This window comes from Pleurodeles waltl, chromosome 3_1 (genome assembly GCF_031143425.1).
Source record: "Pleurodeles waltl isolate 20211129_DDA chromosome 3_1, aPleWal1.hap1.20221129, whole genome shotgun sequence".
In the NCBI taxonomy this organism is placed as follows: domain Eukaryota; kingdom Metazoa; phylum Chordata; class Amphibia; order Caudata; family Salamandridae; genus Pleurodeles; species Pleurodeles waltl.
In genome coordinates this window covers 34,324,712-34,468,890 of record NC_090440.1, presented here as the reverse complement: position 1 = coordinate 34,468,890, position 144,179 = coordinate 34,324,712, and the positions used below count along the sequence as shown (strand labels likewise).

The 144,179-nt window shown below is 47.2% G+C and overlaps 1 protein-coding gene across 1 annotated transcript; it reads left to right on the top strand.

Annotated features, from left to right (window-relative positions):
* Positions 1-44,375: 44,375 nt before the first annotated feature.
* LOC138283277 (embryonic protein UVS.2-like) lies at positions 44,376-132,657 on the top strand. Its single transcript, XM_069221299.1, is given in 13 exon segments — positions 44,376-44,439; positions 55,927-56,067; positions 56,168-56,285; positions 62,313-62,488; positions 92,274-92,355; positions 95,828-95,955; positions 98,601-98,716; positions 100,084-100,309; positions 102,033-102,151; positions 104,935-105,157; positions 118,317-118,376; positions 119,584-119,720; positions 132,295-132,657. Coding segments are annotated over 13 exon segments (1,953 nt in total).
* The last annotated feature ends 11,522 nt before the right edge of the window (positions 132,658-144,179 follow it).

Genomic DNA, 144,179 nt, shown 5'->3' with positions numbered 1-144,179 from the left:
TGCAGGTACAGGTGAGAGCTGCAGTAACAATGGTATATAGAACTGTGTGTAGGTACAGGTGAAAGCTGCAATAACAATGGTATATAGACATGAGTGCAGATACAGGTGAGAGCTGTGAAGTACTGGGTTTTTCAGAACCCAGCGGTGCCAGGGAACACACCCTAAGACTTTGAGTCCTTCCTGTTTCAGACTACAGAAACACAGAGTCTTCTTGGTGAAGTCAAAGATCTTGTTTATTGGCTGCAGCCAGTAACAGATATCCTAGAAGTACAACACGGTGTATATTCTCAGGAGACTGCTGCCTTTGCAAAGCTAACCTTCTCTTTTATACTAAATATTATGCTTTAGGCAAACATTTTACAGTTGACCATTCACATATTTTCACTACAAAGAAATAGCAGGTTTATGATGACAAGCCCATATTCCAGTTTGTCCAGCCCTCAATCAATTACCCGGCAAGGCTTAGTACTTTCATCAGATATCGACGGACCCCCAATATAAACGGGCACCTCCTCCTTGTAAAGCAAGTCATAAAGAAAGAAACAGAGACAGGTGTGTGTAAGATTAGGCATGGTTTGTGTGTGATGAAAGGTTTATGATGTGTTGTGCCTTGATACTAATCTCATTCGGCCACTGGGAAATAAACTGGCCGAACAGGTTTGGCTTCAGGCAGTGGAGTCAGCTTGCCCAGGTCACAGAGGAGTCAGCAAAGGTGTACGTGTCCTTCAGACTCGTTTTCAGCATTAGACATTGGCCTATGTGAGGGCAATCATAAAATGGCTGTCGTTTAAATGGAACACGAGGGTTTAGGACGGAAACTCTGATATTCGGGTGATTTCATTACCCGAATATGAATACAATGCTTGTGCATACTATTCTAATCATTCCCGGTCTGCTGATACCAAAATCGTTATGATACGACGACGTTTATAACACGGGTCCAGAATTTTCAGTACCACAGACCCTCCTTTTGCCCTTACATAGGCAATAAACTATACTCACGCTAATCTGAGTCCAGGTCTATATTCATAAAGTCGTTGAGATGTTGCTGTAGCATCATCCTATTACTTAGCTCGTCCCTTGATACAGGTTTCCTTACACACGATGTAGCACAGAGGCCACATATTGCAGGAGCACACTGTACACACAGGCAGGACAGGAAAAGAATGGCTAAGATCATCCCAATGACTACCAGAGTCTTCCATCCCCAGGCGGATATCAGCTCCCAGAACCACCCCATCAATGACCAATCTCCTTTATCCACGTGAATAGACTCGGCGATCTTATGCAGTTTGGAAATGGCCTGGTAGACTGTCGGAGCGTTATCTGGGATGAAAACACAGCAACTTGATTGGATCACTTTACATACCCCACCTCGATCTGCAAGTATGACGTCTAATGCGACCCTGTTCTGAAGAGTCATAAGGCGATCCGACTGGAGCTCAGCAGTCAAATTACCAAGGGCACCGGCGGTTTCAACTACCGTGGATTCAACCACCTTTGTCTATTGCCTTATGTTCCTGCTGTTAACCATAGGACCCCAAAACGGCAGAAAACCCTTTACAAAATCTCCAAATTCTTGTCCTGTAGTGTCTTCTTTACTTATGACACCTCTAACTATCCTTGTCTTATGGTAATCTGCCGCGGCCGTGTAGGTGGGAGGTAACAGGAACGAAACATAACATGTGCCTGAGAAGTCAGGAGGCAACCATGTATAGGCTCTATTATGGCAGATTAAATAGGTACCCTTAGCTGCTAAGAACGAAGGAGAAGTCTGAGACGCAAAAACATATGTTTCAGTGCAGATACTTTTCCCTAACTGAGCTCTGGGATTCTTGCCATTACCTTGCAGACATAGGTGACCCTGGTGGGGTACAATCCAAATCGGGGAGGATCTCTTTGCTCGCTGGTTCCCACTCAGAGTAACTCCATATCCTGTTATGTTCCATCCAATATATGCTAGTGTCTCATCTCTCGGGATAGTCTCATAGGAAATATCTTCCCTAATCATATCTACTATACCCTTAGCTAGAGCACTATTCTTAGGATTATCTTTCACAGAACGTAGGGGGTTGGCTTCATACGCGTATATGAACACCGTTCTAAATGCCCATACAGAACCATTATGGCTGAAAGGCAGGACCAGATAAGGGATACCTTTATCAGTAGTATGGGGCATAAGACCACACACCCAACAGTTAGTTGTGTTCACTACTAATTGGTGTTGGTGTAGAAGCTGAATGAATGAATTGTTGACAAACTCTAATCTTCTGGCAGACTCGTGTTCAGGCAGGGGGTGAAAAGAATGCGAGGAAACAGTAGAAGGAGGTATGGGCTGTGTAATGGGTGCAAATGTCACTTGAAAAGAGAATAAAACATATCCTATTAAAAACATCATTACACTAAGCAACATGAAAATACATAATATCAAAAATCGTTTCTTTGTCATTATTATACCCATTCTGGCTTTAAAGTCCATCTGTCTGGCAGGTCTCTCATTCTTGAAAAACTCCATCCTCTCTAATTGCTGCTCGTGGTGGTAGGGTGTTCTATGCTAGGGAATGCTTCTGTCAGTCCAGGGCAACTCCCTTAGACCGACCAGAACTGTCGACCTAACGTCTTCAGCTGCACTCCAAAGACTTGGGCAACCACGACCCTACAGCTGAACCCGGATGGCGGTTCGAAAAGAAAAAAACAAAAATAAGAAAGTTTCTCAGATGAGAGAGCTGCACTTTAAAAAAAAATAGCAAAGGAACGGGAAAAAAAAATATTTGTCCTTAGTTCTTGGTCTCAAATTATAACGGCTTTTTCCAGGAACTGTCTGGTTCTGGAACAAGAGTTCAGGCTCTGTAGTGTTCAATCGAATTGACGGTGGCACAGCTTCTTGCAAATTATTGTCACTTTCTCGTTCAGAAATTGTCCTTTTACATGTGCATCGCTAAATGGCAAAAAACGAGGCACAGTCTCAGTTTCAGAGTCAGCGATCCCCTCTTGGACCCACCGGTCGTACGGTAGAGGAAAAGGGACTCTCTTGCAGCGTACGCCGTGGATCCAGTTCTTTTTCCCTTCCACTCGAACAGCTGATCTTGTTGAGAGAAGGACGAGGTAAGGGCCGGTCCAACGGGGCTGGTCATTCTTTGTCCGCTGGAAGTTCTTGACAAGTACCCATGATCCAGGATCGATAAGATGTCCTGGAGCTTCAGAGACCTGAGGCAGAGTATTGTGAACCTGTTGGTGTAGAACACGCAATTTAGCCGTCAATTCATACAAATAATCAAGCAGTACAGGGTGTTCGATCTCACTGAATTTTGTTGGTCTTGGCACTCCCCATATGTTGGCCGGGCGGCCGAACACAATTTCATAGGGACTAAGTCCCACTCGCGAATGCACAGTCATTCTTGTTGATAGGAGTGCTAAAGGCAGAGCGTCAGGCCATTTAAGACCAGAGCTCGCTTGTATCTTTGCCAACTTCAGTTTTAGCGTGCCATTATAGCACTCTACTAGTCCAGCTGATTGGGGGTGATTTGCAGCGTGGAATTTTTGCTGGATACCTAGCCCTTCACATACTTTTTTCATCACTCGACCCACAAATTCACTCCCATTATCACTCCAGACCATTCTCGGCATTCCAAACCTAGGGAAGAATTCTTTGACAAGGGCTTTAGCTGTGGATAAGGCAGTGTTGTCTTTTAAGGGATATGCTTCTACCCATCTTGAAAAAGCACAAACAACAACGAGTACGTATTTCAGATTGTTGCACCTTTCCATGTGGATGAAATCTAGCTGCAAAACCTCGAACGGATACGTTGGAGGTGCAAAATGACCAGCTGGAGTTGGGGTTCCCCTACCAGGATTGTATTTCAGACACACCATGCAATTCTTGACCACATTCTCTGCACATTTAGGAATTCTAGCATTTTGCCATACTGGAGCCAACAACTTACAAATCCCTTTCACACTGATATGGGCCATTCCATGAGCCATTGTCACCACTGCAAGCACATACGCATCGGGTAACAACCATCGCTGATGTTCTGACAAGTCAACCCAACAACCATTTTCATCCAATTTACCCGTACTTTCTTTCCACACACTCAACTCTTTCTCTGAAGCTTCAGCTTGAATAGACTTCACACCCTCTATCGTATCTTCACATATTCCAACGTCACCAACCCATCTTGCAGAGCCTGCAACATACATTCGATTCATCACATCTTTTGCTGTTTCTTTTGCGATTTCGTCAGCAAATGCATTGCCACGACCGACATCATCAGTAACCTTCTTGTGTGCACTGCATTTCACAATCGCAACTTGTAATGGCAAGGTCAGTGACTCAAGAAGTTCATTCACCAACTGACCATGCTGAATTTTAGTTCCATGCGAAGTCAGGAACCCACGTTCTTTCCACAATCGTCCAAAACTATGGGCCACACCAAACGCATACTGGCTGTCGCTATATATGGTCACTTTCATTCCTTTCGATAACGCACACGCTCTCGTAAGTGCAATCAGCTCTACTGCTTGAGCTGAATTATGTGGTATACGTGCAGCTTCAACAATCGTATGCAAAGTTGTGACAGCATATGCTGCAGTCGTATCACCATTCGGAAGCTTGAAGCATGAACCATCCACCCATAAGGTACCATCACACTTTACAAGAGGAGTATCTTTAAGATCTACTCTTCCTTTCGTTTCTTCTTCTGTCCTAAGAAAACAATCATGTTGTTCAACATCATCTGTTTCTACTGAAATTGGCAATAACGTGGCTGGATTCAACGTATTGCACCTCTTTATGTGCACATGACTCGCTAACAGTGTCAACTCGTAACCTGACAATCGAGCACTAGTTAAATGCTGTGTCTTGGTCCTGTTTAACAACGTGTCCACTGCATGTGGAACCATCACAATCAACATATTATTCATCACTAACCCAGCAGACTGTCGAATAGAAACAGCTGCTGCCGCTGTGGCTCTCAAGCAACTCGGCAATGCTTTAGCTACCGGATCCAAAGTCGACGAAAAATATGCGCATGGGTGCTGCTTGTCTCCAAAAGACTGTGTCAGCACTGACAATGCACAACCCTCTTTCTCATGGACATATAGGGGGTGATTCTGATTCTGGCGGGCGGCGGAGGCCGCCCGCCAGAATTCCGCCCGCCAGAATTCCGCCCCCATTATACCGCTCCGCGGTCAGAAGACCGCGGAGGGTATTATGAGTTTTTCCCTGGGCTGGCGGGCGGTCTCCAAAAGACCGCCCGCCAGCCCAGGGAAAAACTCCCTTCCCACGAGGATGCCGGCTCGTAATCGAGCCGGCGGAGTGGGAAGGTGCGACGGGTGCAGTGGCACCCGTCGCGTATTTCAGTGTCTGCAAGGCAGACACTGAAATACTTTGCGGGGCCCTCTTACGGGGGCCGTGCCCATGCCATTGGCATGGGCACGGCAGGGGCCCCCAGGGGCCCCGCGACCCCCCCTACCGCCATCCTGTTCATGGCGGCTTTCCCGCCATGAACAGGATGGCGGTAGGGGGGGTCAGAATCCTCATGGCTGCGGAGCGTGCTCCGCAGCCATGGAGGATTCAAACGAGCAGCGGAAAGTCAGCGGGAGACCGCTGACTTTCCGCTTCTGACCGCGGCTGAACCGCCGCGGTCAGAATGCTCGTTGGAGCACCGCCAGCCTGTTGGCGGTGCTCCCGTGGTCGGTGGCCCTGGCGGCCACCGGCCGCCAGGGTCAGAATGACCCCCATAGTGTAAAGGGCTTACTGTAGTCGGGGGTACCCAACACAGGAGCCGAACACAATGCATTACGCAATTCGGAAAAACTTTTCTGACAATCTTCAGACCACGGAACGGGGTTTGGTGTATCTTTATAGTTCAATGCTACCAAAGGTTTGGCCAGCAAAGAAAAATTTGGTATCCATTGTCTGCAGTATGATGTAATGCCCAAGAAAGCACGTACTTCTCTCTGTGTCCTTGGCACACTCAATTTTGCAATTGCCTGAATTCTTTCTGAGGTCAGTTTCCTTCCCTCCTTCGATAAGAGATGACCTAAGTAGGTCACTTCTTGTCGACAATATTGCAGTTTTGAAAGGGACACTTTGTGATGTAAATCAGACAAATGACCCAACAACAACAAGGTGGCTTCTTTACAAATCTCTTCAGTATCTGTAGCGACTAGCAAATCATCAATGTACTGAATAAGGGTAGCGCCGTCAGGTAAAACAATTGCATCAAGCTGTGTTTTTAAAGCCTGACTATATATTGATGGACTTTCACAGTAGCCTTGAGGAGCGCGTTTGAAGCGGAAACTTCGGCCTCCTAAACTGAATCCAAAAATATCCCTGCTCTCCTTTGCAATCGGGATGCTGAAGAAAGCATTCTTTAAGTCAATCACCGAGAACCAGGTGGCGGAAGCTGGAATCATAGTCAATATGGCAGTGATATCAGGAACAACTGGAAACTGTGGCACAACTATTTTATTTACCTCTCTAAGATCAATCACGAGCCTGTAAACAGGTGGCTTAGAGGGGTCAGTACGTTTCAAAACAGGCAGAACAGGACTATTACAAACGTTGCCTCTTGTCTCTTCAATTACATCTTTTTCAATTAAATCATAAATGATCGCTAGCAACGCCTTTTCACCTTCACTAGAGATCTTGTATTGTTGAATGCGTGGTAATTTAACATTGGCTTTCAATGTCACAACATAAGGCGGTATTTCCAAAAGACCCACATCATTAGGACCAGTAGCCCAAATGATATCAGGAAGAAACGACAATTCGGTCGGAAGTTTATCCTTCGACAAATACATTGGAGAGACCATTTTCCTACCCAGTGTAAGTTGTACTCCCGAAGGAGAACAATATAATGTCGCATAAAATCTTTTCAACAAATCCAATCCTAACAAGTTTTCACCACAACCTGTCGTCAGAATAAGGGGTGCTTCCAATTCACAAGGTCCAACAGAAAGGGACATAGGACTAGAAATCGGGTTCCTAACCGGGGCGCCAGAAAAACCTACTGAAACATTCATCTCGCCAGACAAAGGTGCGCCAGGGAGTTTTGAGTGCATAATAGAACTCTTTGTAGCACCAGTATCCAACAGAAAAGGCTCCGACACACCTGAGGTAATTACCTTAACATAAGGTCCATTCTGATCCACTGGAACTAAAAAAACTCCCTCTCTTCGTCTATGGCTGTCCTAGCAATTATTACCTTCCAAGTTCTCATCTTCTCCATAGTAGTCGTCAGCATAGTACTGAGCCGTCCTACCAGACGCGTTATGTTGCTGGTCAAAACTATTCATTGAGTTTTGAGACGGAAAGGAACGCGTGTTCTGGGGGAAACTTCCACGTCCTCTACCTCTAGGAGCTTGTTGAACACCTCGACCTCTTGCGCCAGAAGCACCATTCGTACGCTGTAACAAAATAGGACAACTATACTTGAAATGACCCTCTTCTTTACAATATGAACACTGATTGGGACCTACAGGAACACGTGGTTGAGAAAACTCGAACCTTTGCGAGTTTCTCTGGAACTGTTGAGGTTGCTGATAGTTACTCTGACCACCACGTGGCGGATACGCCTGTTGTAAAAGAATCTTCGTCTTTAATTCTTTAGTTTTCTTGTCTGCTCTATCCTTCTCATCTTTATCCCTATTTTCGTAGTACTGTGCAGTAGCCAATATTTGTGCTGAAGAGGAAACGGCCCAAGAACTCTCTGAATCCTTCAATTTCTTACACAGCTCTGCAAGCAAATTGTGCACAAACTTGTCGACGAACAACCGTTGACCACCTTCTGTACTCATATCTTGACCACTGTGGTCGATAAACGTTTCCTCAAACCTGGTGAAGAAATCAGACACTGTTTCATCTTTCTTCTGCTTACACGCAGATAGTTTATCCCAATTCACACGCATCGCAGGCATTAAAGTCTTCATGTAAGTAATGATCCTAGCAGGCAGTTCTGCTACCAAAGGCTCAGGCTTGGCACCACCAACTTGTCTATCATTTGCAGCACTAATATTAGCCCATGAGTCACCTAACTCTTGCGCATGATCTGTATGGCGAATCAATCCCCACAAAGGCTGTGGAACAACATTCCCAAATAACATGTCTATGTCGGCTAAATTCATAATGCATGAGTCTGTGATAATTCCTTATAATACCCTGCAGGGTTTTTACGGGGATCAGGCAAAGTCTGCTTAAGGGCTAAAACTTCAGCTCGCTTCCACGGAACATGTACCCAAACAGGCTGAAAATGAGCTGGGACAGCATCAATTTGATTAGCAACATCAGCCGCAACGGCGTCCTTCCATACCGGAGGGACTTCTCTCATTGGGTAATGTCGCACCTTTTTTTTAACAGAGGAGTCATGTTGGAACAATGACTGAGAAGGATCCTTATTCCTAAAGGACAACAACGTCGCAACTGCTGTCTCAATATCCGAACCCACAATCGTGCCCTTTGCAAACTCAAACCGTACACGACACAAATCAGGCGGATTTGTTTCCAAATCATTATCTTCCAATTCCTCACAAAGGAAAGCACACATTTTCTCAAAAACGTATCTTTGTTTTGGTGCTCCCCATTGACGGAAGACATCCATAACAGACTCTACATCGTATCTTAAAGGGTAAACATCCCATTTACGTGCCATACGGTCAAACATTTCTCTCTCTTGAGAATTAGGCAGTTGACTACGCGACTGCTTACGCTCCGAATCTGGGGTCACACCAGACAACCCAAAGAGAGGAAATATAAGGCTGGCAACAGTAGCTGTCATTCTCTGTCGGACAGAAGGAGAAGTTGATGAAAGAACAGGAGGAAAAACAGAGGGAGGCAAGGCAGACGCAGAAGCAGACGTAGAGGCAGTATCAGGAAGAACACCAGAAGAGGCAGTCGATGTAGTACATAAAGTCGTAGGAGGTACAGATGGAGCAGGTAGCGAAGTCGGCGGCCCTTGAAGGGGCTGCGCCATAGTAGTAGGAGCCAACTGAAAAGGAGCTGGCGGCTGTGGAAGAACCTGAGGCGCAATAACCGGAGGTTGCACAGCTAAAGGTTGCGGAGGTGCTGTAGCATTCTGCGCATAAGGGGGTGGCGACCTAAACAAGTGCGACATTAAAGGATCTTTCTCAAGTTCTTTTGCTGCATCTTGCTGAAGAAGCGGAAGAACTGGATAACATTTATCAGTCACCAATTTACGTTGCCTGTGCAACTGCTCATTCATCTGTTCTTCTTCATCATCTTTAAACTGCATAGCAGCTTGCATTATCGAGATACCCTCTTCCCTCTTATTTCTCTTTGCTAATTTAATTTCCTTCTGTTTGGCTTCCTTACGCCATAGGAGGAAAGAGTCAAACATCGCCGGCCGGGCTTTCTTCTTAAAAAGTTTAACCTCCAGATTATTCAGAATCTCTGTGTCAAAACTACCATATTGGGGCCATTTTAAAACTCCATCTTTCCTGGTGTATCGGATCCATACTTCATTATATGTGAGGGGGCCTATGCCATGTTTCACATATAGTTCATAGGTTGGAGTTCCAATCGGAGGAACCGGACACAAGTCCTCCAATCGGGAATCCCTATTATAACCAAGACAAAACTAATTTCCATATCTGCTAAGACCAGGCATATTCGCTCTCTAGTCTAGCTTCAATCTTCAAAGGATTATCGAATACGATAGTCTCGTGAATACACAAATCCCTCGGCTTTGGTACTTGCAAGTTCCAAATCAAAGATCCCAAGGGGATACCAAACTAAGAACCAAACTAAGGACTGGGAGACGCTCCACTTATACTTAACTGAAGTATCGATGACGTCACCAGAAGACTTGTTTATCGTTTCGCTCTACCAAATCATCAAGGGTCCAAAACAGGGCGATAGTCAGGGCAGCAGTCATTCGTAGCCGTCGGGAAGCGGGGAACCTCGCAGCAAAGACTTTCGGACCACGTCGACATACAGGGGTCGATGAAGTGGCGGCCTTCCTCCAGAATTTTCACACGAAGCTCCTCACGAACCTCTGGCTTGGACCGGTACCGCTGAAATCGCCCCACGTTGGGCGCCAAATGAAGTACTGGGTTTTTCAGAACCCAGCGGTGCCAGGGAACACACCCTAAGACTTCGAGTCCTTCCTGTTTCAGACTACAGAAACACAGAGTCTTCTTGGTGAAGTCAAAGATCTTGTTTATTGGCTGCAGCCAGTAACAGGTATCCTAGAAGTACAACACGGTGTATATTCTCAGGAGACTGCTGCCTTTGCAAAGCTAACCTTCTCTTTTATACAAAATATTATGCTTTAGCAAACATTCCTTATTTTACAGTTGACCATTCACATATTTTCACTACAAAGAAATAGCAGGTTTATGATGACAAGCCCATATTCCAGTTTGTCCAGCCCTCAATCAATTACCCGGCAAGGCTTAGTACTTTCATCAGATAACAACGGACCCCCAATATAAACGGGCACCTCCTCCTTGTAAAGCAAGTCATAAAGAAAGAAACAGAGACAGGTGTGTGAAAGATTAGGCATGGTTTGTGTGTGATGAAAGGTTTATGATGTGTTGTGCCTTGATACTAATCTCATTCGGCCACTGGGAAAGAAACTGGCCGAACAGGTTTGGCTTCAGGCAGTGGAGTCAGCTTGCCCAGGTCACAGAGGAGTCAGCAAAGGTGTACGTGTCCTTCAGACTCGTTTTCAGCATTAGACATTGGCCTATGTGAGGGCAATCATAAAATGGCTGTCGTTTAAATGGAACACGAGGGTTTAGGACGGAAACTCTGATATTCGGGTGATTTTGTTACCCGAATATGAATACAATGCTTGTGCATACTATTCTAATCATTCCCGGTCTGCTGATACCAAAATCGTTGTGATACGACGACGTTTATAACACGGGTCCAGAATTTTCAGTACCACAGCTGCAATAACAAGGGTATATAGCACCGTGCGTAGGTACAGGTGAGAGCTGCAATAACAATGGTATATAGAACTGTGCGTAGGTACAGGTGAGAGCTGCAGTAACAATGGTATATAGAACTGTACGTAGGTACAGGTGAGAGCTGCAATAACAATGGTATATAGCACCATGCTCAGGTACAGGTGAGAGCTGCAGTTACAATGGTATATAGAATTGTGTGTAGGTACAGGTGAGAGCTGCAGTAAAAATGGTATATAGAACTGTGTGTAGGTACAGGTGAGAGCTGCAATAACAATGGTATATAGAACTGTGCGTAGGTACAGGTGAGAGCTGCAATACCAATGGCATTTAGAACTGTGTGTAGGTAAAGGTGAGAGATGCAGTAACAATGGTGTATAGAACTGTGTGTAGGTACAGGTGAGAGCTGCAGTAACAATGGTATATAGAACTGTGTGTAGGTACAGGTGAGAGCTGCAATAACAATTTTATATACAACTGTGCATAGGTACAGGTGAGAGCTGCAATAACAATGGTATATAGACATGAGTGTAGGTACAGGTGAGAGCTGCAGGAACAATGGTATATAGAACTGTGTGTAGGTACAGGTGAGAGCTGCAATAACAATGGTATTTAGAACTGTGGGTAGGTACAAGTGAGAAATGCAGTAACAATGGTATATAGAACTGTGCATAGGCACAGGTGAAAGCCAAAGTAATTATGTCATAAAGAGGTCTGTGCATAAACAGGTGAGTGCTGAAGTAACATTGTTATATTGATCTGTGCTCAGGTACAGGTAAGGGGTCAGTAACAGTGTTATATAGAGGTGTGCACAGGTAGAGGTGAGAGCCAATGTAAATGTGTTATGCAGAGCTCTATGCAACTGCAGGTGAAAGACTCACTAACAATGCTATAAAGAGCTGTGTGCAGGTCTAGGTGAGAGCTAATGTAATCATGTTATATAGAGCTGTCTGCAGGTACAGGTGAGAGCCAAAGTAACAGTGTTATATAGAGCTGTGCGCAGGTAGAGGTGAGAACCGGTGTAATCATGTTATATAGAGCTGTGCGCAAGTAAAGGTGAGAACTAATGTAACAGTCATATGTAGAGCTGGGATGCATGTACCAGTGAGAGCTGAAGTAATAGTGTTATTTAGAGCTGTGCACAGGTAAAGGTGAGAGACAATGTAACTGCAGGTGACAGTCTCACTAACAATGCTATAAAGAGCTGTGTGTAGGTCCACGTGAGAGCCAAGGCAATCATGTTAAACAGAGCTGTGTGCAGGTACAGGTGAGAGCAAAGTAACATTGTTATATTGAGTTGTGCATAGGTGCAGATGAGGGCTAGGTAAAAGTGTTATAAAGAGCTGTGCGCATGTCCAGGTGAGAGCCAGTGTAATCACATTATATAGAGCTGTGTGCAGGTACAGCTGAGAGCCGAAGTAACAGTGTTATATGGAGCTGTGCACAGGTCTAGGTGAGAGTCAATGTAAATGCGTTATAAAGAGCTATGTGCAGGTATCGGTGAGAGCCGAAGTAGCAGTGTTATATAGAGCTGTGTGCAGGTACAGGTGAGAGCTGAAGTAACAGTGTTATAAAGAGCTCTGTGCAGATACAGGTGAGAGCTGAAGTAACAATGTTATATAGGGCTGTGCCCAGGTACAGGTGAGAGCGAAGTAACAGTGTTATATAGAGCTGTGCCCAGGTACAGGTAATATTCTATGTAATTGTCGTATAAAGAGCTATGTGCGGGTACTGGTCAGAGCTGAAGTAACATTGTTATATAGAGCTGTGTGCAGGTAGAAGTGAGAGCCGATGTAATAGTCTTATAAAGAGCTGTGTGCAGGTACAGGTGAGAGATGAAGTAACAGTGTTATAAAGAGCTCTGTGCAGATTCAGGTGAGAGCTGAAATAATGTTATATAGAGCTGTGCACAGTTGAGAGCCAATGTAAATGAGTTATAAAGAGCTGTGTGCAGGTACTGGTGAGAGCCGAAGTAACAGTGTTATATGGAGCTGTGCACAGGTACAGGTGAGAGGCGATGTAATTGTCTTATAAAGAGCTATGTGCGAGTACAGGTGAGAGCTGATGTAATCGTGTTATAAAGAGCTGTGTGCAGGTACAGGTGAGAGCCGAAGTAACATTGCTATATAGAGATGTGCGCAGGTAGACGTGAGAGCCGATGTAATCTTCTTATAAAAAGCTCTGTGTGGGTACAGGTAAGAATGATGTAACAGTGTTCTACAGAGCTGTGTGTAGGTACAGGTGAGAGCTGAAGTAAAAGTGTTATAAAGAGCTGTGTGCAGGTACAGGGGAAAGACAATGCAATTGTGTTATACAGAGCTGTGTGCAGGTACAGGTGAGAGACAAAGTAACATTGTTATTTAGAGCTGTGCACAGTCACAGGTGAGAGCCAATGTAGTTGTGTTATAAAGAACTGTGTGCAGGTACAAGTGAGAGCTGATGTAAGCATATTATAAAGAGCTGTGTGCAGGTACTGGTGAGAGACAATGCAATCATATCATAAAGAGCTGTGTGCAGGTATAGGTGAGAGCAGATGTAATCGTGCTCTAAAGAGCTGGGTGCAGGTACCGGTGGGAGATGAACTAACAGTGTTATATAGAGATGTGTGCAGGTACAGGTGAGAGCCAAAGTAACATTGTTATATAGAGCTGTGCACAGGTACAGGTGAGAGCCTATGTAATCATGTTAAATAGAGGTGTGCGCAGGGTTAGGTGAGAACCGATGCAAAAGTAATATATAGAGCTGTGATGCATGTATCAGTGAGAGCTAAAGTAACAGTATTATAAAGAGCTGTGTATAGGTACAGGTATGGCGTGCATAAGGAAGCATGTTATGTGAGTAGTAGGGTTCCTTGCACCAATGACATGGGCACATAGGTCAATTACTGTAAGAGAAGTGAAGCTGCTAGTGTGTAAATGACAGGTGTCATTATCTGTGCCCATAAACATCCTCTGAGGGCCTCCAGATGTCTGCACCTCTAGGAAGTCCATGTACCAAAAAGGTATGAATTTTAGTTGTTCTTACTACAGAGTGATATCGCAGCCCTTGCTGTGACGCCACATCCGGAGACCCGTTTGATGTCCAGAGATGGTGTGGAAAATGGATTTCTTAACTTGGCGTGAGGGCTCTATTTTGTCTAACCTTTAACTCCATTTTGTATATGTTACAAGTAAAATTGTATGCCTTTTGCATCTATACTTGTTTTGTTTCTTAAAAATGTGCTGGTTTCTCTTAAATATTTTTGAAACATTGCAGAGCGCCTAACCGCCCCTTGTTCTCAGAAATGTTATTTCTGTGCTTGAACATCCTGTTCTTGTGGTTCAAAGTGTTACAGGAAGCGTTTGCTTGAACGTGTTTGGAAATCATGACGCATGTATAGTGTGGTAAAGTGGGTACTGCAATAAGACATAGGAAAGGGGGAGAAGAGGTCAGTTGCACTTGGCTAGAGAGTGTCATGGACACTCTTTGGGGGTGACCCGCTGCAGCAAAATAAAATGCTATCTTGAAGCCTACTCCGAATCCTTGTATTCTATCTTGTAGACATTCAGCCTCTTACCTGAAGAGACTCGTAAATTTATTTCACAATGTCAACCTGTCCTCAGGACATCTGTGAGTAGCAGAAGACGTGCTGAACCTAGTAGAGCACAAACAAAACTACAGTCATGGAAATAGCAGCAGCAATTGTTTGGCCTGTCCCACGTGGTTATAACTCAGAGGAAGCGGCCTGTGATGAGCACTGACTCTAGCATAGGGCCCACATACATTTCCAGCAGAGTCAAGCACACACATTCACATTCAGTATCTACTGACACTTCTGTGCCAGGAGCTCTTCCCCTCACCCCGTATGGTGAGGCTGTGATGGGACCACCACCTCAGCAGGGCACTGGCCTTCATCAATCACTGTCTGGTGATCTGGGTCCAGCGCCTTCTTGGTGTCTGTGAGGCACAGAGCATCAGTGTCTGCCAGATGTCTGGAACAGAAGCTACTACAGTGTGTGGTTTGTGCTGTTTCTTGCACTTGGTAAGCACCAGCACTCATTTTTGGGGCCCATGAATTTTGCAGGGTCCCCTGCATACGCCTGTAGTGTACTTCGAGCGCTACGTCTGCTCCTTGCTTTGCTCATGAGTGGACGGATTTCCTATTACAATCCTCGGACCCTGAATAAATGTCTTTCCTCCATATCCTTGAGTGTGACCCAACCTGGAATATTTAGTTCTCATTCTCGTGTTTTTTATTGGGGTGGTGTGTATTTCCATTGCTGAAGTCAGAAATCTATATTCCTCCTGCTTTTTTTTGTTGAAATCATTTGTGACTTTACCCCTCCATGGGTGTACGTGTCCTCCTCCTTTCTCTTTCTAAAGCGCTCTTTCCCACTCCACCATCCTCTGTTGCCCTCCCTTACTGCCCTGGCATATGTTCCATGAAGCCATCCTTAAACACTGAGCACTGTAGCAGCTCAGTGTCTGTTGTAAATGGGTTCTCTAGTTGGCACAGGTATGCACCCTGTCCAGGTAGGGACCAAAATCCTACTCAGGGTAAGTCAGTTTGCACACCATAAATTAACGTGTGCTCTCCCTTTGGTAGATTGTCATAGAGTAGTCAGGCTTTGCTTAGGAGTCAATTTATAAAGAATTTGTGTAACACTTAATACAGTGAAACAGTTAAAACACCACAAAAAATAATCCACACCAGGTTAGAAAAATAGATCTTAATTTAATGAACAAACAAGACCAAAATGACAAAAATCTAAAAAATAGAAATTGAAATATTAATTTTTAAAGAAGATCTGTAACTGTAGTGCTTAGAAACTTATAGAGCCAACCAGAGCTATCTCGTTCCGCTAAATTGGGGTAAATCCAAAAGTTCAGGCCGACAGTGATGGAGCACGGTCCAGCTACAAGGACCAGCCTTGTCCCGCTGAAACTGCGCCTAGTAAATTTAGCTGCCAGCACCAACGCAGGCACCTTTGCGCCATAGTGCAAGGGTGCCTGCGTTGAAGGGAATGATTGTTTAGGTGCAGGAAGGTATCCCTTCATGCACATAAACAATATACAATGGCAATTTGGCACTTCTGTGTGTGCTGCAGCATGCAGTACACAAAGGAGTAGCAAATCGTCATTATTGAATGATTGTTTATGAGCAGGAAGGAACACCTTCCTGCACATAAACAATCATTCATGGCAAAGTGCAGCACACATAGAAAAAGCAAAAATTAGAACAAATAAAAGTATTTCTTCTTGTTGCTCTATGCTAATGACTCCCCTCAGGTTCCATAAGATTTTGGTGCTGCCACAGATTTATGAATTCTTGGAAATCTGGGCCAGCGTCAAAAACAAAGGGTAATGTGGTGGAACGCCCACGCCACATCCATTGCATACCCCTCTGCCGCCCAAAACTGCGTCGGGAGGCCATATTCACAAGGTGGTGTTAAGCCACAAAAACTGGCTTAGTGCTGCCTTGAAAATATGGAGCAGTGCACAGCGCCACACGTGCGTCACAAAAAATGACGGTTCAGTGACACTAGGGGCACGTAAATATGCCCCATTGTCTGAATGCTAATAGCTGAAGGAGCTGACAGGACAGGAAACCACCCCCTCGCTGTGTATTTTCCATTCTTCCTGACAAAACCTCTAGAGATACATGGTGTCTCAAATCGTTGATGAGTTACTGGTCTCCCAAGTGTGGCTTAGCATGAATTTGTAGGTGATTGAAATCCTAGCCCTAAAGAAGTGAAACAGTGTTGATGAGTGATGCAGGGTGAGTTATCCACACATAACAGACAAAGGTTCCATGTGCACGGTACTGGACTTATACGATTCTGAGGTGTCTTCCACATAATTATGGATTTGACGCATTTGCCACATAATTCATCACCTGTTGCATAATCTGTAGATTTTAACAAAAAATCTTTCTATTTTTTTTAACTGATCGAAAGTTGCTGAAAACGCAAAAAAACATTTCACTGCACAGTGGGAAACACTTTGCAAAGTTTGACGGGTTATCTTTCAAATGCGAATTGCTGTATTCGGTTGTTAAACTGGTACTAACTATGTAAACGTTTTGGCTACATAGTGTTACCATGGGTAAAAGTGACAAAATAATGAAGTAATTTTAATACAAAATGTGCTGTATTAAGAGGCATAATTTGGTGGTTTGACACATAATTTAATCTACCCTACCGCATAATTTGTTCCTCCCTTGCTGCATAACTGCAATACCCTGCATATACCTGTACCTTAAGCGAGTGTATACACTTGTGTTGTATATCATGAGTGCCATGTAACATATCCTGCAGCAGTTACATGCTCATGCGTACAACCAAGGAGTTAATCTGTGCTCTTTTAAATATTACATAGGCAGGCTTATGGAAGTGTAGAAAATAACAATGAACCTCATTCTTTTACATTTTCAATCATATTACAAGGGTTTCCTACTGTTGGAAATGGTGTTTCTGGTTGTCTAGGGTATGCACCTCAGCCAGGCAGAACCCACCCACTCTAGTCAGGGCAAGGGAGTTACACGTCCAAGGTAACCCCTGCTCACTCCCTTGGTTGCTTGTCACGAGCAGTCAGGCCTAACCGGGAGGCAATGTGTAAAGCGTTTGCACAACACACACAACACACGTGACGCACTATCCCCACCACAAAGAAAACACACCACCAGGTTATATGAAAATATACTGTATTGTACACAATGCAATTATTAGACCAAACATCATACATCAGTAGTATCCTGCTACCTTAGCAGTTGTCAGAACGTTACACATTAGTTACTCTGCAAACTAGCAGTAGTCACGTATAACACACAGGTTACTCAGTATTCTGCAACATAAGCAGTAGTCAAGAAACACGTTACTACACTAAAGTACTTGTCATAAGAATATCATAAATGCCCATAGCAGGAACATTAGAGAACATATGACAAGTCAGAAAAACATATTAGCATGGTATGCACATAATAGGAACATTTACATACATATATGAAGGCATCAAAGACAGGTAGGCAATATATGCATCAACAAAGTCTGTAGACAGAACCTATGATATATACTGTCCTTTATAAAGAGTACTTGGTTTGATGATGAAGGCACCTTCAGTGCCTGGAGAATGAAAACAAGGGGCCCCTGGTGCTCCTCTGCAATAAATGGGGGCCTCTGACATCCTCTGAGGCAGAGGGGTGCTGCACGCACCTCCTCTGTGCTATTGATGGGCCCGGCGATCACTGGCGGCCCCCCTCGGCCTCAGCCGGCCCTCATGAGGGGGGTCCAAAATCCTCAAAGTAGCATAGAGGGGGGTGCCACGCACCCCCTCCGATTGGTGATGGGCCCCTCCTGGGGCCCATGATCTCTAGGGGTCCCCCCTGGGGCCTGCACTGGCCCTCCAAGGCAGGGGAACCACAGAACTGGCACTGGCCCACAACGGGCCAACAAGGGCCCTGTGGTGCGGGGGAGCCTCCGGCGAGGCTGCCGCCCTGCACACGATCAAACAAAGAGCCCTTCTGGGCTCGGCAGGCTCATGAGAGGCGTCCTCCTCTCCATCCTGCCTTTCGTTGTCAGGCCCGTATTAAGGTCTTCTGGTGCCCCCGGTCGCTCTATCGAGTGGACCTCGCACTGGGGGCACCAATAGGAGCACGCTTGCTCTGGTCTTCAACAAAAAGATTTCCTTTGTGCCCCGGGGGCACTGTGAAGCGCGCTTCACTCGCGCTTCGGTTATACAGCCTCCCCGGGCTGTGGCGGTGATTCCCGGCACAGCAACGCACTTTTCAAAGAGCTCGGGCATTACATTAAGCCCGGGTCGTGCAGTGAATTTGTGGCCACAATCTGAAAAAGTTATTTTCAAGAGCTGCCAACACTCCAGAAGTAGCGCTTTCCACAGCCTGAAGATCGTTGCAGGGGTCAGCAGCCACAGCACCCTGCCCCTGGAGGACAAGAGTCAGGGAAAATGGCCCACACGGGGGGGGCCCAGCAACAGGCCAGCACAGAGGATGCAAGCAGGTGGCAAGTCCTTTACAGTGACCAAGCAGGTCACAGGTCAGCACAGCAGCAGCAGTCCATGGCGGTTCCTGGTGAGTCCTTCCAGTCCTTTGTGTCCTGTCCCAGGATGATTCCAAGAGTCTCCAAACTGTGGGGAAAATTCCCCTGTACTTATACTCAGTCCTTACAGTGTTCTAAAATGGTGGGGAGAGGAGGATCCAACCAGTTACAACTGGTTGTGGGAGTGCCCCCTCTCTCCTCCAGCACAGGCTCCACACATCAATGGGGGGTAAACGACCCAATTGTGTGAGGCCAGGGCACAGCCTTTACAAATGTAGGTGTGCCCCACTTCTCCCTTCTCTCAGCCCAGGAAGACTATTCAGTATGCAGATGCACCTCAGTGACACCTCAATCCTCCCTGTGTACAGGCTGTCTGAAAAGTATGCACAAAGCCCCAACTGTCACTCTGCCCAGACGTGGATTGGAGTCAAGCTGCAAAACACCAGAGTCATAAGCACAGAGAAATACGCACTTTCTCCAAGTGGCATGTCTGTAATAGTAACACAAAATCCACCTACACCAGTAAGCAGCATTTATTATCACCATCACAACGATACCACACATGCCTACACTACCCCTTGTAAATCAGACAATACCTCTTACACATAAGGCATGGCATTTCTAATGCAATCCTATGAGAAGGCAGCACTCACAGCAGTGAGACACCAAGTTAGGCTGTTTGTCACTACCAGGACAGGCCACGCAACCTGGCACATGTGCTTCCTTCTACATACATGGCACCCTAACCATAGGGCTAGCTAGGGCGTACCTTAGGGGTGACTTACAGGTAGTAAAAGGGGAGTTCTGGCCTGGCAAGTAAATTTAGATGCCAGGTCCCTGTGGCAGAAAACTGCGCACACAGGCCCTGCGCTAGCAGGCCTGAGACAGGTTTGAAAGTCCACTTCAGTGGGTGGCGAAAGCAACGCTGCAGGTCCACTAGTAGTATTTAATTTACAGACCCTGGATATAGAGATACCACTGTACAAGGGATTTACAGGTAAATTAAATATGCCAATTAGGTATAAGCCAATCATACCAACTTTAGATGGGAGAGCACCTGCACTTTAGCACTGGTCAGTAGTGATAAAGTGCTCAAAGTCCTAGAGCCAACAGCGGGAGGTCAGAAAAAATAGGAGGCAGGAGGCAAAAAGACTGGGGATGACCCTGCGTAAGGAAAAAAGTCCAACACCTACAGTTCTAAAACACTCATAAGTAAACCAATGAATTAATGTGTAATTTTCTCTTTTGAAGATTTTCTATGAACTGGATAAAAATCGTAAGTACAGTTTATAACTGCAGAGTGGATAAGCACAATGTATTCTTTGATTTATAAGAGAAAGATTTCTTCTAGGGAATTTGTGCTCAGAAAACAGGCACATTTCAGGCATGTAAGATGGAATCAGTGCGACATGCAGATTGTTGCCCGTCATGTGCACAATGTTGGCTGATGGTTGTTCTGCGCACGTAGAACCCACGGATTTTGATGCATCCCCACATTTACAAAAACTTGTAAACCTCGGAATACCCCAAAACTTTACACTCCCCCAGGAGGGGCGCAACAGGGGGATATATGTTTATTTCTCGCCATTCTTTCCTTTTTCTATGTGTGCTGCATTGTGTAGCACACATGAAAAGAGAAAACCACCTCTCTGGATTATTTTGGCCCCTTCCTGCACACAAACAATCCTGCCTACAATGCAGACACCCTTGCACCATGATTCAAGGTTGCCTGCGTTAGCGCTATGCTGCCGAAATGGTGCCACCGCGGGGGAAAGGGACAGGATTGCACTGTATTGCATAAATACGGTGCATTCCTGCCTTTTGACTTTGACGTGAAGCAGTGCAGCGAGGTGACTTGCTGCACTGCCCTGTGCTAAAAGCCCATTAATATGGGCCCAGGTGTCTTTCGGAGGGAGGATGAAAGGGGGAGCAGCCAATCATGATCAAGGAAGTGAGTATGAGAGGGATACCCACAAAAGAGCAAATCCCAGAGGTGTGGCCGCCGATTGTATTCATGGAACAGCAAACTCCTTCATCCAGTATCTTCCTCATAGGGCCGGCCTTGAGACTGGGTGAGCGGGGCGTAGACCCAGGGCGCCAATATCCCAAGGGGCACAGCATGAAGTCGACCAACACTCTCATGCAAACAGCAGCAGCTGGTCCATCCAACTTGTCCTCAATAGGGGTCACTCAAAGACTTCATAATCAGCCCTTTATGTACCTCAGCATAATTGTTAAAACCTAATGAACCCCCTGCCCTCCTCCCATCCTCCTCACACCTCCTGCTGTCACACTACAACCACACCCTTCTCCCACAACAAACAACAAATTTTCTGTCCGCCCAGAGCGCTGTCCGGGTCAATACGATTTAGGGCCCGCCCTGCAAGCTGCTTGGGTGACTGTAAGAAAGTACCATCTTGCCTGGCATGTTACCCCCATTTTTACATGTATGTAGGTTTGTTTTTGCCTGTCTCACTGGGATCCTGCTAGCCAGGACCCCAGTGCTCATAGTTTGTGGCCTGAATGTGTGTACCTATGTAGTGACTAACTGTGTCACTGAGGCTCTGCTAACCAGAACCTCAGTGCTTATGCTCTCTCTGCCCTTAAAATTGTCACCATAGGCTAGTGACCATTTTCACCAATTCTAATTGACACACTGGAACACCCTTATAATTCCCTAGTATATGGTACCTAGGTACCCAGGGTATTGGGGTTCCAGGAGATCCCTATGGGCTGACGCATTTCTTTTGCCACCTATAGGGAGCTCAGACAAATCTTACACAGGACTGCCACTGCAGCCTGAGTGAAATAACGCACATGTTATTTTACAGCCATTTTTCACTGCACTTAAGTAACTTATAAGTCACCTATATGTCTAGCCTTCACTTGCTGAAGGTTAGTGCAAAGTTAGAAAGGGCCATATGTACAAACACATTTTCCCATTGACACAGAATGGGAAAAACCCTTTGCTACATCTGGCCCTAAGTGTGAGGGCACCCTTGCACTAGCAAAAGTGCCCCCACATAGTTCAGGACCATTTCCCTGGACTTTGTGAGTGCAGAGACGCCATTACACGCGTGCACTACATATAGGTCAATACCTATATGTAGCTTCACAGTGGTAACTCCGAATATGGCCATGTAACATGTCTAAGATCATCGAATTGTCCCCCCATACCAACTCTGGTATTGGGGTGCCAATACCATGCATCCCCGGGGCTCCACTATAGACCCCGGGTGCAGCCAAACCAGCTCTCTGGGGTTTTCTCTGCAGCTACCACTGCTGCCACCCCACAGACAGGGTTCTGCCCTCCTGGGGCCTGGGCAGCCCAGTCCCAGGAAGGCAGAACAAAGAATTTCCTCTGAGAGAGGGTGTTACACCCTCTCCCTTTGGAAATAGGTGTTAAAGGCTGGGGAGGAGTAGCCTCTCCCAGCCTCTGGAAATGCTTTGAAGGACACAAATGGTGCCCTCCTTTCATAAGCCAGTCTACATCGGTTCAGGGAACCCCCAGTCCCTTCTCTGGTGCGAAACTGGACAAAGGAAAGGCGGGTGACCAGTCCCCTGTCCATCACCACCCCAGGGGTGGTGCCCAGAGCTCCTCCAGTGTGGCCCAGACCTCTGCCATCTTGGAACCAGAGGTGTGAGGGCACTCTGGAGGCCTCTGAGTGGCCTGTGCCAGCAGGTGATGTCAGAGACCCCCCCTAAAGTACTTACATGACTAAGTGGCCAATCCTCCTCTGAGGGCTATTTAGGGTCTCTCCTGTGGGCTTTTCCTCAGATAACGACTTGCAAGAATTCACCAGAGTTCCTCTGCACCTCTCTCTTAGACTTCTGCCAAGAATCGACCGATGACTGCTCCAGGACGCCTGCAAAACTGCAACAAAGTAGCAAGAAGACTACCAGCGACGTTATAGCGCCTAATCCTGCCGGCTTTCTCGACTGTTTCCTGGTGGTGCATGCTTTGGAGGCTGCCTGCCTTCATCCTGCACTGAAACCCACGAAGAAATCTCCTGTGGGTTGACGGAATCTTCCCCCTGCTTCAGAAGGCACTAAACTTCAGCGTCACCGGTACTCTGGGACCCCTCTCATCCTGATGAGCCTGGCCCCTAGAACACAGGTGGTAGACTGAAGTGACCCAGAATGTCCAGTGGTCCAACTGTCCAAATTTGGAGGAGGTAAATCCTTGCCTCCCCAATCCAGACAGTAATCCTGTGCACCGTGTGAACTGCAGCTGCTAGGGCTCCTGTGCACATTTCCACGGAATCCGTCATGCACAGCCAAGCCCAGGTCCCCAGCACTCTGTCCTGCATTGCTCAACTCGCTGAGTTGACATCCGGCTTCGTGGGACCCTCTTTTGCAGTGTTGAGACGACTGCCATGTTCAGACATCTTGATCCCTTGTTCAAGTGCTTCTGTGGGAGCTACCTTCTTGTGCATGGGCTCTCTACGTTGCTGAGGGCCCCCTCTGTCTCCTCTCCCAAGTGGAGACATCCTGGTTCTTCTTGGGCCCGGGCAGCACCCTTTTTTTTCAACCGCAATTCTTGAAGCTAGCAAGGCTTGTTTGCAGTCTTTTTCCCAAAAAAAAACTCTGCATCCTCCAGCACTCTGTGGAACATCTTCTTCACGAAGGAGAAGTTCCTAGCACCTTTTATTTTTGCAGAATCTTCAGCTTCTTCCATCAGGAGGAAGCCATGTTGCACCTTCATTCGGGGTTTAGTGTGCTCCTGCCCCCCCGGACACTTTCATGACTCTTGGACTTGGTCCCCTTTGTTTGCAGGTCCTCAGGTCCAGGAATCTGTCTTCAGTGCGTTGCAGTGTGTTGTGGTGTTTGCAAAATCCTCTAACATGAGTTTAGTGTGTTTCTGAGGAAATAGTAGTACTTTATTCCTACTTTCCAGGGACTTGGGGTGGGGTATCTTGGACATCCTTAGTGTTTTCTTACACTCCCAGCGACCCTCTACACACTACACTAGCCTAGGGGTCCATTTGTGGTTCGCATACCACTTTCATAGTATATGGTTTGTGTTGCCCCTAGACCTATTGCATCCTACTGTATTCTACAGTGTTTGCACTATTTTACTAACTGTTAACTTACCTGATTTTGGTTTCTGTGTATATTTTGGGTATTTTACTTACCTCCCAAGGGAGTATATCCTCTGAGATATTTTTTGCACATTGCGACTAAAATAAAGTACCTTTATTTTTAGTGACCCTGAGTATTGTGTTTCTTATGATATAGTACCTATATGATATAAGTGGTATAGTAGGAGCTTTGCATGTATCCTAGTTCAGCCTAAGCTGTTCTGCTATAGCTACCTCTATCAGCCTAAGCTGCTAGAACACTACTAATCTACTAATAAGGGATAACTGGACCTGGCACAAGGTGTAAGTACCATCAGGTACCCACTATAAGCCAGGCCAGCCTCCCACATTGTTGGTGCAGCGGAGGGATAAGTACTTGTAACTGCTTTACCACTTTGTCATTGGTGCTTTTCATAAGAAAACCATATTCTAAATACTTAGAAATATACACAGGTAACCTAAACGGTTTTAATTTCTCTCTAAAAACTTTCTAAAAAGTTTCAGAAAAGTTTAAAAAGTCTTTCTCTTTTCTTTAAAAGTTTGCTAAACTTTTTCTCTCTCTCCTAAACTCTTTCTTACAAATATGTCTGTAGTAGAGGCCACTCCCAAAGTTGTACAGACAACTTATGACAATTTAAGCTTTAAAAGTTTGAGGGGTCTCTGCATATAAAGAAGTTTAGGGATTGGTAAGAACCCTACCAAAGATCTTCTCCTTAGTCTTTTGCTTGAAAGTGACCAGAACCAGTCTGGTCAAACCCAAGATCAGGAGGTAGAGGAGGAGGGTACCCAGGTAGAATCAGGGGAGGGCCCTGATGACTCTGGGGAGGGTACTTCCAAAGACCTTTCTACTAACAGGCCATCTAGTGAAGCTGGTAGTGGGAGGGCTCACACACTAGTAGGGCACATTTCACTCAAAAAGTCCAGGTAACTAGAGTTCAGGTAGTTAGAGATAGGTCCACTTCTGCCCATTCCCACATCACCTCCGTGTCAGAGAATTCCCAAGTCTCCCACCCTGAGGATAACACCCTAAATAGGGAACTCAGAAAGCTGAGGTTGGAAGAGGCCAGAATGAAGCTGAGACAGCAGCAGTTGGCCTTAGACAGGGAGTCTCTAGATGTAAAGAGGGAAAGACAGAAGTTGGGGTTAGTTCCCCATGGTGGGAGCAGCAGTATTCTTGATAGTCATCCTATTAGGGAAACAGATTCAAGGAACCTGCACAAAATTGTCCCACTTTACAAGGAGGTGGATGACATAAACAAGTGGTTTTCTGCACTTGAGAGGGCCTGTATGGTACAGTTGGTCCCTCAAAGGCAGTGGGCTGCTATCTTGTGGCTATCTTTTACTGGCAAAGGTAGGGACACACTCCTTACTGCCAACAACTACAAAGTTTTCAAAGATGCACTCTTAGATGGATTTGGCTTAACCACTGAACAACACAGGATAAAGTTCAGAGATACCAGAAAAGAGTCCTCTGAAGACTGGACAGACTTTGTAGACTGTTCAGTAAAGGCCTTGGAGGGATGGTTACATGGCAGGAAGGTGACTGACTATGAAAGCCTATATAATCTTATTTTGAGAGAGCATATTTTGTATAATTGTGCGTCTGACGTGTTACATCAGTACTTGGTAGACTCAGATCTGACCTCTCCCCAAGAATTGGGAAAGAAGGTAGACAAATGGGTCAGAACAAGAGTGAGCAGAAAAGCTCATATAGGTGGTGACAAGGATGGCAAGAAGATTTATGGTAAGTCTTCTGACAAGGGTTGGGACAAAGATAAAAAGAACTCAGAGTCTTCATCAGGCTACAAAAATCCTCTGGGGGAGGTGGGTCCAAATCCTCTTCAAACAATCAAAAGAAGCCATGGTGTTATTTATGTAAAAGTAAAGGCCATTGGGCAAGTGATTCCACTTGTCCAAAGAAAAACACCAAGGCTCCAACCACCACAACTCCAACTGCGTCCTCTAGTGCCCCTAGTAATAGCAGTGGTGGTGGGAAGAACTCTACAAATAGCCAATCAAAGGGTGTAGATGGGCTCATCATTGGTAATGTAGTTGGCGTTGGTCTTGTTAGGGAGACCACAGAGGCTGTTTTAGTCTCTGATGGTGGTATTGACCTTGCCACCTTAGTTGCGTGTCCCCTTAATATGGGTAAGTACAAGCAACTACCCCTAATCAATGGTGTTGAGGTTGAGGCCTACAGGGACACCGTGAGCCAGTGTCACTATGGTGATTGAGAAACTGGTTCACCCTGAACAACACCTACTTGGTCAGCAGTACCAAATGACTTATGCTCATAACAACTGTTGTAAAGTCATCTTTTTGCCCTGTTCATCCCCATTTTTTTTGTTGCTGACTGGTGCTGATGATAACTGACTCTGACTGTGCCCTGGACTTTGTTAGCCAGACCCAGGCCAGTGCTATGTTAAAACACACACTTGTAGTAGAGTACACTAGGTATTAGTGTACCCTTTCGGTTGTCCTGACAGACCCTGTAAGTCCCTAGTATATAATGGGCAAGGGTGTACAATCTGCCTATAAGCCCCTATATAATAGGGCATGGAGATTAGAGGCCCAGCAGAATTTCTGCACTTGCATGTGGGCACTGCTGAAGGTTTTCTGTCATTTTAAAATGCAGCCTGACTCTGCAGACTGCATTTACATGGAAATGGTGTCCCAATTCGACTTTGGTGCTTTGGGCACTTTAAATGTGATGATCTACCTTATTTTCACATATTAGGTACCCCCAGGATCTCCCCTAGGTATCCCAGGGGCGGTGGTCATGTAACCATAAGCAAGGGTCTTATAAAAGAAGTTTTATAAACCCAGGTAAGGGAAAACTGACCATTTCATTTTCCCCCACTATAGATACTTGCCTTCATAAGCTATCATTGCTATATGGTATTTTCATGGTAAAAATAGTAAGGAAAAGCGCAGAAAAGTAGTTCAAGGACTTAAAAGATTTGTTTTGATAAATCCAGCAATTGGACATTGGTGAATTTATCACAACTTGTACAGAAAATAAGTTATAAAGCTTTTCTTTCTGTAAGCCAAAATCCAGCCTTCTGACTGTCCCTTTGATTGGTCAGTGCTAACAGGATTAGCAGAGCTGCTTGATTAAGTGATAAGTGGCTGTCCAGGGGAGAGCATATCTGGTGAAGGGCGGCTCAGGGGCTACACAGGAATGCATGAGCAGGGGGAGGGGTAATAAAACATACAAACTCAAAGGAGAGCAAGACAGGAGAGAATGCCAGATCACCTAACCCCCACCTTCTGGACCCCTCAGTCAGATACTAGGGTTAAGGAAGGAATTTGCAGATGTTAGAAGGAGGAGAGCTATGGAAATGAGCCACACTGGAGGATGGTTTAGTCAGCTCTTAGTTTCAGACATCATGGATTTTGGAAAAATGGTGCTTTCTGGGGCAGGAATATGCCACACTTTGCAGGAAGTGGTCATGCATCTGGGCGTCAGGCTGCATTCTATTGGTTGGGCGCCCCCCTTCCTGCTGCCCAGGAGCTGGGAATAAATATGTGAGAGGTGCATAGCCTCTCAGATCTGCTGCCTGAAACTACAAGAGAAAGAAAGACTGCCCTGGTGGAATCTGGATCTGCACCCTTGGCCTGCAGTGAACTGCGCCTGCTGCACAATCTGGTACTACAGCCCTGGGGACAGTGCCTTGCTTCAAGAAGGACTCAGGAGTGGACTCCCTGAAGCTACAGGTTAACAGAGCTTCACCTGCATCATCCCCAGCAAAAGTCCCCAGCCTGGAGTGCATCCAGTGGACTTTTAAGGATTTGGCCAGGTGCATTGCAGGAATTGTGGTCCACCTTTCCAAGGACCATCTAGGAGATTCCAGACCCTTGGATGTGTGTTTTGGACCCTCTGTACCTGCAAGGAGGACTTCGGGAGCCGCCTCCTGAAGATTGGAGAAGTTTGGAGAATTTTAGTAAAATTGGCGCTTTGTGTTTCTAAGCACTAGGAAGTGTTTATTCTTTTAAAAATTCATATCTCTGGTTCCAAGGACCCACCCGGAGATTCCAGACTCTTGGGTTTGTGTTTTGGACCTTTTGTACCTGCAAGGAAGACTTCAGGAAACACCTGAAGTTTGGAGAATTTTGGTAAAGTTGGCACTTTGTGTTTCTAAGCGCTAGAAAGTGTTTATTCTTTTAAAATTAATATCTCTGGTTCCCTACATTGAATTTTTGTCGTTTTGGTGTCTATGTACTCATAAAAATATAACCTATTTTTATAAAATGGTGTGGGACTTTTATTGTGTGTTGTGTCTCACTTATTTACTGTATTGGTGTTTTTGAATGCTTTACACTCTTGTCTCCTAAGTTAGGCCTGCCTGCTCGGTTATAGCTACCAAGGGTTGAGCAAGGGGCTAATTTACTGGGACCTTTACTGAACCTGTATTTGGTTGGTGGCCTTAGTGCCAGTGGTAGGTTCATAGATACCACTGCCAGTAACCCACTTTCCAACAACAACACTCTTAGCCACCCCATGGCTGTTGTGAATCTCAACTGGGGATGGGGGGTTACTGATCCAAAGAAAGTTGTGGTACCCACTGATTTACCTGTAGACTGCTTACTAGGCAATTATTTTGAGACATCAGCTTGGGCTGAAGTGGAGTTGGAGGCTCATGTAGCAATGCTGGGCATTCCAGGGCATATCTTTGCTCTCACAAGGGCTCAGGCCCAGAAGCAAGGAGGATCCTGGAAAAATGGACCAAGTGTTCCCAAAAGCTAGGGGTAGAAAGGGTAAATCCTTGCCCACTATCCCAACCTCTCCGGAAGATTCCCCTTTTGAGGAAGAGGAATCTGAATCCTCTCTCTGTACAGAACCTACACCAGATGAGCTAGCAGCAGACACTGCTGAGCTTTTGGGTGCAAGGGGGCCTGCTAGGGAAGAGATGGGTGTGGCACAGCAGACCTGTCCCACACTAGAGGGTTTAAGACAGCAAGCTGTTAAACAGCAGAATTGGGATATCACTGATAGCCATAAAGTCTATTGGGAAGATAACCTCCTCTACACTGAGTCAAGGGACCCTAAACCTGGAGCTGCCAGGAGATTGGTCATCCCTTTGCAGTATAGGGAGTTTCTTCTGATTTTGGCTCATGATATTCCTTTGGCTTGGCATTTGGTCCAGAGTAAAACTTGGGACAGACTTGTTCCATTGTTTCACTGGCCACATATGTCAGAGGACACTAAGGAGTTTTGTCGCTCCTGTGTGCCCTGCCAAGCCAGTGGCAAGACTGGTGGCACACCTAAGGCCCCCTTATTTCCAGTTCCAGTGGTTGGGGTGCCCACAGAGAGGGTAGGGGTTGACATTATTGGCCCCCTTGACCCTCTACCAGCTTCAAGACAATAGGTTTATCCTTGTGGTAGTAGACCATGCCACTAGGTATCATGAAGCTATACCCTTAAGGACCACTACAGCTCCTGCAGTGGCAAAAGCCCTCCCGGCGAATATTTTCCAAAGTGGGTTTCCCTAAGGAAGTGGTGTCAGATTGAGTTAGTAACTTCATGTCTGCGTACCTCAAAGCTATGCGGTAGGAGTGAGGTGTAACTTACAAGTTCACTACTCCTTATCATGCACAGACAAATGGTCTTGCTGAGAGTTTTAATAAAACTCTCAAAGGCATGATCATGGGACTCCCTGAAAAACTCAGGAGGAGATGGGATGTCCTGTTGCCATGCCTCCTTTTTGCTTATAGGGAGGTACCCTAAAAAGGAGTGGGCTTTAGCCCCTTTGAACTCCTCTTTGGGCACCCTGTAAGAGGTCCCCTGCTCTTGTAAAGGAGGGTTGGGGACAACCTTTAAAAGCTCCAAAGCAAGACATTGTGGATTATGTTCTTGGCCTAAGATCTAGATGGCTGAGTACATGAAAAAGGCCAGTAAAAACCTTCAGGCCATCCAAGAGTTCCAGAAGCAATGGCATGGCCAGAAGGCTGTCCTGACTCAGTACCACCCAGGACAGAAGGTGTGGGTATTGGAGCCAGTGGCCCCAAGCGCACTCCAGGACAAATGGAGTGGACCCCATCTCATAATGGAGAAAAAGGTGAGGTCACCTATTTGGTAGACCTAGGCACTGCCAGAAGTCCCCTTAGGGTGCTTCATGTCAAACACCTGAAACCTTATTATGACAGGGCTGATTTAACCCTGCTCATGGCCACTGATGAGGGGCAGGAAGAAGAGAATGCATCTCTCCCTGACCTCTTCTCCACCACTGAAGCTCATGGCTTAGTGGAGGGAGTTGTGCTTGCAGATTTCCTTACTGCTGAGCAGACAACTGCATGAATTGCTTAGATTCGTTCTCTGACCTCTTCTCACTGATCCCAGGTACAACTACCTGGTGTGAGCACATAATCGACGCTGGAGACAGTCTACTGTCAAAAGTAAGATTTATAGGCAGCCTGACCATGTCAGAGATTGCATTAAACAAGAGGTACAGAAAATTTTAGATTTAGGAGTGATTGAACCTTCTGAAAGTCCCTGGACTAGCCCAGTGGTGCTTGTCCCCAAACCTCATAGTAAAGATGGTAAAAAGGAAATGAGGTTTTGTGTGGACTATAGAGGTCTCAATCAAGTAACCAAAACCAATGCTCACCCTATACCAAGTGCGGATGAGCTGATAGATACACTGGCTTCTGCCAAGTATCTGAGCACTTTTGACTAAACTGAAGATTAAGTTGTCAGAAGATGCTAAACCCAAAACAGCATTTTCAACCATTGGAGGACACTATCAGTTCACTTTTATGCCCTTTGGATTGAAAGATGTACCTGCCACTTTTCAGAGGTTGGTGAATGCTGTCCTCCAAGGATTGGAAGGCTTTAGTGCAGCATATCTGGCTGATATAGCTGTCTTTAGCTCTACCTGGGATGATCATCTGGTCCACCTGTGGAAGGTTTTGGAGGCCCTGCAAAAGGCAGACCTCACTATCAAGGCTTCAAAGTGCCAGATAGGGCAGGGGGAAAGTGGTTTATCAGATTGCACCACTACAGGGGACGATCCCCCTACAACTCCAACCAGGTGAGAGCCTTCTTAGGACTCATAGGGTACTATAGGAGGTTCATTAAGAACTATGGCACCATAGCTGCCCCTCTTTATGACCTCACATCCAAAAATATGCCTAAAAAGGTATTATGGACAGCTAGCTTCCAAAAGGCTTTTGATGAGCTTAAACAGGTCATGTGATCTGCACCTGTCCTAAAAAGCACTTGTTACTCCAAGAAATTCATAGTCCAGACTGATGTTTCAGAATTAGGGGTAGGGGCAGTTCTATCACAGCGTAACACTGAGGGCCAGGATCAACCTGTTGCTTTTATCAGCAGGAGGTTGACCCCTAGAGAAAAGCGTTGGTCTGCCATAGAGAGGGAGGCCTTTGCTGTGGTCTGGGCCCTGAAAAAGTTGAGACCATACCTGTTTGGTACTCACTTTATTGTTCAGACAGACCACAAACCTGTATTATGGATTAAACAAATGAAAGGTGAAATCCCTAAATTGTTGAGGTGGCCCATCTCCCTACAGGGAATGGACTATACAGTGGAACATAGACCTGGAAGTACCCACTCCAATGCAGATGGACTCTCCAGATATTTCCACTTAGACAATGAAGACTCATCTGGCAAGGTTAGCCTTATTGTCCCACATTTTTTGGGGGGGGGGTTGTGTAGGAAAGTACCATCTTGCCTGGCATGTTACCCCCATTTTTACATGTATATAAGTTTGTTTTTGCCTTTCTCACTGGGATCCTGCTAGCCAGGACCCCAGTGCTCATAGTTTGTGGCCTCAATGTGTGTACCTGTGTAGTGACTAACTGTATCCCTGAGGCTCTGCTAACCAGAACCTCAGTGCTTATGTTCTCTCTGCCTTTAAAATTGTCAGTATAGGCTAGTGACCATTTTTACCAATTCTAATTGTCACACTGGAACACACTTATATTTCCCTAGTATATTGTACGTAGGTACTCAGGGTATTGGGGTTCCAGGAAATCCCTATGGGCTGCAGCATTTCTTTTGCCACCCATAGGAAGCTCAGGAAAATCTTACACAGGACTGCCACTGCAGCCTGAGTGAAATAACGCATACGTTATTTCACAGCCATTTTTCACTGCACTTAAGTAACTTAAGTCACCTATATGTCTAGCCTTCACTTGCTGAAGGTTAGGTGCAAAGTTACTGATTGTGAGGGGACCCTTGCACTAGCAAAGGTGCCCCCACATAGTTCAGGGCCATTTCCCCGGACTTTGTGAGTGCGGAGACGTCATTACACGTGTGCACTACATATAGGTCAATACCTATATGTAGCTTCACAGTGGTAACTCCGAATATGGCCATGTAACATGTCTAAGATCATGGAATTGTCCCACCCATACCAAATCTGGTATTGGGGTGTCTATCCCATGCATCCCCGGGGCTCCAGTATGGCCCCCGGGTATTGCCAACCAGCTCTATGGGGTTTTCTCTGCAGCTACTGCTGCTGCCACCCCACAGACAGGGTTCTGCCCTCCTGGAGTCTGGGCAGCCCAGTCCCAGGAAGGCAGAACAAAGAATTTCCTCTGAGAGAGGGTGTTACACCCTCTCCCTTTGGAAATAGGTGTAAAAGGCTGGGGAGGAGTAGCCTCTCCCAGCCTCTGGAAATGCTTTGAAGGGCACAGATGGTGCCCTCCTTACATAAGCCAGTCTACACCGGTTCAGAGAACCTCCAGTCCCTGCTCTGGCGCAAAACTGGACAAAGGAAAGGGGAGTGACAACTCCCCTGTCCATCACCACCCCAGGGGTGGTGCCCAGAGCTCCTCCAGTGTGGCCCAGACCTCTGCCACCTTGGATCCAGAGGTGGGGGACACTCTGGAGGCCTCTGACTGGCCAGTGCCAGCAGGTGATGTCAGAGACCCCTCTTGATAGGTGCTTACCTGACTAGGAGGCCAATCCTCCTCTGAGGGCTATTTAGGGTCTCTCCTGTGGGCTTTTCCTCAGATAACGACCTGCAAAATTTCACCAGAGTTCCTCTGCACCTCTCTCTTCGACTTCTGCTAAGGATCGACCGCTGACTGCTCCAGGACTCCTGCAAAAGTGGAACAAAGTAGCAAGAAGACTACCAGCGACATTGTAGCACCTAATCCTGCCGGCGTTCTTGACTGTTTCCTGGTGGTGCATTCTTTGGGGGCTGCCTGCCTTCATCCTGCACTGGAAGCCACGAAGAAATATCCCGTGGATTGACGGAATCTTCCCCCTGCTTCAGCAGGCACCAAACTTTAGCATCACTGGTGTGAGAAGGTAGCCTCTTTCTAGCCTTGTTACCCCCACTTTTGGCCTGTTTGTGAGTGTATGTCAGGGTGTTTGTCACTGTTTTCACTGTCTCACTGGGATCCTGATAGCCAGGCCTCAGTGCTCATAGTGAAAACACCATGTTTTCAGTATGGTTGTTATGTGTCACTGGGATCCTGCTGGTCAGGACCCCAGTGCTCATAGGTTTGTGGCCTATATGTATGTGTCACTGGGACCCTGTCACACAGGGCCCCAGTGCTCATAGGTGTGCATGTGTATGTTCCCTGTGTGGTGCCTAACTGTCTCACTGAGGCTCTGCTAACCAGAACCTCAGTGGTTATGCTCTCTCATTTCTTTCCAAATTGTCACTGACAGGCTAGTGACCATTTTTACCAATTTACATTGGCTTACTGGAACACCCTTATAATTCCCTAGTATATGGTACTGAGGTACCCAGGGTATTGGGGTTCCAGGAGATCCCTATGGGCTGCAGCATTTCTTTTGCCACCCATAGGGAGCTCTGACAATTCTTACACAGGCCTGCCACTGCAGCCTGAGTGAAATAACGTCCACGTTATTTCACAGCCATTTTACACTGCACTTAAGTAACTTATAAGTCACCTATATGTCTAACCTTTACCTGGTAAAGGTTAGGTGCAAAGTTACTTAGTGTGAGGGCACCCTGGCACTAGCCAAGGTGCCCCCACATTGTTCAGAGCCAATTCACTGAACTTTGTGAGTGCGGGGACACCATTACACGCGTGCACTACATATAGGTCACTACCTATATGTAGCTTCACCATGGTAACTCCGAATATGGCCATGTAACATGTCTATGATCATGGAATTGCCCCCTCTATGCCATCCTGGCATTGTTGGTACAATTCCATGATCCCAGTGGTCTGTAGCACAGACCCTGGTACTGCCAAACTGCCCTTCCTGGGGTTTCACTGCAGCTGCTGCTGCTGCCAACCCCTCAGACAGGCATCTGCCCTCCTGGGGTCCAGCCAGGCCTGGCCCAGGATGGCAGAACAAAGAACTTCCTCTGAGAGAGGGTGTGACACCCTCTCCCTTTGGAAAATGGTGTGAAGGCAGGGGAGGAGTAGCCTCCCCCAGCCTCTGGAAATGCTTTGTTGGGCACAGAGGTGCCCAATTCTGCATAAGCCAGTCTACACCGGTTCAGGGACCCCTTAGCCCCTGCTCTGGCGCGAAACTGGACAAAGGAAAGGGGAGTGACCACTCCCCTGACCTGCACCTCCCCTGGGAGGTGTCCAGAGCTCCTCCAGTGTGCTCCAGACCTCTGCCATCTTGGAAACAGAGGTGCTGCTGGCACACTGGACTGCTCTGAGTGGCCAGTGCCACCAGGTGACGTCAGAGACTCCTGCTGATAGGCTCCTTCAGGTGTTAGTAGCCTATCCTCTCTCCTAGGTAGCCAAACCCTCTTTTCTGGCTATTTAGGGTCTCTGTCTCTGGGGAAACTCTAGATAACGAATGCATGAGCTCAGCTGAGTTCCTCTGCATCTCCCTCTTCACCTTCTGATAAGGAATCGACCGCTGACCGCGCTGGAAGCCTGCAAACCTGCAACATAGTAGCAAAGACGACTACTGCAACTCTGTAACGCTGATCCTGCCGCCTTCTCGACTGTTTTCCTGCTTGTGCATGCTGTGGGGGTAGTCTGCCTCCTCTCTGCACCAGAAGCTCCGAAGAAATCTCCCGTGGGTCGACGGAATCTTCCCCCTGCAACCGCAGGCACCAAAAAGCTGCATCTCCGGTCCCTTGGGTCTCCTCTCAGCACGACGAGCGAGGTCCCTCGAATCCAGCGACCCCGTCCAAGTGACCCCCACAGTCCAGTGACTCTTCAGCCCAAGTTTGGTGGAGGTAAGTCCTTGCCTCACCTCGCTGGGCTGCATTGCTGGGAACCGCGACTTTGCAAGCTTCTCCGGCCCCTGTGCACTTCCGGCGGAAATCCTGTGTGCACAGCCAAGCCTGGGTCCACGGCACTCTAACCTGCATTGCACGACTTTCTAAGTTGGTCTCCGGCGACGTGGGACTCCTTTGTGCAACTTCGGCGAGCACCGTTTCACGCATCCTCGTAGTGCCTGTTTCTGGCACTTCTCCGGGTGCTACCTGCTTCAGTGAGGGCTCCTTGTCTTGCTCGACGTCCCCTCTCTCTGCAGGTCCAATTTGCGACCTCCTGGTCCCTCCTGGGCCCCAGCAGCGTCCAAAAACGCCAAACGCACGATTTGCGTGTAGCAAGGCTTGTTGGCGTCCATCCGGCGGGAAAACACTTCTGCACGACTCTCCAAGGCGTGGGGGATCCATCCTCCAAAGGGGAAGTCTCTAGCCCTTGTCGTTCCTGCAGTATTCACAGCTCTTCAGCCTAGTACGAGCTTCTTTGCACCAACCGCTGGCATTTCTTGGGCATCTGCCCAGCTACGAGCTGCTTGTGACTTTTGGACTTGGTCCCCTTGTTCCACAGGTACCCTCAGACAGGAATCCATCGTTGTTGCATTGCTGATTTGTGTTTTCCTTGCATTCTCCCTCTAACACGACTATTTTGTCCTTAGGGGAACTTTGGTGCACTTTGCACTCACTTTTCAGGGTCTTGGGGAGGGTTATTTTGCTAACTCTCACTATTTTCTAATAGTCCTAGCGACCCTCTACAAGGTCACATAGGTTTGGGGTCCATTCGTGGTTCGCATTCCACTTCTGGAGTATATGGTTTGTGTTGCCCCTATCCCTATGTTTCCCCATTGCATCCTATTGTAACTATACATTGTTTGCACTGTTTTCTAAGACTATACTGCATATTTTTGCTATTGTGTATATATATCTTGTGTATATTTCCTATCCTTTCACTGAGGGTACACTCTAAGATACTTTGGCATATTGTCATAAAAATAAAGTACCTTTATTTTTAGTATAACTGTGTATTGTGTTTTCTTATGATATTGTGCATATGACACTAAGTGGTACTGTAGTAGCTTCACACGTCTCCTAGTTCAGCCTGAGCTGCTTTGCTAAGCTACCATTATCTATCAGCCTAAGCTGCTAGACACCCTATACACTAATAAGGGATAACTGGGCCTGGTGCAAGGTGCAAGTACCCCTTGGTACTCACTACAAGCCAGTCCAGCCTCCTACATTGGTTGTGCAGTGGTGGGATAAGTGCTTGAGACTACTTACCACTCTTGTCATTGTACTTTTCATAAGAGAAAAATATACAAAACAAGGTCAGTGTATATACACATAGCCAAAAAGTTTTGCATTTCCTCTTTTCACTCTTTTCTAAGTGCTGAAAAGTACTACTAAACTTTCAAAAAGTTCTTAAAAGTTTAAAAAGTTTTTTTCTGTCTTTCCAAAAAGTTCTGAAAACTTTTTTCTCTTTGTCTATCACTTTAACTCTCTCTAAAAATGTCTGGCACAGGCCAAAATGTTGAACTGTCCAAACTTGCATATGATCACCTTAGCTGGAAAGGAGCAAGGAGTCTCTGCATAGAGAGAGGTTTGAGTGTAGGGAAGAATCCTTCCTTAGAACTGTTAATTAATATGCTTAGAGTACAGGATAAGGCCATAAGTGCCCAATCTGTAGAAAAAGTAGCTAATGGTTCTCAATCTGATCCAGGGACTCCCCCAGGAAAAGGTTCAGGAAAGAAACTTCTCAGCCTGCCCATTACTAGACAGTCTAGCATAGTTGGTACAGAGGTTGAATCACACCATACTGATGATGTGATCTCACATTATGCTGGTAGCCAAGCTGTTAGGGTGCCCTCTGTAAGGGACAGGTCTCCTTCTGTTCATTCCCATCATACCTCTGTATCTAGAAATGTCCCTCCCACCCACCCTGATGACAGATTGTTAGAAAGGGAGCTCAATAGATTGAGAGTGGAACAAACCAGACTGAAGCTCAAGAAGCAACAGCTGGATTTGGATAGACAGTCTTTAGAAGTAGAGAGGGAAAGACAGAACTTGGGTTTAGAAACCCATGGTGGCAGCAGCAGTATTCCCCATAGTCATCCTGCAAAAGAGCATGATTCCAGGAATCTGCACAAGATAGTTCCCCCTTATAAGGAGGGGGATGACATTAACAAGTGGTTTGCTGCACTTGAGAGGGCCTGTGCTGTACAGGATGTCCCTCAAAGGCAGTGGGCTGCTATCCTATGGCTATCATTTAGTGGAAAGGGTAGGGATAGGCTCCTTACTGTGAAAGAAAATGATGCCAATAATTTTACAGTTCTTAAGAATGCACTCCTGGATGGTTATGGCTTAACCACTGAACAGTACAGGATAAAGTTCAGAGAGACCAAAAAGGAGTCTTCACAAGACTGGGTTGATTTCATTGACCAGGCAGTGAAGGCCTTGGAGGGGTGGTTACATGGCAGTAAAGTTACTGATTATGAAAGCCTGTATAACACAATCCTGAGAGAGCATATACTTAATAATTGTGTGTCTGATTTGTTGCACCAGTACCTGGTAGACTCTGATCTGACCTCTCCCCAAGAATTGGGAAAGAAGGCAGACAAATGGGTCAGAACAAGGGTGAACAGAAAAGTTCATACAGGGGGTGACAAAGATGGCAATAAGAAGAAAGATGGTGAAAAATCTCAAGATAAGCATGGGGATAAGGGTAAAACCAAAGATCCCACTTCAAATCTTAAACACTCTTCAGAGGGTGGGGATAAAACAAATTCTTCCTCTTCTTCCCAACCTGCACACATTAAAAAGCCTTGGTGCTTTGTGTGTAAAAACAGAGGCCATAGGCCAGGGGATAAGTCCTGTCCAGGTAAACCCCCTGAGCCTACCACCACTAATACATCAAGCTCTAGTGCCCCTAGCAGTAGTGGTACTAGTGGTGGGACTGCTGGCAACAGTCAAGCAAAGGGTGTAGTTGGGTTCACTTATGGGTCCATAGTGGAAACTGATGTAATCAGTCCCAAGACAGTTTCTGTCACACCTAGTGGCATTGGCCTTGCCACACTGGCTGCTTGTCCCCTTACAATGGATAAGTACAGGCAGACAGTTTCAATAAATGGTGTTGAGGCCTTGGCCTACAGGGACACAGGTGCCAGTTTCACTTTGGTGACTGAAAACCTAGTGCCTCCTGAACAACACATCATTGGACAACAGTATAAGATTATTGATGTCCATAACTCCACTAAGTTTCTTCCCTTAGCTATAATTCAGTTTAGTTGGGGTGGAGTTACTGGCCCTAAGCAGGTGGTGGTATCACCTAGCTTACCTGTAGACTGTCTCTTAGGTAATGACCTAGAGGCCTCAGGTTGGGCTGATGTAGAGTTTTATGCCCATGCAGCCATGCTGGGCATCCCTGAGGAATTGTTCCCTCTCATTTCAAGTGAAATGAAAAAGCAAAGGAGAGAAGGCCTGAAAACTCAGGATCCCTCTCCATCAACAGGTAAAAAGGGTATCACAGTATCCCCTAACCACCCTACCATTCAGGATACTATTCCTGTGGTGGGAGAAACCTCTCCTGGGGTGGCACCTGTTCCAAGGGAATCATCAGCTGGCAAAGCTGGACTCCCTGAGGTGGAAGTACCTCTCTGTGGGATAACTAACATTGGTGAGAAAAAGAGCACCATTTTAGTTAACATGGAGCATCCCCCCAACCCTCCCAGAGAAACTTTAGTGCAGAAACTCTGCACTGCCTCACAACACTTAGGACAGCATCCCTGCCCTAGTGTGGAGCTGATAGGACAGCATCCCTGCCCTGCTCCAACTCAAGAGAAACAGCATCCCTGTTCTCTCTTCCAGCCAGATGGACAAAGTTTTTGCCCAGCTATGGCTTTTCTGAGACAGCATCCCTGTCTGGCATTTCCATCACTACAAATAGGTTCAGTGGACAATTCCCACTGCTCTAAACTAAAACTTACTGATAGAAACTCTGAAAATACATCTTCACATTGTTGCTTAGCTAAAAAACTTCAAACAGGGTGGTTTACATCCCCACAGGGAAGTAACCATATAGTGGATGATAAAGGGAGTAACCAGTCTATTGCAGAGCTACTCTCTACTTATCACCACTTAGACAATAAAGTCTCAACTGGCCAAGGTTAGCCTTATTGTCCTTCGTTTGGGGGGGGGTTGTGTGAGAAGGTAGCCTCTTTCTAGCCTTGTTACCCCCACTTTTGGCCTGTTTGTGAGTGTATGTCAGGGTGTTTGTCACTGTTTTCACTGTCTCACTGGGATCCTGATAGCCAGGCCTCAGTGCTCATAGTGAAAACACCATGTTTTCAGTATGGTTGTTATGTGTCACTGGGATCCTGCTGGTCAGGACCCCAGTGCTCATAGGTTTGTGGCCTATATGTATGTGTCACTGGGACCCTGTCACACAGGGCCCCAGTGCTCATAGGTGTGCATGTGTATGTTCCCTGTGTGGTGCCTAACTGTCTCACTGAGGCTCTGCTAACCAGAACCTCAGTGGTTATGCTCTCTCATTTCTTTCCAAATTGTCACTGACAGGCTAGTGACCATTTTTACCAATTTACATTGGCTTACTGGAACACCCTTATAATTCCCTAGTATATGGTACTGAGGTACCCAGGGTATTGGGGTTCCAGGAGATCCCTATGGGCTGCAGCATTTCTTTTGCCACCCATAGGGAGCTCTGACAATTCTTACACAGGCCTGCCACTGCAGCCTGAGTGAAATAACGTCCACGTTATTTCACAGCCATTTTACACTGCACTTAAGTAACTTATAAGTCACCTATATGTCTAACCTTTACCTGGTAAAGGTTAGGTGCAAAGTTACTTAGTGTGAGGGCACCCTGGCACTAGCCAAGGTGCCCCCACATTGTTCAGAGCCAATTCACTGAACTTTGTGAGTGCGGGGACACCATTACACGCGTGCACTACATATAGGTCACTACCTATATGTAGCTTCACCATGGTAACTCCGAATATGGCCATGTAACATGTCTATGATCATGGAATTGCCCCCTCTATGCCATCCTGGCATTGTTGGTACAATTCCATGATCCCAGTGGTCTGTAGCACAGACCCTGGTACTGCCAAACTGCCCTTCCTGGGGTTTCACTGCAGCTGCTGCTGCTGCCAACCCCTCAGACAGGCATCTGCCCTCCTGGGGTCCAGCCAGGCCTGGCCCAGGATGGCAGAACAAAGAACTTCCTCTGAGAGAGGGTGTGACACCCTCTCCCTTTGGAAAATGGTGTGAAGGCAGGGGAGGAGTAGCCTCCCCCAGCCTCTGGAAATGCTTTGTTGGGCACAGAGGTGCCCAATTCTGCATAAGCCAGTCTACACCGGTTCAGGGACCCCTTAGCCCCTGCTCTGGCGCGAAACTGGACAAAGGAAAGGGGAGTGACCACTCCCCTGACCTGCACCTCCCCTGGGAGGTGTCCAGAGCTCCTCCAGTGTGCTCCAGACCTCTGCCATCTTGGAAACAGAGGTGCTGCTGGCACACTGGACTGCTCTGAGTGGCCAGTGCCACCAGGTGACGTCAGAGACTCCTGCTGATAGGCTCCTTCAGGTGTTAGTAGCCTATCCTCTCTCCTAGGTAGCCAAACCCTCTTTTCTGGCTATTTAGGGTCTCTGTCTCTGGGGAAACTCTAGATAACGAATGCATGAGCTCAGCTGAGTTCCTCTGCATCTCCCTCTTCACCTTCTGATAAGGAATCGACCGCTGACCGCGCTGGAAGCCTGCAAACCTGCAACATAGTAGCAAAGACGACTACTGCAACTCTGTAACGCTGATCCTGCCGCCTTCTCGACTGTTTTCCTGCTTGTGCATGCTGTGGGGGTAGTCTGCCTCCTCTCTGCACCAGAAGCTCCGAAGAAATCTCCCGTGGGTCGACGGAATCTTCCCCCTGCAACCGCAGGCACCAAAAAGCTGCATCTCCGGTCCCTTGGGTCTCCTCTCAGCACGACGAGCGAGGTCCCTCGAATCCAGCGACCCCGTCCAAGTGACCCCCACAGTCCAGTGACTCTTCAGCCCAAGTTTGGTGGAGGTAAGTCCTTGCCTCACCTCGCTGGGCTGCATTGCTGGGAACCGCGACTTTGCAAGCTTCTCCGGCCCCTGTGCACTTCCGGCGGAAATCCTGTGTGCACAGCCAAGCCTGGGTCCACGGCACTCTAACCTGCATTGCACGACTTTCTAAGTTGGTCTCCGGCGACGTGGGACTCCTTTGTGCAACTTCGGCGAGCACCGTTTCACGCATCCTCGTAGTGCCTGTTTCTGGCACTTCTCCGGGTGCTACCTGCTTCAGTGAGGGCTCCTTGTCTTGCTCGACGTCCCCTCTCTCTGCAGGTCCAATTTGCGACCTCCTGGTCCCTCCTGGGCCCCAGCAGCGTCCAAAAACGCCAAACGCACGATTTGCGTGTAGCAAGGCTTGTTGGCGTCCATCCGGCGGGAAAAGACTTCTGCACGACTCTCCAAGGCGTGGGGGATCCATCCTCCAAAGGGGAAGTCTCTAGCCCTTGTCGTTCCTGCAGTATTCACAGCTCTTCAGCCTAGTACGAGCTTCTTTGCACCAACCGCTGGCATTTCTTGGGCATCTGCCCAGCTACGAGCTGCTTGTGACTTTTGGACTTGGTCCCCTTGTTCCACAGGTACCCTCAGACAGGAATCCATCGTTGTTGCATTGCTGATTTGTGTTTTCCTTGCATTCTCCCTCTAACACGACTATTTTGTCCTTAGGGGAACTTTGGTGCACTTTGCACTCACTTTTCAGGGTCTTGGGGAGGGTTATTTTGCTAACTCTCACTATTTTCTAATAGTCCCAGCGACCCTCTACAAGGTCACATAGGTTTGGGGTCCATTCGTGGTTCGCATTCCACTTCTGGAGTATATGGTTTGTGTTGCCCCTATCCCTATGTTTCCCCATTGCATCCTATTGTAACTATACATTGTTTGCACTGTTTTCTAAGACTATACTGCATATTTTTGCTATTGTGTATATATATCTTGTGTATATTTCCTATCCTCTCACTGAGGGTACACTCTAAGATACTTTGGCATATTGTCATAAAAATAAAGTACCTTTATTTTTAGTATAACTGTGTATTGTGTTTTCTTATGATATTGTGCATATGACACTAAGTGGTACTGTAGTAGCTTCACACGTCTCCTAGTTCAGCCTGAGCTGCTTTGCTAAGCTACCATTATCTATCAGCCTAAGCTGCTAGACACCCTATACACTAATAAGGGATAACTGGGCCTGGTGCAAGGTGCAAGTACCCCTTGGTACTCACTACAAGCCAGTCCAGCCTCCTACAACTGGTACTCTGGGACCCCTCTCATCCTGACGAGCGTGGCCCCTGGAACACAGGTGGTGGACTCAAGTGACCCAGACTGTTAAGTGGTCCAACTGTCCAAATTTGGAGGAGGTAAGTCCTTGCCTCCCCTCTCCAGACAGTAATCCTGTGCACTTTGTGAACTGCAGCTGCTGGGGCTCCCAGAATCCTTCGTGCACAGCCAAGCCCAGATCCCCAGCACTCTGTCCTGCATTGTTCAACTCCGTGATTTGACCTCCGGCTTCGTGGGACCCTCTTTTGCAGTGTTGAGATGACCGCTGTGTTCAGACTTCTTGAACCCTTGTTCAAGTGCTTCTGTGGGTGCTACCTTCTTGTGCGTGGGCTCTCTACGTTGCTGAGGACCCCGTCTGTCTCCTCTCCCTAGTGGCGACATCCTGGTATTTTTTGCACATTGTCACTAAAATAAAGTACCCTTATTTTTAGTAACCCTGAGTATTGTGTTTCTTATCATATACCGTATTTTCCGGCGTATAAGACGACTGGGCGTATAAGACGACCCCCTACTTTTCCTGTTAAAATATAGGGTTTGGGCTATACTCGCTGTATAAGACTACCCCTCTTCCAACGCACACCAAATAAAAATTTTAAAACATCAGATTTGATTTTAACATGGTAATTTTAATTCAAATGCTTATGACATGCAGGTACTTAGTAGGAAAACTGTCGCTTATAAACAGAAGGCTGTTTGTCATCAAACATGTAAACATAAAACAGTGCAAGTGGAATAGCCTGGAGCACATGCAGGAATACGTGCCTGTCCAGACAACTGCCAGCGAGGATTGCGGCACACGGTAAGGACAGCTCAACTCACGGTTGACCAATCAGCTCTGTGTCCACAAGTAGCTGAATCTTGTGGGATGCGGAACCCATCATACGCTTGGAATCGATTTCCAAATGCAACGCACGGTGGCTCAGCTACAGGGCGCCTGTCCCTGAAGTTTCAGCACACCGTATACCGGCGTATAAGACGACCCCTGACTTTTGAGGAGATTTTCAGTGGTTAAAAAGTCGTCTTATACGCCGGAAAATACGGTTGTAACTATATAATATAAGTGATATAGTAGGAGCTCTGCATGTCTCCTAGTTCAGCCTAAGCTGCTCTGCTATAGCTACCTCCATCAGCCTAAGCTGCTAGAACACTACTAATCTACTAATAAGGGATAACTGGACCTGGCGCAAGGTGTAAGTACCATCAGGTACCCACTATAAGCCAGGCCAGCCTCCTACAGTGACAGACAGTGCTCCCATGTGCAAGGTTTGCCCTCACTGGTGATGAAATTAACCTACACCCTTTTGACACACAACGTGCATTGGGGAGGGGGGTCGGGTTAGCAGAACACGCACTGTGTGCTCATTTGTGTCCGCTGATATTTCTTCATCTGTTTTAGTTTGTGATTTGTCTATTTCTGTGCACGAGCATCTGGTGTGAAGCTGTAATGTGCCTTCTCTTCCAGGCACCCAGTATTCAGCGGAGCCCCTGAGTCCAGACGTGTTGGAGATCATCACCAAAGAGAACAAAGGTAACAGGAAACCTCAGGCCCTCTCATCGCGCTGCACTCTGTTTCATGATAGTTAGCTGTGACCTTGAGACTAGACGTCTTGGAAATCATCACCAAAGAGAACCAAGGTAAGAGGAAACCTCAGGCTTCTGGGTGCTAGACTTTGTCACATGATATTCAGTTGTGACCATGAGACCCAACGTCTTCGAAATCATCACCAGAGAGAATAATGGTGAGATGAACATTCAGACTTCTGGGCGCTAGACTTTGTTAAATGATATTCAGCTGTGACTCTGAGACACAAGACGTCTTCGAGATTATCACCAAAGGGAATCAAGGTAAGAGCAAACTTCAGGGCCTCTGGGCGCAGCACAGTATTACACAGGAGTGAGCTGTGCCCATGTGCACAGGCATCTTCGAGCTCACTAAAGAGCACCATGGAAATAGAAACCCTAAAGGGCGTCTAGGAGTGAACAATGTTCAGCAATAGTCAGCAGAGCCTCTGAGCCCAGACTTGTTTGAGATCATCACCAAAGAGAATCAAGGTAAGAGCAAACTTCAGGGCCTCTGGGCGCTACATGCTGCTGCTACACGATATTCAGCTGTGCCCTTGATCCAAGCCATCTTCGAGATCAAAATGGAACCTACGTAAGAGCAAATCTCAGGGCTTCTAGGCGCTTTGTTAAACAATTGCGGTGACCCTGAGCCCAGATCTTCGAGGTCATCACCAAGGGAACAAGCGTAACAGAAAACCCCAGGGCCTCATTGCACTACATTGTGTTACACAACAGTCAGTCGAGCCCCTGAGCCCAGACTTCTTCGAGATCACCAAAGGGAAACAAGGTGAGAGACTGCCCAGGTACTTTCAAACACAAAGAGCTGAAACACAAGACACGTGCTAGAGAAGCCAAGCGACTCTGACATATTCGGGGGCATCACAAATGATCTGGAATTTCCTTATGGGATGCTTAACAAATCTGTCATTGAGTCTGGAGCTCCCTCCAACTACTCCCCTGGAAGGTGAGAACTTGGGAAACGTTTCTTGGTGCTCTGATCGGACATCTACTGAGTGTGCAACTTACTAGAGCCATTGTGTGCACAAACCATTCAGTTCACACTGGTGAAACTTCTGGCGCTAGTGAGCTATCTAGGACTTCAACTAAATGGAGCTCAAACACATCACTACCAAGGCCATTGAATCCATAAACACATGTTGAAGCTCGTACGGTTTAAAAAAGTCAAAAGGGGCGGCTTCTGGTCAGGGCTGGCTTTAGCGCTGGTGGAGCCCTGTGCAACAGTCTTTTTAGGCGCCCCCCCACCCTATGACCACCTCCTCGGATTCACTCACTACCACCCAGCAAATTTGCCCCTCGCCTCCCAAAAGCCCAGTGGCGTAACAAAGGCCCCCGCAGCCCCAGCTGTGGTGGGGGGCAGCTCCAGGGGGCCCCCTCAACACCGTACACAGTGCAGCAGTGTCAGGCCCTTGACTGGGTGCAGGAAGGAAAGGGCCTCCCACAGGTACTTTGCAGGGGGACGTCCCCTCAGTTTCGTTACGCCACTGCCATAGCCCTTGCACGTACATTCATTTGCTTTAAAGCACATGTAAAGGCTGGCTTTTCTAAACCACTCAGCTATCCACATAAAATATAGATCTGTTCTTTGCAGCAGGCACACTAACCCTCTACGCTACTTTATGGCGAGTCAAAGCTGCCCCTAGACTCTCTCTAGCAGCAACATTAATCACAAGAGGTATCGTGGCATTTTAATTGCTTCTTGAAGGCTGGAGCACAAGGAACTTTTCAGCAGGTGCTTTTAAATCGCAAGTTTGGAAAGGTATTGCTAAACCCAGCGCCCCACTGAGGTCAGCGCCCCCCCTGAATTCAGGCCAGCACCCAGAGCGGCTGCACCGTTCAGACCGCCCAAAAGCTGGCCCTGCTTCTGGACTTTCCTCCTGAGGTGGCCACTCTAGTGCCGCGACAGCTTGGCAGCCACCCCCATGAGAGCCGTGCCCCTAAGCACGTCCCCTGCCTGCTGCCCCTAGCCCTTCTGTCATTTGATGTGTTCACCCCTAGTCCTTCTGTCATATGACATGTCTAACCCACATACTTCTAAGACAAACACACAGTTGTATCCCCCCAAAAAACAGACGTCACGCTATTTGTCGGAAAAACATGTCTGAAGTTTATACACATTCTGTTATGCAATACACAGGTAAGGTTAACTTATGGGTGATCAACCAGTGCAGCGCCTTTTAGGACTAACGCTGACACCCATCCAGAACCAATTTCAAGCCTCCCAGCATCACAGTGATGTCTTATTAGCCATCCGGTGCTGTGTATTTTGCACTGGGGCTGCAGCCCCACACATTTTAATGTTTGCTGGACCAGTGCCACCACGCAGCGAGGGAATGTAGGAAGGTACCATCTTGCCTGGTATGTTACCCCCATTTTTACTTGTGTGTATGCTTGTTTTTGCCTGCCTCACTGGGATCCTGCTAGCCAGGACCCCAGTGCTCATAACTTGTGCCCTGTATGTGTTCCCTGTGTGGTGCCTAACTGTATCACTGAAGCTATGCTAACCAGAACATCAGTGTTTATGCTCTCTCTGCTTTTTAAATTGTCACTGCAGGCTAGTGACCATTTACACCAATTCTAATTGGCACACTGGAACATCCTTATAATTCCCTAGTATATGGTACCTAGGTATCCAGGGTATTGGGGTTCCAGGAAATCCCTATTGGCTGCAGCATTTCTTTTGCCACCCATAGGGAGCTCTGACAATTCTTACACAGGCCTGCCACTGCAGCCTGAGAGAAATAACGTCTGCGTTATTTGACAGCAATTTTACTCTGCACTTAAGTAACTTATAAGTCACCTATATGTCTAACCCTCACTTAGTGAAGGTTAGGTGCAAAGTTACTAAGTGTGAGGGCACCCTGGCACTAGCCAAGGTGCCCCCACATTGTTCAGGGCAATTTCCCCGGACTTTGTGAGTGCGGGGACACCATTACACGTGTGAACTACATATAGGTCAATACCTATGTGTAGCTTCACAATGGTAACTCCGAACATGGCCATGTAACATGTCTAAGATCATGGAATTGTCCCCCCAAGCCAAATTTAGTATTGGGGTGCCAATCCCATGCATCCCCGGGGCTCCAGCATGGACCCCAGGTACTGCCAAACTAACTCTCTGGGGTTTTCTCTGCAGCCACAGCTGCTGCCAACCCTCAGGCAGGTTTCCTCTGAGAGAGGGTGTTACACCCTCTCTCTTTGGAAATATGTGTTAAGGGCCTGAGAGGATTAGCCTCTCCTGGCCTCTGGAAATGCTTTGAAGGGCACAGATGGTGCTCTCCTTGCATAAACCAGTCTACACCGGTTCAGCGATCCCCCAGCCCCTTCTCTGGCGCGAAACTGGACAAAGGAAAGGGGAGTGACTACTCCCCTGTCCATCACCACCCCAGGGGTGGTGTCCAGAGCTCCTCCAGTGTGTCCCAAACCTCTGCCATCTTGAATGCAGAGGTGTGAGGGCACAATGGAGACCTCTGAGTGGCCAGTGCCAGCAGGTGACGTCAGAGACCCCTTCTGATAGGCTCTTACCTGGTTAGGTAGCCAATCCTCCTCTGAGGGTTATTTAGGGTCTGTCCTGTGGGTTTCTCTTCAGATAACGATTGCAAGAGCACGCTAGAGTTCCTCTGCACTTCTCTCTTCGACTTCTGCCAAGGATCGACCGCTGACTGCTCCAGGAAGCCTGCAAAACCGCAACAAAGTAGCAAGAAGACTACCAGCAACATTGTAGCGCCTAATCCTGACGACTTTCTCAACTGTTTCATGGTGGTGCATGTTCTGAGGGCTGTCTGCCTTCACCCTGCACTGGAAGCCAAGAAGAAATCTCCCGTGGGTCAACAGAATTTTCCCCCTGCCAACGCAAGCACCAAACTTCTGCATCACTGGTCCTCTGGGTCCCCTCTCATCTTGATGAGCGTGGTCCCTGGAACAAAGGAGCTGGATCCAAGTGACCCCGATAGTCCAGTGGTCCTTCTGTCCAAATTTGGTGGAAGTAAGTCCTTGCCTCCCCACGCCAGACAGTAATCCTGTGTACTGCGTGATCTGCAGCTGCTAGGGCTTCTATGGACTTTTGCAAGGATTCCTTTGTGCACAACACAGCTCAGGTCCCCAGCACTCCGTCCTGCATTGCTCAACTCGCTGAATTGACTTCCGACTTCGTGGGACCCTCTTTTGTTGTGCTGAGATGACTGCCATGCTCAGATTTCTTGAACGCCTATTCAGGTACTTCTGCTGGTGCTGCCTCCTTCTGCATGGGCTCTCTCTGTTGCTGAGTGCCCCCTCTGTCTCCTCCTCCAAGGGGTGACCTCCTGGTTCTTCCTGGGCCCTGGCAGCACCCAAAATCTTCAACCGCGACTCTTGCAGCTAGCAAGGCTTGTTTGCGGTCTTTCTGCGTGAAAACCACTCTGCATCCTCCAGCACACCGTGGGACATCCTCTGACCAAAGGAGAAGTTCCTGGCACCTTGCATTGTTGCAGAATCCTTGGCTTCTTCTGCCCGGAGGCAGCCCTTTTGCACCTTCATCCGGGGTTTAGTGGGCTCCTGCCCCCCCTGGACACTTGTGTGACTCTTGGACTTGGTCCCCTTCCTTTGCAGGTCCTCAGGTCCAGGAATCCGTCTTCAGCGCTTTGCAGTCAGTTGTTGTATTTGCAGAATCCCCTATCTCAACTTTACTGTCTTTCTGGGGTAGTACGGTAACTTTACTCCTACTTTTCATGGTCTTGGGGTGGGGTATCTTGGACACCCTTAGTGTTTTCTTACACTCCCAGTGACCCTCTTCACACTACACTAGGCCTGGGGTCCCTTCGTGGTTCACATTCCACTTTTGGAGTATATGGTTTGTGTTGCCCCTAGGCCTATTGTCTCCTATTGCATTCTATCGTGTTCTACAGTGTTTGCACTACTTTTCTAAGTATTTTACTTACCTGATTTTGGTTTGTGTGTATATTTTGTGTATTTTACTTACCTCCTAAGGGAGTATATCCTCTGAGATACTTTTGGCATATTGTCACTAAAATAAAGTACCTTTATTTTTAGTATCTCTGAGTATTGTGTTTTTTTATGATATAGTGCTATATGATATAAGTGGTATAGTAGGAGCTTGTCTCCTAGTTCAGCCTAAGCTGCTCTGCTATAGCTACCTCTATCATCCTAAGCTGCTAGAACACTACTAATCTACTAATAAGGCATAACTGGACCTGGCACAAGGTGTAAGTACCACTAGGTACCCACTATAAGCCAGGCCAGCCTCCTAAAGGGAAGGTCAACCTCCAGCTGTCAGGATAGCAGCTGTCCCTGGCCGGATGAAGGGATCACCATCACATTCTTCTCATGGCCCCCTACGGCCTGAGGATGTCCTATTTAGCTGTCCCATCTCCATCTGATGGGGTATTATTCTCATTTCTATTAGGATCACCCGTGAGACCCTCCATGGCTTGGGGTGGCCTACCGGGACCCTGAGTCCCCACCTGTGTAACTTTAGGGTTCATTCACCGCAACCAAACAATTTCAGGGACCACTAAATATTTCTTGCAAACACTTCATGGCCCAAGTCTGATAGGTGCACCCCACCCTGTGCAAAGTAGCGGGGTGACCTGGTGCAGAGCGGGCCATGGTGCACCCCATACTGTGAACATAGCTGGGTGACCCGGGGCAGAGCGGGCCACGGTGCACCCCATCCTGTGAAAGTAGCTGGGTGACCTGGCACAGAGCGGGCCACGGTGCACCCCATCCTGTGAAAGTAGCCAGGTGACCCGGCGCAGAGCGGGCCACGGTGCACCCCATCCTGTGAAAGTAGCCGGGTGACCCGGGGCTGAGCGGGCCACGGTGCAACCCATCCTGTGAAAGTAGCCGGGTGACCCGGCGCAGAGCGGGCCTCGGTGCACCCCATCCTGTGAAAGTAGCCGGGTGACCCAGGGTTGAGCGGGCCACGGTGCACCCCATCCTGTGAAAGTAGCCGGGTGATCCGGGGCTGAGCGGGCCAGGCCTCACAATGTCGGATCCTGAGCTCCTCATGAACTTCTGCTTTGTTGCATTCACCTTCTCCTTGAAGCTTCCACTGCTGAGTGTGACCGGATCCCCCCCCCCCATTCACCCCTGGGCGATCATCTCAGACCAAGTTATGTCTCAGAGATCCAGCTCAACTCTCATTTCATGGAGCAGCTTGGCATGTTGAAGCTCATAAAGTTTAAAAAAGAAAAGAGTGGAGAGTTCTTGACTTTCCTCCTGAGGAGAGCCCCTTAGTGTCCGGGGTAGCTTGGAAGCCACCCCCATGACAGCTGTGGCCCCTAACCACATCCCCTGCCCCATTGCCATCAGTCCACCCCAAGGCATGGAAACCTTCCTCACGCCGTCAACCTTCTGCGGTGAGCTCTCCCCTTGTACACTGCCCTGGTGCATCAGCACCCCTAATACTCCCTGACCCTCACCGATATTGCCCCTGCCCCAGTTATGCCACACCTGTTTGTTGGGTGTTGAGTTGAAAGCGTCCTTCGAGGCTTCACCTTCTCTGGCTCTTCAATGGGCTTTTCCTGTCTGCTCACTGACTCCCAGGCCCAGGGTTAAAAACCTGACGTTTGCTAGGGATAAAACATGGGAGCCCCAGCATCCTGCGCCATCTAGCGGTAGGGCATTGTAGGTGACTTCATTAATGCACAGATCAGGCTTGCTGGAGTTATCTATATATAGATGCATCAGGAGTGATGGACCCAGAAGAGCATGGGGTCTGATGCCTCATGTCACCTGTGTCCGCCGCCCACTGACACTCCTGCTCACTGAGTCCCAGTATCCCAACTCGTCAGTGAGTCACAGCTCAACCCCCTGCTCACCAAGCTTCCGCGTCAAACTGCTTGCTGAGTCACAGTACCCCAGTACCTGCTCACTGAGCTCCGGTGCCCCACCTGCTCACTGTGTCCCAGTGTCAACCTGCTCATTGAATGAGAGTACCCCATTAGCTGCTCACTGATCTCCGGTGCCCCACCTGCTCACTGTGTCCCAGTGTCAACCCCCTTGATGAGTCACAGGATCCGACCACCTGCTCACTGAGTCACAGGATTCCACAACCTGATTATTGAGTCCCAGTGTCATCCTGCTCGTTGCGTCACAGGATCCCACTACCTGCTCACTGAGCTCGCTGGCCAGCCTGCTCACTGAATACAGGATCCCTCTACCTGATCACTGAGTCCCAGTGTCATCCTGCTCACTTAGCCACAGTGCCCCACCTGCTCACTGTGTCCCAGTGTCAACCTCCTTGATGAGTCACAGGATCACACTACCCGCTCACTGAGCTCCGATGCCCCTCCTGCTCACAGTGTCCCAGGGTCAACCTCCTCGCTGGGTCACAGGATCCCACTACCCTCTCACTGAGCTCCAGATCCACACCAACCCTAACACCACCCTCAGAGGAACCCTCATCTACAGACCCCCTGGACCACGGCCTCAGTTCTGCGACTCCATCGCCGACCTTGTCAACAGGCACGCCCTAGCCTCCGCCGACTACGCCCTCCTCGGCGACCTGAACTTTCACCTGGAGAATAACAACTACCCCAACTCCACCACCCTAATCAACAACCTTGCCACCCTCGGACTCAGACAACTCGTCACTACCCCAACACACTCTGCTGGTGCCCCACCTGCTCACTGAGTCACAGTACCCCACTAACCTCTTACTGAGGTCTCATGCCACACGTGCTTGCTGAGTAACAGTACCCAAATACCTGCTCACTGAGCTTCAATGTCCCTCGTGCTCACTGTGTCCCTGTGCCAACCTCCTCGCTGGGTCACAGGATCCCACTACCTGCTCACTGAGCCATGGTGCCCCACCTGCTAACTGAACTCTAGTGTCATCCTGCTCACTGTGTCACATTACCCCACTGCCTGCTCACTGAGTCACAGTACGCAACTACCTGCTCACTCGGTCACAGGATCCCACTACCTGAGTCACAGTGTCTTCCTGTTCACTGAGTCCCAGATTCCCATTACCTGCTCAAGTCAAGTTGCTCACTGAGTCACAGGATCCCATTACCTGCTCACTGAGTCACAGTACGCCAGTACCTGCTCACTGAGTCACAGTACCCCACTACCTTCTTACTGAGGTCTCGTGCCACACCTGCTTGCTGAGTCACAGTACCCCATTACCTGCCCACTGAGCTCTGATGCCCCTCCTGCTCACTGTGTCCCAGTGTCAACCTCCTCACTGGGTCACAGGATACGACCACCTGCTCACGGAGCCACGGTCCCCCACCTGCTTACTGAGCTCCGGTGCCCCACCTGCTCACTGTGCTCCAGTGTCAACCTCCTTGATGAGTCACAGGGTCCAACTACCCTCTCACTGAGCTCCGGTTCCCCAACTGCTCACTGAACTCTAGTGTCATCCTGCTCACTGTGTCACATTACCCCACTACCTGCTCACTGAGTCACAGGATCCCACTACCTGCTCACTGAGTCACATTGTCATCCTGTTCACTGAGTTCCAGATTCCCATTGCCTGCTCACCGAGTCCCAGTGTCAAGCTGCTCACTGATTCACAGGATCCCACTACCTGCTTAGTGACCTCTGGTGCCCCACCTGATCACCGAGCTCCTGTGTCAAACTCCTCACTGAGTCACAGTACCCCACTACCTGCTCATTGTGTCACAGTACCCCACTACCTGCTCACTGAGTCACAGGACCCCACTACCTGCTCACTGAGTGACAGGACCCCACTACCTGCTCTGTCCCGCTCACTGAGTCACTGGACCCCACAACCTGCTCACTGAGTCATAGGACCCCACTACCTGCTCCGTCCTGCTCACTGAGTCACAGTACCCCACTACCTGTTCACTGTGTCACAGTACCCCACTACCTGCTCACTGAGTCACAGGACCACAGTACCTTCTCTGTCCTGCTCACTGTCTCACAGGACCACACTACCTGCTCTGTCTTGCTCACTGAGTCACAGTACCCCACTACCTGTTCACTGTGTCACGGTACCCCACTACCTGCTCACCAAGTCACAGGACCCCACAATACCTGCTCTGTCCTGATCACTGAGTCACAGGACCCCACAGCCTGCTCACTGAATCACAGGATCCCACTACCTGCTCACTGGGTCACAGTACCCCACTACCTGCTCACTGAGTCACAGGACCACACTACCTGCTCTGTCCTGCTCACTGAGTCACAGTACCCCACAAACTGCTCACTGAATCACAGGATCCCACTATCTGCTCACTGGGTCACAGTACCCCACTACCTGCTCACTGAGTCACAGTATCCCACTACCTGTTCACTGTGTCACAGTACCTCACTACCTGCTCACTGAGTCACAGGACCACACTACCAGCTCTGTCCTGCTCACCGAGTCACAGTACCCCACAAACTGCTCACTGAATCACAGGATCCCACTACCTGCTCACTGGGTCACAGTACCCCACTACCTGCTCACTGAGTCACAGTATCCCACTACCTGTTCACTGTGTCACAGTACCCCATTACCTGCTCACTGAGTCACAGGACCACACTACCTGCTCTGTTCTGCTCACTGAGTCACAGTACCCCACTACCTGTTCACTGTGTCACAGTACCCCACTACCTGCTCACTGAGTCACAGGACCCCACAATACCTGCTTTGTCCTGCTCATTGAGTCACAGGACCCCACAACCTGCTCACTGGGTCACAGTACCCCACCACCTGCTCACTGAGTCGCAGGACCCTGCTACGTGCTCTGTCCTGCTCACTGAGTCACAGGACCCCACTACCTGCTCACTGGGTCACAGTACCCCACCACCTGCTCACTGAGTCGCAGGACCCCACTACCTGCTCAGTCCTTCTCACTGAGTCACAGGACTCCACTACCTGCTCTGTCCTGCTCACTGAGTCACAGGACCCCAATACCTGCTCACTGAGTCACAGGACCCCACTAACTGCTCACTGGGTCACAGCAACTATGATACTAACCAGGTCGGCTTCCGTCCGGGTCTCACTATGGAAGTGGCAGTGCCCACGGTCTTGAACTACCTATCTGTACATGTTGACTGACAAATCCCTTCCTCCTAGGGCGACCAGATGTTTACAACTAAAAACCGGGACATTTCACAACAATTGAAGTAGAATTACAATATCACATCGCAGAGGGGCACAGAGTGACTTCAAAGGCAGCGCTCACCAAAGGCACTGAGACAGAAGCACTCAAGAGAATATATTAATTACAGCGTTTTCGCAGACTGTCATGTGTGCTAAATACATTGATTTCTGAAAAGACTGGTATCTCTTCCTGCCCTGGAACTCACAGAGCTTGTTCAGTGGAACCTCTCTTAAAAACCCAGGCCAGGGGCCTAATTTACTGAAATCTACTCGGACTGGTCATCAAAAACCAGGACTATCCGGGCAAATCCGGGGCGCCTGGTCACCCTACTTCCACCATGACTTTATGAGATCTGTCTGCAGATACCAATAGCCCCAAAAGTCTACTAATTAGGAAACAGGAAGTCGGCTTCGCAGGCACCCCCTGAAGTGGTTCACTAATTTTCTGAGGGATCGATCCTTCCAAGCAGCCCTGAAAGAGTGAAGTTTCTCAATCAGAAAATTTGCTTATGGAGTACCCCAGGGCTCCTCTCTCTGTCTCTCTCTCTCTCTCTCTCTCTCTCCTTCTACTGAATATTCAACCCTCTCTTTCCCCCCGCCCACTTTGTTGAACCATGTGGTGGAGAAGTCATATTCTGCTCAAAGGTCACCCAATTCATTCTCAGATTTGATGCCCAGTAGATCAAGCGATGGGGTGCAATAAACAGCTTCTGGCTGTTCCAAGAGCCCCCTGGCCACCTTTGACAACCACATGAGTGTGAGTGGCAGCCAAAAGATGTAACTCCCTTCTTCTCCATTTGAGATCTAACCCTGACCCTGGCAGCTTTAGCAACCATTTAAAAACCCGGCTCTGCTCTTCCAAATAATGACATTACATGCCTTCCAGTTCTTCAGTAGTTGACACTTATCTCAACCTCAAGGAACTTTCTGGGTGAACGTCGGACTTTACACAACAAAATACTAATAGAAATACAAATATCCCTTTACTTACTCATTTAGCCTCAGTGCCCCACCTGCTCACTCAAATTCAGTGCCTCACCTGGTCACTGAAACACAGAGGCCTAAATTTAAAAAGAGCCTCGCGCCACCCCATATGTACAAAGTGGTGCAATACATGCATTTCACCACTTTGTAACCCTTTGCGCTACATTATGCCTGCACCAGGCATAACGTATGCACAGGGAGCGGTCCCTGTTAGGGGCCCCAAACAAATGGTGCAGTGGAATCTTTGAGGATCCACTGCGCCATTTTTCTCATCATTTTTAACGCCTGCTCAGTGCAGGCGTTCAATTCAGGCACACCATTGTTTATAATGGGGCTCTATGAACTTTGCAAGACTAGTGCCAAATTTTTTGGTGCTAATCCTGCAAAGTTCCATGATAGGGTCGGAAATTCTGACACTATTGATCCTAATGTGCGCCATGGTGTGCCGTATCATTAATATGGCACACACTTGGTGGAGTTAGGGGGGCGCAATGGGGTGCAAGAAAAGTGGCACTTCATGTAATCAAGCGCCACTTTTCTGAAACCCACCCCTGCAAAGTGTCCTGTTACTTTCCCTGCTCAGTGAGCCACAGGTTCCTGCCCAATGAGTCCCAGTTCGCCAACTACTCACTGAGTCTACGTTTGTTGCTCTTGTTCCTCTGGTGTGTATATTGATGAACTCTGAACCCTGTCACTGTGTTTCACTGTTGTAGGCACTTCGCAGCTGGTGCGTGAGGGGGACATTGCCATCCAAAAAGGCCGCAGTGCCAGGGTGTGTCCAGACAACAGCTGCTTCTGGCCTAAATCCAGAGATGGGACCGTCCCTGTGCCCTACACCCTCAGCCCCACTTACAGTGAGTTCACTTTCACTCTGAGTTTATCATTTGTGTTTCATAGGTGACTTGGATACATTCTCTGATTTCACACTACCCCCTTCCCTCTGTTGTCCTGCAGGTCCATCAGATGTGGCTGCCATCACAGACGCAATGCTGGAGTTTACAACCTTAACCTGCATCCGCTTTGTGAACCGCACCACTGAGGCAGATTACCTCCGGATCCTGCCTGCGGATGGGTAAGGACATGGCACCTACTGGAGTTGGAGCCTTACCTCACCTGAACACCAGGCAGGGCTCGAGCACACAGGTTAGGCATGAATGGGTGCGTTACCTGATTACCCCTTATGTCAAAACACTTCCAGTCCATGAAGTTCTTACATGGAATGTGGGCTGTCATTGATGAACCTTCCACAGACTCAAGATCCTCAGGGCCAGATTTACAAGGCCCTAGCGCCTCCTTGCGCCACACTATTGTCATTTTATTTTTTACGCTAATGTGGCTCAAGGAGGCAATTTTCGCCGCACTATATTTACAAAGTGGCTCAACGCATGCATTCTGCCACTTTGTGACCTCTTGTGCCACATTATGTCTGCATCAGGCATAATGTATGCCAAGGGAGCATTCCGGTGTTGGGGTGCCGCAACAATTGTGCAGTGAAATCTACAAGATTTCACTGCTCGGTTTTTGGTGTTATTTTTAACGCCCGCTCCAAGCAGTCATTAAAATGATGCTCCCATATTAACCTATGGGCCTCCTTGCACTTTGCTCCACTAGCGGCAACATTTTTGATGCTAGTGGAGCAAAGGGCCACAATTGCGTCAGAAATTATGACGCTATTGGCCTAACAACCGCCATGATGCACCATATTGTAAATACTGTGCACACATAGGTGGTCATTATGACCCTGGCGGTATTACAACCGCAGGGCCAAAACGATGGGAGCACCGCCAACAGGCTGGCGGTGCCTCGCAGCGTATTTTGACGGCAGCGGTAGCGCCGCGGTCGCACCGCCGGGGCCGGCGGTTTCCCGCCGTTTTAGCCCCGGCGGTGATAATCCGCCAGGGCAGCGCTGCAAGCAGCGCTGCCCTGGGGATTATGACTTCCCTACCGCCAGCCTGTTTCTGGCGGTTTGCACCGCCAGGAAGAGGCTGGAGGTAAGGGGAGTTCTGGGGCCCATGGGGGCCCCTGCACTGCCCATGCCACTGGCATGGGCAGTGCAGGGGCCCCCTAACAGGGCCCCGTGCAGCTTTTCACTGTCTGCATAGCAGACAGTGAAAGCGCGACGGGTGCAACTGCACCCGTCGCACGGCCGCAACACCGCCGGCTCCATTAGGAGCCGGCTCCTATGTTGCGGCCCAGCGGGATGTTGTAATGGGGACCAAGGGAGTGCGGCCGCATTGGCGGCCGCACAGCGGTTACAGCTTGGCGGGTGGCGTTAGCCGCCCCCAATGTTGTAATGACCCCCATAGTGTCGTTAGGTGGGACAGGGGAGACGCAAGCAAACTGGCACATCAGTACTGATGCACCAGTTTCTTGTAAACCTGGCCCTCGGTGTTGAGCGGTACACGTCGGGAGCTTTCACTACTGGTTGCGTCTGGAGCTGTGGACTCTGAGTGCTGGACTGTCCAAATGGAGGTAGCTCTCACTGTGGGATGCTAACTGGGCTGTGGACTCTTAGAAGTGGATGCTCACTGTGGGATGCTCCCTGGGCTGTGGACTCTCGGTGGTGGACTGTCCACAGGCAGGGTTCGCTCACTGTGGGATGCTCCCTAGGTTGTGGACTCTTGGTGTTGGACTGTCCACAGGCAGGGAGCTCCCACTGAGGGATGCTAAGTGGGCTGTGGACTCTCTGGGGCTTATTTACAAGCCCAGTGCGCCACCGGTGGGCACTTTTTATGATGCATCAGTGGCGCATAGTGCAGAGACATATCTACAAGGCCACGCAAAGCCACTTTGTGTGACTTTCTATGGCCTTGTAGATATTGTTTAAGACAACGCAGCACAAGTCTGCTGCGCACATAGAAAGAGGAAAATGCCTCTCTGGATTATTTATGTGCAGGAAGGAGTCCCTTCCTGCACAAAAACAATCCTGCTGACAACGCAGACATCCTTGCACCATTGTGCAAGGGTTCCTGCATTGGCTCTAGACAGCAATTTGTGTGCCAGCGCAGGGGGAAAAGACAAAAATGCACTGTATCTTGTACATATGGTGCATTTCTGCCCTTTCACTGTGGAGCAGGGTAGTGCAGCAAGGCCACTCTGCCCTGAGCCACGGGGCTTGTAAATATGCCCCTCAGTGCTGGACTGTCTGCAAGTAGGGAGCTCTCACTGTGGAACACTCCATGTACTGTAAACTCTCAGTGATGGGCCTCCCAGGAACTGTAGACCTCAGTGTTGGTCCGTCGACAAGCAGGGAGCTCTCACTGTGGGATGTTTCCTGGGCTGTGGACTCTCAGTGTTGGAACGTCCACAGGCAGGGACTTCTCACTGAGTGATACGTCCTGAGCCCTAAGCTGTGGACACTCACTGCGGGAGGCTCCTTGTACTGTGGTCTCAGCAATGGACCTTCCATAGACTGTAGACCTCAGTGTTGGACCATCGACAGTTAGGGAGCTCACTCTATGAGATGCTTCCTGGGCCCTAAGTTGTGGACTCTCACTGCGGGACACTCCTTATACTGCGGAGTCTCATTGATGGACCTTCAGAGACTGTAGACCTCAGTGTTGGACTGTCAACAGCCACAGAGCTCTCACTGTGGGATGGTCCCAGGGATGTAGAACCTTAGTGTTCTACCATCCACAGACAGGGAGCTCTGACTGTAGGATGGCCCTAGGACTGTGAGGATGGCCCGAGGGCTGGGGAGTGTCAGTGACTGACCTTCCAGAGACTGCAGACGTCAGTGTTGGACTCTCAACAGCCACAGAGCTCTCACTGTGGGATGGTCCCAGGGATGTAGAACCTCAGTGTTCGACCATCCACAGACAGGGAGCTCTGACTGTAGGATGGCCCTAGAGCTGTGGAGTCTCAGTGACTGACCTTCCAGAGACTGCAGACGTCAGTGTTGGGCCATCTAAAGACAGGAAGCTCTCACTGTAGGATGCCTCCCGAGTCCTAAGCTGTGGACTCTCACTGTTGGGCCCTCTCTTGTTCCTTACATTCTCTCCTGCTGGAGTAGGCTTTCTTTAGCTCTCTAATGCTCTCCATATTCCCTCATGTGATTGGTTCTCATTGCTTGCCCCCTACTTTCTGCTTGTCTTTAGCAATATTGATTAGCTTTCTTTCAAAAGTTCAAGAATAATAACATTTATTGACCCCCATTGGGCAACGGCTTTCGATCCGAAGGCTCCACAAATTGTAAGCAGTCTGGTCTTTTGTGTGTTTTCTGAAGCAACCATGTACAAGCCCCAGATGCCTTCCTCTTGCTGAACGCAGGCACCCTTCCACCACATATTGCAGCACACATAGAAAGAAGAAACAACAAGGAGAAATAAAGATATTTCTCCTTGTTGCGCCTGCCCTAGGGAGGCGTACAGTTTTGACGCATTCCCAGATTTACAGATTCTTGTAAATCTGGGAATGCGTCACAATCCAGGGGTGTTACGTGGGGACACCCGCTGCAAGAGCCATGGAACACCTCCGTGACGCAGTGTAAAGCAACACAGCAACTTGCCCTGCGTTGCCTTACACCAAATCTATAAGGCCATGAAAAGCCAAGCCAAGTGGCTTTGTGTGACCTTGTAGCTATGGTCTTGCACTATGCGCTGCCGGTGCGCCACAACAAGTGATGCACCGGTGGCACATGGGGCTTGTAAATATGCCCATGGGTCTTTAAGGGCATATTTACTTTGAATTTGTGTAGAGCAGTGCCACAAGTCTTTTTGCTGTGCTGCCCTACACCAATTCAAAAGGGCAAAAATGCATTTTGGTCCTTTCCCCCTACGCCAGCGCAACATTTTGTGTCTAGTGTTAATGTAAGGTCACTTGCACCATGGTGCATGGGTGTCTGCGTTGTTGGCAGGATTGTTTTTGTGGAGGAAGGAGCACATTTCTGCACAAAAACAATGCAGAGAGGCACTTTTTTCTCTCTCTGTGTGCTGTGCACATACAGAAAGAGGAAACAACGAGGAGAAGTAAAGATATTTCTCCTTGTTGCACCTGCCCTGGGGAGGGGTAAGGTTCTAACACATTCCCAGATCTTAAAGCATGTGTAAATCTGGGAATGTGTATACCTATGAGTGTTGCGTGGGAAAACCTACCGCAACGCCGATGTAACATCCCCGACTCAGAGTAAGGCAAGGCAGTGACTTTCTCTGCCTTGCCTCTCTCTCCATATCTATGAGGCCATAAAAAGCCTTGCAGAGTGACTTTGAGTGGCCTCATAGATATAGTTCTGCAATCAGCGCAGATGGAGCTTCAAAAGAAGTGACGCTTCAGCAGCGCAAGGGGCTCATAAATATGCCCCTAAGTAAACAGGATGTGTGGTACATCCACTCCACCCAGATCTCTCATTTACCAATTGATGTCCAGTACAGTAATGGAAACTCAGGTGCTTTTGTTGGGCAGATGCTTTGGGTCTAGCAGGAAAGGATGTGTATGTGCAAGTCCCCTTAGGAACCACTGGGTTCTGTGAGCTGAGATCCCAGAAGTATGTGTTATTCATCATCACAAAAAAGGACAAAGACAACCTGAAGGCAAACCACTGTTTATTGTAGCTTTGAGCATTCTCTCCACAAGACATCATTAACACCTCAGGTGGTTTCATAGCTACAGAGTGCACTGGTGACATGCCACCCCAACCAGCAAAACCTATACATACTGAAGAATGTAAGGGCAGTCAGAGATGAAAAGCCTCTGCACCTAGGGTGACCACCTGACTCCATGTCAATATGGACACTATTTCCAGTCCTGAACGTTTCATCTACAATTTATTGATTTAATTTGTTAAGCTATTTAGTTGAATTGAAGTAAAGCAATACCACAACACCCAGAATGCATTAGGCTATCACACAAAAGTCCAGGAATTGAAACAATGTCTGTAATGACAAGAAGGGAGGTGGTGACCCTTTCTGCACCTGAAATTAAACCAGCTGCCAGCAACCACCAAACTCTCCATAGCCTGGTACAAAGGGGCTCTGCCTCCTGCCACCCTCTGGTTTGGGTGGGTTGCACCTTGAGACCACTGCTGATGGCAGCAGAACCAATGCTGTGCTTTGGATTGTCAGGAAAAGAAGAAGTGGGTTATGCAATGTAAAGTAACACAGAGCAGTGCCTCAATTTACCCACCATTATAAAAGTCTGCAGGCGTTGCACAACATTGCTCAGCACCGTGCAAGGACCCACTTACTTACTGAGTAAGCACCGGTGTCCCAACAGTGCTCAAATACTGTAAACCCCACAGGTGTAAAAATCAAAGTAGATTATGGACAGACTGGAATAGCTTTCTTTTACTAGCAAGGACTCGAGTCACCACATAGACTACACATTGTCACTGTCAGAGGAACCTTCCGCTAGTGCACAGAGCGGGAGAGAATCCTGTGGTTAAAACTCAGGGTCATATCTATGGGGATTTGGTGCTGGCCAGTGCCCTGCGTCAAAGTGAAAGGGTAAGAATGCGCTGTATCTTGCACCCAGCGCAATCCTGTCCTTTTCCCCTATGCTGGCGCCGTTTCAGCAGCCTAGCGCCAAGTTGCAAGGGTGCCTGCTTTGCATGCAGGATTGTTTCTGTGCAGGAAGGTGTACCTTCCTGCACAAAACAATCCTGTGAGGTTGTTTCCCCATTCTATGTGTGCTGCAGAATACACACACATAGAAATAGGAAAGCATTTATTTCTCCTTGTTGCACCTCCCCGGGGGGAGCGTAAGCTTTTGGCGCATCCCCAGGTTTACAAGGTATTGTAAATCTGAGGATGCTTCAAAATCCATGGGTGTTGCGTGGGAACACCCACCACAATGCCCATGGAGCGCCTCCCTGGCGCAGAGCAAGGCAACGCAGCAATTTGTGCTGCCTTGACTTACTTCATATCTACGAGACCATTCAAAGACTTGCAAATTGGCTTTGTGTGACCTCATAAATATGATTTAAATATTTGCCCTGCCGTTCTGTCAGAATAAGTAACGCAATGGCGGCGAAAGGAGCTTGTAAATTTGCCACTCAGTTTATAGTGGCTCTGTTGTCTTGCATGGGGTAGTATTGTAATATGCTTACTCCACAGGTGCCATTGAAGTGATTTATGGATCTCTCTTGTCCATCTTCCCCTCCTAGGTGCTGGTCGTACATCGGAAAGACTGGGGGAGGTCAGGAGGTATCTCTCTCCGGGCGATGTATGTCGAAAGGAACCATCCAGCATGAGCTGAACCATGCCCTAGGATTCTACCACGAGCAGAACCGCAGCGACCGTAACAACTATGTGACCATCATGACGGAGAATATCTTGCCTGGTCAGTGACACCTCCTGGGCTCCACTTACCACAGAGCAGGAAAACATATCACACCTCAGACTCACATGTCAAAACCCTTTTCCGAGGGCAATGGGGCAAGCAGGAGTTACTAGTCTCCACCGGTTGAGTTGAGGCCTTTTACTCCTGATATCCCAAGACCTGACCTACTATGGCTCCTAAGTAACTTGCCCATGCTCTTTGCCTTTCAGCACTTGACTATCAGTGGTAGAGCAGTCCAGGACTCTGTCAATGGGAGGTAGGAGTGAGGCATAAACAGGCTCAAGATTCAACGTACACATAGTAATGGCAATAAGATGTTTGTCCAGCCAAATACTTGCCTATATGAAAAAAGGAGTATTTTAACGTGCTCGCACAAAGTGTAGAATCAACACACTAAGTAATTCTGAGTCTCTTAGGCACACTAGCATCATCTTGCGGTGTTTACCCAAGTCTCTTCTACATGTTCTAGTGAGGCTGGTTATTCCATATTTAAACCTGAATGTGCTGTTCAGATTCTGTCCACGCTAGTCCTCACGCGACAACGTATATCTTTGGCCTTAAGAGTCAACTTCAGCAGTGCAACCCGTTAAGTTCATGCAAGTCCCCAGCAGGTCTCATGGACTTGATCAGTCTTACCCAGCCTAATGGTAGCCGGCAAGTGCAAGAGGACTGTGGCGCGTGTTTGTGGACTCTGGTCTCCTGATGCTGAGGGTGACCTCTCGTGATCTCTCCCCGATTACACTTCACTCCGCCATCAGTCTTCGGTCGGCCTGTTTCGATGTCAGAAGTCTTACTCTGCTGCTCCTGCTGCACTTACTTAATAGTAGTCCCCACCTCATACCTACATGTTACAGACTGGCACCTTACATTGGTGGCAGCTCTTACTTCACAATGACCCTTATCTGGCACGCGGGGCTCACAGACTTTATCCGTGCAGCAACGTAACTGGAATGAAGGGGGAGGGCAGATTTGCTAAGGGTCCGCATTGTCACAAGTGGTTTAAATTGCCATTACAAGCTAATGGGATAACCCAAACAAGGCCAAAGGACCTGGGTGCAATACAATACAGAAAACAATTCTTCCTATTGGCAAATATACATAACAATACTTAATATTATATTTACATCAACCAAAACTGATATGCAAGAAAGAGAGCGAAAGAAAAACCAATTGAACACTGTATCATGAGGATCAATTCAATACTTCTTATATTTTACAAAAAATGCATTGTTGCTCCTAAAGATGTATAAGAAAAAGGTGCTCGTAGGAGTGCTCAAGTGATGTGAGATAAAGAATAATCTGAAAGTTCTAGATAACAATAAGAGCAGTGGCAAAGAACCATGCCACCATGCCACTGCGGTAAGCCTGTCAGGAAAGGTCTCACATATCTACAAACTACATCCATATAAGAAAAAGAGGCTGATCAATCAAAGCGCATCCGTCCTTAGGATGATAATAGTAAAATACAGGTTTTTAGAATTATGTTGTCAACGTTTCGACCCTCATAATAGGTGTAGCAATTAAAGACCTGACTAGCGGGTCTTCATCAGGACGTGAAAGAAGGACCAAGAGAAACCTTCAGTGGTGTGGAAAAGACACACACAATCTAAGTGCATGGATGGGCCAATGGGCTCCTTGTCTACCCATACGTTTGGGTGGGCAATCTGATCACATAGTGGAATACCAGGGTACAACCTATTCTTGGTAAAATCAACAATAGAAGAGCCTAAGAACAAATCAGAATGGGCTACTAGCTTCAGTGTAAAGAGTCAGGTTCAGAGGAGCCCCAAATTGCTCTAAATGAGGGGTCAGTCACTGGAAGGTAAACAAGTCAGAAAATTATTTCCTTCACTCTGTAAAAAATCCACTGTCAGCCATGAGTGTGCAGGAAGTCTGATGAAAGATAAAGGAACTGTGTCAGCGTCCACGTCTCAAAGCAACAAAGTTGTTTGGGTGGAATTTACTAAGCCCCACAAAGCCACCTTGTGTGTCTCTGCGTAGTTTAGCAAATCCAAAGTAATGCAAGGCAGCGGATATTTCTGTCTTGCATTACCTTGCAGGCAGGGAGGCATTGCATGGATGGAGTATGGGCGTTCACACACATCTACCCACGGTTTTTGACACAACCCAAGATTTACAAAGGTCTGTAAACCTGGGATTGCCCCAAAATGTTGCTGCTCCCTGACCCGGGCGTAATGAGGAGAAATATCTTTATTTCTCCTCCTAACTTTCCCGGGTGCCCCTCTCCTTCTCACAGGACCCCCCGTGGTTTGACCATGCAGGTAGAAGGCTGGTGTTCCAGGCTCAGGGCAAGTGGTCTTGACTCCCTGGGTGAACATCCTTCACCCAGAGGGAGACTCACAGGCCTTGGTTTCTAGTCCTGGTTCGAGCAGCTAGAGTTTTTGTGGATCTTCTCTCCTATTGAACAGTGTTGTGGGACACAAGCTCCCACCTTCATAGTTCAAATTCAGACACAAATGTGATCCATTGTCTGAGCCTTTGAAATCTGTGATGTTGAAGTGCTCTCTCCTCCTCACTTCCTTTTGTCAAAGAGACATTCTTCTACAGCAGGAGTGGCTCCAAATCTGACTGACCCACAACATAGGCCTAGAGAGCAAGTGGGGAATCACACCTGGCTGTCGGCCTCCATCAAGTGTGCCTTTTAAAGATCCAAAGGCGTAAGCCTTCCTTTCTATCATGATTCCCTGTTTCACTGTGCTAATTCTAGTTAGGCCCTCCTAAGCAAGATAGTATTTTGTTTTGCCAACTCTAATTTTGGATATATTTGTAATTTCACAACTGTGTGCCTGAGCGTTGCTATAAAAAAGTGGATTATTGGTTGGGGGGTGGAAGCCCCACTCCGACAACAAGCTCAATCTTGGCCACAGTGAACAACACAAGTCACTAAATTAACCTCTGCTTAACTCTCGGGTAGCTTGGCACAAACTTAGTCAGGTTTAACTTTGAGGCAGTATGTAAAGTATTTCTGCAGCACACAAACAGTAAAAAAGTGAAATCACAACACAAAAATCCCGAAACCAATTTAGCAAAATAGATGACATTTTAATAAATAAAATAACACCAAACAAATTAAATCCAATCAGTATAACTGGAGTTATGAATTTAAGTTGTAGTGAAATCTAGAGCCTAAAAGATCATAGCCCCAACCATAGGTTTCTGGCATGGGACAACATCAAAAATTAAGGCCAACTGAAATAGAGGATGGGACAGATGCAAGGGGTGGATTGGGCCTTGTCTCGACTTACCTTCGGACTTGTAAAACTTTCTGAAGAAAAGTGCAGGAGAAGGTAGAGTTCAGTGGGGCAAGGCAGCAGGCTCTAAGTAGGAAAAACTGGACTTTCAGGCCGAGGAGGCTGTTATAGGTGATGGGGATCCTGTCGCCATTGAGCCAAGTGAAGATTTTTACTTTCGGACTTTGACAAATTTTCAGAAGTTGAAAACCTCCAGTGGGAAGAAGCTTAGAGGTCCAGGTAAAAGGGATTTGCTGCTCCAAAGAAGAGCATAGTGGGGGTTATCTTGAAGTCAGGATGACCAGCAATGGAAACGTCCTAAACAACACGTCCTCAGCAACACAGATGTTTCCCACGCAAGTGGAGCTACGCCTGCCTGAACAATGACTGCCTTAACTACACATGTGCCAAACTACACGTATGTATGGTAAAGGCAGAGTGCAGTCTAGTGGATCGGGAGAGGATGAGGTGAGGTAAAAGGGGCTGGGGCAGGGATGGAGGGGTAGTTTTCAGGGGTGGAGTGGATTAAGGGCTTAGGGTGGATGGGGGAGTAGGTGTAGTTTTTTTGGCGGTGGGGAAGTTTCATTCTTAGGGCTTAGGGTGGGTGGGGGAGTTGGGTAGTTTATTTTTTAGGGGCAGGGGTGGGGGGCTGGGGTAGTTTGTTTGTTAGGGGCAGGAGTGGAGGGGGTCAGGGTAGTTTATATTTTAGGACTTAGGGTGGTTGAGGGCGTTGGGTAGTTTACTTATTAGGGATGGGGGAAGGTTTTAGGGCTCAGGGTGGGTGGGGGAGTTGGGTAGTTTATTTTCTAGGGGCAGGGGTGGGGGGCTGGGATAGTTTATTTGTTAGGGGCAGGAGTGGAGGGGGTCAGGGTAGTTTATATTTTAGGACTTAGGGTGGTTGAGGGCGTTGGGTAGTTTACTTATTAGGGATGGAGGAAGGTTTTAGGGCTCAGGGCGGGTAGGGGGTGTCTGGGTAGTTTATTTTTTAGGAGTGGGGGTAGTTTTGGGCCTCAGCGTGGGTGGAGGGGGTCGGGTTACTTTTTGTGGTTTAGAGAGTGAGTTGTATTACACAAAAAAAGATGCAGCTGTGGTTCCAACCACGTTGTTAAGGCATGCGTGGTTCCTGCATGCGTGGTTGAGATGCACCGTGGCCAGATCAGCTGGCAAGTAGGTCCTGGTCTTCTGTCAGCTCTCCAGCAAACTTTTCAGTAAAAGATTTTCTAAATCCCAAATTTTAGGTTTAGACACAAGCAGCTCCACCAGCACCACTTTCAAATGTCCAGGACCTTGGAGGCACAATTTGGGAGATTAGGACTCACTCTAGCAGAGGCCAGGTGCAGAGTTCAAGACCTGAGGAGCTTGTTACATCCCTGTAATTTACACATGAGGCCAGTCAACTAGCCCTGAGAGTCACTTTTGATGGTCCTGGGTTCCAGGTTATGGACCAGTTTCCCTCCAAGCTACAGGGCAGTACTTCAAGTAGCAGGAAAGTCCTCTCGTAGCAGCAGAGCAGTCATCTGGTAGCAGGGCAGTCCTACTGAAGCCATCCAAAGATGCTTCAGTGCTCAAATACTGTAAACCACACAGGTGTAAAAATCAAAGTAGATTATGGACAGACTGGAATAGCTTTCTTTTACTAGCAAGGACTCGAGTCACCACATAGACTACACATTGTCACTGTCAGAGGATCCTTCCGCTAGTGCACAGAGCGGGAGAGAATCCTGTGGTTAAAACTCAGGGTCATATCTATGGGGATTTGGTGCTGGCCAGTGCCCTGCCTCAAAGTGAAAGGGTAACAATGCGCTGTATCTTGCACCCAGCGCAATCCTGTCCTTTTCCCCTATGCTGGCGCCGTTTCAGCAGCCTAGCGCCAAGTTGCAAGGGTTCCTGCTTTGCATGCAGGATTGTTTCTGTGCAGGAAGGTGTACCTTCCTGCACAAAACAATCCTGTGAGGTTGTTTCCCCTTTCTATGTGTGCTGCAGAATACACACACATAGAAATAGGAAAACATTTATTTTCCTTGTTGCACCTCCCCGGGGGGAGCGTAAGCTTTTGGCGCATCCCCAGGTTTACACGGTATTGTAAATCTGAGGATGCTTCAAAATCCATGGGTGTTGCGTGGGAACACCCACCACAATGCCCATGGAGCGCCTCCCTGGCGCAGAGCAAGGCAACGCAGCAATTTGTGCTGCCTTGACTTACTTCATATCTACGAGACCATTCAAAGACTTGCAAATTGGCTTTGCGTGACCTCATAAATATGATTTAAATATTTGCCCTGCCGTTGTGTCAGAATAAGTAACGCAATGGCGGCGAAAGGAGCTTGTAAATTTGCCACTCGGTTTATAGTGGCTCTGTTGTCTTGTATGGGGTAGTATTGTAATATGCTTACTCCACAGGTGCCATTGAAGTGATTTATGGATCTCTCTTGTCCATCTTCCCCTCCTAGGTGCTGGTCGTACATCGGAAAGACTGGGGGAGGTCAGGAGGTATCTCTCTCCGGGCGATGTATGTCGAAAGGAACCATCCAGCATGAGCTGAACCATGCCCTAGGATTCTACCACGAGCAGAACCGCAGCGACCGTAACAACTATGTGACCATCATGACGGAGAATATCTTGCCTGGTCAGTGACACCCCCTGGGCTCCACTTACCACAGAGCAGGAAAACATATCACACCTCAGACTCACATGTCAGAACCCTTTTCCGAGGGCAATGGGGCAAGCAGGAGTTACTAGTCTCCACCGGTTGAGTTGAGGCCTTTTACTCCTGATATCCCAAGACCTGACCTACTATGGCTCCTAAGTAACTTGCCCATGCTCTTTGCCTTTCAGCACTTGACTGTCAGTGGTAGAGCAGTCCAGGACTCTGTCAATGGGAGGTAGGAGTGAGGCATAAACAGGCTCAAGATTCAACGTACACATAGTAATGGCAATAAGATGTTTGTCCAGCCAAATACTTGCCTATATGAAAAAAGGAGTATTTTAACGTGCTCGCACAAAGTGTAGAATCAACACACTAAGTAATTCTGAGTATCTTAGGCACACTAGCATCATCTTGTGGTGTTTACCCAAGTCTCTTCTACATGTTCTAGTGAGGCTGGTTATTCCATATTTAAACCTGAATGTGCTGTTCAGATTCTGTCCACGCTAGTCCTCACGCGACAACGTATATCTTTGGCCTTAAGAGTCAACTTCAGCAGTGCAACCCGTTAAGTTCATGCAAGTCCCCAGCAGGTCTCATGGACTTGATCAGTCTTACCCAGCCTAATGGTAGCCGGCAAGTGCAAGAGGACTGTGGCGCGTGTTTGTGGACTCTGGTCTCCTGATGCTGAGGGTGACCTCTTGTGATCTCTCCCCGATTACACTTCACTCCGCCATCAGTCTTCGGTCGGCCTGTTTCGATGTCAGAAGTCTTACTCTGCTGCTCCTGCTGCACTTACTTAATAGTAGTCCCCGCCTCATACCTACATGTTACAGACTGGCACCTTACATTGGTGGCAGCTCTTACTTCACAATGACCCTTATCTGGCACGCGGGGCTCACAGACTTTATCCGTGCAGCAACGTAACTGGACTGAAGGGGGAGGGCAGATTTGCTAAGGGTCCGCATTGTCACAAGTGGTTTAAATTGCCATTACAAGCTAATGGGATAACCCAAACAAGGCCAAAGGACCTGGGTGCAATACAATACAGAAAACAATTCTTCCTATTGGCAAATATACATAACAATACTTAATATTATATTTACATCAACCAAAACTGATATGCAAGAAAGAGAGCGAAAGAAAAATCAATTGAACACTGTATCATGAGGATCAATTCAATAATTCCTATATTTTACAAAAAATGCATTGTTGCTCCTAAAGATGTATAAGAAAAAGGTGCTCGTAGGAGTGCTCAAGTGACGTGAGATAAAGAATAATCTGAAAGTTATAGATAACAATAAGAGCAGTGGCAAAGAACCATGCCACCATGCCACTGCGGTAAGCCTGTCAGGAAAGGTCTCACATATCTACAAACTACATCCATATAAGAAAAAGAGGCTGATCAATCAAAGCGCATCCGTCCTTAGGATGATAATAGTAAAATACAGGTTTTTAGAATTATGTTGTCAACGTTTCGACCCTCATAATAGGTGTAGCAATTAAAGACCTGACTAGCGGGTCTTCATCAGGACGTGAAAGAAGGACCAAGAGAAACCTTCAGTGGTGTGGAAAAGACACACACAATCTAAGTGCATGGATGGGCCAATGGGCTCCTTGTCTAGCCATACATTTGGGTGGGCAATCTGATCACATAGTGGAATACCAGGGTACAACCTATTCTTGGTAAAATCAACAATAGAAGAGCCTAAGAACAAATCAGAATGGGCTACTAGCTTCAGTGTAAAGAGTCAGGTTCAGAGGAGCCCCAAATTGCTCTAAATGAGGGGTCAGTCACTGGAAGGTAAACAAGTCAGAAAATTATTTCCTTCACTCTGTAAAAAATCCACTGTCAGCCATGAGTGTGCAGGAAGTCTGATGAAAGATAAAGGAACTGTGTCAGCGTCCACGTCTCAAAGCAACAAAGTTGTTTGGGTGGAATTTACTAAGCCCCACAAAGCCACCTTGTGTGTCTCTGCGTAGTTTAGCAAATCCAAAGTAATGCAAGGCAGCGGATATTTCTGTCTTGCATTACCTTGCAGGCAGGGAGGCATTGCATGGATGGAGTATGGGCGTTCACACACATCTACCCACGGTTTTTGACACAACCCAAGATTTACAAAGGTCTGTGAACCTGGGATTGCCCCAAAATGTTGCTGCTCCCTGACCCGGGCGTAATGAGGAGAAATATCTTTATTTCTCCTCCTAACTTTCCCGGGTGCCCCTCTCCTTCTCACAGGACCCCCCGTGGTTTGACCATGCAGGTAGAAGGCTGGTGTTCCAGGCTCAGGGCAAGTGGTCTTGACTCCCTGGGTGAACATCCTTCACCCAGAGGGAGACTCACAGGCCTTGGTTTCTAGTCCTAGTTCGAGCAGCTAGAGTTTTTGTGGATCTTCTCTCCTATTGAACAGTGTTGTGGGACACAAGCTCCCACCTTCATAGTTCAAATTCAGACACAAATGTGATCCATTGTCTGAGCCTTTGAAATCTGTGATGTTGAAGTGCTCTCTCCTCCTCACTTCCTTTTGTCAAAGAGACATTCTTCTACAGCAGGAGTGGCTCCAAATCTGACTGACCCACAACATAGGCCTAGAGAGCAAGTGGGGAATCACACCTGGCTGTCGGCCTCCATCAAATGTGCCTTTTAAAGATCCAAAGGCGTAAGCCTTCCTTTCTATCATGATTACCTGTTTCACTGTGCTAATTCTAGTTAGGCCCTCCTAAGCAAGATAGTATTTTGTTTTGCCAACTCTAATTTTGGATATATTTGTAATTTCACAACTGTGTGCCTGAGCGTTGCTATAAAAAAGTGGATTATTGGTTGGGGGGTGGAAGCCCCACTCCGACAACAAGCTCAATCTTGGCCACAGTGAACAACACAAGTCACTAAATTAACCTCTGCTTAACTCTCGGGTAGCTTGGCACAAACTTAGTCAGGTTTAACTTTGAGGCAGTATGTAAAGTATTTCTGCAGCACACAAACAGTAAAAAAGTGAAATCACAACACAAAAATCCCGAAACCAATTTAGCAAAATAGATGACATTTTAATAAATAAAATAACACCAAACAAATTAAATCCAATCAGTATAACTGGAGTTATGAATTTAAGTTGTAGTGAAATCTAGAGCCTAAAAGATCATAGCTCCAACCATAGGTTTCTGGCATGGGACAACATCAAAAATTAAGGCCAACTGAAATAGAGGATGGGACAGATGCAAGGGGTGGATTGGGCCTTGTCTCGACTTACCTTCGGACTTGTAAAACTTTCTGAAGAAAAGTGCAGGAGAAGGTAGAGTTCAGTGGGGAAAGGCAGCAGGCTCTAAGTAGGAAAAACTGGACTTTCAGGCCGAGGAGGCTGTTATAGGTGATGGGGATCCTGTCGCCATTGAGCCAAGTGAAGATTTTTACTTTCGGACTTTGACAAATTTTCAGAAGTTGAAAACCTCCAGTGGGAAGAAGCTTAGAGGTCCAGGTAAAAGGGATTTGCTGCTCCAAAGAAGAGCATAGTGGGGGTTATCTTGAAGTCAGTCTGACCAGCAATGGAAACGTCCTAAACAAGACGTCCTCAGCAACACAGATGTTTCCCACGCAAGTGGAGCTACGCCTGCCTGAACAATGACTGCCTTTTTCTCTGCCTTAACTACACATGTGCCAAACTACACGTATGTATGGTAAAGGCAGAGGGCAGTCTAGTGGATCGGGAGAGGATGAGGTGAGGTAAAAGGGGCTGGGGCAGGGTTGGAGGGGTAGTTTTCAGGGGTGGAGTGGATTAATCAATCAATCAATCAAATTTATAAAGCGCGCTACTCACCCATAAAGGGTCTCAAGGCGCTGGGGCGGAGGGGGGGTCAGTGCTCGAAGAGCCAGGTCTTGAGCTGCCTTCTGAAGGGGAGGTGGTCAGGTATGGCGCGAAGGTGGCTGGGTAGCGAGTTCCAGGTCTTCGCTGCCAAGAAAGAGAAAGATCTTCCTCCAGCGGTGGCTTTGCGGATGCGGGGTACAGCTGCCAGGGCCTGACCGGCGGAACGTAGAGTGCGCGAAGGGGTGTAGAAGGAGATGCGGCTGTTGATCAGATTGGGTCCGAGGTTGTGAAGGGCTTTGTGTGCGTGGGTCAGAAGTCGGAAGGTGATCCTCTTGTTGACGGGGAGCCAGTGGAGTTTTTTCAGGTGTCCGGAGATGTGATGGTGGCGAGGGATGTCCAGGATGAGTCTTGCGGCGGCGTTCTGAATACGTTGGAGTTTCCTCATCAGCTTGGTGGTGATGCCGGCGTACAGGGTGTTCCCGTAGTCCAGGCGACTGGTTACGAGGGCGTGGGTGACCGTCTTCCTGGTCTCGGTGGGGATCCAGCGGAAGATTTTGCGAAGCATGCGGAGGGTATTGAAGCATGCCGAGGTCACTTCGTTCACCTGCCTGGACATGGTGAGGGATGAGTCCAGGATGAAGCCGAGGTTGCGGGCGTGGTCGGTGGGTTGGGGAGTGCTGCCTAGGGCGGGGGGCCACCAGGAGTCGTCCCATGCGGTGGGAGTGGGGCCGAGGATGAGGACCTCCGTCTTGTCTGCGTTCAGTTTTAGACGGCTGTCTGTCATCCAGTTCGCCACTTCCTTCATTCCTTCGTGTAATCTGGTTCTGCCTGCGGTGGGGTTGTTAGTGAGGGATAGGATGAGCTGGGTGTCATCGGCGTATGATATCAGGTTGAGTCCGTGGTTGCGTGCGATGTTCGCCAGGGGGGTCATGTAGACGTTGAAGAGAGTGGGGCTGAGGGAGGATCCTTGGGGTACGCCGCAGATGATTTCCGTGGCTGTTGATCTGAAGGGGGGGAGGCGGACTCTCTGGGTCCTGCCGGAGAGGAAGGAGACGATCCATTCGAGGGCCTTGTTTCTGATGCCGGCGTTGCTGAGACGTCGTATCAGGGTGCGGTGGCAGACCGTGTCGAAGGCCGCAGATAGGTCCAGAAGTTAGATAGGTCCAGAAGGATTAAGGGCTTAGGGTGGATGGGGGAGTACGTGTAGTTTTTTTGGCGGTGGGGAAGTTTCATTCTTAGGGCTTAGGGTGGGTGGGGGAGTTGGGTAGTTTATTTTTTAGGGGCAGGGGTGGGGGGCTGGGGTAGTTTGTTTGTTAGGGGCAGGAGTGGAGGGGGTCAGGGTAGTTTATATTTTAGGACTTAGGGTGGTTGAGGGCGTTGGGTAGTTTACTTATTAGGGATGGGGGAAGGTTTAAGGGCTCAGGGTGGGTGGGGGAGTTGGGGAGTTTATTTTTTAGGGGCAGGGGTGGGGGGCTGGGATAGTTTATTTGTTAGGGGCAGGAGTGGAGGGGGTCAGGGTAGTTTATATTTTAGGACTTAGGGTGGTTGAGGGCGTTGGGTAGTTTACTTATTAGGGATGGAGGAAGGTTTTAGGGCTCAGGGCGGGTAGGGGGTGTCTGGGTAGTTTATTTTTTAGGAGTGGGGGTAGTTTTGGGCCTCAGCGTGGGTGGAGGGGGTCGGGTTACTTTTTGTGGTTTAGAGGGTGAGTTGTATTACACAAAAAAAGATGCAGCTGTGGTTCCAACCACGTTGTTAAGGCATGCGTGGTTCCTGCATGCGTGGTTGTGATGCACCCTGGCCAGATCAGCTGGCAAGTAGGTCCTGGTCTTCTGTCAGCTCTCCAGCAAGCTTTTCAGTAAAAGATTTTCTAAATCCCAAATTTTAGGTTTAGACACAAGCAGCTCCACCAGCACCACTTTCAAATGTCCAGGACCTTAGAGGCACAATTTGGGAGATTAGGACTCACTCTAGCAGAGGCCAGGTGCAGAGTTCAAGACCTGAGGAGCTTGTTACATCCCTGTAATTTACACATGAGGCCAGTCAACTAGCCCTTACAGTCACTTTTGATGGTCCTGGGTTCCAGGTTATGGACCAGTTTTCCTCCAAGCTACAGGGCAGTACTTCAAGTAGCAGGAAAGTCCTCTCGTAGCAGCAGAGCAGTCATCTGGTAGCAGGGCAGTCCTACTGAAGCCATCCAAAGATGCTTCAGTGCTCAAATACTGTAAACCTCACAGGTGTAAAAATCAAAGTAGATTATGGACAGACTGGAATAGCTTTCTTTTACTAGCAAGGACTCGAGTCACCACATAGACTACACATTGTCACTGTCAGAGGATCCTTCCGCTAGTGCACAGAGCGGGAGAGAATCCTGTGGTTAAAACTCAGGGTCATATCTATGGGGATTTGGTGCTGGCCAGTGCCCTGCGTCAAAGTGAAAGGGTAAGAATGCGCTGTATCTTGCACCCAGCGCAATCCTGTCCTTTTCCCCTATGCTGGCGCCGTTTCAGCAGCCTAGCGCCAAGTTGCAAGGGTGCCTGCTTTGCATGCAGGATTGTTTCTGTGCAGGAAGGTGTACCTTCCTGCACAAAACAATCCTGTGAGGTTGTTTCCCCTTTCTATGTGTGCTGCAGAATACACACACATAGAAATAGGAAAACATTTATTTCTCCTTGTTGCACCTCCCCGGGGGGAGCGTAAGCTTTTGGCGCATCCCCAGGTTTACACGGTATTGTAAATCTGAGGATGCTTCAAAATCCATGGGTGTTGCGTGGGAACACCCACCACAATGCCCATGGAGCGCCTCCCTGGCGCAGAGCAAGGCAACGCAGCAATTTGTGCTGCCTTGACTTACTTCATATCTACGAGACCATTCAAAGACTTGCAAATTGGCTTTGCGTGACCTCATAAATATAATTTAAATATTTTCCCTGCCGTTGTGTCAGAATAAGTAACGCAATGGCGGCGAAAGGAGCTTGTAAATTTGCCACTCGGTTTATAGTGGCTCTGTTGTCTTGCATGGGGTAGTATTGTAATATGCTTACTCCACAGGTGCCATTGAAGTGATTTATGGATCTCTCTTGTCCATCTTCCCCTCCTAGGTGCTGGTCGTACATCGGAAAGACTGGGGGAGGTCAGGAGGTATCTCTCTCCGGGCGATGTATGTCGAAAGGAACCATCCAGCATGAGCTGAACCATGCCCTAGGATTCTACCACGAGCAGAACCGCAGCGACCGTAACAACTATGTGACCATCATGACGGAGAATATCTTGCCTGGTCAGTGACACCCCCTGGGCTCCACTTACCACAGAGCAGGAAAACATATCACACCTCAGACTCACATGTCAGAACCCTTTTCCGAGGGCAATGGGGCAAGCAGGAGTTACTAGTCTCCACCGGTTGAGTTGAGGCCTTTTACTCCTGATATCCCAAGACCTGACCTACTATGGCTCCTAAGTAACTTGCCCATGCTCTTTGCCTTTCAGCACTTGACTGTCAGTGGTAGAGCAGTCCAGGACTCTGTCAATGGGAGGTAGGAGTGAGGCATAAACAGGCTCAAGATTCAACGTACACATAGTAATGGCAATAAGATGTTTGTCCAGCCAAATACTTGCCTATATGAAAAAAGGAGTATTTTAACGTGCTCGCACAAAGTGTAGAATCAACACACTAAGTAATTCTGAGTCTCTTAGGCACACTAGCATCATCTTGTGGTTTTTACCCAAGTCTCTTCTACATCTTCTAGTGAGGCTGGTTATTCCATATTTAAACCTGAATGTGCTGTTCAAATTCTGTCCACGCTAGTCCTCACGCGACAACGTATATCTTTGGCCTTAAGAGTCAACTTCAGCAGTGCAACCCGTTAAGTTCATGCAAGTCCCCAGCAGGTCTCATGGACTTGATCAGTCTTACCCAGCCTAATGGTAGCCGGCAAGTGCAAGAGGACTGTGGCGCGTGTTTGTGGACTCTGGTCTCCTGATGCTGAGGGTGACCTCTCGTGATCTCTCCCCGATTACACTTCACTCCGCCATCAGTCTTCGGTCGGCCTGTTTCGATGTCAGAAGTCTTACTCTGCTGCTCCTGCTGCACTTACTTAATAGTAGTCCCCGCCTCATACCTACATGTTACAGACTGGCACCTTACATTGGTGGCAGCTCTTACTTCACAATGACCCTTATCTGGCACGCGGGGCTCACAGACTTTATCCGTGCAGCAACGTAACTGGACTGAAGGGGGAGGGCAGATTTGCTAAGGGTCCGCATTGTCACAAGTGGTTTAAATTGCCATTACAAGCTAATGGGATAACCCAAACAAGGCCAAAGGACCTGGGTGCAATACAATACAGAAAACAATTCTTCCTATTGGCAAATATACATAACAATACTTAATATTATATTTACATCAACCAAAACTGATATGCAAGAAAGAGAGCGAAAGAAAAACCAATTAAACACTGTATCATGAGGATCAATTCAATACTTCTTATATTTTACAAAAAATGCATTGTTGCTCCTAAAGATGTATAAGAAAAAGGTGCTCGTAGGAGTGCTCAAGTGACGTGAGATAAAGAATAATCTGAAAGTTATAGATAACAATAAGAGCAGTGGCAAAGAACCATGCCACCATGCCACTGCGGTAAGCCTGTCAGGAAAGGTCTCACATATCTACAAACTACATCCATATAAGAAAAAGAGGCTGATCAATCAAAGCGCATCCGTCCTTAGGATGATAATAGTAAAATACAGGTTTTTAGAATTATGTTGTCAACGTTTCGACCCTCATAATAGGTGTAGCAATTAAAGACCTGACTAGCGGGTCTTCATCAGGACGTGAAAGAAGGACCAAGAGAAACCTTCAGTGGTGTGGAAAAGACACACACAATCTAAGTGCATGGATGGGCCAATGGGCTCCTTGTCTAGCCATACGTTTGGGTGGGCAATCTGATCACATAGTGGAATACCAGGGTACAACCTATTCTTGGTAAAATCAACCATAGAAGAGTCTAAGAACAAATCAGAATGGGCTACTAGCTTCAGTGTAAAGAGTCAGGTTCAGAGGAGCCCCAAATTGCTCTAAATGAGGGGTCAGTCACTGGAAGGTAAACAAGTCAGAAAATTATTTCCTTCACTCTGTAAAAAATACACTGTCAGCCATGAGTGTGCAGGAAGTCTGATGAAAGATATAGGAACTGTGTCAGCGTCCACGTCTCAAAGCAACAAAGTTGTTTGGGTGGAATTTACTAAGCCCCACAAAGCCACCTTGTGTGTCTCTGCGTAGTTTAGCAAATCCAAAGTAATGCAAGGCAGCGGATATTTCTGTCTTGCATTACCTTGCAGGCAGGGAGGCATTGCATGGATGGAGTATGGGCGTTCACACACATCTACTCACGGTTTTTGACACAACCCAAGATTTACAAAGGTCTGTGAACCTGGGATTGCCCCAAAATGTTGCTGCTCCCTGACCCGGGCGTAATGAGGAGAAATATCTTTATTTCTCTTCCTAACTTTCCCGGGTGCCCCTCTCCTTCTCACAGGACCCCCCGTGGTTTGACCATGCAGGTAGAAGGCTGGTGTTCCAGGCTCAGGGCAAGTGGTCTTGACTCCCTGGGTGAACATCCTTCACCCAGAGGGAGACTCACAGGCCTTGGTTTCTAGTCCTGGTTCGAGCAGCTAGAGTTTTTGTGGATCTTCTCTCCTATTGAACAGTGTTGTGGGACACAAGCTCCCACCTTCATAGTTCAAATTCAGACACAAATGTGATCCATTGTCTGAGCCTTTGAAATCTGTGATGTTGAAGTGCTCTCTCCTCCTCACTTCCTTTTGTCAAAGAGACATTCTTCTACAGCAGGAGTGGCTCCAAATCTGACTGACCCACAACATAGGCCTAGAGAGCAAGTGGGGAATCACACCTGGCTGTCGGCCTCCATCAAGTGTGCCTTTTAAAGATCCAAAGGCGTAAGCCTTCCTTTCTATCATGATTCCCTGTTTCACTGTGCTAATTCTAGTTAGGCCCTCCTAAGCAAGATAGTATTTTGTTTTGCCACTCTAATTTTTGATATATTTGTAATTTCACAACTGTGTGCCTGAGCGTTGCTATAAAAAAGTGGATTATTGGTTGGGGGATGGAAGCCCCACTCCGACAACAAGCTCAATCTTGGCCACAGTGAACAACACAAGTCACTAAATTAACCTGTGCTTAACTCTCGGGTAGCTTGGCACAAACTTAGTCAGGTTTAACTTTGAGGCAGTATGTAAAGTATTTCTGCAGCACACAAACAGTAAAAAAGTGAAATCACAACACAAAAATCCCGAAACCAATTTAGCAAAATAGATGACATTTTAATAAATAAAATAACACCAAACAAATTAAATCCAATCAGTATAACCGGAGTTATGAATTTAAGTTGTAGTGAAATCTAGAGCCTAAAAGATCATAGCCCCAACCATAGGTTTCTGGCATGGGACAACATCAAAAATTAAGGCCAACTGAAATAGAGGATGGGACAGATGCAAGGGGTGGATTGGGCCTTGTCTCGACTTACCTTCGGACTTGTAAAACTTTCTGAAGAAAAGTGCAGGAGAAGGTAGAGTTCAGTGGGGCAAGGCAGCAGGCTCTAAGTAGGAAAAACTGGACTTTCAGGCCGAGGAGGCTGTTATAGGTGATGGGGATCCTGTCGCCATTGAGCCAAGTGAAGATTTTTACTTTCGGACTTTGACAAATTTTCAGAAGTTGAAAACCTCCAGTGGGAAGAAGCTTAGAGGTCCAGGTAAAAGGGATTTGCTGCTCCATAGAAGAGCATAGTGGGGGTTATCTTGAAGTCAGGATGACCAGCAATGGAAACGTCCTAAACAACACGTCCTCAGCAACACAGATGTTTCCCACGCAAGTGGAGCTACGCCTGCCTGAACAATGACTGCCTTTTTCTCTGCCTTAACTACACATGTGCCAAACTACACGTATGTATGGTAAAGGCAGAGGGCAGTCTAATGGATCGGGAGAGGATGAGGTGAGGTAAAAGGGGCTGGGGCAGGGTTGGAGGGGTAGTTTTCAGGGGTGGAGTGGATTAAGGGCTTAGGGTGGATGGGGGAGTAGGTGTAGTTTTTTTGGCGGTGGGGAAGTTTCATTCTTAGGGCTTAGGGTGGGTGGGGGAGTTGGGTAGTTTATTTTTTAGGGGCAGGGGTGGGGGGCTGGGGTAGTTTGTTTGTTAGGGGCAGGAGTGGAGGGGGTCAGGGTAGTTTATATTTTAGGACTTAGGGTGGTTGAGGGCGTTGGGTAGTTTACTTATTAGGGATGGGGGAAGGTTTTAGGGCTCAGGGTGGGTGGGGGAGTTGGGTAGTTTATTTTTTAGGGGCAGGGGTGGGGGGCTGGGATAGTTTATTTGTTAGGGGCAGGAGTGGAGGGGGTCAGGGTAGTTTATATTTTAGGACTTAGGGTGGTTGAGGGCGTTGGGTAGTTTACTTATTAGGGATGGAGGAAGGTTTTAGGGCTCAGGGCGGGTAGGGGGTGTCTGGGTAGTTTATTTTTTAGGAGTGGGGGTAGTTTTGGGCCTCAGCGTGGGTGGAGGGGGTCGGGTTACTTTTTGTGGTTTAGAGGGTGAGTTGTATTACACAAAAAAAGATGCAGCTGTGGTTCCAACCACGTTGTTAAGGCATGCGTGGTTCCTGCATGCGTGGTTGTGATGCACCCTGGCCAGATCAGCTGGCAAGTAGGTCCTGGTCTTCTGTCAGCTCTCCAGCAAACTTTTCAGTAAAAGATTTTCTAAATCCCAAATTTTAGGTTTAGACACAAGCAGCTCCACCAGCACCACTTTCAAATGTCCAGGACCTTGGAGGCACAATTTGGGAGATTAGGACTCACTCTAGCAGAGGCCAGGTGCAGAGTTCAAGACCTAAGGAGCTTGTTACATCCCTGTAATTTACACATGAGGCCAGTCAACTAGCCCTTAGAGTCACTTTTGATGGTCCTGGGTTCCAGGTTATGGACCAGTTTTCCTCCAAGCTACAGGGCAGTACTTCAAGTAGCAGGAAAGTCCTCTCGTAGCAGCAGAGCAGTCATCTGGTAGCAGGGCAGTCCTACTGAAGCCATCCAAAGATGCTTCAGTGCTCAAATACTGTAAACCCCACAGGTGTAAAAATCAAAGTAGATTATGGACAGACTGGAATAGCTTTCTTTTACTAGCAAGGACTCGAGTCACCACATAGACTACACATTGTCACTGTCAGAGGATCCTTCCGCTAGTGCACAGAGCGGGAGAGAATCCTGTGGTTAAAACTCAGGGTCATATCTATGGGGATTTGGTGCTGGCCAGTGCCCTGCGTCAAAGTGAAAGGGTAAGAATGCGCTGTATGTTGCACCCAGCGCAATCCTGTCCTTTACCCCTATGCTGGCGCCGTTTCAGCAGCCTAGCGCCAAGTTGCAAGGGTGCCTGCTTTGCATGCAGGATTGTTTCTGTGCAGGAAGGTGTACCTTCCTGCACAAAACAATCCTGTGAGGTTGTTTCCCCTTTCTATGTGTGCTGCAGAATACACACATATAGAAATAGGAAAACATTTATTTCTCCTTGTTGCACCTCCCCGGGGGGAGCGTAAGCTTTTGGCGCATCCCCAGGTTTACACGGTATTGTAAATCTGAGGATGCTTCAAAATCCATGGGTGTTGCGTGGGAACACCCACCACAATGCCCATGGAGCGCCTCCCTGGCGCAGAGCAAGGCAACGCAGCAATTTGTGCTGCCTTGACTTACTTCATATCTACGAGACCATTCAAAGACTTGCAAATTGGCTTTGCGTGACCTCATAAATATGATTTAAATATTTGCCCTGCCGTTGTGTCAGAATAAGTAACGCAATGGCGGCGAAAGGAGCTTGTAAATTTGCCACTCGGTTTATAGTGGCTCTGTTGTCTTGCATGGGGTAGTATTGTAATATGCTTACTCCACAGGTGCCATTGAAGTGATTTATGGATCTCTCTTGTCCATCTTCCCCTCCTAGGTGCTGGTCGTACATCGGAAAGACTGGGGGAGGTCAGGAGGTATCTCTCTCAGGGCGATGTATGTCGAAAGGAACCATCCAGCATGAGCTGAACCATGCCCTAGGATTCTACCACGAGCAGAACCGCAGCGACCGTAACAACTATGTGACCATCATGACGGAGAATATCTTGCCTGGTCAGTGACACCCCCTGGGCTCCACTTACCACAGAGCAGGAAAACATATCACACCTCAGACTCACATGTCAGAACCCTTTTCCGAGGGCAATGGGGCAAGCAGGAGTTACTAGTCTCCACCGGTTGAGTTGAGGCCTTTTACTCCTGATATCCCAAGACCTGACCTACTATGGCTCCTAAGTAACTTGCCCATGCTCTTTGCCTTTCAGCACTTGACTGTCAGTGGTAGAGCAGTCCAGGACTCTGTCAATGGGAGGTAGGAGTGAGGCATAAACAGGCTCAAGATTCAACGTACACATAGTAATGGCAATAAGATGTTTGTCCAGCCAAATACTTGCCTATATGAAAAAAGGAGTATTTTAACGTGCTCGCACAAAGTGTAGAATCAACACACTAAGTAATTCTGAGTCTCTTAGGCACACTAGCATCATCTTGTGGTGTTTACCCAAGTCTCTTCTACATGTTCTAGTGAGGCTGGTTATTCCATATTTAAACCTGAATGTGCTGTTCAGATTCTGTCCACGCTAGTCCTCACGCGACAACGTATATCTTTGGCCTTAAGAGTCAACTTCAGCAGTGCAACCCGTTAAGTTCATGCAAGTCCCCAGCAGGTCTCATGGACTTGATCAGTCTTACCCAGCCTAATGGTAGCCGGCAAGTGCAAGAGGACTGTGGCGCGTGTTTGTGGACTCTGGTCTCCTGATGCTGAGGGTGACCTCTCGTGATCTCTCCCCGATTACACTTCACTCCGCCATCAGTCTTCGGTCGGCCTGTTTCGATGTCAGAAGTCTTACTCTGCTGCTCCTGCTGCACTTACTTAATAGTAGTCCCCGCCTCATACCTACATGTTACAGACTGGCACCTTACATTGGTGGCAGCTCTTACTTCACAATGACCCTTATCTGGCACGCGGGGCTCACAGACTTTATCCGTGCAGCAACGTAACTGGACTGAAGTGGGAGGGCAGATTTGCTAAGGGTCCGCATTGTCACAAGTGGTTTAAATTGCCATTACAAGCTAATGGGATAACCCAAACAAGGCCAAAGGACCTGGGTGCAATACAATACAGAAAACAATTCTTCCTATTGGCAAATATACATAACAATACTTAATATTATATTTACATCAACCAAAACTGATATGCAAGAAAGAGAGCGAAAGAAAAATCAATTGAACACTGTATCATGAGGATCAATTCAATACTTCTTATATTTTACAAAAAATGCATTGTTGCTCCTAAAGATGTATTAGAAAAAGGTGCTCGTAGGAGTGCTCAAGTGACGTGAGATAAAGAATAATCTGAAAGTTATAGATAACAATAAGAGCAGTGGCAAAGAACCATGCCACCATGCCACTGCGGTAAGCCTGTCAGGAAAGGTCTCACATATCTACAAACTACATCCATATAAGAAAAAGAGGCTGATCAATCAAAGCGCATCCGTCCTTAGGATGATAATAGTAAAATACAGGTTTTTAGAATTATGTTGTCAACGTTTCGACCCTCATAATAGGTGTAGCAATTAAAGACCTGACTAGCGGGTCTTCATCAGGACGTGAAAGAAGGACCAAGAGAAACCTTCAGTGGTGTGGAAAAGACACACACAATCTAAGTGCATGGATGGGCCAATGGGCTCCTTGTCTAGCCATACGTTTGGGTGGGCAATCTGATCACATAGTGGAATACCAGGGTACAACCTATTCTTGGTAAAATCAACAATAGAAGAGCCTAAGAACAAATCAGAATGGGCTACTAGCTTCAGTGTAAAGAGTCAGGTTCAGAGGAGCCCCAAATTGCTCTAAATGAGGGGTCAGTCACTGGAAGGTAAACAAGTCAGAAAATTATTTCCTTCACTCTGTAAAAAATCCACTGTCAGCCATGAGTGTGCAGGAAGTCTGATGAAAGATAAAGGAACTGTGTCAGCGTCCACATCTCAAAGCAACAAAGTTGTTTGGGTGGAATTTACTAAGCCCCACAAAGCCACCTTGTGTGTCTCTGCGTAGTTTAGCAAATCCAAAGTAATGCAAGGCAGCGGATATTTCTGTCTTGCATTACCTTGCAGGCAGGGAGGCATTGCATGGATGGAGTATGGGCGTTCACACACATCTACCCACGGTTTTTGACACAACCCAAGATTTACAAAGGTCTGTGAACCTGGGATTGCCCCAAAATGTTGCTGCTCCCTGACCCGGGCGTAATGAGGAGAAATATCTTTATTTCTCCTCCTAACTTTCCCGGGTGCCCCTCTCCTTCTCACAGGACCCCCCGTGGTTTGACCATGCAGGTAGAAGGCTGGTGTTCCAGGCTCAGGGCAAGTGGTCTTGACTCCCTGGGTGAACATCCTTCACCCAGAGGGAGACTCACAGGCCTTGGTTTCTAGTCCTGGTTCGAGCAGCTAGAGTTTTTGTGGATCTTCTTTCCTATTGAACAGTGTAATGGGACACAAGCTCCCACCTTCATAGTTCAAATTCAGACACAAATGTGATCCATTGTCTGAGCCTTTGAAATCTGTGATGTTGAAGTGCTCTCTCCTCCTCACTTCCTTTTGTCAAAGAGACATTCTTCTACAGCAGGAGTGGCTCCAAATCTGACTGACCCACAACATAGGCCTAGAGAGCAAGTGGGGAATCACACCTGGCTGTCGGCCTCCATCAAGTGTGCCTTTTAAAGATCCAAAGGCGTAAGCCTTCCTTTCTATCATGATTCCCTGTTTCACTGTGCTAATTCTAGTTAGGCCCTCCTAAGCAAGATAGTATTTTGTTTTGCCAACTCTAATTTTGGATATATTTGTAATTTCACAACTGTGTGCCTGAGCGTTGCTATAAAAAAGTGGATTATTGGTTGGGGGGTGGAAGCCCCACTCCGACAACAAGCTCAATCTTGGCCACAGTGAACAACACAAGTCACTAAATTAACCTGTGCTTAACTCTCGGGTAGCTTGGCACAAACTTAGTCAGGTTTAATTTTGAGGCAGTATGTAAAGTATTTCTGCAGCACACAAACAGTAAAAAAGTGAAATCACAACACAAAAATCCCGAAACCAATTTAGCAAAATAGATGACATTTTAATAAATAAAATAACACCAAACAAATTAAATCCAATCAGTATAACCGGAGTTATGAATTTAAGTTGTAGTGAAATCTAGAGCCTAAAAGATCATAGCCCCAACCATAGGTTTCTGGCATGGGACAACATCAAAAATTAAGGCCAACTGAAATAGAGGATGGGACAGATGCAAGGGGTGGATTGGGCCTTGTCTCGACTTACCTTCGGACTTGTAAAACTTTCTGAAGAAAAGTGCAGGAGAAGGTAGAGTTCAGTGGGGCAAGGCAGCAGGCTCTAAGTAGGAAAAACTGGACTTTCAGGCCGAGGAGGCTGTTATAGGTGATGGGGATCCTGTCGCCATTGAGCCAAGTGAAGATTTTTACTTTCGGACTTTGACAAATTTTCAGAAGTTGAAAACCTCCAGTTTGAAGAAGCTTAGAGGTCCAGGTAAAAGGGATTTGCTGCTCCAAAGAAGAGCATAGTGGGGGTTATCTTGAAGTCAGGATGACCAGCAATGGAAACGTCCTAAACAACACGTCCTCAGCAACACAGATGTTTCCCACGCAAGTGGAGCTACGCCTGCCTGAACAATGACTGCCTTTTTCTCTGCCTTAACTACACATGTGCCAAACTACACGTATGTATGGTAAAGGCAGAGTGCAGTCTAGTGGATCGGGAGAGGATGAGGTGAGGTAAAAGGGGCTGGGGCAGGGTTGGAGGGGTAGTTTTCAGGGGTGGAGTGGATTAAGGGCTTAGGGTGGATGGGGGAGTAGGTGTAGTTTTTTTGGCGGTGGGGAAGTTTCATTCTTAGGGCTTAGGGTGGGTGGGGGAGTTGGGTAGTTTATTTTTTAGGGGCAGGGGTGGGGGGCTGGGGTAGTTTGTTTGTTAGGGGCAGGAGTGGAGGGGGTCAGGGTAGTTTATATTTTAGGACTTAGGGTGGTTGAGGGCGTTGGGTAGTTTACTTATTAGGGATGGGGGAAGGTTTTAGGGCTCAGGGTGGGTGGGGGAGTTGGGTAGTTTATTTTTTAGGGGCAGGGGTGGGGGGCTGGAATAGTTTATTTGTTAGGGGCAGGAGTGGAGGGGGTCAGGGTAGTTTATATTTTAGGACTTAGGGTGGTTGAGGGCGTTGGGTAGTTTACTTATTAGGGATGGAGGAAGGTTTTAGGGCTCAGGGCGGGTAGGGGGTGTCTGGGTAGTTTATTTTTTAGGAGTGGGGGTAGTTTTGGGCCTCAGCGTGGGTGGAGGGGGTCGGGTTACTTTTTGTGGTTTAGAGGGTGAGTTGTATTACACAAAAAAAGATGCAGCTGTGGTTCCAACCACGTTGTTAAGGCATGCGTGGTTCCTGCATGCGTGGTTGTGATGCACCCTGGCCAGATCAGCTGGCAAGTAGGTCCTGGTCTTCTGTCAGCTCTCCAGCAAACTTTTCAGTAAAAGATTTTCTAAATCCCAAATTTTAGGTTTAGACACAAGCAGCTCCACCAGCACCACTTTCAAATGTCCAGGACCTTGGAGGCACAATTTGAGAGATTAGGACTCACTCTAGCAGAGGCCAGGTGCAGAGTTCAAGACCTGAGGAGCTTGTTACATCCCTGTAATTTGACATGAGGCCAGTCAACTAGCCCTTAGTGTCACTTTTGATGGTCCTGGGTTCCAGGTTATGGACCAGTTTTCCTCCAAGCTACAGGGCAGTACTTCAAGTAGCAGGAAAGTCCTCTCGTAGCAGCAGAGCAGTCATCTGGTAGCAGGGCAGTCCTACTGAAGCCATCCAAAGATCCAGGAGTGTAATAAAGAGATGTTCAGATGGTCCCCTAATTAAATCTGGTGCCAGCCTTTGAAGTCGGAGAATTTCCCTCACATCTGGTTCAGGAAAGTTCTTCCCTTCCCCTATCCAGGCTCCAAGACATCTGAGCTGACGAAAAACCAGTGTCAGGTTCCTTTGTGTGTGCTGGAGGCAAGCCCCTGTGAGGAGCAAGTGAGGCAGTAAAAATTTCTGCCCCAGTCATTCTGGCAGAAAGGCCTCTTTTGTCCACACCTAATCTCCTTTGTGTCACTGTCTTGGAGGAATACACAAAGCTCATCAGCAGAACCATTCCGTCATGTGACTCAGGACACTGAAAGAACATACACATAGGACAAAAAAATGCACATTTTCTTAACATGGCGTTTTTAGAATTTTGACTTAAAATCTGACTTTACCAGTAAAGATTTAAAATTACAATTTATTTTAGTCCACACATGACATCTTTACCATCTACCAATCTAAATTTAGCACTTATTAATTATAATAAGTTAACCAATGGAAGTAATAAGCCTTATAGTAGTGAAAGACACCTTTAGGAGTTCTTCACTATCAGGACATGTAAAATGTAAACCTGCATGCATTACATTTTAAATTCAAGAAAGGCTTAGGCCTGGTAAAAGGTTTGTTTTGCCAAGCTGAAATGGCAGTTTACAACTGCACTATAGTCTGTTATGGCAGGCCTGAGACATGTTATAAAGTACTACTTTAGTGGGTGGCACAAAGAGTGCTGCAGGAGCACTAGTAGCATTTAATTTAAAGGACCTGTGTACATGTAGCACCATACTCTAGGGACTTACAAGAAAATAAAATGTACCAATCAGGTATATGCCAATTCTACCATGTTTAGGGAGAGGGCACATGCACTTTAGCACTGGTTAAAAGTGGTAAAGTGCACAGAGTACTAAAGACAACAAAAAGAAATCCAACAAAGCAGCAGCGGGGAAGTCAAAAACGTTGATGGAATACCACACTAAGGCCGGATTTAAGAAACGTGGCGCTGCATCCAATGGAGCGCCACTTTTCTTGCCCCCCCACTCCAGCATTTGTGCCTCCTTTTAACGCCTCCTCTGTGCAGGCGTTAAAAATGGTGCAAAGAAATCTCTTAGATTTCTTTGCACCACTGTTTTCGGCCCCTCCTAACGGGGGTACGCCCCCTTGCATACATTATGCCTGACGCAGGCATAATGTGGCACAATGGATTACAAAGTAGCATAATGCATGCATTGTGCCACTTTGTAAATCTAGTGTGGCGATTTTAGCCTCCTTGGCCACATTAGTGTAAAAAAAATGGCGCTAATGTGGAGCAAGGAGGCGCTAGGCACTCTTAAATCTGGGCCCAAGCATGTTAGGTCTAACAATTGTCATCTGGAAATACATATTCTTGATACAGTAGCTGGAATTGGTTGTGGTGACAAGCCACTGATAAATGCAACATGCTTGATTAGTTCCCTGGGAAAAGTTATGTCTGATCTGTTTAGTACAAAACTTATCAAATTGTGCTGACAACGTAGCCCCCCTAAGGAAAACAGCAGGGAATTGACAGGGCACAACACCCAAGTGGTTTATAACATACCTAAAGGAATCCAAGCGCTCCTGCAGACGACTGGAATGCAAATGGAGGACAAGCAAATCAACTGAAGTCTGCACAGCTTACAAAAATGCAGTCACCACCACCACCCGAACATCAGAGCCACAACAAAAGCCGTCTTTCAAGCATGCCTGAAAAACAGTGCTCACAACAGCAAAGAGATCTTTGCCATCATCTAAGAGTTCATAAACCCTGGGACAGACAGCTCTTCCATCCCTCCCTCCCAAGACCTCTGCAACAACCTTGTCACCTTCTTTCACCATAAGATCCAGGACATCTACAAAGGCTTCAGGAACCAAATCCCGCCAGCACCGCTCACCACCATGGCCCTAGCACCTCACCAGATACTGAACTCCTGGACCCCCATCACCATAGAGGACACCCAAAGACTGATGAACTCCATCCACTCAGGTGAACCCTTGGATCCATGCCCTCATCACATCATCAACCTGGCCAGCGCCACCATAGCAGCGGAGCTTTGCCAAACCATCCACCGATTCTTCAAGACTGCCACATTCCCCTCAGACTGGAAGCATGCTGAAATCAGCCTGCTACTCAAGAAACCCACCGCTGACTCTAGGGAGCTGAAGAACTACAGACCCATTTCTCTGCTCCCTTTCCCAGCCAAGGTAACGGAGAAATCCGTAAACCAGCAGCTCACCGAATTCCTCGAGACACACCATATCCTAGACCCATCCCAGTCTGGATCAGAAGCAACCACAGCACTGAAACCGCACTCTTAGCAGCCTCCAACGACATACGCATCATACTGGACCACGGAGGCATGGGCGCACTCATCCTCCTCGACCTCTCCGCCACATTTGACACCGTCTCCGACTCCACCCTCTGCAACAGACTGCACGACTCCGGCATCCAAGACAAAGCCCTGGATTGGATCAGGTCCTTCCTCACTGGAACAACACAGAGGGTCAGACTACCGCCGTTCATGGTAGAGTCTTAAGACACTTGGGGCCAGATTTGTAGAAAAGTGGCACAGCGCAGTGCTGTGCCAAAATTTGCAGCGCCGAACTGCGTCACTTTAGAAACGCAGGTATGCTCCGTATTTAAGTGAATACGGTGCACTCCTGTGTTGTCCCCTGCGCTGGAGCTAAATTCAGCTGCCAGCGCCATCGCAGGCATCCTTGAACCATCGTGCAATGATTTCTGCTTTGAGGGGTGTGATTGTTTATACATAGGAAGGTGTCCCTTCCTGCACATAAACAATCACTAATGGCGCTTTGGTACTTCTGTGTGTGCTGCACAATGCAGCACACACAGAACTGCCAAAGCGTCATTTTCAAATGATTGTTTAAGTGCAGAAAGGGACACCTTCCCGCAAATAAACAATTATTTTTGGCATTTTGCTCTTTCTGTGCGTGCTACAGAATGCGCCCTGCTAACGCCACCCCTGGGGACGGCGTTAGATTTTGGCGCTGCCTCAGGTTTACGAAATTACATAAATCTGAGGCAGCGTCAAAATGCAATGGGTGTTGCTGTGGCACGCCCACAGCAACACCCATTGCACGCCCCTTCCACGCACAGTGCTGCGTGGGAAGGGCCCGTATTTCCAAGGTGATGTTAAGCCACAAAAAGTGGCTTAACGCCACCTTGTAAATACGGCGCAGTGCTTAGCGCCGCAGGAGGGTCACGAAAAGTGAAGCTCCTGTGGCTCTAGGAGCCTATAAATACGTCCCTTGCTGCAGAGTGCCCCAAGGATCTTCACTTAGCCCGACCCTTCTCAACATTTACATGGCCTTTCTTGCCAGGATCACCAAACAACATAAGCTAAACATAGTCTCCTACACCGACGACACCCACTGACCCTCTCCCTGTCCGAGTACTCTGCTCAAGCCAAGAGGAATTTCCACAACAGGATGAGAGCAGTTGCCACCTGGATGGAGGCCAGCTGCCTCTAGCTCAACACGGACAATACAGAGATCCTCGTGATCGGCTCCACTCCTTCTGCCTGGAATGACTTTTGGTGGCCCACTCCACTGATTATGCGCGCAACCTAGGCATCATCCTGAACTCCTCTCTATCGATGACCCGTCAAGTCAACGCCATCTCTTTGTCATGCTTCCACACCCTCCGACTCCTGCAGAATATTTTCAAATGGATTCCCACTGAAACACGTAAGACAGTCACCTATGCACTCATTACTAGCAAACTGGACTATGGCAACACACTTTGTGCTGGCATCACCAAGAAACTTCAATCAAGACTTCAAGGAGTCCAGAATGCAGCAGCCAGCTCATCCTGGACATTCCCCGACACAGCTGCATCTCCTACCACCTCAGAGACCTACATTGGCTCCCAATCAACAAGCGCAACACATACAAACTCCTGATCCACACCTAAAAGGCACTGCACAACATAGAACCGGCATACCTCAACCACCTCCTCACTTTCTATATACCCAACAGACCTCCCAGCTCGCCTTTGCAGCCATCCCCAAGATCCAGAAAAGTACAGCAGGAGGAACATCCTTCTCCTACCTAGCAGCCTGGACATGGAATGCACTACCTCTCAAGCTCAGGCAGACCGCATCACTGAAGCAGATCAGGAAGGATCCCAAGACCTGACTCTTTGACTGAGCAGCACATCCACATACAGCGCCTTGATGTAAGAAAGTACCCTCTGGTATGGTTACCCCCACTTTTCTGGCTGTTGTTAGTGTGTTTGACTGTGTTCACTGGGATCCTGCAAACCAGGGCCCCTGTGACTGTGCTCTCTTCCTTTAAATTTGGTTGCTTGGACCACACACACCCCACATTTGGCATACTGGAGCCCCCATGTAAGTCCCTAGTATATAGTACCCAGGTACCCAGGGCATTGAGGCACCAGGGGTTCTTCATGGGCTGCAGCATGCATTATGCCACCCTTTGGGAGTCCATGCAAAGTGTATCTGCAGGCCTGCCATTGCAGCCTGCATGAAAGGGTGTATTTACCCTTTTCACTACAGGTCACTGCACCAGGTCACTGTAAGTCACCACTAGGCCCTCCTAGCCCAGAGGGCAGGGTGCAAGTAGATGTGCGTGACGGCACCCGTGCCTGAGCAGAGGTGCTCCCATGAGCTTCAGCTCCATTTTCATGGACTTTGTGAGTGTGGGGACACCATTTTAAGTGTGTACTGGACATAGGTCACTACCTATGTCCAGCTACATAAAGGTAACTCCCAACTTAGGCATGCTTGGTATCAAACATGTCAGAATCATACCCCAATACTGTTGCCAGTATTGGAAGTATGATTCCATGAACTCTGGGGGCTCCTTAGAGGATCCCCAGCATTGATCCTACCAGCTTTCTGGAATGCAGAATGCAGCACACATAGAAAGAAGAAAAAACTATTAATGATTGTTTATGTGCAGAATGTGCCCCCTCCTGCACATAAACAATCATTAAATAATGACAAATGCAGAATGCAGCACACATTGAACTAGCAAATCTCCATTATTGATTTTTCATTGATCATTCTATATAATGCAGGCACCCTTGCACTAATATCATGTGGCACAGTTGTTTGAATCACAAATCCTGTGGTTTTGTGAGTCGTAGACTTTGCAACCACGAAAAGGTTTCCTTCATCACGACTCCAACTCAGGAGTAACAGGGCACTGCGCACATCAAGTTAAATTTAGAACTTTGAATTACACAATTAAAATAAATTCCACATATTTAGGCACAGAGAGATTACGTGGTTTCCCCACATTCACAAGATATTCAGGGGCATATTTATTTACTTAAATGTTGGCACAGGGCAGTGCAGCAAGTGACGTAGCTGCGCTGCCCTGGCCCACAGGGAAAGTGCAGAAGTGCTCAGGATTTATGAAATTTATAAGGCGCCCTCATGACTGCCTAGCGCCAATGCAGGCACTCTTGCACCATGGCACAAGGGTGCCTGCGTTGCATGCAGTATTGTTTTTGTGCAGGAAAGGACACCTTCCTGCATAAGAAGAATCCATGGAGGCATTTTCCTCTTTCAATGTGTGCTGAAGATTGCAGCATACACGGAAAGAGGACAACAAGATATTTCTTTTTGTTACGCCAGCCCAGGGGACACATACGGTTTTGATGCATCCCCAGGTTTACATAGCCTTGTAAATCTGGGAATGCATTAAATCCCATGGGTGTTACATGGGAAAACCCACCACGATACCCATGAAACGCTTCCCTGACACAGAGTAAAGCAACGCAGTGAATTGCGCTGCCTTGCCTTACTCCATATTTATGAGGCGATGAAAATCCACGTGAAGTAACTTTGCGTGGCCTCATAGAGATAATTCTGCAGTCAAATTGATGGTCCAACAGCACACACGGCTTGCAAATGTGCCCCTAAGTTAGTGCTTGTTCCCAGCTTGCACACTAGACATCTCCTTAGTTAAATGGAACAAAGCAGTCGTGACACACAATGAGCTGTGCTGTTCTCAGATTGAAAATGTGCCTTTTAGCTCTCAATCCTTTCTAACTGGTTTAAACATCTGTTCATCTTTGCAGAAAACATGGGCAGCTTTAACAAAGAGAACACCAACAACCTTGGCCTGGAGTATGACTTCGCCTCCGTGATGCATTATGGGAAGTAAATCTGGGATGCTCAGTCAGGAAGAAGTGCTCTGTTTAAAACTCCCCTCAAGGGCTTCATAAAAACATAGTACGAATAATTCTGATGGATTTTTTTTTAATGGGCTCTCAGGTTGGTTGAGATGGTAAGTATTGTTTACAATCTATTTCTCCAATGATGATGAATGCTGTTATGATAGCGGCTGGATGGGTATCAGGGTGGTAGACTTACAAAAGGGCAGAACATGGAGGGGCATATTTATACTTTTTGACGCAAAACTGCGCTAATGCAGTTTTGCGCCAAAAAAATTAGCGCCGGCTAACGCCATTCTGAAGCACCATGCGGGCGCCGTATTTATTGAATGGCGTTAGCCGGCATTAGCCGGCGTTAGCCGACCGGCGCTGCCTGGTGTGCGTGAAAAAAAACGACGTACACCAGGTAGCGCCGGCGTAGGGAAAAATGGCGGTTGGGCGTCCAAAAATGGGGCAAGTCAGGCTGAGGCAAAAAAATCGTCTTAACCCGATTTGCGCCATTTTTTTGGGGCGCCCAGACGCCATTAACATGACTCCTGTCTTAGCAAAGACAGGAGTCATGCCCCCTTGCCCAATGGTCATTGGGCATAGTGGCATGTAGGGGGGCACAAATCAGGCCCCCCTATGCCACAAATTATTTTTAAAAAAAATACTTACCACAACTTACCTTTTCTTCCCTGGGATGGGTCCCTCCATCCTTGGGTGTCCTCCTGGGGTGGGCAAGGGTGGCAGGGGGTGTCCCTGGGGGCAGGGGAGGGCACCTCTGGGCTCATTCTGAGCCCACAGGTCCCTTAACGCCTGCCCTGACCCAGGCGTTAAAAAGAGGCGCAAATGCGGGGTTTTTTGCCCTGCCCACTCCCGGGCGTCATTTTTGCCCGGGAGTATAAATACCACGCACATGCCTGGGAGTCATTTTTTAAGACGGGAACGCCTACCTTGCATCTCATTAACGCAAGTAAGGTGTTCACGCCAAAAAATGATGCTAACTCCATGAACTTTGGCGCTAGACGCGTCTAACGCCAAAGTATAAATATGGAGTTAGTTTTGCGTCGAATTTGCGTCGAAAAAAACGACGCAAATTCGGCGCAAACTGAGTATAAATATGGCCCGGAATATCGTGGAAGCTCCATATGTGGTCAAGTGCACCAGAACAGTGGCTGTGTGGGTGACCAAGGTTGATCAGGATGGAAGAGGACCAACAGAATGATGGCTGGGTTTGTGATGATGGGTGCGGTACTGTGGAAATGTCACAGGTGATGAAGGTGATAGACGACAGCTAAAATATGGCTGTGTTGGTGAACAGTTTCCCATAGAGTGAAATGTCCACAGGTGATAGACGGCAGCTGAATCATGGCTGTGTTGGTGAACAGTTTCCCATAGAGTGAAATCTCCACAGGTGATAGACAGCAGCTGAATCATGGCTGTGCTGGTGAACAGTTTCCCATAGAGTCAAATCTCCATAGGTGATAGACGGCAGCTGAATCATGGCTGTGCTGGTGAACAGTTTCCTATGGAGTGAAATGCCTCCGGTGATAGAGGGCAGCTGAATCATGGCTGTGCTGGTGAACAGTTTCCTGAGGAGTGAAATGCCTCCGGTGATAGAGGGCAGCTGAATCCTGGCTGTTTTGGTGAACAGTTTCCTGTAGAGTGAAATGTCCATAGGTGATGGAAGGCAGCTAAATCATGGCTGTGTTAGTGAGCTGTTTCCCATAGGGTGAAATGCCCATCAGTGATAGACAGCAGCTGAATCATGGCTGTGTTGGTGAACAGTTTCCCATAGAGTCAAATCTCCATAGGTGATAAACGGCAGATGAATCCTGGCTGTTTTGGTGAACAGTTTCCTGTAGAGTGAAATGTCCATAGGTCATAGAGGGCAGCTGAATCATGGCTGTGTTGGTGAACAGTTTCCTATAGAGTGAAATGTCCGTAGGTGATAGATGGCAGCTGAATCATGGCTTTGTTGGTGAACAGTTTACGGTAAAGTGAAATGCCACAGTGATAGAGGGCAGTTGAATCATGGCTGTGTTGGTGAGCAGTTTCCCACAGAATGAAATGCCCGTAGGTGATCAACAGCAGCTGAACCATGGCTGTGTTGGTGAACTGTTTCCCATAGGGTGAAATGTCCATAGGTGATAGAGGGCTGCTGAATCATGGCTGTGTTAGTGAACAGTTTCCCATAGAGTGAAATGTCCATAAATCATGGTTGTGATGGCGAACAGTTTCCCGTAGAGTGAAATGTCCGTAGGTGATCGACGGCAGCTGAACCATGGCTGTGTTGGTGAACTGTTTCCCACAGGGTGAAATGTCCGTAGGTGATAGAGGGCTGCTGAATCATGGCTGTGTTGGTGAACAATTTCCCATAGAGTGAAATGTCCATAAATCATGGTTGTGATGGCAAACAGTTTCCTGTTTCCCATAGGGTGAAATGTCCGTAAGTGATAGAGGGCTGCTGAATCATGGCTGTGTTGGTGAACAGTTTCCCATAGAGTGAAATGTCCATAGGTGATAGATGGCAGCTGAATCTCGGCTGTTTTGGTGAACATTTTCCCATAGAGTGAAATGTCCATAGGTGATAGATGGCAGATGAATCATGTTTTGGTGGGTTAGGATAGATCTTCTGTACGTAATGAGGGACAACGGGTTGATGGCTGGGTCGGTGTCCATAGCCTTAGCAGCATGGAAGTACCATAGCCGATGAAGATAAAAAAGCGTAGTTGAAGTATGGCTGTGTCGGTGAACATGGTCAGTTATGATGGGTCCTCTGTATGTGAGGACGGGTAACGGAATAATTGCCACAGCGTGGACTCGCGATAGGTGAAGAAGGTGAGAAAAGGCAGTCGGATCATGGCTGTGTCAGTGAACATGCTTGCATCGAATAGAAACGTCATTGAGGAGGAAGGCAGTAGAATGCTTACTAAGTTGGTGACCGTGGTCTGCCTAGAGTGGAAGTGCCATTGCTGCTGAATGGCACTAGGATGATGTCTCAGTGCTGATGCCAACCTCTATCAGAATAATTGTTGTAGGACTCAACAGAGAGTATCTGTCTGCTCAATGCTTTTTAGAAACTGAGATGCTGAGTATGGGGGCGCTAATGTGGGTGTCTGCCAGTGTCTGGAGTAGCAGCTCCCCCTTGCCCCTCCTCAGCACCTTGAGAACCTCGCGGGTGAGTAGCGCGCTCTACAAATGTTCTGATTGATTGATTGCTGCCTCCATGGCTAAGAGGCTCATGAGAAAGATAACAATGGAGTTTTGTCCTTTTCTGGGTAGAATCTGATGGGGGCTAATTCAGGAAGTACACTGAGACTGATTCTAGACAATCATAGACACTCACCGTTTTAAGCAAGCACCACATATTTGATGCTTACCTGGGCCATCTGCAGAATTGGGTGAGAACTTAAATAACAAATTATGGTGCTGCATACATGGTGGGCTTCACATGTGATCCCTCCCTCTCCCAGGTATGCTTTCAGTAAAACATTTGGACTGCCAAGCATTGTACCCAAGCCAAACCCTGACACACCCATTGGACAGAGAAATGGGCTCAGCAGCCTGGATGTTTCCAAAATCAACACCCTGTACCAGAGCGGTAAGGATTGCATGTCTGTAGGTTTATTGGGATATTCTACAGTATGTCCCACCATCTCTTCCATCAGGATGGTAATATTATGCTTTTAATGGATCCATCTCAATCTCCACTGATGTCATGTAACACAATTGACCCTAAGACTAGTGCTACAAGGGTGCTCTCTGCCTTCTTCATACTGATTTGATGCTAGCATCCACGGATAGGATTCCAGCATACAAATCCCATGGTGCACCCGTGCATTCCCCTCCCCATCAGCGATCCCTTCTTTTCCCATCGGAGATCTCATCTCTACATTGATGGGATCCCAAACTTTGTCGCACAATGTGATTTGAGCATCTATTTCTTGATTTAGTGCCAAAACTAATTCAGTAATAGATTTCAAGCATTAGTCCCCTGATGGTATTACACCATTCAGGCCACGGCCCCTGCACTCATCTCCTCATCAGAGATCCCCTCACTCCTTCCCTAAAGGGATCTAGAAATCTTCCCTTGATAGAAATTCAGCATTCATCCCAATTTGGGATTCAAGCATCTATCCCTTGATGTAATTTCATCATTGACTTAGTAATAGTTTTGAAACATTAAATCCTGGGTTGTGATCCCAGCACTGATCCTTGGATTTGATTCCCTGATGGCATTTTAGTCTAATCTCCTTCTCATAGATGAAGGCTCTTTTTTTCTTGAATGCGTATAATATTGGAGTTTTGCTCTGGAATGAAACTGGACAATGGAAAGGGGAGTTACCACTCCCCTGCCCATCACCACCCTAGGTGTGGTGCCTAGAGCTCCTCCAGGTGGCCACTTGATTCTGCGATCTTGAATCCAAGATAGGCAGCAGACCCGAGAGTGGCCAGGTCAGGAAGGTGATGTCACAGCCCCCTCCTGATAGGTGGTCACCCTGCTAGGTGACCAATCCCCCTTTTAGGGCTATATAGGGACTCCCTCTTGTGTGGATCCTCAGATTCGTCATGCAAGATTCCAGCAGGACTCCTTTGCAATGTTTACTTTGACTTCTGGCCACTGATGACTTCGCTCTGCAACATTGTTTCTCCGGCTCCTTCCAGCAACTACAGTATTTCACCGGCTGTGCATCCTCTGAGGGCAGCAAGTCTTCAGTCTGCACCAAGAAGCAAGAAGGAATCTCCCCTGGAGTGAAGGAGTCACTCCCCTGCATCCGCAGGCACCCACTACAACAACAACTGGCTCTGTGGGACCTCTCTCCTACAACTCTGCGTGGATCCAGCAACACAGGTGGTGGTCTTGAGTGGTCCCCTTGGTCCCCTCTACCAGCTGTCCAACTTTGGATGTAGTGAGTCTTTGCCTGTCCTTGCAGGATGGTGCTCCTGCGCACTGCATCTCTTACAGCTACCAAGGCTTGTCGGCTCGCCTTCCAAGGGATCTTCAGGATCCGTGTGGCTCCGGCCTCTAGCACTCTTCCCTGCAATGTGTAGTCTCCTACATGCTGCTCCAGCCACGTGGGACTCCTTTCCAGGTGTGCTGAGTGGGCCTCACTGCAACTGTTGTGTCTGCTGCCAGTGAGTTGCCTTTTGGGGCTGCATCCTCTTCTTCTTGCTCTCCTCACTGCTGAGGGTCACCTGGGACTCCCCTCCTTGGGTTGAGTCCTTTTGGACCTTCCTAGCAGCTCCGCAACTTCTCTTCTGCGACTCTTGCCTTTTCCAAGGCTTGTTGGTGGTTTTTCCACACCACTGACAGACTGCAACTCTTGTTCTGACATGGTACATTGACTGCATCACTTCTGGAAGTCTTCCTCTGCTCCTGTGCTGCATAGCCGACTCCTGGTCTTCACTGCTGACCTGCTCCTGCATCTCCAGAAGGATGGGTAATGGCTCCTGCCCAACCGGATACTCTAACTGGAACTGAACTTAGTCCCCTTCATTTGCAGGTCGGTCCTCTTCTGTCTGGAACCATCTTCTGTTTGTTCCAGTCTTCCTTGGGCCTTGCACAGTCCTTTCACAAAGTTTCTCTGCCTGTTTGGGAAAAAACAGGCACTTACCTCTTCTCTCTGGTCGCTGGGGGGTACTCTGGTACTTACCTTTTGGGGTTCCTAGTTCCTCCAGCTCCCCTCTACAGATTTCACTTACCTAGGTGGGAGTCTGACCTTCGCATTCCATTTTTTTAGTATATGGTTTAGTCTCCCCCTAGGGTCTTTATTGTTTACTGCTATTTCACTGTTTTCCATTGCTTTCTATGCTCATTCCTGATTACTAAGGTGTTTATAGTAGTGTGTGTACTCACCTGCTAATAGACTATTGCCTATATAGTATTTTAGTATTTGTGTCACTAAAATAAAGTACTTACATTTTTTTTATACTGTGTGGTTCTTTCATGTGTGTAAGTGCTGTGTGACTATAAGTGGTATTGTATGGGCTTTGCATGTCTCCAAGGAAAGCCTTGGCTGGTCATCCACAGCTACCTCTAGAGAGCCTTGCTTCCTAGACACTGACTACACCTCACTAATAGGGGACACCTAAGCCTGGTATAGGGTGATAACACCACAGGTCCTACCACACACAAGGCCAGCTTCCTTCAAGGGGTGGGTGAGAAGGGCCAGAGCTTTCATCAGTACAGTAGTGGTCATGTCTAGCGTACATTTGTCCTGAGTCTTTTCAATTTCTTTGTTTCAGATGTGTGCAGCTCTCTCCTCTCCAGCCTGACCGGCACCCTGAGGTCTTCCAATAACCCTTCCTCGTATCCAAACAACGCCAACTGTGTCTACATGATCCGAGTGCCTTCTGATAAGGTAAATCTTCGAAGGGAAGCAGATGAAGACAGTCAACCTTTCATGCTGTGAGAGAGCTCATCCACCAGGGGTTGGGGCTTAAAGTAGCGCACTAGGTTAGGGGCTGCCTTAGTGATCAGTAGTGTAGGCTGCTTCTGAAGGAGATGGAGTGGTCAGTGGACACCCGCAGCAAGGATCAGCCCTGTTAATGTTCGCTTCAGTCATCTCATTGCCACATCTCCAGATGTTTTGTATTGAGCCCACAGTTAGATGGTGCTAAGGTCTTCAATAGCATTGTGAAATGGCCCAAGGATTCAAAAATGTGTAGGAACACAGGGAGCTTCATTCGACGTACAGGCACAGGGAGGGAACCACGGGCCAGCTGCTATGGCAGGAAATCGCTGCGCAGAAACCTGTAAATAGAACACCAGTTCCAAAGAGGAAGAAGTGCAAAGCCAAGAGGATCCTATACACTCCCACCAGAGAGAAGCGGCAATGCAGGCAAGGCTCCAGAAAACTTGAAACAAGGGTCTCCAGGTAGCAACTAAGTCTAAGTCAACTAAAAAAGTGGGCGTCAAAAAGAGCCCCCCCTCATATTGGAGAATATCAGGGGAATGTAGCAGTGCAAAAAGGAGGCTACGAAGAAGGAGAAGACATGGGTTTGTACCCCTAATGCACCAGTCCTTTCTCTGATTACATTTCCGTGGCCTCTCCAAGAACACTCCTGTCCAAAAGGGCCAAAGCAGGTTTATCTTCAGAAGTGCCCCAACATTGTGGGGTCTTCTCCACAAACCCACTGCAGAGCGAGTTCTGCTGTGTATTCTGTTGTTGGTATCATCCAAGTCCTCACACCAATTTTCATAGGTCTATGGTGATGATGGAGAGCCATGAGATGGACCATGCAATCAATAATTTGGGTGCAACAGTAGACTACAGGAAGCACCTTCATTTCAATAGGGAGGAAAGTCTTGATGAGCCATTTGAGAGGACGCAGATTCAGAGACAGCATAAAGATGACCTTTAAAACAAACAGAGAGTTGGGGGTATTTACAAATCCAGCAAGTTGGAGTGAGGGCCGAGAAGCAAAAATCCAGAAACAGAGCAAGCAATTGAATTAAAAGAACTTGCCGTAAGAGAGAGCAGATTCCTCTGAAAGATGCAATAAAAGCATACTCCAAATGTGGTCTGAGATTAAAAGTAACCCATAGAGCTCGAGTACTGGCTATCCAGAAATTCCACATTGTCCATCAGTGTCTACTTTTCTGTGCATCAATTTTACAAAAAGAGGACATTTGATTACAAAAAGACACTTTGTTGTAGGTTGTGGTGAAGGAATGCTCCGCACAGTACAGAGGCTATACCTCTAATTTTTGGCTCTTCGTTTTCAGATTCTTCTGCGTTTCGATGCCTTCGATCTCCAGTCCTCACCAAACTGCGCCTTCGACTACCTCACAATTTACGATGGCAACAATAAGTTAGCTCCGGTCTTACTCAGCAAAGCATGTGGCTCCGGACAGCTCCAACCCTTCATCTCTTCCGGAAATGAAATGCTGCTGGAGTTTGTGAAGGATGGCTCTATCACTGCCAGTGGGTTCAAGGCCTCCTATAGCAATGGTACGGTCGTTGCGCGCTCAGACAGAGGAGTGAGTTTGCCGAGGCCTCATACTGCAATGGTATGGTCCTTGGTTGGGCCGCTCTCAGACAGAGGAGGGAGGACTCAATGGCCTCCTACAGCAATGGTATGGTCCTTGTGTTCTCAGACAGAGGAGGGAGGTTGCAGGAGCCTTCTACAGCAATGGTATGGTCCTTGGTGTTGGCTGCTCTCAGACAGTGGAGGAACGTCTCAAAGGCCTCCTATACCAATGGTACAGTCCTTGGTGTTGGGCCGCTCTCAGAGAGAGGAGGGAGGACTCAATTTGCAAGCAATAGTACGGTCCTTGCGCTCTCAGACAGAGGAGGGAGATTGCAGGAGCTTTTTACAGCAATGGTATGGTCCTTGGTGTTGGGCTCCTCTCAGACAGTGGGGGGAGGACTCAAAGGCCTCCTACAGCAATGGTACGGTCCTTGGTGTCAGGCCTCTCTCAGACAGGAGAAGGAGGACCAAATGGCCTCCTACAGTAATGGGATGGTCCTTGGTGCCGGGCCACTCTCAGATGGGGGAAGGAGGTAGCAATGGACTCTGGTTAGGACCTGAGAATATAGGCTTCGCAGGGTATCTGTGAAGATGTTAACATTAGAGTCACTCCCTGTAACTGCAGGATGTGTTCATTTCTTAGAGACCATAAGCATCTAACTGCAGCATACCGAAGGATATTGCTAACTGTGATGGCCACCAGTGTCTGTGATTAATTATTTTGAAATGCGTGCATGAAGCCCAAAATGCCTCCTGGGCAACAGGGCCGGATCATAGAACTAATACTCTTGACATTGGGGGAAATTGTTTAGTGTTATGTATGCTGGGTTCACAGCAGTTAAAAAGCATCTCTATTAAAGGTCTGATTTAATAGGCCATAGCATAATTTTTTTTGACGCTAAGGCAGTGCTAAAGTAGCTTTTTACATGCACCATATTTACAAAGTGGATGTATTGCACCACGTTTTAAACCCTTGCGCCACACTATGCCTGCGCCAGGCATAATGTATGCCAGGGGGGCATTCTCCCATTAGGGGGGCTGAAAAAATGGCTCAAGGAAATCCAAGAGATTTCCTTGCCCCATTTTTTTCAGCACTTTTAACGCCTGCTCAGATAAGGCATTAAAAGGGGGAATGGCATTGAATACAATGGGCCCCTACGTACTATGTAGGAGTAGCGCCAACATTTTGCCGCTACTTCTGCAGAGTACCTCAATAGAGTCAGGAATTCTGATGCTATTGCCCCCTATCCTATGGCATGGCATGGTGCACCGTATTTTAAATAGGGCGCACACTTGGTGGCAGTAGGGAGGTGCTTAGGGGCCTACAAAAAGTGTCACAACACTGAGTGCAGCGCCACTTTTCTTAAATCAGCCCCTAAGCTAAGCTACGATCAAACTGTGGGGAAAACTGGACTTGTGCATTGTGACAGGATTTACTGATACAAAATCACAGGTGTGGATCTTTGTGTGTGTATGTATGTGTGTGTGTCTGTTTTCTTGTGTATCTACCAATGTACATGAGATGACTGAGGAAGACAGCCCTGGGACATTGGAGAGGACAAGCATTTTTCATTCTGGTGTTGGCAACCAATGGCCTGCGACATGCTGCAGCTGAGCTGGAGTTTTGTGTATAGAGTGCATGCATATCTATTGGTCCTTTATGCTGCTGAGTATTTTAACCTGATGCTTCCATTTATTTTACAGTAAAATGCGGCGGCATGTTTACCAGCTCCCCTGGCACCGTCTCCTCCCCGTACTTCCCCAATAGTTATGGTTCCAGTATGGACTGCGACTTCTACATAAGGGCTCCAGTTGGATACAAGGTAAGTGATGGAATGACCCAATGGGGCATATTTACAAGCCCCTAGCTTCACTGGAGCGTCACTTTTTGTGACTCTCCGGTGGCACTGTGCACTGCGTCATATTTACAGGGCAGCTCTAAGCCAATTTTTGTGGCTCAAGGCCACCTTGTAAATACGGCCCTTTCACATGCAGCACTTTGCATGGAAGGGTGTGCAATAGGTGTTGCTGTGGGCGTTGCATAGCAACACCCACCACGTTTTGACGCTGCCCCAGATTTAGAAGAAATCATAAATCTGTGGCTGCACCAAAATCTAACGCCACCCCAGGGGAGGCATTAGCATGGTGCAACGAGGAGAAATGCTTTCATTTCTCCCCGTTTTTTGTTCTTTCTATGTGTGCTGCATCCTGAGCAAATCGCCACTGAAGGCTGTTTTTGTACAGGAAGGTATCACTTTCTGCACAAAAACAATCTCTCCCGCAATGCAGCCATCTTTGCACAATGGCGCAAGGATGGCTGGGTTGGCCCTAGGCAGCTAATTTAGCACCGGCACAGGGGGAAACAGGGATGCGCCATAGTTTTGTAAATATGACGCATCCCTGCGTTTCAGAACTGGTGCGGCTTTGTAAATATGCCCCCATGTCTCGAACCCACTGTGAATGAGTACACAAGAACAGTGGATTCTGGAAACATGAATGCTGTTCAAGAATCTTTGGCAGAGATAGCAGCAGGGCATCATGTCTCACAGTCCCTACACCACAAATGTGTATGTCATGTGTGATTGACTAATCCAGTGCTCTTCCAGAGCCACCTTAGGTGGACTGATCCTACCGTGCACTGTAGCATAATAATCCAAAAGCTGTCATGTGTCTTTCAACTGGTGAAGACTCTTTTTTTAATTACAAAGTGGGCCAAAACGTTTCAAAGATTAAGGCCCTGATTTATACTTTTTTTGCGCTGCATTAACGTCATTTTTAGACGCAAAAGTGCCGTAAACTTACAAAATACAATTGTAATTTGTAAGTTTGCGCCCCTTTTGCGTCAAAAAATGACGATAATGCTGTGCACAAAAAGTACAAATCAGAACCTTAATTGCTACATCCTGTGAATATTTCCACTTCTCAGTGTCTTCTCATGTCTAGTCACCAACGTGGATGTGTAGCTGTCACCATATTATGAGTTTTCCAGAACTATCAATGGCATCAATATATTGCAAGGTATAGCTAAAGGAGATGTAACACCGACACATCGTTCTTTTGCTATTAAACTGCATTGGAAGGATGAACCATGTTTCATTACCTAATTCAGAGTAGGTTTTGCTTGAGGATTGGAATAAATACTCATGCGAGCTCATTAATATGAAGGATTTGGGGTTCTCACTTGCTCCCTCTGCTGGGTATCTGGGCACATTCATGTCAGTTTCCAGAGTAGGAGTTAGAGTGGAGCCATTGCCACACCCAGCATTTCCACTCACACCAGTGCGTGGTACCTCTTAGTGTTGGATTTTGTGTTTTTATTGTGTGCTCTCTCTCTCCCATGTGTGGACAGGGAGCGGGCACCACTACTGCACAATGCTTGGACAACTGGTCATTTTACTATCTCTTGATAAGAGACGGTAAACTTATTATGCACAGTTATTAGATACCGTAGCACACATTAATCCATTTTAAAACGGCTAAAGCAAAATTCCATCAAACATTCCAAAACATAAATAGTAAAATTCGAAATATTACAATTATAGCAATTGAGTGTGGCTTAGATTAAAAGGGAATTAAGTAAGGTGCCTGTAAGCTTAAACCGACATCACCTCACAGTTGTCCAATTTTTTGTAGCAAACTTTAGAAATGTGGTAAAATGCCAGTTTAAAGTGATGTCTGATGCCTTAAAGCATGCAATCGCGGCCTGCAGCACCTACCACTCTGGATGAAAGGTGCTCCTAAGAGTGTCCTCCTCTCATTCATCAGACACGGCATCCGCAAGTCATGTGATCAATGCTTTCCTCCTTGGTTTTACACAACCTGCTGCAAGCTATTGTATTTTCCAAAGCCAGGGCAGTGTCCTAGAAGGAATGCCTAAGGTTCTCTAATAGAGTGCGCTTCTAAATGCCTGGACCACCCGGCCTCCCGATAAGGCTGGGATTTAAGGGTTTCATAGTCATTTAGGACATTTCTTCACACAAAACCTACCATACCACATGACTCCTGTCATATAAAAGGGTCCCTGGGCGTGGCCATTGCACCCAGTGCCATGTAGGGGGGGCTCATTTCAGGGCCCCCAATGGCGCTTAAAAAAATAATACAAAACACTTACCTCTACATACCTATACTTACCTGAGATGGGGGCCCCCATCCTCCGCTGTACCTCTGGTGTGGGTGGGGGTGCCCTGGGGCCTGGGGAGGGCAACTGTGGGCTCTTTCCATGGTGTTCCACCATGGAAGTAGACCCACAGGTCCCCTAACGCCTGCCCTGACCCAGGCGTTAAATAATGGCGCTAAGCATTCTTATCGCCTTTAGGCCCGCCTCCTTCCTGTGCACCATTTTTGCGCGGGAGGATAAATAAGGCGCTAGGGCCTTAGAGTCCTTTTTTGGGCGGGAACGCGGCAAGGTAAGTTCACGCATCCAAAAATTGACTTTAACTCCAATATTTTGTCTAGCACCAAATATAAATATGGAGTTAAGTTTGCGCTAATTAGCGTCCAAAAAATTTACGCTAATTCAGCGCAAACAGGGTATAAATATGCCCCTTAGAGAGACAGCAATAGCAAATTCTACTTTCTGCTAAACAGATACTTTATTGCACCACAGGTCTCATTGACGTTCACCTCCTTCACTGTGGAGAATGATGGTAAATGTGCCTTTGACTATTTGTCAATTTTCAATGGTGCCAAGACCACCTCCCCATTTGTGGGTAAATACTGCGGATATAATCTAGTCCCTCTAGTGACCTCGACCGGGAACTCCCTGCTGCTCCAGTTCCACAGCGATGATACGATGAACCTAAAGGGATTCTAGGCCACCTACACCTTTGGTAAGTTTGCCTCCATTAAATTAATTAACTGCACTTAATCCATTAAAACTATGCAGAATTAGCATTTTGAATCCACAAGAGCTCTGGATGAGTTATTTGGGAGTTCATGAGTCTAAGTTGGGGTACCGTAGTAAGGCTTCATCTAAAAATTAGCCCTCTAGGGCACTGACCATTCTTCCGTAGATGCCCATAGAGCATGGATAGCCTATGTTGCTAACTCTACCTCTAGATCACTGCGTCATCCTCCAGTGAGGGCCTAGGAGGTTTACTAACACAGACAATGTGTAAAGAAACAATATGTGCCTGTTCACAGGGCTCCCAAGAACCTCCCATATCCCTCCAACTCTCATCAGGACCTCACTATCAACCCTCAGATAACAAAGCCATGCTCAAGGCCTAGCATCCTGAGGCTGGGGCAAGCAGTGAGACTGCTGTAGAAGTGACATCAAGTGAAGAACAGGAAGGACGAGGTCTGTAGGATCAGGGGAGATGTTTGCTTCTACATTTCATGTATCTGCTTCACCCACCCACGCCTCCATACCAGTCCTCCTCTGTTGAAGAGAAAATGCTAACAAACTATGCAAAGCTGGGCCCATCTATCCGCCAAATAGTAAAGTTGGGTTATTTTGAACAACAACATAATATGCAACTACTCACCACTGAAACTCATTATTAGCGAATTTACACCATATTATTTCATGGTGGGTGACCTGAGATCCTGACTGTACAGTTGGTAAACATTGCACACTCAGTAACGCACGTGTTTTCTCATCTTTACTTTCAGTGAAAGGGTAGCATGGGAGCAACTGGTGTGACACGTTCACAGAAGGTCACGTCTCCGGAAGTACATCTGTTCCATGGAAGGATGAGATGGAAAGTTCCACTGCTGCATTTGGTTAGATGCTGAGGGGCTTGAGCACCTGACTTCCTACTTCTGGAAGTGCGTATTGCACTGTTCGCTCTTGTTCTCAGAAGATTTTAGTTCACAATATATCTGATGTTGGAGCTCTGAGATTGTGAAATGAACCGATTGTGAAATGAAATAAAGATGTAAAAATAAAGTCCGACGTATTTGGTGTTGTTGCACAAATTCCATTTTCACAGAATGTCGTAGTTTGGACTCTTGCTCTGGGCAAGACTGCTGGTTTAAGGATGACAGTACTTTTGTTTGTAGGCAACTACGCCTTTTCTACAAGTCGCAACTGTTGTCCAAACCTCAACTGCTCACAAGCAGCACCTCACCAGAAACACAATAGTAAAAGGTGATTTGTGGCAGCCTTTACGCATGGACTCGAGAATAAAACATCTCAGGGAGTGTCGTGGTTAAACGGAGATTACCCCTTTCTCACAGATATATCATGTCTCATACAAACACAGGCAATGACAAAGATGCAGTGAAGTTTCAATAGTTTTTATTTAACATAACTGCAATTTGCGATAAGTAGCATGGGCTGCAATGATTAGGATAATTAATAATGCAAGAAACAGAATTGTGAAGATGAGAGTCATTATTACAAAGACCCCACCATCTTGCAATGCATAGAAAAGATATATGAGATGTAGTATGCCCTAATACCCTAATGTGGAAGGCCTAAGCTCCTACCTAAAGGAGAGCTGGGTTCGCTAAACCTAATCTGCCAATGCCATGTCCATGAGAGGAGCCCCCAACCCTCGTTACCTTGGAATGAGGTCTCTATCTCAGACTCCGCAGGGAAACGAAGACTGGGTCAGCGTCAAGACGACGTGCAGCATCGGTATCAGCGATGGTGGCGATGCCCTCTGGTCAGAATCCCTCTGATTATCTGTCTAAAGTGCAATATATTTATACAGATCCACAAGGACCCCTAACGTAGGTGTGTTACCAAACAATAGATAACAGACATGCTTGGGACGGCAATTAATATAAACAATCCCTCGAAAGTATAGAGAGGGAAAATCCCTAAGTGTGAACACCTACTGTTTGTTTGTCTTTGTTGCTTGATCTTGATGCCTGAGCGCGGTGACACTGATAATGTAATTCATAACAAGTGGCCTAACTATAAACAAGGCAGCCAGAATTAAATAATTAAATGGGCTAAGACAGATCAAGCTAAGTAGGTTAAAAGTCACTAGGTGATGGGGGCACGAGTCCGAGAGGCTAAGCTAACTCCTGTTATCCCATTAAAACAAACTAGGATTCACTACACCCTCCCCATTGCCGTAACAAGTATGACGAAGGTACAGGGACCCAAACACTAAAATTGCTCAGAACTAAAAGCTAAAGGCATAAAAACAAGCTAAAAAAAATGTGTTAAAAAGATATTGAAAACAAAATCTGCTAAAACACATACAGAGATGTTGATGTCAACCATGACAAGCACAGCGTGCCAAAACAAGTTAATGTAAATGCATACTTTTGAGTCGGGAATGGCAAGTCAATCCATCATATTATTTGCTGTACGCATGATCTTGAAGAGTGTCATCGAAGTCACCAACCAAGGACCTAAAAAATGAGTCAACATCATCTGATGTCAAATCGAGTGCTGGGCAGACAAAGGGATCCACAGAGCAGTACTGAGCAGTATTTCCTGGTGTAACGTTATCCGTTGCAGTGTCCTCATCCGCGGTAGATCTCAAAACGGAAGGCTCATAGGTGGCCTCGCGGAACAACCTCAGTCTCAAGGGGCATGACCGTGTATGAACCCTCATCGGGGACATCAGCAGTTCGTGGTCCACAGGAGATGTCGGTGCAACAGCAAGACAGACAATAGGCAGATGTTCAAAGAGACACCATATGCAGCGGAAGACTGGTTGTACGCACCAGAAAAGGGGCCGAAATGACAATGACCAGTCATGCTCCAATTCCACCAGCAAGGGTGCACCAAAGATCTGAACCATGTGCTCACGGCACAGTGGAGTTGGTGGGAGCTGCTCCATTGCTCTGTGAAGCTGGAAAGAAACAACCACTGCGAATCAGAAGAAATAGCAGTAGTAGTCTGCCAATCAAAGCCAAAATAATTGGAAAGCCACCAAACACACTTGAAAAGAGTGAATGGATGGCTGACGGGATGACTCCGAAGACAGTCTGGAAGATGGATACGAAACCAGACCCGACAGCCTTAAAGAAATGAACAATCCCAGTGGTGCTTGAAGCATTGAATATTCTGGGTACCAGTTCCCCAAAGTGCTTGGGTAAGTTGGTATTTAATAGGGATTGTATCTCGGCTGATGATCTCGCAATCTGGAGAGCATACGTCTCTTTTGCGGATGTCAATGCGACCTGTTTTTGAAACAATAGCGCCTTTAGCCTGCTCAGCTTGTCATAGTTCACATTAATAGTGTCTATGTGGGGCCACATGTCAGATACTTTTATCTCTCGTGTGGGGGGAAACAAAACATGCCCACAATACGTAATGACCTTCGAGACCGAGATTGCGTAGGCAATTGCTGGTCGCATGCAGCAACAGCTTTGATCGTTCAGTACCACATAACTTCCATTGGAAAGTACATGAAATACCGGGCGAATCAAAGGGACAGGGGTATCCTTCAACAAAGAAGCCAAATTTGCGACCCCTGCATTGCAAAGACCGTGAAGAGACACCTGCTTGCATATCGTGGAATGCCGAACAGCAGTCTCACATTCGCTTCCTCTAAGAAAGACCTCTGTTTCGCCGTTCAGACATTTGTAGTCAAAGGGCAACTCTCACTCTTCCTTAATATAGCTGGCTCCTAGTTGCTCGTACCTTCCCACTGCAAGATGTTTCAGGCAGCTCGAGAACCGAAAGGTCGAAATCGGTAAATTAATTATGCCATGTAAGAGCCAGATAGTTGAAGGACTCTCTGCTACCGTAAAGGGCAACCTATCTAATTTTTCTACACGAAGCATAGTGGAACTAGCCTCCCTTTTAGCCATTGTCTGTTGTTCCTTGGAAAAATTAAAAGCAGTGAAGAATTCACTCCCATTAATATACTTCCATGGAATGCGGCCGTTGTTCAGTGTCTGTAAAGTCCAACCCAGCTGCATGATGGAACGTAGCTGTGTTTGCCCATGATATAACCGGGACAAGTCTGTCTGAGTGATATCAATAGCAGACAACACTATATTCAATAGTGAATAAATCCTGTTGGACAGTGTATTCATGCCGTTGTCGACAACAGCTAATGCCTTTTCTAAATTTTCTTTATCCAATTGTCTTAAACGCGCAGCAGCCTAAATCTGGGAAAGTTTCCAAATTTAATTGTACATAGCATATAAAAACCTTTTTGAGCGCTGTTTCCTAGGACCCAACAGAAAATCCTGCAAGTCTACATCTTCAGAAAGAGTATTCAGGTGTTTCTTAACTGCGGCTAACGTGTTGGTCTGTACCCATTGCAGGCACAGCTTACCCACACTGTATGTCGTACCTATACCTGTATGTTGACCCGATACAAAGCAAGGGTCTGGCCTGTTAATTGAAAAAAACCCTGAAGAGTTCAAAAAACGTGCTTGACACTCATTAGTGTCAGTGGGCCATATTAACCACCCACCGGGACTGGAAAGTGAAGAATTGTAGTTACCACCCTTGACCATTGCATCTAGCTTGTCCTCGTGATATTAAGGAAGTATTGCCAATCTTTAAACCTTGCCAGAGTGGGAATACTGGGCGTGTTCAAGTCTTTAATGTTTGCTAACCCCAGACAGGATGTCTGCTGAATAGTGTCATTTAAGAAAATCATTTGCACAGGAATCAGGCATGCTCGAAATAAAGCCTCCCTACCCTGTATCTGCCAATCTTGTGTTCCCCGAACACTTTTCAAATCAATAGTGCTCTTCCAGTATTCGTAACCTTCAACTACGAGCTGGGAAACAAAGGGATCTGAATAAATCAGTGTTGTATCAGTTAGCAACATTTTCCTAACTTGTGCCGGAGGTATTTTAAAATAATACAACTCTGCTTTTCTTGTGTCATGCCCAGAAAAGTATGTAAATTTATCCCTATAGTACTTTGGGATCCCCACCGGTGGTGTAGAACACTGTTCCCACTGTGTGTAGTTTAATACTGGCCTGTATCTAGTGGCACGGTGTAGGTAGTAATGTCCCCAATTGTTATAGCAGAACATTTCTCCATAATTCATTGTATGGTCATGTACATCAACGCTTTCAAAAGCGGAATAGTCCTTCATTTCAGTTTGCATAGAGTCAACTGTTTGGACATCCCAATCATCAGAGACAACATCAGGTGTAATTACATCAGTCGTTGAAATTTTGAACACGTATGGTATTTGAATAATTTCAGTAGGCCCGTATATTTCGAATGGAACTTTGTCCCACACAATCCCATCAGAAATCGGTATTGCTGTAATATTTACACGGGACAAATCTCTTCGGACCTTATGTGAAGAATGATGTGGAGTTAAAACTTCATCAACAGGCTCCATAGAGGAGCGATCAGAAATATAGTGACCATTTATAAGCAAAAAGAAAACAGTCACAAAACCAATCCATAAAAATAATGCAAAAAATGTCAAACAGAACCATAAATAGTTCCATGGGTATTTCAAATGGTTATTTTTAAGCCATTAATACAGCTTACTTCTTTCTGAAACAATGTCAATCACAGTAGTGGATGAATCTGAAGAAAAATCATCAATGTCAATGAAATAGCCAGAGGCAGGGGCATATTTATACTCTGTTTGCGTCGAATGTGCGTCAAAAAGTTTCACGCACATTCAGCGCAAACCGTGCACCATATTTAAACTTTGATCCCCGAGCCGGCAGAGGTCAAAATCCCGCCGTGTGCATCATTTTCTGGATGCGGGAAACCGCCTTGCGTTAATGACATACAAGGTAGGCGTTCCCATCCCAAAAAAATGACTCAGACACCCGAGCGCCTTATTTATGCTACCGCACAAAAAATCCTGCACAGCCGGGAGGCGGAGTCGGAAAATGACGCACAACCCGATTTGCGTAAAAAATTAACGCCTGGGTCAGGGCAGGTGTTTAAATGGGGCAAACACACCTGTATTTAATGAAAACACACAGAAGCAACAGCAGAGCTCCAAAAGGAAGACATGGAGGTGCTTCTCATTCAGCGTACACGCAGACGCAGAGCACAGGACCAGCAACAGCAGCTTTCACAACACCAGCAGGGACCCCAAAGGCAACGCAGAAGGCAGGAGAGGATATTCCGCACCAGGACAACCTTCATGGCCTCAGGGAATATGACATCATCCAGAGGTACAGGTTGAACTGGCAAGCCATTCAGCAGCTGCTGCGCAACATTGAGCCTCAGTTGGCACCTAGCTTGCAGACACCCGCACCATCCCACCAGAAACCAAGCTGCTAGCTGTACTACACATGTTGGCAAGTGGCTCCTTTCAAACCACTGGCGCCCTGGTTGCTGGGATCTCACAGCCATCATTCTCCGCCTTCCTGCCCAAGGTTCTGGATGCCATCATCACACTCACACCCCGCCACATCTGCTTCCCCAACACACAGCAGAAACAGCAGGAGACAAAACAGGGGTTTTAACTCATTAATGGATTCCCACACGTCCTTAGTGTCATTGAATGCACACATGTACGCCTTGTGCCACCTGCTGCAACTGAACAGCTATACCGCAACAGGAAGCACACACACTCCATCAATGTGCAGGCCATTGTGAATCACCAGGGATTGATCACCAACATCGTGGCAAAGTATCCTGGGAGTGTACATGATTCATTCATCTTCTGTCACTGCACAATAAATCAACACTTCCAGGATGGACGATATGGAAATGGACTACTTGTTGGTAAGTACAGAAACCTACTTATATACACACTGCACAGCAACCCTCTAGGACAAACAACACATACACCACAACATCGACACGTGGACAGGAACACACTGAGGTTGTGACACCGCTAGGCCTGTTTGATATCCTCACCCAATGGGAGACACACCTAGGGACAAAGTACAGTTCCAAATAAAAACTGATGCCACTCCACAGACAGAAGGGAAAAATGTAAAACAACACAATGACAAACACATCGCCCAACTGGCATTACATCTGCAAAGATTAAACTTCAATAACACATCAATATCACCCAATCAAACACCCTTCAAATCAATATGTACTGTGTAAGGGGTGTGGAATGTTATTTGCTGCAGGTCAAACACCATGAGACACATATCATTATGATGAGTACAATAAAGGTCACATGCAATCATTGAGGCCGTTCCAATAACTCACATCACTCCTGCTCTCACATTGCCCACAAACCAAGAGGCAAGTGGACTGTGCAAAGAACACATCTTGATGGGACAATATGGAAGCTGCACATTCCTACACATACGCATTGTGACCAATTAACAGACACACAACAGATGTACTGCCATGCGGACCTTCTGAAACTCAAAACAACAACCTTTACAACCAAGTTAGCCAGCTGAACTAGACCATGTTCAGTAGTCTAGGTAGACGTTACAACCTGAGTCAGCTTGACAAGGGCAGAGAAATAGGTCTGCAGTGAACTTGTCACACATGTTAAATTAGTGTACAGTCAAATGTAAAGATGTCAGTGATCACAACGTATGGAGAATTTTGGCTAATTGTCACCTTGCAAAATGTAAGCGTCTCACTGATGGTTAAATTAATCTATTACGCATGTCAAAATGTATGGGATGTCCAGGGTACATAGATGCAAACGTGTTACCACCACTGTTGATTTGATTCTGTGTATGGAACTATCATCTCACCCCCAGTGAAGACACAGGGACACCTGTATCACAAGTCACAATGCAAGGGAGTACACACTGTACTGCAACTCTCAAAATATACTGCTGACATCCGGCCAGCAGCCAAACACTTGTTCAGCTAAGGAAACAACCCAATGCTGATGGTACATCCTAGAAGCCTAGGAATCGACACAATAACACAAACACAAATGAGTCACAGACAACAAAAGAGAACTACTGCCATGCAAGGTGATATTAATGGGGCAAGCTACATCAACATGATCTCAATCATTTTCTCTTTAAGCTGATCAGGGGTATGGGATCCAGCCATGGATTATGACCCCATTTCCCAACCCAAGCACTGCAGCAGAGCGCGCCTATAATGAGGCACATAGGAGGACACGCACCATAGTCGAGAGGACCTTTGGCATCCTGAAGTCAAGATTCAGGTGCCTCGACATCACTGGAGGCATCCTCCTATACTCACCAGAAATGGTCTGCAAGATCATTTTAACCTGTGCCATCCTGGACAACATTTGTGTACGAAGGAACATTTATCTATGAGAACCAGAGCCACAAATGCCTGAAGAGGAGGAAGAGGAGGATGCTGGCCATCAACATGAGGGGGACCAACCAAATACAACTGCAGGATTGCGTAGGCGCCAACATGTTGTCAACAATTTCTTTTGACTCAACTCACCATCACCACTGTTTTAACATCTGTAAATAAACACCTATAATAATCACCATATCATGGTCTGGGTAATCATTTTTGCTTACCTTTATCTCTAACTATCAGAATAAGAGTGCAGCCTCATGAAGCATTGCTGATATACTGATCAGGACACAGAAATTTCCAAAAACAATTGTGATGCGTATGAATCAACAGTCACATTCACACACACTGTAAATGACATATATCCTGTACATTTCACCTTTGAAGGGCAATAGCAGAGGACCACACCTATTTAACACATACATGTTGGCAACATGGTTCATTGCAGCATGTGGCACACAACTAAGACACCATCAGTCAATAATGGAACAAAAAGCATCATACATGAGGCAGTGGATGTGCAATTGCATTAGTAAAGGTAATGTATGACCAGACCCTTGACAGCAGTAACTGTTACATCACCTATCTTTGCAAGGACTATGTGTGACTAGAATTCCATATAAGCAGAAAATAGATAGCACAAGTTCCACAGCTATGACAAGCATTGCGCACATGACATTCCATGTACATGTCAGCCCATGTCTGAAGTCCTGACACACCCATGTTTCCGGTCTCACCCCACCTGTTTTAAGAGGTCCCTGGAATGGTAATATGTCCAGATAATCCCTCCTCTACACACACCCAGACTCACAATGTTAATCCAGTGTGCTTCACCCTTTAGTATGGTATGCCATAGTCCTTGTACTTCTGTCTGCATGGACATCAGGTTAAATAATGCAGTGGTTTGTAGTCTCTAAGCCCTGTTATCAACTGTAGGTTGCTTCCAATGTGAAAGGTACTGTTGGCCATTTGAACTTGAATCTCACCAACAGGACTTGTGAGAGACTGATGCAGCACACACCTGTGAGCACCTCCATGCAGACCAGCCATTTGAACATGCACTGCCCTTGCAGATGCTTGGAACAGCATAGAAGCTGCCATTTTATCGATTCAACTGTTATGCATTGCCATAAAAATCTGCTGTGTAACACAGCCCTTGGGTTAATGTGTCACCTTCCAAAACACAGGACAAACACAGTTTTCCATTTCAACTGTCTTGTTCCTCCTCTGACCAGTCTCAGTCAGACCACTGAGTATGTACCTTGTGAAATGTCTGGATCCTGATTGACCCTGCATCCTGTTAGCCTGACTGGCTCCTGTCTGTGCATTACCCTAAAGGTTCCTTCTGGCTACATTTGTATCATAGTTGCTTTCCCAACCCTCACATTCCTCCTGGGGTATTTTGTCAGGTGGGTCTACAATGCATACTCAAATACATTGTATATGTAATCTGTTTAATTATCGTACCATTGTTGGGAACTTGTCTCCAAATACCCAAATCATGACCTATCCCTTATCTGGGTCTCATGTATGCATGAGTGACGAATTGTGACAGTGTACCATGGCCGTATGCAGGGATTGGGTATGGTGCCTCCAGCAGAACCAGCAACGTCAGATAATGTGCATGAAAAGTCCACACGTTAGGACCCTGACAGTCCACACGCTGATTCACATTGCTCAGAACATATTGATGGGCCGTGCGTGGTGAATAGCTGCGAGAATAATTAGCACAGAGGCTATGATGTTCCCAGATGCAGTGGGAATTTTAGAGGCCAACCTGTTTTACCAATTTTGTGATGACACCTGCCAGTACAAGAATCCTGAGATATTATCTTACTCAGCACACAAAGGTTGTCCTGTTGACAGTCTCATAACACGTCTGCACGTTACAGGGTAGGACCATCTCCATGTGGGTTCTCAAATCCTCATTGGCTTTACTTCCATTGATCTCCGAAGGATACTTAGTAGATACAGGAATAGCCGCCACAGACTCATGACAAGACCTAGACGTAACTGTGACAACATAGACCCCTAAAAATATACAGGCTAAACATTGGCCCACACACATGAACCAGACACCTCTGTGCATTTGATCACTGGAAATATGTGGCCACGTGCTGCTTGGTCTGCTGGCCCTCCACTGCCACAGGAGAGTTGTGGCTCAGTTATATGACCTCAACTGTGGCGTGACATTACAAATGTGGTTTATCTTTGGCTCTCCGTGTCAGAAACACGGTACCCACTTAGTATGTACATGTGCCTGACTCATGGTGGGTTCACCAACAAGTGCCTAGGAAGCAGTATCCAAAATTCCAGGACATGTGATGGCAAAGTTTTGGACCATTGACATGAACAACCATCTGCTATCTATCCAGTGCATGCTTTGTCATGTGTGGTGTTTATGTTACCCAAAAAATAGAAAGTGCACACAGCAGTTGTTGCTACATGTATGACTAACACATGTCCTCTCTCATTTCCACTCTGACTTGCATCTGAGGGTTGGACACATCGACTCAACATGCATACAAGCATATTTGCTATAATGCATCTTGTGATGGTCACAAAGTGGGTCAACAACAATATTAGTAGCCAAAGCACACACATTGACCCATAGGCATTGAGTTATTGTACTTATGTGCGTCACCTTGCTATCCTCTCCTGACGCCAAACATGCCCAATTTGTGTAATACATGTATGTAGGCCACACGTTTGGCCATCTATTGCGTCAGTCAAATGTGAAAATCCTGTACATGAATTAGCTGATCATGGTCCACAGTAGTATAATGTGTCACATGTGCCCATACACCGTCATGCCCAAAGTGGGTGCAATCAGCCTATCTCAGTATTGTCACAACATTAAGATGTTAAAATGACCCAAACCCAGTTAATGCCTGAAATTGTGCCGCATACGTGTCAAAAAATGGCGCACATGCTTCTAAAAATGACACTTATGCCGGAAAAATGACGCATAATGCCCTGAAAGAACCATTGGCCCTGAGCGGTATCTTCCACAGTGTACCTCCGAAAATTGGTTAAGTTTGAAACAATTTTGACCCATATGGATGTGGGGTTAAATCTACTCCTGTGTGTCAATAAGACGTATCCGTCATAATATTTTGACGCATGACAATAAAAACGCACCACATTTTAGGCAGGAAGTGATGTAATGGGAAATCCTGTTTACACAATAGGTACAGAGGGTGTACTTTCACTTTGCAGTCTGTGATATTTCCTGACTGTGTGCCTCGATTTGTCTCTGTGCATTTAGTGAATTTGTCTCCAGTGTGGTCTTTTAATTGTCTTTTTGTGATTAAAAGCTGTCTGTGGTATCCTGTCTGAGTGTTTTTGTGGTCATTTGTTTTGTAAACAATTGTCTTTGTTTTGTTGGGAGTCTGTTGTGGGTAGTGTTAATTTGGGTATATTTGGGCTGTGTTAGTAGTTTTCAAAAAAAATTCCTGTCCTACATCCCCCCTATTCTTCTTTGTTCCCCTTTGTCCCCTATTTCTATTTTTGTACCATTATGTTGGGTAGGCCTCGTCTTGGCAGGATGGGAGAGGAGGAGCTGGGTGGGTTCATTTAGCTGGTGTGCCATTTCCTACCCCTGATGATTGAGGCAGGTGGGCATGTGATCCAGGGGTATCACACTGAGGCACGGAGGCACCGGTGGGCAAAGGTGTTGCATCATCTGCAGAGAATATACAACACACCAAGAAACGATCATCAGCTGAAGCACCACTGGGCTGACCTTGTCTTCAGGGAGCAAGATCTGCTGGACCACCTGGGGATTGTGATTGGTGGCCCTGTTGGTGAGTACAAATCATGTTAATGTGCACGTTTAAATGCTCTGTAGTGACATTAGCTGATTTTTACAATATCTGCTGGCAATTTTGTTGAGCGTGTGGAATGCTAGTGAAACATACAGGGCCATATTTCTACTTTGTTAAGGACCATAATTGCGAGCTGTATGGAAGCAAGAGCTCCGCATACGTACTGAATACATTTGTATTTAGTAAGTTAGCACCGCCTTTGTGTCAAACAGCAACACAAATCAGGTGCAAAATATGTATAGATATAGGCCACAGTTGCCTGTGAGGTATGGAATTTTCCGACACATTACCGTCATTTGTTGACGCAACAGCTAGACTAACTTTATAAACACAACAGGAGCCTGAAAATTAGTGCAGGCTTCACATCAATTGATGATAGCAATGTGGCGCAAACATATGTCTCATGTGTGTTCGGTGAGTGTGTAAGGAAACCGATCATGAAAATCCCGAAAACATTAGGAATTATTGTGCCCTCCTTCATTTCGGATACATGTATGATCTGGATTTGGACACGTAGGTAACAAGTTCTAGCTGCGCTTAGCTAACATCTTAGACTGGTATTTGGAGTTTGTAGTGCTACTTTTAAAATAGGGATGGCTGGCAAAAGGTACGCACATGGGTTCATATCTCTATGGTTGGTGCAACTCATCATAGCTGTACCACATCAAATGATGAAACTGATACAAATTAAGGGCTAACAAATGTCCCTGGCCCTCTGTACATTGTACATGTGTCATAAATTGGTCATAGTCACAATGGCTGGTTGACTGGTAATGCAGTCCTCACGGAAAGTGGCTTTGGATGTCTCTCATGGATACACATGATGAGACTAATACACTCCATGATTTTGTCTGCTCACTAATGAAGGACCATGTTTGCCACCACATGATAGTTAGGGCCACTGCATGTGTGCAGATATGTGTGTATCACTCACTGGAGTCCCTGGGTCTGTACATGTTTGCCGTGGTATGTAGGATGCAGTATCATCATGTTTGAGAGGCTTTACTTTCTGATGTAATCCTACACATAGTATTTGTCTTTTGAATTGTTGTACAGTGCACAGAAATTGAGCACATTTCTCCCTTCCATGCCTTACAGGTGGACCGGCACCCTACACTGCTGGCGAGGTGGTTCAATTTGAGGACCCAGACATGTCCAGTAAGTGTTGATATTTCTGTTATGTGTTGTGTTTGCTGGTGACGTGTGATGGACTCCTGTGTGTTGGACACATAGGAAGGTGTGATGCGCTGGCCAATCATTTGTTTTGTTCCATGAGTGGAATATCATTTTATCACCATCTTTGAGTTGGCCAATCCTTATCGTATTGTCATATTTTGGTATTCTAGGTCAGTCCTGTAGGCACGGCAATGTGAATAAGGATGAGTCATGTGGATAAAACTTGATTCAGAATAAGTTGCAGTGGACCATATTAGTGAATTAGTCAGCCAGTCAGACCTGAATTCTCCCAGAATAGGGATGCCAAAGTCTTACCCACAGACTTCTGCTTCCCTATTCACTAATGAACATGTTGAACTGTATGTTAAACTTCCTAGCAGCATGTAGCTCCACATGTAGTGCTAGGAATATGTGGCACTTGAGTACAATGGCCTAGGTGTGCATGCAACTCATGGCCAGAGGTGTTCTTGCATCTCTCTGTTTGTTGTAAGTCATGGCTTACTGGTAGGAAATGATGTGGACAAAGGTCTGCTTTTCCAAACATGAGTGTTGATGGGATTATCCAAGGGTTAGCTGTCTCCTATTTGGAGATCCTCCTTACCTGTGGTGTGTGTGCTGGGCCAAACCCATGTCCAGCTTTCCTAAGCTTCATGGGTGTCCTTGTTGTTAGAAATTATTAGTTGATTGTCCACCCCCCCCCCCCCCAGACACAGGCATAGGGTTGTGAATAGTGTACCTAGGACTGATGATACAAGTTTGGTACACAGACAGGTAAATCAGTGAATCACTTGTCTGAACCTAATATAGTCACTCATGATTAGCACATGCTTTCTATACTGGCAAGTCCATTTACAACTCGCAGATCTTGTGGCCCTAGATTGCCATTCTGTACAATGACATTTGTTGCTCTGGCAGTGGTGGAGGATGTGCAGCATGATTTTTAGCAGACAACTGGCAGAACTATGATGCCAAAATAATGCCAGTTGTTACCCATCTTGTAGGGTTTGGATGTGCTATGTGTGATAGGACCTTTGTAGGCTGGCTTGCCATGTACTTCCTCAGGGACAATCAATGATCTCTATGATGATATATGCTGTTACAAGTACATTAGATGTATTGTCTGATTTACTTCTTGTGCCATTTCACACAATGCAGTACCTAATGTTTGATTTTCTATTTGTCTTAACAGCTGCAAATATGACTCCCATCCAGGTCAGGGAGTTTCAACGGCAGGCAATGAGATACCTCCACATACTTGATATTGAGTCTGGGTACCGCAACATGGCCCAAAGATATCGCCATGAACGAGCCTCCAGAGCTTGGAGGGCATTTGCACAAGGCAGCCCTTCTGTGTCTACCACAGCCACCACCAGCAGCACCACCACAACCACACAGGTGGCACCAACAGCAGCTGGGACCTTTGCAGGACCATCAACAGCAACTGCTCCAGGACCAAGCACAGCACCACCTGCAGGGCAGCCCTTCAGCCATTGCCACAACACCCATGCTTCCTCCGCTGGCACCCAGACCACCCCTGCTGCATTCCATCAAGAAGACCCTGAGGAGGGCCAACCTGTAGACATTTAGACAGACATGATTCCCTCCCCTCCCTCCTCTTTCCTGGCTCTTATACTTTGTGGGTTTAGGGGGCTTAGTGTTAGATTAGTATAGGCTGTTAGTTTGGTTAGTGTTAGTGGGTGGGGGGGGGGGGTTCCTGAATATTTCTACTGTTTATTTTTATGTGTGTGGGTGGGTGGGTGTTGACCAATGTTGGGGTTCTATAATAATTGACAGGAGGCAAACTTCACTGATCTACTGCACGGTTGACGTGTCACATTACACAGAGACAAAGTGGTTGTGTAAGTGCTATTTATTGAAAAGTGCTGTAGTGCTATATGTACATTGTCCATCATTGTGAGTCCATTATAGTGAGATCTTCCATTGTGATACTACACAAGTGCAAAAGGACATGTCATTGGACATGCTGGGGTGAAGTGTCAGACAGTGCAGAGGGACAGGACTTGCCAATGAGTTAGTGAGAGACAATCATAGAGCAGGCTGACAAGATAAACAGTGGGTTGCAGAACAGTGCTTGAGTACAGTTGTTGCAAGACTTGCATGTTACAAAGCGCAGGACCTTGGTAATAGGTGGCCATGTGGCAGGGACTAGTGCTACCGGGTACTCTTACGTGTGAAGGTGATCTGTTCCATGTCTTCATCTTCTGATGTGTGTGTTGCCTCCTCTGCCCTTGGTGGTGGTGGTTGTGAAGGGGCAACACACACCTCAGTGTGTGTAGACGTGGAGTCAGACATCCCGGTAGCTGCTATCTATGGGGGTCTTGAGGGCAGTACTGCTGCAAGGAGGAGCTGCTGGTTCTTGAGAATAGCAGCCACATCACAGTGGTAGGCAGCCAGGTCGGCCCTGAGGGGTTGAATGTTGCATCGTTCACGTGTTGACAGGATTGCTGTTGTAGGTGTTGGGTCAACTGTATTACAGCTGTGTTGATTTCCTTCAGCCTTTTTTCTACTTCCTGCAAGATAGTTGTTCGCCCTTGCATAGCTTCTGCCTGTTCTTCAGCTGACATCATGCACGAACGCACCCCCTCTAGGATGGCTGGCATAGTTTGCATCCCCACCCGCACCTCCTTGGCCAGCTCCCGCTGTACTCTGACTACAGTTCTCTCGAAGCTGGTGCCAGTGTCATCAGAGTCCTCAGCTGTATTGGAGCTGGCAGGTCGTACAATTGGGGTGGTGGGTGGGTCCTCTGTGATGGCTGCTGTATCTGTGCTCCTCCTTGTGACTGAAGGTGGAGTCTGGAGGGTTCCAAGGACCTCTTGGAGGGTCTGGTGGCTGATGTTTGTCAGCTCATCATCCATGTCATCAGGGTAGTCCTGGACAGGCATATCCACAGGAGATCCATCGTCCTCTGTAATGAAATACGGTACAATTAGTGTGTCAGTGTTGTGGGCTTTGTAATGTGACATGCCTGCCTTGTGATTATTTTTGCATTGTGATCTTGGTTCCTGTTCATTGCTCCTGTCTTTCAGATGGGCATTCTCCCAGGCTTATGCCCCACCTGCATGTCACATGTATTGTGGTCTGTTTGTGGACTTGTCATCATCTCCTCTAGGTGTTGGTTCTGGCCAAATAGTGATTTGCCACCTTCTTGTCCTACTCAAACCTCCGTCTACTTCCATTCTCATGACTTTCACTGGCTGTGGGTGCTCTGATGTCACTAGCACCACACTTAACAATCTGGACCTGCCCCAGTCTCTGATCTTTCACATCCACCTATATGTAGTTGAAATGTAGCATATACTATGTATAGCATTGTTATGGCACAATATGGATGTCAGGATTGGTAATGTGTACTGCTGATGTTGGGGAATGTGTGGTACATTGGATTGCCCTAATAGTGGTAGCAGTGTCCTATTTCCTCCTCTGACTGTGCTGGTGTATTTCTGTGACCAGTTACATGTGTCCTCCCCCTAAATGCTGTTGTCTGAGCAATATGACATTTGGGATGTTGCATTGTGACCCAGGCACAGGATGGACCCTGACAAATGCAGCATGGGTATCACATTAGTGCTGTGTACCTCCTAATGTGGATGACATTGGCTGATGTTTGCGGAAACTATGGACATTCACATTTGACAGGACTGGAACATTTGTCTTGTTTCAGGGGATTGTTAACGTTGTCATCCTAAACCCTATCATTTTGGTGTTTTAGATCCATGGGGACGTTACTGCCATTAGCTACTTGACCAGCACACACAGCGGAGGTGGTAGTGGCAACTGTTGTCAATGTTACATTCCAGTTGTCGGTATGACTAGAGGTTGTTAATTGGGCCCTAGTTAATGTAGAGAGTATAGTGGCTGACGTGTGACGGGATGCCAGTTCGACGTTGTGCCCTTCCCTCCTGGCCTGGCTTTACCTTTGCAACATCCTTTGCATGGCAGCATACACCCATGTAAAGGTTGTTGGTGTTGTGTAGTGGTGTGCCCCAGGTTTCCTCTGAACGGGCCATGCCCCAGTGCCATGCCCCGTTACCCATGCCACTCCCTGAATATCATGACTTACATCCATTGGGTAGTAGGTATTCCCCCCGCTGGCAGTTAACATTTGTGCATTTTAATTCCCCATGCAACTTACCCTGCATGTGCGTTGTCTCCTGGTATTCTGCGCTGTTCAGTCCTTGAATCCCTGTGACGATCTCCTCAGGGATGACAGCTACGACCATCTCCTCCATGTGGTCCAGGGCCTCCTGGTATGCTGGACTCCCACCTCCAGTCTGCAGTGCTGCCTTCCTGTTCCTGGCCATCTTTTCCGTGGTCCTGCACTTGCAGTCATGCCAGCTTGTCTTGCACTCGATGAATGTTCTGTGTACTTCTGCCACACTGTTAATCTTGTCAACAATTTGTTGCCATATTGCCTCTCTCCTACTAATTGGCAACTTTAGGTGACACACAGTTGGTGCTGGTGTTCCGTCAACTATTTCACCAGAATTTCCTGCTCCTCTGCACTGAAGCGACACTTTCTTTTCTTTTTCTCCCTGTCCTGGGTCTTGTGTGTGTGCTCCTGGCTGGTTCCTGGTCTGTTGTCATCTTCCTGGGGTCTGTGCAAGCATCTGGGATCCATTTTGGCTCTCCTCTGCACAAATTGCTGTGTTTGCGGCGAGTTTTGACGCAATTACGTCAAAAAACACCGCATATCTGGTTTGCGGTGTCGTATATCGGCTCACAGTCATTTCCAACGCATATAACGTCGTTGTCCTTTACGACGTGATGCTGTGGTGTGCGTCAGAGAAAATGACTCACACCTGTGGTTTGTACTGACGTGCGTCAAAGTATAAATTTGACGCCCACACGACTCAAAGAAATGGCGTTAGCTGGCAGTAATATTTTTGACGCAAAACTGCGTCAGCGCAGTTTTGCGTCAAAAAGTTTCAATATGGGCCGCAGTCTCTGCAAACACGGGAGCCGGTGCACCATCCTTACTTTGGTCCACTTCACGTGGGGGCTCTTGGTAGACAGTGTCATTAGTCTGTGATGTGCTTGTGTAAAAAACAGCTAGATCTTGAACCGGGGTGGTCATTTTCCGCCCTCCCCATGGTCAAGGAGGTGTCTGGAACAGCAGTTGACATTGCTGCATAGTCTGTAGTAGTGATATTCATCCTACCATGTAGATGTATGTCCTGTTGGGTAGTGAGAGGGGATCGGGAACCACCCAAGGGTCTACTGTGAAGGATCGGCCACATGGTGTAGTTTGAAGTAATCAATGGAGATGAATCTGTTCGTCTTACAACCAGAAAGTGGTGGTAAGATGACAGTCCTTGTGCCTTGAATTCCCAAGACTGGTACAGGTGCTCTGTATGATGGACCGAACTCCTTCTTCACTGCGATCTTCTCAAGAACCAGATCCCCAACTTTAGGAATCCAGCCAAGTCGAAGTTTTCGCTAAATCCCTTATTCCTAAGGTGGCAGCACTTGCAGATGATTTATCATCACGAACTTGCTGAAGCTCCTGTAAAACAATGAGGCGTTCATTTATGTCAAATGGTGTTTCTGCTGCCACCATACCAGGGGCATCAAGATCTGGGACGTACATAGGTATCCCAAAGAGAACCTCATATGGAGTGTGATCCCCCCAGGGACCATCTTGGCAGATTATTAAGTGCTCTCTGGACCCCATATAGGTGATGTAACCAACTGCGGCCTGAACCTAATACCTGTGAAGGACTGCTTTAGATCACGATTTCGCCTCTCCACGACCGAATTTCCCTCGGGATGGTATGGTGAGGAGTAATGGAGTTCAACACCCATCGTCCCCATGGTGTCCCTGAATGCCATAGAGGCAAATGCAGGGCCCCGGTCCGAATGGAATGCTGCAACAGCATATGTACCGATAAAGATCAGAAAGTCTTTTATAACAGTCCGGGCATCAGCCGACTGCTGTGGCCATACCCATAGGAATCTAGAACAAGAATCTACAGCGACTAGAATGTATTTGTATGCACCATCAGGCTGTAAGGGACCACAATGGTCCAGGTACACACACTGTAGTGGCCTGTTGGACACTAAGAGGGATGTCTGCGGTGGTTGTTTGATATTAGAGCCCTGGATCTGCCCTTGATCTGCTGGCAAATGTCACAACAAAGGACATACTGCTTTGTTCATCTGCATAGACCAGGCCACCAAAAGCGTTTCTGTAGGAGTGTTATCGTGGCCTGTATACCAGCATGTGCAGAAGCGACACCCTCATGCGCTGCTTTAATTAGATCTAGTACCTGGTCTTCATTGGGGATCACTCAATCTCCAACCCCAGGAATTGTTGTGTAAGCACTGATATGGTAAGTATAGTTTGTAGGGTATCCTTTCGGAAGGGGCTTGCCTGCAGCCAAAGTTTTAACGGCAGTCAATATTTCATTATTCAATCTCGTCTGAGAACAAGTCCCTGCAGCCACAGAAGCCGTAGCTACTGCTTCTTTGGTTGCTTCATCAGCCAATGTATTACCAGTAACGTGTACTCCTACACGTTGGTGTCCCAATGTATGGACTACATGGACACACAGCAGCTTATCCTTAAGATCAGCCACCCGCCCCCACAGTATTTTGTGTTTAATGGTGTTCCCTTTAGAATCTCTAAACCCGTTCAATTTCCAATGATTGAGATAGTCATTGTAGGACTGGACGCAGTAATAAGAGTCACAGACTATTAAAGTCTGGCATCCTGGCTCAGTATGTTCGAGCGGTAGAATAAGAGCTTTAAGCTCAGCCAACTGGGCTGTGCAGTCCCCTAAGGTCTGCGTGTAGGTATTGCGAGGGTGGAAAACTCCATCTTCCATCACTCCGCTCACGGCTGCGCAAGCTGCCGAGTATTGAAGTTTAGTACCTACAGCCGGTTGTGCTGAACCATCAGTGTATATGGCAGTATGGTAGTTGTCTAGTGGCAAAATATTTAGAGGAGCAGGGTACTCTTGTTAGTACTGGAGAAACTCTTGTGTCTGAAGTTTTGGATAAAAAATGTAATCAACATCAGTGGCGGTCAGAGGCGTTGCCCGTTGAATCCAACGTGGATGTAATGCTTTATCGTTAGGAACGCTTGCTTTATTGACAGCCTCTAAGGCCGGCACCGGGGAGACAAAAATAATACGTTTCCCCTGGGCAAGTGTCCTCTCTTTTATGACAGCCATCTGAACTGCTGTCAGAATCTTTTCTGTAGGTGCAAAACGCTGTTCAGCATTGGAGTATAAATGTGATTTATACGCTATTGGTGCCGTGTCACCCTCATTGAAGGTGACACAAGTAAATCCAATGGCACCAGCAATTATTCTGATGACCACATTTGTTTTATTGTCACATGTGTGCAAGTGTTTGGCTTCTAGCATGTCCTGTTGCATTTCCCTAAGGATGCGTGTGTGTTCAATTGTCCAGTGTCTGCTAGGAAAATTGGGCTGAACTAAGTCATAGAGTGGCTTGATGCGTTGTGAATAATATGGAATGTATGTCCTGCCAAAATTAAAGAAACCTAGTAATGACTGGAGTTTCTTAAGTGTGTTCAGAGGGTGCAGTTGAGCACATTTTTCTAGAAAGTGCGAGCCCAGGCTCTTTCCCTCATTTGATAGCTCATATGCCAGGAATAATATGCTAAGAAAGGCTATCTTGCTTTTCTTGAAATTGAATTTGTAACCGAGGTCTGCAAATCCCAAAATGATCCGATCGCCCTTGCAAGATGAATGTCGAGGATGTCGCCTGTGAGATATATGTCATCCACGTAGGATAGCGCCTCGGAATCAATATCGTGTAAAATTGATGTTACACGGGCTGAAAATAGCCCTGGGCTATTTTTATAGCCTTGAGGTAAACGACAAAAGCGTTCTGAGAGCCAAATGAGAATGCACTCAGGTCCCAACTTTCATGTGCTAAATTCTGGCAGAAGAATCCATTAGAAATGTCTAATGTTGTTTTATATTTTTTTATTAGTGCCGTGCTGTATGAATTTTGTATAGCACATGTGCCTGTATGACTATTGAAGTGTCTATAATCAATGACTATTTTATATGAATGGTCCGGCTTTGCAACAGGGAATAACGGATTATTCATTGCAGATGTACAGGCCTCAATCACTCCCTGGTACTCAAGTTGGGCAGGGATATCCCTCACTGGAGCTTTTGCTTCATGTTTAACAGGATATTGTGGCTGTGGTTGGGGTGTAGACCTAACGGGAATAACATGAAAAGGAGACTCCTTGTCCCAACCTACATGATTGCGATATAACGCAGGTGCCTGCGCTAAAGCCCTTTTAGAAGCATAGGCTTCTTTGTCTGCTTCCAGAACAAGATCAGAAAAAGAAGGCAAAATGACATCTTCCCCATGTGGGAGCTTGCGGACGTTCTCAGGTGGCCAGTCTCTTTCGGCCAATAGGATATCACTAGTAAGTTCATCCAAAAATATCACATTAATAGTGCATTCCACGTCTCCCTCTATCTGAATCTTTAAATCATAAACCCTATCGGGGGAAGAACGCAACCATACGCTGTTTCAACTGCGATGAAATCGCTAGTTGCTGTTGCATCCAGATGATCTTTCAGACTCTGGCGACATATCGTGACCTCTGCCGTGCTGTCCAACAGAGTCACTGCCCACGTCTTGTTCCTCAACAGTGTTCTCAAGTATACGGCATTTTTAGCTGTCAGTGCTGCCACCTTCTTCTTTTTAAACTGTGGCTTTTGCTGAGGAGTCTTTTCTTCCCTTTTTAATGGTAGATTGCGGCGAGTCTTTCTTTTCTTTCACGTACTCAGGATGCCGATCTTGATGGCCCCCTCTCTCGCTACGTCTATCCGGTGCATCCTGAAAGGAACGAGAGGGACGTGAATCAGTATATCTGTGTGGAGTTTTAATGTTCTCCCTATTTCTGAGATTATATCTCCTTTCGGAGTTCTCCGGGTGTGGAGAATCAGCTCTCTTATTTCTTTAAAATCTTTTTGTTTATCCCAGCGCTTCTTAGAGCCCTCTTGTGCCTGCTTTGTACCCTCCTTATGGGCTGTACCTTGTAACTCCAATTTCTTTGGTTTGGCTCCCAAACTATCCCGTCCTATACTAGTGTAGGTATCGGAAATAATTTTCGGTAGTTGTCTCTCTTGCTCCTGGTGTGGAGTTTCCCGGAGACGCTGGCGTATTGCCAGTGCTACCGCTTCCCCTTTAATATTACTGAGTATGATTCAGGAAACTGCGTCAAAGTTACGCATTAATTTTATCCCCAAATTCAGGGCTGGTGCAGTCCCATGCTCATTCTGTATTTGTTTTAACACTTCCGGTAAATTGGCAAGTGTCGTGGTACCATGTGTGGTAGTATATATGGCAGCGAAGACTGTACCCCATGTGGCACAGTCATCCACTGAGGGAACCATTCCAAAAGGCAAGCACATAGTGAGCAGTCTATGTTTTCCCTGTGGTCCCGTATGGGGAAACACAGCTTCCAGCTGATTAGTTTTCTGGGAAATCCATTACGGTATTTTTTCCTGTTCCGCGGGCACTTTACCCATAATAGTATGCACTGTTTGTGGATTAATCCCAGTAGCCAATTGATAACCACCAGGTGCTGGCGGTGCTGGACGCGCTGGTGTTGTGTTCAATGTTCGCATGACGAACTGAAGTAAATCGTCTATATAATGTCACCAATTCACTATATAAATCCCGCAGATCCGCTAGTTGCATATTTTGTATGCCTGGGTGAGGTGTGTAGGTGCAAACATAGGCCATGTTGGTCCATCATTACTTAATGGACCTAACCTCACTCTTTGTAGTACATGTGGTAGGGCACCTTCGAACCAGTTCTGATGCTCTTGGTTTGTGAGCGATATTTCATGATACTGGTATGCTCGGTACCGTGGAGGTACGTTTGCAATTTCATATGTGTCGAACGTATGTGTTCTCTGGTCCACCTCAGGAAAGGTGACCCAACAGTAAAATGTTTCTGTTTGGTATGCTTCATTAGCTTCTATTGTAAGAGTAACATCCCCACCCTCATCTGTAAGGCCATGCATTAGTAAATGTTGTGTTAGTGATTGTCTAGCATTTTCAGGAATATCAATGGCGTTAGCCATATTTGTTTAGAAAAACGGAACACCAAAAATGGGGAGAAAAGTCCTTTTATGAGTTCGAGCTCGAACAACCTACAGCTTAATCAGGTGTTACCTTTTCCGCTGAGGAGGATTTTCCCAAGGACCACGGACGTCTCCGTATAATGGTACTTAGGGTACCTGTTGTCTGTGAGACAGTTATAGTCGGGGTATCCGTAAATTAGTGCCTAAACACCATTATTGGTTGCGCCATGTCGTAGTTTGGACTCTTGCTCTGGGCAAGACTGCTGGCTTAAGGATGACAGTACTTTTGTTTGTAGGCAACTACGCCTTTCCTACAACAAGTCGCAACTGTTGTCCCACCTTACTGGCTCACTAGCAGCACCTCACCAGAAACACAATAGTAAAGGTGATTTGTGGCAGCCTTTACGCATGGGCTCGAGAATAAAACATCTCAGGGAGTGTCGTGGTTAAACGGAGATAACCCCTTTCTCACAGATATATCATGTCTCATACAAACACAGGCAATGACAAAGATGCAGTGAAGTTCCAATAGTTTTATTTAACGTAACTGCAATTTGCGACAAGTTGGATGGGCTGCAATGATTAGGATAATGAATAATGCAAGAAACAGAATTGTGAAGACGAGAGTCATTATTACAAAGACCCCCACCATCTTGCAAAGCATAGAAAAGACATACGAGATGTAATATGCCCTAATACCATAATGTGAAAGGCCTAACCTCCTACCTAAAGGAGAGCTGGGTTTGCTAAACCTAATCTGCCAATGCCATGTTCAGGAGAGGAGCCCCCAGCCCTCGTTACCTTGGAATGGGGTCTCTATCTCAGACTCCGCAGGGACAAGAAGACTGGGTCAGCGTCAAGACGACTGCAGCATCGGTATCAGCAATGGTGGTGATGCCCTCTGGTCGGAATCCCTCTGATTATCTGTCCAAAATGTGACATATTTATACAGATCTACAAGGACCCCTGACGTAGGTGTGTTACCAAACAATAGATAACAGACATGCTTGAAGTGTGAACACCTACTGTTTGTTTGTCTTTGTTGCTTGATCTTGACACCTTAGCGCAGTGACACTGATAATGTAATTCATAACAAGTGGCCTAACTATAAACAAGGCAGCCATCTTAGAAGAATTAAATAATTAAATGGGCAGAGCAAGCTAAGTAGGTTAAAAGTCACGAGGGGGAAGAAGAAGACCAGCGGTGGAGCCCAGGAGCTGAAGAGAAGTCCTTGGAGTGGTGCAGATGGTGTCCCATGTCGGTCGTCGGATCGCAGATAGTCAGTGGTTTACGAGAACCACCAACAAGCCTTGGCAAATGCAAGAAGAAGCAAAAAAGAGTTGCAAGGCTGAAGAGAACCATCAAGGTTCAGGGACGTGACCCTTAGAGGGCAGTCCGGGCTGGCCCTCAGCAGTTGGGAGAGCCAGCAGAAGCAGATGCAGCCCCAACAGGCAACCCACTGGCAGCAGGCACAGTAAGTTGTAGTGAGGCCCAATCAGCACACCTTGAGAGCAGTCCTACATTGCTGGAGCTTGTCAGGATGAAGAGCTGGAGGCCTGGGCTACTCAGAGCCTGAAGAGCCCTTGGGGCAGGAGTCAACAAGCCTTGGTTGCTGCAAGAGTCACTGTTCACAGAGGTGCTGTACTGCAGGGAAAGGCAAGGGCTATCTATCTCTCCAGTTGGACAGCGGGCAGAAAGGACCAAAATGACCACTCAAGAACACCACCTGTGATGCGAAATCCACGTGGTTCCTGAGGGGAGCAGATCCATGCAGCCGGGTGTTGTTGCAGTTGGTGCCTTCACTCCAAGGGAGATTCCTTCTAGTTTCCTAGTGTAGCTGTAGTCTTGCCAACCCCAGAAGATATGCAGCCGGGAAAATGTTGCAGTTGCTGGAAGGAGCCGTGAAACAATGTTTCTCTCTGGAGTTGCAGTCTTGTCGGTTCCTGAAGTGTTTAGTTGCGGTCCCAGTGGCCAGGTGCAGAAGTAAATGATGCAGAGGAGTCCTGGTGGAATCTTGCACAACAAATTGGTTTATGCAAGGAGGGCACCAAATCTGCCCTTCAAAGCAGACCGGTGGCTTGGGGAGGCGAATCCCCTCAAGCCTTTTAAAACCTATTTCCAAGGTAGACGGTGTTGCTTCCCTCTACAACTGGAAATCCTTTGTTCTGCCTTTCCCTGCCTGAGCTGGTCAAACAGAAGGAGGGCAGAAACCTCTCTGAAGGGCTGCACCAGCTCAGGCTGCCTGGAAAACCTTGGAAGACTGGTAGGAGCAATACTGGGGAATCCTCTAAGGAGCCGCCAGAGTGCCTGGAATCATGCAACCAATACTGGTAACAGTATTGGGGTGTGATTCCAACATGTTTGATACCAAACATGCCCAGGTTCAGAGTTACCATTCTGTAGCTGGACACTGGTTTCTGTGACCTATGTCCAGTTCACAGGTGAAATGGCTTCACTGCACTTTCGAAGTCAAGTGCAATGGAACTGGAGTTCGTAGGGGCACCTCTGCTCATGCAGGGGTGCCCTGACACACAGGGACCTGCACCCTGCCCTTTGGGCTGGAAAAGCCTACCATAGGGGTGACATACAGTGGCCTTGTGTAGTGACTTGTGGTGAAAACATGCATACACCTTTTCGTGCAGGCTGCAATGGCAGACCTGCAGACACATTTTGCATGGGCTCCCATGGGTGGCATAATACATGCTGGAGCCCATGGGGGATCCCAGGTGCCCCAATAACTTGGGTAACTAAGTACCACAGTAGGCACTTATAAGGGGGCTCGAGTGTGCCAATTGTGGAGTGCAGAAAGGTCTGAGGCAACCAAATTTGTAGGGAGAGAGCACAATCACTGGGATCCTGGTTAGCAGGATCCCAGTTAAAACAGCCTAAGCACACTGACAGCAGGCAAAAAGTGGGGGTAACCATGCCAAAATGATTCCTACAATTATTATTCAGTCATACCTTACGACACAAACCTTTTTTTTCGTCAGGATATCACAGGGCATGCCCTTCTGATGTCAATATTTAGACTCCTTTGCCAAAACGAGTGAATTTTGTGGTATAAAAGGGGTGGGCAGGATGTTTCATTCCACCCGCAAAATTGGCAGAATTTAGAGACTCTGCATTATTATTGTAACACAGACTTCCAGCAAAATTCTGCCAATTGCTAAGTGGTGAAATTATTTCCCACAAGGCCCAGATACCAGATATGCAAGATTTGACATTGCCCAGCATGATTTTCTAAAGCGGGCGGTAGGTCGCAAGTGGTCGCAGTAAGAGGGCTGCCTTTCGAGTAGATTTGCTGCTGCTCGCGTAGATTTTCTACTCGAGTGGCAGCAAAATCAACTTGAATGACTGCGTGCTCTTGTGCACCACATGGTGCAGTTCCGCTGATTTTTCAGCTCTGCTTATGCTATTGATGCTAGATTGCAGCGCAAGCAATGAGACATGCATATTTTCCGAGGAGTGAAATTCCATGAGTTACCCCCACCCCTAGTATTATTTATGGATTCAGGGTTTTTCTCAAAGAAATGACAAATCCTATTTCCTCATGTTTTTTCCTACTAATGGTCTCAGTTAGCAGATACAACTTTGCAGGTATGTGCTCTTATACGGTATTACAAAATATGTCATCTTAGATATTTTCCAACAAACTCCTGAACAGCTGAAGACATTTTATGCAGAGGTGTATGTATTAAGAGATATAAATTCTGGTTTGTTGGACCTGGCCCTTTTTGCAGGGCCTCCCCCAGATGTTTGCCTTCTGTTGCTGATCCCGTTTTTGTTGGCATTAGGACTCTTTACCACTGAAGTGGCGCAGGGAGAAGGGGCCAGCCAAGGGCTCCCCAAAATTTGAGTACACAATAAACATCCAAGCATTTGAGGAGGTCCACAGGCTACACGCTGCAGGACAGGAGCAGGGTGATGATGATAAGGAAGATGAAATGAATAAGGAAGAGGATGAAATAGAGCCTAAGGAGAATAACTTTGTAAAAGGTCCAGAGCGAGAAGGAGAGGAGGATCATCTGCTCCTGATTCCAGAACTAGAGGAGAGTGGGAGACGCACAGTAGTGAATTCCCCTACTGGGTCCAGTACATCAGTCAGTGGGTCCTCCCACCTTCTGCCCCCTCAGGAACTGGAGGACAGGAAAGCTTAAAAGGAGTTTAAGCTGCAAATGGTCCAGCTGGAACCGTCAAAAAAAGCAGCAAGGGCTGAGCCAGAGAGAATCCAGGAAAAGGTCTGGAAGAGAGAGAAAGCTAGCTCTGGTGGAAAATAACCTTCTCTTTGCTCTTAACTGGAGTCTAAAGGAATTGGACTTCAAGCAAGTGACAGAGTCCAGTAATGGTGGCAGCAATTGCACAGTGCCCAATGGAGACAGGAGGGTTCATATACCCAAGGATCTGGCACCTAACTTTGTTGTGGAGGCCGGCATAAACAAGGAGTATGAGGTAGTCTTAGAGATGCACAGGGTCCTTGATGAGGATTGGGGGCAAGATTTTGGAGGCGCATCCACAATGAGGGGATGGGTTCATTGCTAGGTCAAGAGGAGGGTGAGAAAGTATCCCCTGATAAAGGCAGCTCTTGTCTGAGAACATGGACTCACCCCTGAAAGCTTTAGGTTGAAGTTAAAGGATAGTCAGAAACTCTTTCACTAGTCCTGTGTGGATTTCGTGGGCTACATTTGTAAGGCCCTGGATGATTGGGTGAAGAGTAGTGAGGTAAACACTTATAAGGAGCTGTACAATCCTTTCACAAGATAGCGCATGTTTAGTCAATATTTTCCGGAGCTACACCAATACCTAAGAGATAAAAAGCTCACTGACCCCAGGTCAGCCAATGAAGCAGACCCCTGGCTCAGCACCATGGTGTATGAGAAGGTACTGGGAGCGACTCTGAGGAGGATGGTTGAGTTCCCCCCAGAAGAGTGAGAGAGAGGTCCACAGTGACCCAGACGGGTTCCAAAATAGTGTGGGAGGGAAAAGGTTCCCATTCTCCTTTGAAAAATATGGGGGAGAGGTTCTGGCGGCCTGAGGCTCACAGCACCCCATATACAACCCTGGTGCTTTGGTTGCTCCCAGTTGGAGCTCAAGTGAGGTTACCTAGTCTGTACCAAGAGACCATCCACTAGGGTGTGGCCAGTGTGGTCTTAGGAGGTAGTCCCCCGGGCAGAGGTTAGAACTACAGGTGGGTGATAAATTGTGCTCCTACGGCAGAGTTGGCGGAATTTTGGCCACACTTCATGCTAATCTTGTAACATAAAGGTCTGGCGAAATTCCGCCACGTTGCATAGTTTTTCCTCATGCCCAGCTCACCAACAGAACGTTGGCAAGCATGAGTGAGCATTGGCATCCCCAAGCGAGATTTTCAGGTGCTAAGAGGGCACCCGGCAAGATTTTCTCAATGCGGGCGGTCACAGGCATTCATGACCATTTGTGATAAGAAAGCTGCCACTTGAATAGAAAATCTACTTGAGCGACAGAATTACCAAATTGAGAAGCAGAGCCCTATGACACACCGCATGGTGCCATTCACGCGGATTTTTCACTGTGTAACAAGCTCCTAGCGCAAAATTTCAGTGCAAGCAGCACACCATGCCGATTTTCGCCCGCTCTGCCGAATCTAGCGAAGTTTTAATGTAACTCCTCTGAATTCTACGAAGTGAAACGCCACAAGTTCCACCGACCCCCTAATTAGAATATGCCCTAGTATCCCCGAGATGAGAGATGGACTCTAAAATTAAACCTGTGATCCCTGAGAGTGGGAGTAATCACAGTTAATTGTCTGGGTAACACTACCCTAACGGATACCTGTGCCAGGCAGACCATGGTGGTGGAAAAACTGGTTTCCCAAAAGCAGTACACCAGACAGGTGTGTAGGTTGACTTAGGCCCATGGCAGGACTTTTTCTGTGGCTCTGGTGTCCCTTGCATGGGGTGGGGAAGTTAGGGCCAGATGTAGCAAAGTCCGATTTTGCGAATCGGAAATTGCGAGTCGTGCGACTCACGATTTCTGATTCACAAAATCGGATGCAGTACGGTGTCTCAGACACCTACTGCGAGTAGCTATGTGGTCGCAAAGACCCACCTCATTAATATTAATGAGGTGGGTCGCATTTTGCGACCCCATAGCGAGTCCCTGCACTCACAGGGATGGTGGCCTGCTGAAGTCAGCAGACCTCCATGTCTGTGACTGCTTTTTAAATAAAGCTGTTTTTTTTTTATTTTGCAGCCTGTTTTCCTTAAAGGAAAACGAGTTGCAAAATAAAAAAAAATCACGAAACTTTTTGGTTTTGGTTTTTCAGAGTAGGCAGTGGTCCATTGGACCACTGCCTGCTCTGAAAAACCCTTTATGGCAACATTCACAAAGGGGAAGGGGTTCCATCAGGACCCCTTCCCTTTTGCGAATGGGCTACCACCAGTGTGACACTGGTGGTAACTGCGAATTGCTTTGCGACCGCATTCGCGGTCACAAAGCAATTTAGCATAGCGATGCGAGTCGCAAATAGAAAGGGAACACCCCTTCCCATTTGCGAGTCGCATTCACAATTTGCGAGTCAGTACCGACTCACAAATTGTGAATGTGCATCACAAAAGGCTTTTTGCATGGCGCAAACTGCGATTTTGGCAGTTTGCACCATGCAAAAAGCTTTCTACATCTGGCCCTTAGTCCCCAGATGCTAATTGACTACATTCTGTGAAATGCGTTACCATCAGTCTTAGAAAGGCTGGTATGTGTGTCCGCCATAAAGCACACCCTGAAACTCTGTTTTCTGGGGGTACTACTCCTGAAAGGAGAGTACTGAGGCCCAGATGCAGGGACTGGAGGTAGATACAGTCCACAGTGGTAGGACCAGTGGATCATGGGTTGCCAGCTCTGAGAACAGAGAACCCCAAGACTGACCTTTGTGTGGCCACTTTTGACCTGGAGGTGCTCCCTGTATTGTCACTGAGACTGAGACCTACACCCCTGTATGACGCAAATAGAGAGTGTCATTCTTGAGGGGGGTGGTACTTCCCTCCCGGAAGTCCTGGCTTGACAGGCATCTGTTCATCCTCAGGATACAGACCCTGAGCTGAGAGGCCAATTTCAGGATACCAGCCCTGGAAGTAGGGTATCTTTCACCCAGGGCTGCTTCCCCCTCCCGAGAAGCATCAGAGGTCAGGGAACTCTCAAGAGCAGCTCAGGAACTCTTTGCCATCCACAAGGCTAGAAGTGAGGCTTGCCCAAGGCACTCACTTTGAGCCTTCACCTAGCAGTGGATTGCCTGGATCCTGGCTCTCGATACTGAGGGCTATCAGTGGCCTCTGCTGGTTGTGTGCCCTTATGGGTAGAGTACACTCTGGGTTTGGGGTCAGAAGTCTGACTCATTGGGCGGAATGGGTCACATCACCTTGTTGGTCATGGTGGTAGTGTCTGCCTACTAGGATGCATCTTAAGCAACTTAAGACCAGGAGCTTCACAGATGAGGTCCACATATGAGGTGACCTGTTCCCTGTGGGCTGATACCTGGGGGATATAGTTAGGCTTGGATAGGCAAAGAACTGAAAATTCTCACAACTGCAAAAGAGGACCATTTTTCATGTTCTATCGCCTTAGCAGTAAGGTCTATCAAAGTATTGATTAGTCTACCCTAATTTTGGGCACGAGGGGGGGGTCATGTTGGACCTGGCCCTTTTTCCAGGATCGCACTCAGATGTTTGCCTTCTGTTGTTGAACCTGTTTTAGTTGTCATTAGCACTTTACCAGTACTAACCATTGCAACATTGCCTGTAGTCCCCTTCAAACGTGGTTAAATTGGCACATATAATTTACTTGTATGTTCGTAGTAGGTGGCACTACAAGTACCCAGCACTTGTAAATTACATTCTACTAGTGGGCCTGTATCACTCATTGTACCAATCACTAAAGTAGCCTTCTAAAACATGTCTCAGGCCTTCCGCTGCAGTCTGTAGTGCGGTTTTAAACTGCCATTTCGACCTGGCACAATAAAACTTTTGCCAGGCCTAAACATTCTTTTTTAACACCTACAAAGCCACCCTTAAGGTAAAACCTAGAGGCTCATAGGGCAGGGTGCCTTGTATTTACAAATTAGTGCATGTGTTTTTTTTTCACATGTCCTAGTAGTGAAAAACCACAAGATTTGTGCTTCACTACTGTAAGGCATGTCTCTCCCATTGGCTAACACTGAGTTATTTTATTACAAATAATAAGGGCTAATTTTGGAGTGAGAATAGGTAGAGATGTCATACTTAGACTAAAATGAATTGTTATTTAAAATTATGTTTAATGGTAAGCTCGGATTTTGAATATGCCACTTTTAGAAAGAACTGCCTGAGTCCTGCTAGCTTTTGCTGAAGTTCCTGAACCCCAAGAGGTGCCTCCCCAGGTCTTGGACCCTCGGCTCACATCAGTTCTTTCTAGCTCCTGAAGAAAGGTGAAATCCTGAAGTTTTGGGTTGTTCGCAACCGTGAACAGGCCTGTTTGCACAGTCTGCTGCCTGCAATGACTGCCAAGGTAAACCTCCGGTGAACCTGATTGTTTAGCTACACTGGCCGCCGGTGATGACCAGCATTGCAAGACCTACACTTCATGCTACAGTAACAACAGACCACGGTGACGGCCAATGCAAAGCTCCAGCAATAACTGTCTGTGATGGTCAATCGGATCTTTGCGCTTTACCAACCACTGTCCATGACACCAGGCATGCTTTTTACACTACAGCGATCACCATCCCTGCTCCTTTCAGCCTCCTTGACCACAGATGGAACTCTTCGCGCCAGGCTTAAAGAAGGTCACTTTGTTCAACAGGGCTTACCTGGTACCTGTATCTGGCTCGCACTCCATAGCAGTTGGCCTGCACTTGTGACTTTCTCCCGGTCTGACCACAAGATGCGCTTTATGTTTTTAGGCACCAAACCTACCCAAAACTTTGAAATTGGATGTCTCCAGTTCTACTGAATAAAATGTACTCTATTTTTCTAACTTTTGTGTGGGATTCTTCTTGTGTTATTTTCACTTTATTGCTGTTTGTGTGCTGCATACATATTTTACATATTGCCTCTAAGTTACGCCTGACTGCTTTTGTGTCAAGCTACCAGAGGGTCAAGCACAGCTTAATATAGTGACTTTTGTGGTTTACCCTGACAAGGATTGTGGCTGTTGTCTGAGTGGGGCTTCAAGCCGTCTACAACTAATAGCTCGATTTCTTACATAGTTAATGTAAAAGGTATTCAAAAGACAGAGCCATCACTGACTTCCTTAATAGAGTCATTTTGAATTTGTATTGCTAAGGGGGCGTGGCCGGGCCACGAAACAAGATGGCCGCTTAGAGCGAGAGCTCCGCGCCGAGGCGGTCCCGGAGGGGCGACGGGGGCGAGAAGACAGCCGGACAACACACCGGGTTCGGTGCCCCTCCACCCCTACAACAGCGGCGACACGGAACCATGTCCGGGGACCCTGTAGGAGGGGGACGCAAGGCAGGAAACTCGCGACTCGCCCCAGGCCGATAAGGCCTGGAAAAAGGGGCGGAGTCGCGTCTTCGGAAGACCGGGGACGGCGTGCCCGTAGCGGCAAGGAGCAAGCTGAACAGGCCGCAGGGACTGCGGGAGCCGTGACGACCCGCATCCATCTCCCTACAACGCCAACAAACACCCGTGGACCTTCCCCCCCCCACAGGGAGACGGGAAGACGCAGCAAAGGGGTGCGGCCCCTTCGACAGCCGGGAGAGAAACCCAAAGAGAGGTAGGATCGAATCTCTTCAAAATAAGAACGGCATCGCCGGAGGCAGAGGCACGACTTCTCCCCTCTTTTCCATCACAGAGGGACAACAAAAACCCTCCCGCTGAGATAATAAACTTTCCCCCCCCCCCTCCAGACAACTAATACTGAGGAGGGCAGAGGGGCACGACGGGAGGCACGTGGAGGCGAGGGGACGAGAGGGGTGAGCGACTGGAGGGGCACCGGAGATGAGGAGAGCCAGAGGGAGCCAAGAGAACAGAGATACAGGAGAAGGGAGTGGACTGACACCAGTGTAAGCCACCGAACATCTATATCCTTATCGGAATCTACGGAGGGAATCTCGGGCCCCACGTGGTCAGACTCTGTAGACAATTGAGGCGATGCCCGGCAACAAACCGAACCATAAACCTGTCAGCAAGCCTGCACGACAACTATTATTCTCAGAAGCGCTACAACACAAACGCCTAACCCCCACGAAGATAAACCCTCAAACATCGCCACGTTTAAACGAGTCCACCACGATGCCTGATAAAGATCAATCCACGACTATGGACAGGATACTACAAGAGATCACCACCGTCAGCCGCCACATAGAGGGGATGGACGCCTCTATAACTTCATTGACACTAGAAACCAAATCCATGCGATCTGACATTGCCGGCTTTCAATCTAGAGTGACAGGGCTAGAACAACGCATGGGATCACTAGAGACGCAGATCAACACGTCTCAGGTGCGAGAACAAGACTTCATCTACCTCAGGAGCAAACTAACGGACATGGAGGACAGGAGCCGGAGAGACAATATCCGCATACTTGGGATCCCGGAAAACGAAGAAGGCTCGGATATGCAGACTTTTCTGACCTCCACTCTTCCAAAAATGATTTCATTGGACTTTGACCCGCCGCTAGAATTCCAACGGGCACACAGGATAGGCCCAAAACGCTCTGACAACTCCTCAAGGCCCCGCCCAATCATCGCATGCTTGCTGCGGCATAATCAAACCCGACAAATACTCCAAGTAGCACGCAACCACGGCCCTTTCCGAATAGACCAGCACGAGATCTGAATAACCGCCGATTACTCCAAGGAAACCAACGAACGTAGAAAGGCTTTCCTAGCCCTACGACCCCGGCTTCGCAAACTAGAGATGAAATACGGTCTCTTTGACCCTGCAAGAAAGTGGGTTACAAAAAATGGAGTATCCAAGGACTTTTATAACCCCGACGAATTGAGACTCTTCCTTGACTCTTTCCAATCCCAGCCTATGGACTCTTACAACACAGACAGTGAGCATGACATTGTAGGAGGCAGTGATAGGGCCGAAACCCCCCACTCGGGAATAGAAAAGGTGAAGACGGCTCTACACGACACCGGAGCCAGTCATAGAGGTAGAGACATGGAGAGACTAACTAGATCATATGATGACAGGGGTCAGATTTTACACGCAGTAGTAACCCACACCCAATTATCGGAAAGAGACAAATCCCGCTCCCCTTTAAAGCCTACAACTGGGTCTTCTTGAGAAGGTAACGTGACAAGACGACTTATGGGACTAACGCCAGAGAGTCGAAAATAACAACTATAGACTCCGCGGAAGGATGAGTACCTTTCCAGATCATATGTGTATTACTATTGTAATTGTCTAAGACTGCTAGTATCAATGTTAAAACCAGATACATGAAAAATCTATGCTCTTTATGACTAGAGCCGAGGCCCTATAATGGAAACTACCAGTAAATCGTTATTTGCCCTCAGTACACAACAGATGATGATTACTAGAACAGGGATCAGACCCCACCAACTCACTGTATGTTGAATAAGGGCCCGGTCCCGACCCTATAACCCTATAACAAGGTAACAAGGTAACAGGGGCATTAAACAGATAACAAAAAATAAACACTAATTAACTATCATGGAACTTACCTTATATTCCACACACTACAAAGTATCTCATGGTAGTAAACAACAAAGTATGTGAAACTTTCCTAATACACACCACACTCGACCAGCGCCGACATTAGAACCGTTTAGCCCCCATTATCACCCCAAGGGATGGGACTAGACCACGTAAAGATAAATTAATTCCAATACAGGGACACACAATACGATATAACCTGAAACATATCAAAGCTCCCACTACTTGACTTTACCTTATTCTACAATAAGAAACTGGGGGAAAAAAATAAAAAAATAAATAGAACACGAGGACATAATACAACATAATACCGCATAACAAAGTGAAATATTATGACATTCTACACTGCCACTCCACACCACATTATAACATCACAATGTAAATTATAAACTATTAGCTATTCTTTTCCCCAGATGTTCGTACCTACCCCCATCCTAATCATTATTACTATCTTAAACTATCATCAACAACAGAACGACTATGATGGTGGCACATACCAAGTAAGACCTTAGTAGGTCAGTATTATGATGTAATAATACACGGCAAGGAGTTAGTAATAGGATGAGATACGCACTATCCTCGCGTAACCCGGGGCTCAGCTACACTCATTACCTATCCTACGATTAATAGAGAGACGTTTGGCATAATGGCTCCTAACATGATAATGTGATAAGATGCCAGGATATGTTATGTTGATCAACCTAATATGTCATTGAACAGTTGTAAGGCGAGACGAGACGAGGCAGTGTTATAGTTGAAAAGAAATGCTCAGGAAGTATTATATTATACTGTATATTGGTATCTTTATGTACCCATGCATACGCGAGAACTATAATACTCTGTTTGAGCTCTCTCCCCCCCTCCTCTGCCCTGCCCCCCCCTCCCCTCGCCAGCCGGTCTCGGTCTTTCTGTCTGCCCAGTCCCTACTTTAATTTACGACCCTATCTTATGAACTCCTAAACACCCTACGATACCATACAACATCAAGTACTAGGCACAACATCCTAAACACCATACCCCATCAACACCCGACACCCTCCCCCTCCTCTCCAGCGCCGCTCAGGTACTATAGTTATTAACCGATCATTACTTCTGCCAATATACACTTTAGTTATATAACTAATACACTAGCCACTAACCACCGATGAACAGACCCACTTCCCGATACATAAACATAAGCACTGCTGTGTGACCCCCCCCCACCCCTCCTTATCACCGACATATCGATAACTGGCTGTCCGCTGTTTCCCCCCTTCGCCCCTCCCGATCGAGACCGCCCGACGGCACGAGAGCTCCGAGAGAAATCGGTCCCGCCGTTTACAGACCTAACGAACGAAGGAGGTTGGACTCCTAACCTCCCTCATCCCTACCCTTCTCCACTTCTTCCCCCAAATTGCACGCTCTCTTGCTATACTCTCAATCTCAACTTCAGCACACGCATCCATCCCTTCCCCCCCTTCTCCCTCTTTTCTTCTCCCTCTCATTTCTCCTTGCCTTCTTTTTCCCTCATATTTCCCCTCCATCTGGCTCTCGTCCTACTTATATTACCTCTCTTCCTTCACCCTCTCCTCTCTCTTCTCTTTCTTCTCCAGAGGATTCCCTTGGCCTCCACCAGCTACTAACCCCCGTATAAAATAAAATAAAATAAAACACCGTATCATATCGAAACACAACTCCCACTCTAACTACTAAGTCAATATCTCCCACCCTCCCTCCCCCCCCCACCAACACCAACCCCGGATCGAGGGTGCTTACTTACTCACAATTATCCAATATGTCGAAGCCCCACCCTCAAGCGACGCGACCATTACGCATACTCTCTTGGAATGTACAAGGCATGACGAGCTATGTTAAGCGGAAAAAGATACTGTCCTATCTTCAATCCAAAAAAACAGATATAGCTCTGATTCAAGAGACTCACCTTGACACTCTGGAATCCAGTAAACTTAAACGGGATTGGGTAGGGAGGGTTGCCTTCAGCTGCCGTCCAACGAGTCAGGAATCTGGAAGTAACGGACCCCGCAAATATGGAGTGGCGATACTAGTGCGTAAATCCCACCCGGTCACTATCATTAAAACCTGGAATGATACGGAAGGAAGGTATATATTTGCTAAATTAAAACTAGGGGACACTGTTTCATGCGTGGGATCCGTTTACGCACCAACCGGCCCAAAACGCCCATTCCTTCTACAGCTAAATCGCCTCCTGACAGAAATCGGAACTACTCGATACATAATCGGGGGAGACTGGAATCTCGTCCAAGACGCCATAATGGATAGGACAGGCCCTGTCGATGTATGTAACAATCACGACAGAGCGCTTCTGACAGACCTGACCACTGACGTCGGTCTGGTGGACTGCTGGAGAATACAACACCCGAAAGATAAGGAATATACTTTCTTATCCACCGTCCATGGCACCCAATCGCGTCTGGATTATTTCTTAGTATCACACACTGTAATCCCTCATATACAAGACACCTGTATCCTAGACAGCGGGCTCTCAGATCACTCCCCAATACTAATCCGGATCCAGGTGGGACTCTCCTTCTCTGGTCGTAAACCATGGCGATTGGCTGTACACAGATATCGCTCTCCACAAGGGAAGGAACAATTAAAAGCTCATGTAACCACATACATGGCCGAGAATTCAGGCACTGTATCCTCAAAAAGGATCCTATGGGCGGCAGCAAAAGCAACCCTAAGAGGGAATATGATGCGAGATGCAGCACTGGCCAACAAAGACAGAATAGCCCGCCAAACCACCTTAGAGACCACGATACAGGACCTCACTAAACAATATACCGCCCAACCATCCCCTAGGCTGCGACACGCCTTAGAACAGGCCCGCATGGCACACAATGAACTCTATACATCTCAGGCGGAATACGCACTGCAAAAATTGCGAGGCCGCCATTACGAACAAGGGGAAAAAGCAGGTCGCCTCCTAGCGGCGCAGCTCCGACAAAGAGAGGCAGCCTCTGCCATTGCGGCCATAACATCTTCTTCAGGAGCAGTGCTAACTCGCCCACAAGACATTGTAAACGAGTTCGCCAAGTACTACCGACATTTGTACACTCCTGAAACAACGACAGATCAAACACAAATGGAGACATTCCTTGCCGCGGCCAATCTACCCCGTCTGTCTGAGGCAGGCAGGGCCCTCTTGGACGGTAACATAAGCAAAGAAGAGATAACCCAAGTTATAACAAGCCTCCCCTACCATAAATCACCAGGAGAGGACGGATTCCCTGCGGAATTCTATAAATGGGCTGGGGAGGAGGCAATAACCGCAGTACATGAAGCACTGACGGAAGCATGTCAAGAAGGCTCCCTGGGCGCTCTATCCTATAAAGCCACGATTGTCATCTTGCCTAAGCCAGGGAGGGACCCCCTTCTTTGCGGCAGTTACCGTCCTATCTCCCTTTTGAATGGGGATGTCAAACTCCTAGCCAGTGTTCTAGCAGCGCGGCTCCGCAAGGTGATACCATCATTGATTCACAATACCCAAGTAGGATTTGTACCAGGCCGTACCTCCAGAAATCATATGCGAACTCTTTGCCATACACTGTTAGAATCCATACAATTACCTGACGAAGCCCTAGCCCTGTCCCTAGACGCGGAGAAAGCATTCGACCGCATTGAGTGGCCCTACCTATTCACAACCATGAAGCATTTTGGCCTGGGGGAACAATTTATCTCTAAAGTACGTTTATTATATGACCACCCCACAGCACAGGTTAACTGTGGGGGCATCATGTCAGACCCATTCCCTATTGGAAGGGGCACACGCCAGGGATGCCCCTTGTCGCCACTTCTATTTTTATTGGCCATGGAACCCCTAGCTGCCACCATACGAAATTCTCACCAAATAAAAGGGATCCATATCACCGGGGGCATATCCAAAATATATCTCTACGCAGACGACATTCTGTTAACAATGTCCGATCTAGAAACCTCGCTCCCAGCACTACTTTCCACTATAGAAGACTTTGCATCCCTATCCGGATATCGGGTAAACTGGG